The 144179-nt window shown below is 45.2% G+C and overlaps 1 protein-coding gene and 1 long non-coding RNA gene across 3 annotated transcripts; one reads left to right on the forward strand and one right to left on the reverse strand.

Annotated features, from left to right (window-relative positions):
• Positions 1-6893: 6893 nt before the first annotated feature.
• On the reverse strand, positions 6894-109759 carry TP63 (tumor protein p63). 2 transcript variants are annotated; one of them, XM_027685714.1, is made up of 14 exons: positions 109610-109759; positions 88890-89018; positions 87993-88125; positions 54833-55087; positions 26913-27099; positions 25140-25255; positions 24710-24819; positions 24294-24430; positions 23235-23317; positions 22155-22291; positions 10927-11084; positions 9843-9987; positions 8918-9011; positions 6894-7660 (listed from the first exon to the last, which is right to left on the reverse strand). In XM_027685714.1, exons 1-14 carry the CDS (start codon positions 109669-109671, stop codon positions 7364-7366), a joined length of 2043 nt encoding a protein of 680 aa, XP_027541515.1. In that variant the 5' UTR covers positions 109672-109759; the 3' UTR covers positions 6894-7363. The 2 variants fall into 2 exon arrangements, with proteins under 2 accessions (XP_027541515.1, XP_027541516.1); XM_027685715.1 differs by lacking the exons at positions 6894-7660; positions 8918-9011; positions 9843-9987; positions 10927-11084 and adding an exon at positions 16932-17831 and having other exon boundaries at positions 109610-109710.
• Positions 109760-113748: 3989 nt separating this feature from the next.
• On the forward strand, positions 113749-117729 carry LOC113968927. Its single transcript, XR_003534678.1, has 4 exons — positions 113749-113831; positions 114612-114701; positions 115290-115479; positions 117334-117729. It is a non-coding gene; the product is annotated as an uncharacterized LOC113968927 (long non-coding RNA).
• The last annotated feature ends 26450 nt before the right edge of the window (positions 117730-144179 follow it).

Raw genomic sequence — 144179 nt, forward strand, 5'->3', positions numbered from 1 at the left:
GCCGGCCGCCGGTGCTCCAGCCAGGTGCTGCCGTGGGAGTTCCTGGCTGTGGCGTGTGCTCTCTGCAAAATACCCGGTGGTATTTTCTCAGCTGGAAAAAGTGATGTGTATCACTTTGGCAGGGAAGAGTTCTGCAGCCAAGGCTCTGTGTGTGTGCGTGAAGGGAAGGTGGAGCACCTCTCATGCTCTTGGGCAGGACACGTGTGGTGCTGGGAGCCTGGGGTGCTGCTGCACACTGCTTTTGGCTGTGGGGTGCTGCAGCATGGGGTACCCATGCAGGGCTGCTGCCTTCAGTGTGCCTCCCACCAACTTCCTGGGGTGGGTAGGCTCTGGCTCTGAAGGCATCTCTGGGCAGAGGTTCACCGATGGAGGGTCCAGCTTCAGGCTTTTTGCACCCAAGAGCTGCCTGCGTTGAGAGCAGTCATTTCTCCTGGTTTGGCAGGTGATGGTGTTTGAATTTCTCATTTGCTCTGGTGTGGGTTGGCATGGGCACAACACTGGAGATTCCCTGGGTGCACAGCAAAGGGCAGGACACCAGCAGCTTTCCTAAGAGGCAGCTACAGTAGGAGTTGTTCTGTAACACCAACAGGTCACTTGGTTATTCCACCCATGCAAAATAAACAAACAAGAGTTGCCGCTGCTGCTCTTGCACGTGGGATGCGAGGGGTGAGAAAAAAGGCGTTTTATAAAACCCGTGCCCACTCGCAGGAGGCGGCTGAGGGGCCCAGGGGTACACGCGGGCTCCCCGGGGCTGCTGCAGAGCCGCACCCCCGATCTGACGGTGCCGGTGCCGCGATCCCGGGCGGAGCCGCGAGGGGGCGGTGGGTGCCCGGCACCGCCCGGCACCGGGAGCGCGGTTCGGGCGCTTGGCTCTTTTTTGGGATCCCGGGTTTGCAAATCCCTCTCGACGAGGAACCAATGTGGGTGGGAGATGATGTATTTGGGAGAGTCCTGGTTTCTGTGCAGCCAGATCTCCCGTTGCCTCAATTGCTATTCTTTTTTTAATGCAAGCTTGGATTTGTAGTCTTCTCTTCCTCTCTTTCTTTTTTTTTTTTGTAAGATTGTTTCTAGACACTCATTTTGAGAGTGGTGGCAGTTAAACAGAAGAGGAAAACTACGATCTCTTCCCCAGTTGTGCTGATTTATTTTGTTTCATTTTTTCCCTTTTTCTCCTCAGACCCTGCACCAGTTTCTTTGCTACAAATGGCTGTGCCAGGACAGCGTCTCTCTCACAGTGCAGCCACAAGCCTTAGGATGTCAGTAAAGTTGATTGCACGGACAGAGCCATCCTGCTTAATGTTAACAAACGAGCTTAGTCTTCCCTTGGCCTTGATGCAGGCAATAATGAGACCACATCTTCCAGGGCATGATTCAGAGTGGGAATCTAATATGCTCTGAATGGTTCCCCAGGGACTTCCTTGCCACTGATGATGCAGGGAGCCTAATCTCCTACCCTAGGCTGTTGGGAGAGACAATATAAGCATCTCCCTTGCATGCTGTAATGGTTGGTATCAGCCCAGCTGCCTGTGAGTAATTGCTGAGCGTGCCAGAAGGCACCCACCTCCTGTTGGAGCATGTATCCTCATCGTCCAGGGAAGTGGCACAGCCAGGAAGCCACTGGCTGCTGATCTTACATTACCACAAAGGCAAAGGGCAGTGCACTGCAATGGCAGTGAGGAAATCAGCTGAATGGTGCACGGAAACCCCCACCAAACAATCTTAGAGCTCTCAAACTGAGATCCAGTTGTCCATGGGCCTGTGTTGGATATTGCTGCGGGAGCAGGGTGAGCCATGGTACTGCAGTGACTGCAGTCACCAAGACAGAAACACACTGGGTACAGTCAATGTCTTCAGGTGTAGCTGAGACCCTTCAGCCCTTGGCTTCAATGCTGCAGTCGCTGTATACCACCCCCAGGGATGCCCCTCAGCACTTGCCCATGTCCTGAGGCTGTACCTGCAGCCCCCTCATCCTGCCCCAAATTCTGCATCTCCTGCCCCTAATCCCACAAAGCCTTTCCTTTACTCACCTGTGGCCCCAGGCACCTCGCTCATTTCAGGAAGGCAGAGCTAATGTTTCCTAAGAACAAAACATATGACACCAGGAGTGTTTGCAAGGAAGTCAAAGCATTTTAACAAAGCCAGTAGATCCCTCCACCACCTTAAAAAAGGACTTTGACCAGTTTGAGCCACAGAAGCCCATAGCCATGTTCACCCAGCAGCAGGGCATGGCTGCAATGGGCAGCCCTGCAACAACCACAGGCAGACAGATGGGATAAAGAGGGGCTCCAACTCCTCACTGAATGAAAGGCACCTACTAATAAAAATGCACACACACAAAAAACTAGAACTACCTGGTTCCACAGCTCTGATGTTAAGACCTTGTGGGAAGGAATGGCAGATACAATTGGTGAGGCCAGGCATGTAAAGAGAAGATCAGTCCATGGGGCCCAGATCAGGAGAGCAAAGCTGTAGTAAATGGCAACTGCCATATACCTCTGAGTAAAATTTTGGCTCCTTAATCTTAGGGAAGCAAGCTGGGAGAAAGCCACAGCCGGTCCTTGCCAACAGAGCATAAAGATTAGCTTCCTTCCAGTTTATTTGACCTTCGTGGCCAGTGTATCCTAATATCAATAAGGCTCCAAAACTCCAGCCTCCACCCTTTGCTACATACTCAAGAGAACAAATCCCTGCTGCCATGGGTCGCAGAGAGGCAAAACAACTTGGGACCCAGAAACCACCAGCTCGAGCCTGGCAGCCAGACGAGGCTGTTTGCCAAACCTTCCTGGCGAAGGCTCAGCCCTGGCACAGCCCATAGGGGAGCTCTGCAGGGCCTGCCACAGCTCCTCACTAACCTCCACACAGCAAATGATGTAAGTTATGCATTTTATAGCTCAGTAAATCAGAAGACCAAACAGTTTGAGCTCTGACTTGGTGCTAGGGCTGGGCTACCCACACGGTTTTCCCACAGAGAAACAACTTGCAAAGAGGCAGAGCAGGAGGCCAGGTCCCGCAATCCTCCCCCACAGCACAGGCAGCCACTTTGCCATCAGAAAGGAAGGGGTTTCTGCTAAGGCATACAGGACGGGAAGAACATGATGAGCAAGACACTCTTCACAGGCTCCACCTGGATATTTGCCAGGTTTTGTTGTGTCCAGGTAAGTTTCATTCCAGAGGACTGCTAGCTTCAGCACACTTAGAACTAACAGCATAGAAGGGCATGCACGTCTTCAGAGGTCCACCCAGGCTTGCAAAACACAGCTGGAAGCTTGTAATGGATCCCTGCCCTAAAAACTTCATGCCTGCATATGAAGCATCCCAATATCCAAAGACAAAATTCCAATGGGTATGGGTGGAGGGCAAAAGGGAGAGCACCAGTTTGGGATTCCTCAGCACTGAAACCCTTGCTGTAACCTCAGCAAAGTAGAGGTTCCCTACTTCAGCAGTGGATCACAGCAGACAGAAACTGCAACCATATTTCAAGCCTGCCTGCTTAATAGAAACTGAAATCTTACTTTATCTGGTCCAGTTTGCTCATCTACAGGCAAAAAGTCAGTTAGCTGAAACAAGTTCTCACAGCTAGTTCTTGTACCGCTTCTTTGAGAGCAACATACTAGTTAACACCACATACTTTTTAACACCACATTTGGACAATTCCTACCTGCCAGTGCAAACAGGGTACTGATGCCTCTGGATATTGGTATCTGGAGACAACTACTTCTCTAAACATTTGGCAGAAGGGAAAAGAAACAGTGATCAGAACCAAAGAAATCAGGCAGGCATTCCCTACCCAAATAAAACTATCCCCCAAAGGAAGCTATGGACACTTCTTCTTCTAGGATTTTTGTGGGGGTTTCTTTTGGTTCTCCCCATTCCTGAACATCCTCCCCCAACTATAACCCAGGAAACTGCAAGAGATAGACATGGGGTCCCAAATAGAAACCTGATGAAGCTGGGTTGTTAATGTGGTGGTCCACAGACAGGATGATGCCCCTGGCTGATGGAGGCCACTCCATCACTTTCAGAACAGCCACTCCACTGGCTCTGAGCTATTCTTATTTCAAATCCTTGGAAGAAGAATTGAGATGGAGAGGGAAATGGCTTTGCTAGGGGAGAGGATGCATAGAGTGATGCACAAAGCCTTTGGTGTAGTTAAATAAAGAGGTTAACCCCCCACCCAAGCTCCAAGGGAGATGATGGAGATGGCTGTGGAAGGCTACTTCCCAAGCACAGAGGTAGAACAGGGCAGCACTGACCCTACTTGCTTAAAGCACATGCTCTCTGCCCCCAGACAGGGCACACAGCAGTCACAGCTCCATTGACTTTGAGTATGACATGGAATACAGGGCACTACCTGGTGCACTGCTCAGAACCAGAATAAAGAAACCCAGTGAAAGGGTAAAAAAGAGCCATGCAAAAGGCAGAACACAGTTCAGCAAGAGGCTTACGGGGCTGACCCGTTCCATCTGTGTGTGACGGCACCTTATAACACACCCTCGTGACATGGATGCTGTGGGGATGAGAAAACTGCACCCATGGGCAAATGTGACACAAAGCCTCAGCTGCTCAGAGGAGGACACAGCAGCAAACACTCTTGCTCATTTCCAAAAAGGTGCACAGGGAAAAAAAGAAGTTGTTTGGCAATTCAGTATCATTTTCAGTTTGGCTTTTATTATCAGTCACTTCAACAACAAGGTGTTCCAAAACACATAGAGAGATCTTGGTGCAGACAACACTGTCATTGCTACAGGCATTGGCAGATTCTCAACTCAATTAAGTCATAATGCTTTAAGGCCTCAAAACAACAACAACAACAACAACAAAATCACAGCTCTACAGGGGAGGGTAAAAGCTACAGTAGTTCAAAGTCACTTGAAGATTCCATATACCGTGAAGTGGGCTCCATAATATTATCCAGTAGAAATACGGTTTTCACAGCATATATTTTTATCAGTCATGATGCATCAGAAAAGCTCCATCTCACTGCTGAGTTGAAAAGCAGACACTGAAGTTCTTGCACCCAGACTCTGGGCACAGCACTAACTGCATTAACCCTTATAGTCAGAAGCTTCCTAGTTCCTAAAAATGATCGTCGCCTTTAGCGTCAATATTAGTACAATACTGTAACAGCTTAGAAAGATGCAAAACCTTGGACGTGAGAAGGGCACAGCCTAATTCACCTCCAGGAATTTGTGAAGTATCCACACCAACACTTTCCCTGCACTATCACTGCCCCACTGAATTAATTATTGTATCAAGAGCAGAATGACTTTCTCCCATTGTATCATATAGAAAAAAAATTAATAGACATAGTAAGTTCTCACACTGAGCATGTTAAATACTTTGAAATCTAGGACACTGCTCTTTGAAGTGTTACAAAATAAAATGATAAAACAGGCTTTCAGTACCTGCCCCCTCCCTCCTCAACTGCAAAGTAACAGGAATCTCAGTATGAAAAATACAAATATATTCTTCCAGTCACTAGTTATTTGTTACAAGGTATAGTGTAAGCATTCTGCATAAAAATAATAATTAAAAAAAACCAGAAAAACAAACAACATTTTATTGTGGTTCTGTGTGACCCAGTAGCCCAAGAAGAAATAAAAATTCCCTTATTCTGCTGTAGGAAAACAAAAATTACACATACAAAAAATATTTATATACACATTTTACAGTAACCATCTGGCATTACCATTTATAGCTAACCCAGCTTGCACAGTTACCAAAAGGCAGTTTTTGAACACAACACAGACCCGGCACAGCAGACAGATGGAGGGTGCTAACCATACTGGACTTAAATGAAATACATGGCACACAGCAGGGCCCAGGAAACAGCCACTGCATTGAAACGAGATTGTTCGGCTGTAGCAAGGTAGGATGACAAGTCATTTAAGCTGCTTTTTTCATCTTTCCCCAGCCAAAAAAGGTCAGACTTACTGTTAAAAAGAGCAAGCCAACTTCAAAGCAGCTGCGCTGAGCCTTGCTCCTCAGCTTAGGTATATTTTGTATTCATTACAGTTCCATGACCTTGGCCTATAAAAATGTAAAAACACACTGCTCAGTTACTTGTCCACAGGACCACTGGCAGTCAGAGGAAATGCCTCAGAGCACATCTGTTGTAGAGCACATAAAGAAAAAAACAGAGATAATGTTCACATGAGAACTTGATTTACTTATTGTAGTAACAACACCCATATTACCAGGTCCTTGATTTAAGGCAGTTGGCAGTTATTTTTTTATTATCCACTTCTAGCTGCTTGTCACTTAGCCTATAGTTAATAGCAACAAAACACAATAGGCTCCAGCCTATCACAGATACATCTAAAGACAGTTCTACTTTACGTGGGAGGAAACCAATCTAGCCTGGTCTAAATAAAAGATTGTCTGAGTTTAGGATAGCTGAAGCCCTACAAAAATCAGTGTGCAGCTCTTGGTCCTCCATTCAACTGGAGGTTAGGTGGGCAAATCCCTATGCTAAACTAGCCAGGCTGCATATTTGGCAAAGCCTTATTCTCAAGCTTTAATGTCAGTAGTAGTACACTGCGGTTAAAGGCTGGGTAGGGGCAGAATTCGAGTGATGGTGGCTTTATTTACACTTATAGGCTGAAAGAAGCAAACCAGGACATACATATGAACATAAATCCAAAACAAGAAGAGACAGCAGGTTTGGTTTTTCCCGGAGAAGGTGAGAGAAGAGGGAAAAGGGAAAAGTAGGATGCAGGTGCTGTAAGTGCTGGCCTGCCCAGCAAAGTGCATGTGCTGTCTCCGCTGGAGAATATCATACATGAACAGAGCACTCAGCTCCATGGGAAGAGGCTGTTTAAGAGCAACGTTTAAGAGCAAGATGGTCAGTTCAGGGTTTGGTTACTTTAGGTTTTTTGAATTTGCTGTTGGCGTGGGTTTGCTGGTTTGGTTTTGGTTTTTGGGTTTTTTTTTCTTTTTTTTTTTCCTTTAAAAATTTTATTTTAACCTTTCTGCTTTTCAAAGTGGGATCACTGGATGACAGAAACAAGTTTGCATGTCAGGATACCCACAATGTGTGTGAGGATTCAAAAGTCAAGAAAAGAAGCCCTCTCCCCAAAGGAAAACATGAAACAAGAACAACACCTTCTCAAGAAGGTCAATGGTTTTCAAGGAAACACCACCCGCCTTCCCCCTTCGCTCAGCTCTTCCCCTTGCAAGAGCTGGGGTGGAGGTCACAGTCCAGGAGTATGACCTAGACAGCATCAAGGGCATAACCGGGCACGAGTGAGCAAGAAGGTTCCCTCCGCCCTTCGTCCAGGGGTGCAGTACCAAGCAGAAGGAAGACAAATGAAGGGCTGAGCAGTTTGTGGCCGAGGCGGGGTGGGGGGGGAGTCCGGGGGTCTCACTCCCCTTCCTCCTTGATGCGTTGCTGTTTGTTGCGCCGGGCATCCATGTCGAAGTTGAAGTCGTTCCACTCGTCGCGGGGCGGGAAGGAGATGGTCTGCCGGAGCGTGAAGCGCACGGCGTCGATGACGCGCTCCCCCCGCGTCTCACTGGAGCCCACGCTGACGGTGGAGGCGCCGCTGGGGGTGCGCAGGAGGTGGGGAGGGGAGGAGAAGTCATGGAGCTGCCGGTGGTCCAGGATGCCCTTCCAGATGGCATGGCGGAACTGCTCCGGGATCTTGAGGCTCACCAGATCCTGCAAGGCAAGGCGGAGGGCTTAGCTGGGCAATCGATCCCTGGGCAAGATGGGCTCCAGGAGTAAAAGCAGCCACTGGGCCACCCTGCAAATGCCTATAAAGCACCAAAGCTGCTAAAATCCAGGTGGCCACAATACACTGCAGGAGACAAACCACTGATCATGAAAGTGGTGGCTCACTTCTGAACAGGCATGTGGGGCCATAAGGCAGTAATGGTCTGGTTTTAAGGCACGAGGTCTATTTTTAAGTTACACAAAACACATGTTCATGCAGAAGACATGGTGACCTAAAGCTAGATGCTTAACTGGACTGCGAGGCCTCCAAGGCAACCTCAGAGATCTGCTGCTTGTCAGTGCTGGGGTATGCTGGGGCGCTGAAGGTAATGGCTTTGAATACTTCCATGTTTATTTCAAAGGCTGCAAAAGGATTTTAGAATCCAAGTCTAAGCTCCAGTATTCAAAGTTCTGGGTCTGACTCTATAGGAACTGTCTTATTTACTTGAACATAACTAAAACTTAATAACAGACAAAACCTTTGAAAACTTGTACTTTGAGGCCCCATCATTTCTGATGCAAAACCTGAGGGTTGCATTACCTAAACTCTGGGATACATGGTATCAGCTTGTGAAAAAATTAGCAACCAACTCTGGTTAATTTGGGTCAGCTTTTCTAATTAGAGCAGCAACAGAAGGAAGGCAGCCTACGCTAGGGAGCAAAAGCACCACAGCCTTCCAAGGTCTCAGGGGAAAAAAATTGGGACAGCCAGCTCGGAGGAGAGCAATGGCTCAGGAGAGGAAGCAGCAACTCTGCAGCAAAAGCCATGCAAGAGAAAAAAACAACAAACAGGGCTGAGATGCCAGTGGCAAGGGAAGATTATTAAAGTAAGGCCAGAAAACAGAAGCAGGGAGGGAAAAATGCAGACCACTTCTGGACAGCCTACTTGTCTGCAGGCGAGCGAGGTGTAAACTGAAACCGAGCCTTGCAGAATTAACAGGCGTGTGGGCTGGGGCCACTTCGGGGGCTAAAACAGAGAGTGGTGGGAAAGGGGAGACACTCTTTCTCTGTGCCAGGCAAGGCAGTTACAATGCTGGCCCTGAGTCCAGCCTCTCTTCACCTCACAACATGTCTTCTCTGTGTGCTACAGCCTTAAATCAAACTAATCATGTAAAAATAAAAGTATACTAAATCTAGATTTCTGACCTCTTTCTAAAGCAGGGCCAAGAGTGCAAACAAAGGAAATGGTGAGGAGTTACTTACATCCATGGAGTAATGCTCAATCTGATAGATGGTGGTCAGCCCCTGGGTCGTGAAATAATCCACACAGGATGAGCAGCCCAACCTCGCTAAGAAGCTGCAGAGGAGGAAGGAAGGAAGGAGAGAGAAAATAGGATCACCCTGGCTGCAACAGCCCAAACCACAGAAAAACCAAACACTCAGCCAATCTGCAGCAATAGGAAACAAAGCTTTCACCCTTGGCTTGACCTCCTCCAAGACATCCCAGGTCAGCAAGTCACATCACACGAGGGAGTCCTTCAGCTCAGCGCCTACCAGACAGCCCTCATGGCAGCACCTTGCCTTAGTCAAGAGCTAGTGCTGCACAGCCTGGGTCTTGGGGCAGGAAGGCTCACACAGACCCTCCTGCCAGGTCCTGTCACCCAGAAGGTGGCTGAGCCCATGGCAGCCTGCTGCATGCACAGAGGGCTTCAGCAAGGCATGGGGTCTGAGGCTCAGACACACCATGCACTTCTAATCAGCACATTCCTCTCTAAGTGTAAGGGATTCCTCCTTTATGGGCAGCATCTTTCAACTTGTCTGACCTCATGAAGGACAGAGGGGCTTCTGACCCCAGCCATAGCTTGTCAAGTGTCCAAAGGGGAAAAAAGAAAAATAAGAAATGTTTGCAAGACTGCCTGGCACCCTCAAGCTCCACCAGTCCAAAAGATGCTGCATCCCTCAGCTTTCCTGCAGTCCTAACATCCCTGTTTCTCTTAGCTGCACGGAGGTGGGGATTTGAGGCTCGGTACCCAGAGGGTGCCAGCCTTGTGACTGCCAAGGGCCCAGGGGGACCCAGTGCTCCGGTAGAATGGGACAAGTAACCTGGCAGGACCCTACAGGCTCCTGACACAAGGCCTGTGCTCACTGTGGGTGGGAAACATGCGCCGGGCAGCCTGCTCCCGCTCACCTGACGATGCTGCAGTCTGAGGGGTATGGAGGAGGGGGGGTGCAGTGGGACGTTGAAGGCATGGAGAGGGGAGGAGGCAGCGCCTGCGTGGGGCTGAGGCCATTCATGTCACCGGTCATGGCCATGTGGGTGCCCATCATGGGAACTGGAGGAGAGAAGAAGGAGGAGCACATTGTTACCCAGGCATCCCCAGACCCCTGCTTCGCCCCCAGCATGGCACAGAAGGACAGCACCCACAGCCCAAGCAGCCTTAATTCCCCGGCAATGCCCTGCACAGGGCGAGCTCGCGAGAAGCTTCAGGCAGGGACAAGGACCAGATGACAGACAGTCCTTCAGGAGCCCTCTCCTCACAGGAGCAACTGTCAGCAGTGCCTCCGTCGTGTCACCTTCCCTCACAGATAGGTTTGATAGAAACCTAAGCAAGAAACCTCGTCTTGGCTTGCCCTGCCATGGGAGAGGAGCAGGACAGAGCCAGCCGAGTAACCCAATACAGAAGCCAAACAGCTTTGTTTTCAGAGACAGCAAGAGCACCCGAAAGGGGATCAGCAACAGGTGTGGGCAAGAGTCCAGTGCTTTTGAAATAAATAAATAAATAAATAAATGAAAAACAACCAAAAAAAACCCCAACAAAACTCAGCCCCCAGAACCACGTCTGTCATCCTGGATTTACAGGCCTGCTGGGCACTCTTCAGCAGCCAGGAGGAACAGAGCTGTGAGATGCAGATATTTCCTTTGAAATTAAGAAGCGTCTTAATTGAACTGAGGGAAAAAAGTCTTGCTAACATTTGCATCTCCTGTGCTGGGAAAAGATGAAGAAACAAATCTTGTAAGCCAGAGGACAGTGCAGCCAGCTAGATCCGCAGCAAGAAGCAGCTCTGTTCGCCCCTGTGAGGCTCTGAGCAGGATGCTGAAGCCTTGCCCCATGGCACATCAGTGAGCAATATTTATTTGGCTCTGCAGGTTCACAGCAAATGACTCCAGGCTCTCCAGCTTAACACTAGCCACTTGGAGATGCCAAGTCTCCTTGCCCAGACTAGCAGGGAGCACGCAGGGAACAGGAGAAGAAAGAATAAGTGTTTCTTACTGTTGGTTCCCATGCTGTCGGGGATGGTGGTTGGGGTCAGGGCATTGCGCTGCTGCGGGTTCATGAGCTGGCTGACCGAGGGCAGCTTGTTCATGCTGTTCATTTTGCTGAGTGGTGGAGAGTTAGAGCCATAGGATGACTGCGACTGCATGGAGGTCCTGCAAACCAAGGAGAAGTTAGGACAGGAATCACAATGGTTGGTTGTTAGGAATGTGCATCCAAGGGGCTACATGACCTACTGCTAATGAAATCACTGACACCATGGGAGCATCACAGATAAAGACCACTGGAGAGTGAGTCAACAGAACAAGAAGTTTCCCAGGTATTCTTGTCACTTATTTAAAAAAAAAAAGTGAAATACCAAAAAGGGAAAGTTTTTAGTTAAATAAAAAGTTTGAACTAAAAGTAGAATGTCTATGGAAGTTTTTCAGTTGAAAAGAATATATGCAAAGCCAGCAACCAGCTACCAAAATTCAAAGTGTATTTTAAGTTAAGCTCTCTTTGTGGTCAAAAACTTATTTCATAAGAAAAGGAACTGAGGAAGCCATCTCAAACCATTCGAACTACCCCTGACACCTGACTGCAGAAGCAATTCTCAGATCAGGTGGCACTTATCACCTTGGTTTCTCCAAAATTCATAGTTATTCATATGATCAGGTTGTTATCAGGTGCATACTTAACAGCCAAGTCAGAAGCTCTTTGCTCAAGACAGATTCCATACACCTTAGGGCCCACTGCTGAGATGGTCAGAGCTGCCTGGGATGCCAACAAACAGCTTTTGCTGGTGTTAAGGAAAACTTGGTATCCAAACCCTGCAGGCTGCTTACAAAGAGTATCAGGTTCCTACTACCACTCAACAACAGCATTAGCCTCCCTCAAGTCCATCCAGCCCCAAACTCCATCCAGCATACTCATGAACTGGGTCAGAGAGGCTTGCTGGCAAGCTCCCACTGCCCAGCCCTGAGGGTCCCAGCTGCAATCCTGCTGTGTAAGTGATCCAGACTGTGAAGACCAGACTGCTTCTGAACAGCAGCCCAGTTCCCAGATTGAGTTACGGCTGTGGCATCCCATTTGGAGTGGGGTCTTATGTGGGATATGCAGAAAATTATCATTAAAGCTGGTCCAACAGCACATTTGGCAGAGCACTGCCATGCCACAAGGGAGCAGGTTTTTCTCTCTCTCACCAAGGGCATTTGCAGGACTGGGCAAAGGTTTGGGAAATCTTCCTGCTTCCCAAGCACAAGTACCCCCACAAGCTGTGGTGTTCCTGCAGAGCAGAAGTTGCCCAGCTCACCACAGAGCCCGGCACTCATATCACAGTGACCCCATGGTGAATGGGGAAGGGCACATTCCCATCTTATTTCCCATTGGGAAACTTGTTCATCTGGGTACAACTGGTTACACCAATTCCTGGGAACTGGCTTTTCTTCTATGCAAATAGAATGGTTATTACTTCAAATAAGCGAAGTGTAAAAGGAAAGAAAAGGCTTATTCCTAGATAATTTATTAAAACCTTCAGCACTCAAGGTCAAGTTCCATACAATTACATTGTCTCCAGCTTCTGTACTTTCAAGACTTGCAGTGTTGGGTGGAGAAAACATCTATGCTAACAGGGTAGAGTATCTAAGGCCCTGAAGAAATGTTACCTAATTACACAATTACAGGAGGTACAGAAGGGTGTGAACTGTCCTTTGGCAGTGAAGATGCAGGACAAGATCCAGCAAACTTCATAGACTCAAGGAAGTGGAAAGCACAAGAAGCTTCACAAATTAATATTAACAATGGCAGCAACTCCCAAGGGGAAGTGAAACTGAGCCATGAAGTTCAGACCCAACTTTTCAGAGTGAAGGGAATGATTCAGATCTGAGGTTTCAATTCCCCAATTATGAAGATGAGGCCAGCCATGAAATTCAAGTCAGGCTGACACCACCCTTAGCCTAAAAGGCTTCTGGATTTAGGACCAGTGAGTATTTCTACTTTACAGGTTCAGGCACCCATCTTAACTGAGCTTCAGCTGAAATTAATACACATCTGAAAAGTCTCCTACGGCAAAATCTGCATGATATTCAAGTGAGGAGGTCAGCATGTGCACAGTGAAATTCCAAATCAAATCAACAAAGAATTTCACACAGAGATTGGGTTGCATTGTTTGAGGTCAGTAGTGGCCCTATATCTGCCCTCTCCACCACCAACAGTAATCTCAGCAAAGCAAGTTAGGAGGCTACAAAATACTCTGGGGATAAAAGAAAAAAGAAAAGCAAGCCAACCCAAAGCTTTAGAAAACAATTTAGAAAACAAATGCATACTTCAACATATAGCTTAGGGACTCCATTCTTATCTCATTCATACTCATAAGAGTCAAGTTGAAGACAATCAAGCCCAAGTGAATAAAATACAGGAAACAAAAATATTTTTCTTTGTACCCATACTAGTTTCAACTAAGCTATTCCATCACATAAGCAGATGTTTAAAAGGCATAGAGAAAGCCATCTAGCCAAAGAAAAGTTGCAAGATAAACCAAGATGCAAAATTTTATTGAAAATTAATGTCACACATCAATATAGCAACAGCCTTAGAAACACAAGAAAATGTTTTTGGTATTAAGCACAAGGACTACATGGTGTTTGAGGATTCATTTAAAATATATTGCTTTTTTTCTCATTTTCTTTTTGAAACAGATATAAGAATGTCATGCACAGTGATTTTCATTAAAATTGTACTTACTATGTCTCAAGAAAGATTAGAAGTAGAAGCATTAACATTTCTTTGATATCAATGCCAACGAAATGCATTTTAATATCAAGGTATAAGGACTTCAATTAAGAGGCTATTATACTTCTTGGAACAGTCTGATATAAAAGGCACTGAGTCACATTCTGCAACTGATTTTTCTCTCTTCAAGAGGCTATGTAATTATTTAGCAAATAACATTTGTAGTTATGCAAGCTCATATGAGGGCAATTGTCTCTCATGCTTCAAGGCATATACTGATCATCTCAAAAGGTCAGGAAGGAACTTCCTTCTTCTCTCATATATGAACTAAGTTCAGTTCACAGGTTACCTTGTATAACTCTACACTTTCCCAGCTCACTGGATACCAGCCCTTCACTAGAGGTAGGAAACTGTTTGGGTAGACCAATTACCTGATTGAGTAGGTAAGTCCCAGAGTCCTCACTGACTAGAGAAGCACACTGCCCTGTAAGCAGCCTTAATGCAAATGACATCAAAGGTTGACTAGCTACAAGAATAGGGCAGCTCAGGCTTAGAGTTGAAGATTTCACCCAATCCCCTGTGCCTACACTCTGCTGCCCCTGAAGACCCAGAGCCAGTCACAATGCAGAAACACACAAGCAGAATCAAATCTGTCCAGGTCTGTGTCTGCCTTCCCTTACAGGAGCCACAGCAAGGTCACATCCCAAGTTCACACAAGGTCAACATGCCCATTGGCAATGTTTTTGAAAAGCAAGGTTTCCCACTGGGCTGCATAACACTGGGGTGTCACTGATGTAGTTTAGTAGCAGCACACAAGTGACACAGATGATGCTCAGTTGCACTCATCTGCTTTGAAAGCCCATGAAGCAGGACACTAAAAAGCAGAGAAATGCCCTTGCTCCCCACATCCCAAAGAGCAAGGAACAGCGCATCTTTTTAACCACACCAGTGGTTTGTAGGCTTGGTAACTAACTGGAAGCATGGAAAGGAGGAGCTCCTGCAGGCAGACAGCACCTAAAGGGACAGGGGTGGTGATAATAACTCCCTTGGATTTCAGGTATGGGAATTTCCCAAGGCCGGCAGTGGATGCAATCTGCTCTCCAGGGAATGGAGCTGTAATACAGGGAGTGGATATACATCAACTAGTTGACACAGACTGATATGACCTGACTGACTGATAAGGCCCATTTAGTCCACTTAGTTATTCCTTGAAAGGAAAAGGCTTACTTTCCTGAAGCCCCAGAGATCGTAAAGAAGCAATGAAAAGACAACTGGGAAAAAGTTTTCATTTTATCTGCAGAGGACAGACTACAAAGCAACTAAAATTGCTTTCAGCTCCAGGTATTTCATTAAAAAAAAAATAATAGCACCTTCTAAGCACCTTGTAGCTGGAGAGCAAATCAAGTCACCATTAAGATTAGTTTCACAATCATCATCCTCTTATAGCTAAAGTAGGACAAATTGGAAAGCCTTTACAGAGAACAACAGGATCCAAATAATTTACATTCTCGTTTACTGGAAGTCCAAGATGCTGTATTGCCCATCATGGTACAAGAGATTTCCTAGAGGTCAGACCAGATGATGAACTGGAGCCCAAAATGGAATTTCCCATGGCAGGTTGTGGATGCCTTCTATCTTCTGGTGGGTTGCCTCCTCAAACTTGCTGGTGGACAGGCCCTGGAGCAGAGCTCTAGATACAGATTTCCCTGTCACAGTGTTTTCATATTGCCATCCACAAGCAGACAAGACCAAGATCCAGGAATGAACCTTCATTGGAAGGACAGACAACAGTGCCAAGCATGATGGTACAACTGGGCTGCATTTACAGTTCAGATCCCACCTCTCATAGGGAAAGGAATCACTGCCCTTCTTCTCCCATATAAAAAGGCACAGAACAATAGTTACCTGCTTTGTGATCTTAAAGAATTTCCTGGGATTTACAGGCAAAGTAAAGAGGCACTTGATTTTGATTATCTTTACACAAGGAATGATGGTAGAGCTGCAATTATATGAAATAGTCACTACTGGGGTTTAATTAGTTATTATTTATATATTGAACGCAATTTTGGGGACTTTTTTCCATCAGCCCTCCTCCACACTCCTATGGTAGAACAAGCCTTGCTAAGACAATGAAGGAGATATCCAGAGATGGGATATGGCTCTCAAAGGAGATGTTAGTACAAGTCATCACCTGCTCAGATCACAGCTCTGCTGCCTGGAAGCAGATGATATGATGTTCAGAGATAAGAGTCTTCTCCCAGTGTATCAGGCTTTTTTTTGTTAGTGGGTGGGCCAGGAGGCCCGCTCTGCATTTGGGAGGCACCTTCTCTTTGGGCTGTGCTGACAAGTTTGTCAGTGCTGGGTATGCACCTGCCCCAAATAAATCCAGCACAGACTGCACTGCAGGGCACACAGGTCCCCACCAGTATTGATACAGCCTCCTGTGTTTCTCAGGAGCTGTTCATCACTGGCATTTGCAACTGAGCTCTGCTCCCCAGTCACTGCTGATCTGGTCAGACAGCAGCCTGCAGGGAGCACTGTTCCTGGTGTACCCTCGGGAACTTCTTCACATTTCTGTTTCTCGCTGCTGTGAACACTGGAGGGTTCCTCAGAAGCAATGCCACTGCCTGAGAGTGTGGTTTGATGGACACTTCCTTACCAGCATTAGGGGCTGTTCTTCATGTAAAGATACCTGAGCACCTCTCAGAGGGAAGAGCCACAGCAGGCAAAATGCTCACTCTCAACTAGCTCCTCCCTCATTGCCAGTATCCACACCTGGTGCCATGCTCAGCATTGACAGGTTAATTCCATGGCACATTACTTGCCTGTTGATTGTTCCTCTATTGTAATAGTCTGGGCTTGATACTTAGAAAAGAAATTTCCAAATGACTCAAACCCCTCCTTGTTAAGCCCCGTACAACTGTCTTTCAGAGATAAGAGTTTGACAGAAGCAGTGAGAATTTACAAGTCCTTGCTGAGAAACAGTCCTCTGTGCAGGAATTGCTAAACCCAGATGCACTTCGTGGACACAATTTGCAAAATCCTCTGGCTGCAGGATTAATGGACAAGGTGGGCACGGCCTGAGGCCACTTGGCTGAGTCAAACTGCAACATATGCTGGCACTGCTTTCCTTTGAACTATGAGATTTGGAGAGAAAGAATAAAAGATAGTAGGGTTGATGAAAACACTATGGCGACATCTAATAACTGCTGAACATCTGTAAGGAAAGGGGCTAAACTCTGACCCCTTTTCACAGGTAGGGCAATGAGCAGTTTTGGACACTCTGCCCTTTATACCCTCAGTTGCAAAGAGACAGGGACACTGAGCATACATGGATGTCATAACACTTCAACCTCATATTAAACTTGTGCAGCTCAGCCCACCACTTGGATTGAGCCCACAGACTCAGAAGGGACCTTCCTAAGTTCAGTAAAGCTGGATCAATGCCAGCAGGGCTGGTGCAAAGTCAGAGTCACCCAGTCTTCCTTACAATTTCGATGTATTTAGATCAGACCCTTTTAAAGGTTGAAAATAAGGGGAAACAATTCATGATGCTAAATCAATGGGAAAAAAGTGATTTCTTAGCAGTGCCAATTCATATAATTATTACCTCTCCCTGTCCAGCAGTACAAATATGTCAGCTGCTTGCACCATTAGTGCATGACCAGCATTAAACAAGCCAAATTGATTATCACAGACCATTTAAACACACATCCCCCGCTTCTGTCCCCCCAGCCCATGAACACATTTTTTAACTTAAACAAGACAAAAGGCGTTTTAAAATTGAGACCTGCTCAGAGAAACCCTGCTGAGTTTCACAAATACAGAAGTAAGAAGAAAGAGTATCGACACATTACAAAAACAGGAAAAAAGTTACACCAAGACAGACAACATGGTTCCTGACCTCCCAATGCTATGGGCTACAGCTAAGAGGTCTGTAGAAGTGTCTGTTGTTTTTGCAAAGTTTGAGTCCCTTCAGAAGATTACTCTCACTATTCACTCTGCTGCTATCAGGCTGTGTATTTGCCCCTCTATTCCTAGTCCCACCAGCTGGGCAAAGTGACTCTGCCAGCTTGGTTTAGGGATATACTGATGGGTTTGGGGGGCTGGAATGTTTTAGGATGGCATCAGTCTGTTTGGGAGGGTCTCTCCTTGAGTCCGTGAGTTCATTCCTGAAGCAGGCCGAAAGGAGACTGTAAAGAAGGAATCAGAGAAAAGAAAAAGATGAATGTACAGGACCCTTCACCAGCCGCCAAGAGAGAAACAGTCACTTTCCACCTTCATGATCACAGTATGGGTTTTGAAGGAGGGGGAAAAGCAGGTGTCTTAGCACCTACAGTGAGGGTGTGTGACAGAGAGATTTAGGAAGCTGGAAAGCCACAGGCACAAGTGAGTGCGTGGCAAGGAAGGGAAAACAACTAATTGATATGGAAATCCAATTCTGTGTCCTAGTCTCATGGATACAAATAATGCCCCAATAATGTTCCCACCGACAAAAGAGGAACAAAAGCATTCAACCAAAGGGGAAAAGGAGCAGCAGCTTCCATTGAGTCCACATCTAACTACAAATCACTTCAAAACCAGAGGCTGGTGCTAGGGAGAGAGGACGGTGCCTATTGCCCATACTGATTACAGCTCAACTACCCCCCTGGGGCCATGAGCTGATGCAGAGGGCACTGTATCTTTGGAGCCCACAAAGCAGTTTTACTTGGCTACTTTCATCTCGGCAATTCTCTAATTAGAACACTATCCAAGTGCCTGGAGTTCACATGCAAGCACAGCACTACAAAACCAAACCAAAACATGCAAAAATCCATTATTAGGTTTCACTCCAAAAATGAGATTAACTAGGTGGAGGTATGAAGAACACCTTCCACACCAGCCCCCTCCCCGAGACAGCAAGCACTAGGATCCTTGCAGCTCCCGGCTCAGGTGGAGCACTCCAGGCACTGGATAACTAAGCTCTGTCACGCCTCACTTAACAAGGTTAATTCCTTCTCATTTGCACAATGAGCTGTGCTGCTCACTAAGGCAGCCAGTGGGCTGGTAGCTGCAGCCCTGCTGATATGAAAGAAATATTTGCTGGGATACAAGATCCCACTTGGACACAACAGCCCTCTTCTCAGTAGCCATTGGAAGACTTTGTGAAAACCCTTCAATCACGGGAGCTGGACTCAGTGATCCTTATGGACCTTATGGGTCCCTTCCAACTTGAGACGTTCTATGATTCTATGCTGCAGTAAATGGAAATACAGACTGTTCTGAAAACAGTGCTCAGAGTGAAATCCAGCACAGGAAATTTTGCTGAATATGGAAAAGTGTTTTCCAGTGAAACCCTTAAAGACTGTGCAGATAACTCCCTGGGAATATTGATAGTAAACGTATTTCACATCAGGGTATCAAAGAAACATTCTCTCTCCAACAAAGCACTCGCCACCTCTGATATCCCTCGCAGCAGTGATTACCTGGCAAATCTGTGTTTTACATAAGTGGTGGCAGACCATGAAAAGGACGTCTTATTTATAAGTATGTGTCCTGTGGTTCAAACATGAGCCCCAGGATTAGACAGTGAAAAAGGAAGAACAGAAACTGCAGGAAAAAAAGCTCAACAACTTCCCACTGATGATCATGAAGGTATTTGGCATAACAGTAAATAAGAGAAAACCATGCACAAAGGAGCAAGCAGAGAGAGGAGATGAGACAGAGAAATATTGTAGTCCGGCACAATGTGGAACATTGCAGTATTTTGGTCATCTTGTGGGACACAAGATTTCTGATTGTCACCAGATTTGTCCTTTTTATTCCAGAACATTCCAGCTACATCTGCTGGCCTGTCAAATGCAATACTGGTCTGTATGTGTATGAGGGCAATTATACAGTTGTTTCCCAAAATGACAGATTTATAATTTTAAAAATACTCTTCACCATTATAACCTTACCCTTGTTTTTCCTACTCATCAAAAAAGATGATGTTTTCCATGTTGTAGGAATGAAAGGGACAACTCTTCCCACACACCTAGATAGTTTCTCTATGTTAATCATTGCCCTCAAAAGTAAGCTGAAAAAAAAATCAAGCAATTCCTCCATCAAGGCTTGACTGTAGAACAGTCAAGGTAACTTGCAAACATTCCAGTCCCAGAGAGCCCTGCTGGGACCTACAGCTTCCAACACACTCAAACTTGGTCATGGCATATGCACTTTCCTAGCTTCCACTTTTCACATAGGCACTGAACTAAGGTGAACCAAGCCCGAATTCTGGAAGTACATCCCTACTTACAAAATGAAAGGTCAGAACAGACTCACCAAGGAGTCTCTGTGCTGCTGAGTTTGGCCAACCTGACAAGGAAGCAGGGGCAAGACATCTCCCAGCAACCTGCTCGCTGGCTAGGCTGCTCTTATCCAAACCATTCCCTACAAAGTGTCTGCTCTCCCCATTTTCACATCAAGACCTGAAGCTCCTTTATGATTCTTTTTTGGGGTGCAATTGCATCTTGGGAGTCTTTTCAGCCTAAAAATCCCTTTGGCCTGAACAAATTCCTTCAGATTTTAAGCCATACCCTGGATTATTGAGGAAAAAGCACCAAAACCCAAGTGCACCTAAGAAACTATTGCCTGAATATGCATTTCAGCACAGAGTACTCTGCTTGATGGCAGGCTGTTGGCAGAGACAACTGCAGCAGCTCTGAACAAGCACTGAAAGTTATTTTTCTCCCTACTCCTGGCATCCTTAAAAGCTCTTAATCTTTCTCCCTTGTATCTGAGCACACTCAGCAACTGAGAAAAATGAGTGCCAGGAGACATGCTGAAAGATATCTCATTAAATTAAATGACTGGACTTCTACATGCTGGTCTTAAAGGTAACACAAACACCAACCTCCATTGCCAGGAACCCATCCTCCTGATACAGGAAGAATGAAAACAGTAATTATGGCAAAGCCAACTGTCAGCACCAAGCGAAAGCTGTCATCTGCTGCTGTCCATTTCTGCTTACAAAACCATTTCTCAAATGAAATGGCTGTGGTTCAGGTGGAGCTTTGAAAACAAGCAGCAGAACACACAAAGGCCGCATTGCCTAGAAGCTAGTAAATACAAGCTACAGTATATACAAACAGTGTAGATGACTGATAAAAGTAAGTAATAATAATGAGATTTTTAAGTGCCCCCCCCCAAAAAAAGAGTCCAGAGGCCCTGGATGCTCCAGCCATTTTGGCACAAGGCTTTTTTCACATCTCCACAAGACTCCAGCTGACACTAAAAACACACAGGTCGAAATGTGAACACGCGCAGAGATCTGGCTGAAAGCTGCGGTATTGCAGAAGTCCTGAGACAAGGCCAAGGCACCGAAATAAATCCCTACAGGCTCAAGTGGGACTTATGTGGTGCCTTGGCCTTGTGCTAACCTCTGCAGGGGAATGAGTTATACCCACAGCCTCTTGACGCGAGAGCTCTCCAGCAGGAATGCGCGAGTTCCGAAGCACTACCGCTGGCAGCCACCTACAGCCCGGGCAGCTATTCTGTGTCACCCGAGACAGCAGGTGAAGCAATGCCCATGAACAACACTGCTGGGAAGTCTGGGAAGTCATTCTCTGACCTGGTCTCTGTAACTGCAAAGCTCTGGGAACTGAGAGGAATATGGAAACCAGACACTTATTTGGCCCTTCTTCTCCCCGACCTCCTGGCACTTACACCACCCAGAGCAATGCCAGTGCAGCCCCGTCAGCTGAGTTCAGAAAGGGTCTGCACCTGCCCAGATGGGAAATTTCTCATGAGCAACATGGAGAGTCAGTTGGCAAAGTACAGTTTTTGACAACACTTTAAAAGAGCATGTGTAGTCCTTCTTTGAAGCACCCACAGGTTACAAAGGAAATCTTACACGTTTCAACCTCGTTCTCGACTTTCAGCTTCCTGTTTTATAGTGGAGCAACCTCAAGTATTGTTGTCCCACTGAGATACCAGCCCTCCAACACACCAGAGATGCATAGCAGTGGGGTCCAAGCACTCAGCTGAGTCAGTGCTCACAGTCCCAGCTCTACACACTGTGCCAAGATGCTCAGTGGAGATGCTGGATGTGGATCAGTGGATGCCTCCCTGGAGAAGAAAGGGAGATGGCTCCATGTTTGTTGCCATTCCTCTGGAGCAGACGAGAGAGCAGTGCACCCAGCCTGTGCTCCCCAGTTGGGGCAGGCACATGCAGCAGGTTTCTCATTCCAGGCTGTCAATGGCTCTGCCTTTCTGTGCTGCCCCTCGGGCTCTGGCTGGAAGTCAGAAATGAGGAACTATGCCTGTCCTCTTTCACCCTCTGAGGCCAAAAGGTGAAATTGTGGGACAAGAGACTAAAGAAGGACCTTTCAAGCAGTCAGGACGTGTCCTTGGGGAAGGAGGACTGCTTTGCCCCATTGCCTGGCCCTCATCTGAGCACCATGTCCCTATGAACAACCGTGCAGAAGCCTTCTGTGTCTCTCTCCTCTCTCCCCCTTCCCCACTGCATTGACCACTGCAAGCACTCTCATACTCACTGCTTCTGGAGCAAGTGTTGGTGCTGCTGTTGCTGCTGCTGCCGGTAGGTCTCAATTGTGTGCTGGGGAAGGTACTGCATCAGCTCCAGGGACTCTTTGATCTTTAGTAGCATTTCATACGTTTCCCGTCCCCTCACCTGCATCAGGAGAAAAGGAAAGGTGGTGGGGGAAGAAAAGCTTTAAAGGACTGCATGTATACTCCTTCATGACAGCCACTTCAGTGAGTTTTAGATAAAGTCACGTAAATAACCAGAGAAGGATGCAAATGCTCTGTTTATACAATGTGCATACACAACAAAACTGCTAAGCCTTGCCTTGGAGGTACAGCACATAATGCTGAACAGTGATAATCTCACACAGGCTGATGAACATCTTGGAGTTGTCATATGGTTCAATGTAAATCTATGCCAACCAAAGACAACTTTCTGACCCAACCTATTCAGACAGAAAATGTCTTTACCTGTCTCAGATGTAAGCAGACCCAGTGCTGAATCTTACATGCCTTGAGGAAAGAGAGCACTTGAATTTAGGAGCTGGTTTGGATTTCTCTTTTCCTCTAAGGACATTGTGGTTTGTGATTTATCCAACTAAACATGGCTCAGCTAAATGGCATATTACAGATGCTTCTTGCCCTTTCTGATCCTACACTTAGTACAGCATATTTCACTTCTATCACTACATTACAATGGTAATATATGTAAAAGTCACAGAAGCATCCACCTATTGATAAGACAACATCCAATATTTCTAGAGAAAGGTCATGTGCCACAGACCCAGAAATGAGAGAGGAGGAAACCTAGTTAGATCTCAAAGACAACATTTTCACCAGGACAGAGAGATCCCTTGGGATATTGTCATATGCCTCGCACAAGCCACTCTTAGTCATCAGCTAAAGGGATTTTTAATACTTTTTTATTTGCAATATGTACTTAAAAAAGGTAGCTCTTGGGATTAAGAAAAATAGAAATTATTCTTCCACATCCCAGCCCCATCGGCAGTTCTCTCTGAAGTCTAGCTGAGCCTCAAGTCACCAAGAAAGATATTAAACATAGGGTAAATGCAAAGATAGAGAGAACTCACTGGCAAGTACAAGAGCTCATCATCTGGGGAACGTCTCTTTTTGATAGAGGTCATCTGTATGCCATGAGTTCCTTGTCGAAACGCTGGAAGAGAAACCCCAAAATCATCCCATTAAAAAAAAAAATGGGGAGGGGAAGGAGAGTATGAGGAAGAAGGTAAAAAGAGATACAAAAGAGACGTGGAGTGCATGGCCAGCTTAGATCTGTAGTGCTCTGAAAGGATCTCTGCCTGAGCCAGTCCAGAATTGGGCTTGCAAGCTCTCCTGGCTCCATAAGGCAGATGTTGGCTGACCACACCATTTGGGGAAACACATCAGCCAAAGAGTGCTGGATATACGACAAAACCCCAGCAAGCCACGTTTAGAACTTTACAGGAAAGGCTGTGAGTTTTGGTATTACAGTGCTCACGAGCTGTTGGTGAATCACTGATCCACAAAGGCAAGATAACAGGCAGGGAACATTCAATATTCACTGAGAAAAGGAAGCCATACTCCAATATGCCTTCTATTAAAACAAGCTGCCTTGTTGTTCAGCCTTGTGCCATCACTGAGTGTACATGGGAAACCAAAACTGGATTTCCATATCCTGCATGTCCGATGAGTACTTTGCACTCTTTAGAGCACGGAGAGAGGCTGCTTGCCCGAGCACCTCGATGCACAGCAGGGTTTATGTGCAGCCTTAATCTAGATCCCTGTGGCTGGAAGGCATGCCACAGCACAAGCCTCTGGCTGGATGAAGCAGAGAATAACAGCACAGCCCCAAACAAGAAGTAAAGGTTCAAAAAGCTGTTTGAGTTCCAGGCATGTAATTGGAAGGTGGCAAATAAACAGCCCACCAGCAGTGCTGTAAGAGAGCCCACAAACCCAGCTTGTCAAACACCGTATTGTGAACACCAGCTCCTTTTTTAGGCTGATTCACCCCGGGAGAACAGACATTTGATGTCCTCCTGCCCCCAAGCCCATGCACAGCACCACCCTGTCCCTGCAGCACAAGCACCGGGGACGCACCGCACCCAGTGACAGCACAATTTGCAATCTGCCCAGCTCTGCCAGCTACTTACGGCGCTTCGTACCATCACCATTCTTTGTGCTGTCAGAGACTTGCTGCTTGCGGATGCTGTCCTCGTCTGCTTTGCGGTCTCTGCCTGGGCAAGCGCAAATACGGGCTTCGAAACACCGGCGGCCCAAGACTTGCCCGCTGGGAAGAGAGGTGAGAAGAAACATCAGCTGGCATCTTGGATGCAGGCCAGCAGCACCCCTCAGCTTCATACCAGACCATGCAGATGGACCCAAACCTCCCATTTCCCAGGCAGGATTTCCGAGAAGTTGGGCAACTCCCACCTGCAAAAATCTAAAAAATATCCCACAGCCCCTTGAATCAAACTGTTCCTAAGGATATGGAATGCTGCCCTGAGCAGAAGAGGAGCCAGAAGGCCACCTTTCCAGCAAAGGTTTACACACAGGATACACTACTTACTCTCTTGTTTCCAGGGTCACAATGATAAGGATTGGGCGACGGTTCATCCCTCCAACGCAGCTACTGTTACACATGAAGTTGTACAAGACTGTCGTGAACTCAGTACCAACCTGGATGAGACAAAGGGGATGAGCACAAGAGATGGTGGATGGAAAGCTCTGCTTTTTCCAAGCTGTCCTCTTTTACTTCCCAAGCTGCGGTCGGACTAGCATGAAAAAGGCCCCCACTACAAGGCTTCCTTAAAGGAAATGAAGAACTCCTGCCCTCAAGGGATAAAGAGGGTGTATAATACCTAATTTCTGACAAAGAGGAAGAAGGGATTCATTGTAATAAGGATGGGGAAAGCACAAGATCCCAACTCCTCTGACTAGGGTTACAATCCCCACCCCTTCACGTACCAGGACACCACCACCCTGAGCTCACAACGTACCTGGGGCGGCTCATAGGGGACGAGCACACTCTGCCTCCCGGTGATGGGGTCTTCTACATACTGGGCATGGCTGTTCCCTTCCACCCTGATCAGGTGGCTGGGAGGTGCAATCTGCCCTGCAAGGGTAAGGAGGAAAAAAAACAAGAAACATTGTTCAGTGAAGCAAGGTCAGGCACAGGGTGGCAAGACCTTCCCTAAAGGGAACTCCTGGCCCCAGAGGTCTAACAGAGCACACACGTGCCTCCCAGCCCTTAAAGCATCCCTTCCCAAGATCCCTTATGCCAGACATCAGAGGCAACGAGGACTTTCTCAAGCTCACTCTGGGCACCTGTGACTAAACTCAAACAAGTGCCTCCCAAGATCCCACACTAAGCAAGCCCAAATGTCAACAGCAGCTCTTCCAGCACAGAATTTGTATGGATTTTCACACCAGATGAAAGCCTTTCTTTTCCTCCCTCTAACGCATACACAAAGCAAAATCCTTCCAGTTTCAATTCCTACTCTTTTCCCCATCAATTGCTAGTCCTCTTCTGCTCCCTCCCATCAGTCTTGATCCTAAGGAGCTAAAAAGGATTCAAGCAGCAAGAGAAATATGCATTTAATTAACAGTCAGCTTGAAAAATCTTGCTTGCCTACAGCAGCAGAAGGGAACAGGATCTTCTTGGTTCCTAGGCCACTTTCCAATAATTAAAAGTTTCCTTTCTGCAAGTTTTCTTCAGTGTTTCTACAACAGACAACTAAATTCTGAGGAAAGAAGCCTACTACAGGTTCATCTCAATAATTTGTTTTGTGTTTTAAGTGTTTGTTTCTTACTCAAAAAACAGCCTATTTCTAGACAGTAACTATTTCAGAATAAGAATTTATAGTTTTAATATTTTCTTTCTTAAAACTCCATTATTGAAGGGTATCAACACTCAAAAAATCCAGTTCTGTCAGAAAAGCACTTTCTAATATGAAAAATTGTCTTGAAGAACTGTCTCACTGATTTTACACTCACAAGTCCTTGCTTATTTTTGGGGCTTGTCTAGCTGGCTGCTCTGCAGCCAGCAACGGGATCCAGGCTCCTAAGACATCCTGATAACTGACACCAACTGGGTTTTTTTACAGTAGGAGATAAATTATGCACATAGAATAAAACAGATGCTCATCTGAACTTATGTGAACTTAAGCAGCCAAGGCAAAATGGAACCCAGGCCATAAGTTTGCAGAAAACCCCAGGACATTTTAAAAACAGCTGCTACTTCACTAACATGAGGAGAAGCAACTAAAAGATTAAAACATTAATACTGACCCAGTAGTGGTGAGTGTACAGGAAGGCTGTCTACACTTGATGCTGGCACTTTGTGTTGTCCTGCTAGAGATAAACAGCCCCTCTGTCTTTGAGGCGTGGATTAAGGACTGGAGATGATATTGCATCCTGTTACTAGATCCCTGTCCCAGCGACGTGGAAGCTCATTCCTGAGCACAAGAACAGCTGTTTCTCATTGCAGGGGCAAAAGCAGAGCAGGGAAAGGCTGCCAGAGGGACACTGCCTGCCATGGGGACAGACATCCATCCAACCTGGGCAGGCATGGGGTTTATTTCAGTACTTTCTTCCCAAGGACATGCTTGCACAGGGACAGCTAAAGTATTGTATGACGCTTCCTGCTAAGCATGGGAAATAAAAAGCTGCACAAGAGGGAGGGAGGTCTGCTTTCAGAAGGTTTGCTCTGAAGCTGCTGTCAAATCCCTGCCCTGGCCACTCATCAGCCAGCAAAGCACTGCCCTCCTTACCTTCGTTGAACTCCCGGCTCAGCTCATGGTTCGGGCAGCGTTTAACCACTTCAGTGACATGTTCAGCTTTCTTGTAGACTGGCATAGCCCTGATGACGGCTCCCTGAGGTGGTGGGGTCATCACTTTGATCTGGATGGGACATGTCTTGGCAATCTGGCAGTACAGCTTTTTCAGTTCGGTGGAATACTGAAAGGTGAAAAGACCAAGAGAGTCAGGAGATGACTCCTGAGCTAGAGATGGAGGCACCACAGAAGGATGGAGATGGGTTTGCACGTGTAACTGAAAGCACAAATGCATTTCATTGCATTTGTTTGCACAACAGCCACACTTCCAGACAAGTGACAAAACCCCCAGACCTTTACCTGTTTAAAAGCAGCAGAGCATAAATCTACATCCTAGTTTTCCCAAAGGCAAAAACTTCAGATAAAGAGCACTTCCTTTACACAAACACATACAGTCTTTATTTCTCTTGGGCACACCTCTTCTCTTCCAAGGGACATCCATTACCCACCTAACAAAACAGATGCTACTCTTTTCACAGCACCCTGTAATCTGGGAAGCACTGGAAACCACACACGTAAAGTGTTTCATCCTGTTTTCTAAGAAACCCTCCTACTTTTGCAGAGAGATGAAATAAAAACATGAACCTTGGGACTGAAGAGTACTTGAAAGCAAGACTGACCTACTTGGGAGTTGTATCAAATTTGACATTTCAGTCATCTTTTAAATGCATTTTGAGCACCCCTGGTGGCCTAGTGGTTAGCGTGCAGGACTTTCACTGCTGCGACCACGGGTTCAAATCCCGGTCTCCTGGCCTGATGGAGGTCGTTAGCCCTGTGTGGCCATCCATCTATGAGAAGGACACTCTAAACAAACCTACGTCCTGAGGACCTCACTGCCATTGTCCAAGCTTGCTTGGCCCCGGCAGATGAACCTTAGGATTAAAGGGTGGGCTCAGTTCAGCGCAGGCTGTGTCTCACCTAAAAAATCCATTGCGCAGGCTGGAAAGGTAAAAGACCTTTCCCCAAATCTTCGTTCGCGAAGATGGGCCATTATAAATGCATTTCATACATCTACTGAGCATCTCTGTAGCAATCTCCTCAGTTCTTAACTCAAAGCATTACATTCACAAAAGAGGTTAAAATTTTTTTTTTTTTTCAAATATTCAAAGACCAGAAGAGTTGAACAACCCAGAAAACAGGTCAATGGTGAGACCTAGAGCAAAACTCTGCAGCTGGCTCCAAAAGGGAGGCTGTGTCCATGCAATGAACATCTGGAACATTGTTCACTGTGCTCTTTTGGAGCATATTAGGTTTCTCTTAAGATGTTCTCCACTAAAACAGTAACACTGATGCAGTATTTTCCTGAAGTGTGTTCACATCTGGAAACCTTTACTCAGTAACACATCAAGGCTGAGGTTGTTGGTTTCTTTTCAAAACCCCTCAATGAAATAAAGGCACATGCTTTAGCAGGGAGGATTGCAAGGGAACTCTTAACTGGTTCAGTACTGCATAACCTGAACCCATTTTCCTGGATGTCTCCCATGAAGGACACTCTCCAGTCTTCCCTGCTGTACAAGGTTGTTCCAAAATATGCCATTTTTTTTCAGTACCCCACTCCAGAGGTATTCTGTTTTCTCCTGGTGCTCAGACATTGAGGAGTGCAGAGCTCTTCCAGTAACTCTCACAATGTAACTCACAGGAATTGCTGGCTTTTCCCCATTTCCATCTCTTCAATTCTTGCAGAGAAAGAAAAGTGAAAGCCTCAGGGTGTTTCTGGTTTTTTTTCCACAAAAAAACATGTCTAGCAGCCATGGGCCAATACAGCCCCTTTCCCAACTGTCCAAACAGAGCAGCAACAGGTTCATACTGGTCAAGAGCACGACTGGGCCATCTACCCCACTGGGATGGGAAGAGCCAGCGTGTGCATGGGTGGGTGGCGGATGACGTGGCAGCAAAAGGATTAGTTAGCGATATTCAGGGATTATTTGCATTTCAAAGTGGTGTACACATGGCTAACATAGGAAAAACCAAACTTGGGAGAGACACGGGGTAGGAGAGGGGGATTAAATATAAGCCAGTCTCTTCCCTCCTCACTCAACACCATCCTGCCATGTGGCAGAGAGGATGCTACATGTATTTAAGCTACGAAAAAAGATTTCTTTAAAATGCAAAGGCCAAATTGTGCAATGTATTATATGTGCCCGCAGGCTAGAGATTAAACCCACAAAGGATTTACCCAGCCCGCGGAAACAGGGAACATGCCAAACAATTACAAAAAAAAGTTGCGAAACAGATCTAGATGGTGATTTATATCGTACATCTTTTAAACCTGAAATTCCTTATTGTTTTTTAATTAAAAAGCAATTCCTTACTGAAGGTAAGAGTGAGCTCACCATCTTGTCTTTTCATCTCAAGAGGTAGAAGAAGAATCACTTATATGTGAAAGAGGAAGAAAATCTGTAGAGAATTGTTTCCTTCAATACATCCGTTTGCTCATAGCATTGTGAAGGCTTCAAGGACAGAAAGCCTCAAAAATCTCAAAAAGGCAACTAATCACTTGGATGCCTTAACATCACTGAAGTGTAAAGAAATTGGGCACCCAAAGGTGATGGGCTGAAATGAAAGCACAAATATGGAAGAGCAGTGGTGCACGAAGGGCACAGCACACGCCAGGAGCCAACGTGTCCAGTGTCTGCAGGCATTCAGAGAATTGAACAAATGGAAGGAGATACACACCCCTCGGTCACCAGGCAGGACTCATGGTGTTGACTGTAATTTTATGTATGATATCTTTAAAGACAGAAAGCTGGGGTTACAAGAAAGGGGGGGGGGGGAAAAATCACTGCTTTCAGAAGGACAGTGAGGTACCCCACACCAGCATGAATACTGAAGCTCCTGATCAAACAAGCATGGCCTCTCTGCCAGCAGAGAAAGGGATCTGCTCCTCATCTACCCTTTGGCACCCCTACTGTCAGGCCCCTTTGGCTACAACCACCAAGGGAGTCATTGGACCTGCCGTTTAATTTCACAGAAAGCAAACGGCCAAGAGCTAATGAACAAGCCTGTCGAACAAAGAAATATATATATATATATATGTTCCCAAGACACAGGGTAAACTAAAGAGCTGCAGGTTCTGGGCAACACCTTGAATTTGGCATGTCAGAAAAGGAGGCTAAGCAGGAGCCTCACCTCTGCTTCAGGACATGGTCAGGGCATGGGGATGCAAGCAGCAGTGCCCAGCAGAGGCAAAAAAGACAGTAGGAGGGCTGAGCCACCTTTGTCACCCGACTGCAAGGAGTTCAAGCCTCACAGGCACTGCACAGGGCTTGAAGACATGGCATAGAGCCATGATTTCACAACTACCCCAGGCACAGCCACCTGCAAGCGTGTAATCACTGAACGGACGGTCATTTAACACGGGTGTAAATCTGTCCACGGGGTACCTGCTGTCAGACAGTAAGGGGCTCGAGTTTCCCACCCTGCCAACTTTGCTGCAACCATGGGTAACCTGATGCACAGCCACTTACTGGCATAAATAGATGCAAACAACTAGGTCATGACGACTTCGTATTGGATCAGTGATAATCGCTATATCCACAGAGCAAGACAGGATATTGTAGATTGATTTCAAAGCGCTTCAGAAAAAAATCCAGAGGCAGAAGCTGTCTGTGCATTCAGATAGTGCCTGCAAGCAAGGATCAGCCCCTCTTGCTGCTCCTCAGTGGGCCCAAACCACCCCACCTTGCGGGAGGTGTCCCCCTGCCACTGTTTTGATGTGTGAACTGACAGGCACTCGCTGTATGAGGGGTAAGATCATGAGACAAGTAATTCCCAGAAATCTAAAGCACGATTATTAATCAACACACTTAAGCAGGAAAACCAAATTAATTCAGAGTGCAAATATAAAAAATGAGCTCGATCCAACAAACAAGCCTATCAGTTAACAAGACAACAATAGTCATTATCTAGCAGCAGGAACAGAAGTTGTGCCAACAGCCTGAGGAGTGCAAACACCACTTCCACCAGACAGAGACCTGAAAGTCCTTTAAAGCAAAAGAGTTGACTCTGGCAACGTGTCCTCTGTTCAAGAGGGAGAGGAAAGAGCTTTTAGCTCAGACTTTTCTTTGGGGTTCAAGTGCTGCCTGTTGTGAATTTAGCTTTTTGCTTAATAATATGTTTTAAAAGGAAAGATGAAAACATTCCAGTGCCTGCAGCTCTGCTCTCCCCACCTGCCTGTGCAGACATACTGTATTACCCACTTTTGGCACCCTGGCTGGTAATTCAGTATCACAATATACACAAACCAGCTACCATCAGGCAACACCTGTCTGATTTCTCAGTAAGCCCCTTCTCCGGAAGGTGTGTCAACAGAGGGTTGAAAGGAGAAAACAAAACACTTTTCGACTCTCAAATGGAGAATATTTGCTAGAAAGGACTGAATGCTCAGTGCAATACAAGCTGCAATGGCTTTTCACTGAGCATTCAACTCCCCTGCAAAACTCTGATGCAGTGAAATCCCCTAAACACTCATTTCAAAATCTACCTCTAATATCTGCTTTACCATCTCATCTACCTGGGGGATTATGGCTCCTAAATCTTTAAAAGGAGCAGGGTTCAGTCAGCACTACAAATGCTGATGGATGTCAACTTGAAGGTGATCCCAGAGGTTGGCTTACGGCATTACAGCTCCCTGAGTCCCTTCTGCTCAGATCAACAGGTCTTTGAAATCTTTTTCAAACTTCTTTCAAGTAGTCATGTTTTAGTTCAACTCAGTTAACTAGATTTGTTTTACTTGATGTTTTCAAAGCTGTATCAGTCAGCTATGCCTTCTCCCCTATCAAACTAACTCCAAGAAGGGAAAAATAAATGAAAAGAACAGATTGGAAGAATGGGAAAGCAACAGTTACCTCCACCAAAGTATTCACTGGTGAAAACAAGGAGAGTCACAAAAAATAGAAAATAATCTGCATATGTTTTAATTATTTAGGAGAAAAGAGGCAATGGAAAGAAAGGAAGCTACCTACTAAGAATAAAATTTGAGATTTACTCAAGCACCTTAAACATTTTTGTTTTGATAAATCACGATTCAACTTTTCATTTACAAAAAACTGTTGGGAGCATGTATGGGCACATTAGAAATACATGTGTGCACACACACACACTTTTAAGAACCAACTTGTACCCAGAGGACACTCAGTGAAGAAGAGCTCTAACAGGAGCACTGCAGACAAGGATGTCTCCTTCCAGATTTAACCTTCAGCTCAGCATAACCTTAACCCCACCACTTGCTAGCTGACTTGTAGCTTCAGTTTGAAATCCTCTATCTCACTAGGCTTCAGAGAAAAGCAGACAGCTTGTTGCTACTGGACATAGCAGATATTCAAACCATGGGCACAGCTGACAGGTCCGGCAATCATCAGCCCCTCGGGTGCCTACTGATCCACCACGTGTGGCAACAACGCCCAGCCTCACAGCCCATTGTACCAGGGAGCATCCCCCATCTGCAAGGGAAGCCACCCTGCGATGACCGGAAGGATGGCAGCTGGAGAGGATGCTGATGCAGCCCCACTTTGGGGGGCTTTGCAGACATTTACCAAATTTCTCCACCCCGGGGCAAAGGAAAAACCATGTCACACTCTCTTCCCTCTTGAGGAAGGGCAGTGAATCACCCAAGGGCGTCCGCCTTTGCAAAGACTTAAACTTCATTTCCCCCTCAGGCTCCTCTGCCCCCTCCCCGCCGCCTTTGCCAGGCGCGCACGAACGGTGCTGACGAGCTATTAAAATCCTTCCTCCGAGCGCTTTTCCCCGGGAGCCGCAGCCAAAGGCCGCCTGTTGCCACCTGTCAGTCGCAGGGATTAATTACCTGCGCCGGGCGGGGAGCGGCACATTCCTGCCGGCCTCGCCCGCCGGGATGTTGACATCAGGCAGGTGGGCCCCGCGTCCCCCCGGCCGCCCGCCCGCGCCCAGGGGGGACGCGACCCACGGGTGCGTGGGGACCGGCAGCGCCGCGGAAACCGCAAGAGCAGCGGGAGACGCGGAGAGGGAGGAGCGTGTCGGGGCTGCCCCGGGGCAGGCGGCACTCCCAGCGCCGGCAGCTGCTGCTGTGCCTTGGAAACCTTAGCGCAAAAAAATAAATATATATGTGCGTGTGTGTGTGTTGACCTGCTTAGGTAAACGGGGAAGGGGAGGGGTGGCAGGGAGGAGAGCGGAGAAACATAGCCTGCGGACAGGGATTCAGGGGCCGCTGCCCGCTGCGCCCCGCCCGCTCCCCTGGGGACCTCGGGCCGCTGGGGCTCCACTGTGCCATCGCAGGGTGCAAAAAGGGGGAGAAAAGCAGCTCTTCCCCTCCGACACAGGCACTACCACCCCCTCGCCTTGGCAGACAGAGACAGCTCTGCATTCCCTCTCCACGCACGATGCGATTCCCTCTGCCCCTTCCACCGCCCCGCAAACACTCCGACTCAGAAGGCAGGCTGAGAAGGGGACATTGACAAGTGGTCACGCTACCCCCTGAAATTACCCAAAATATTGAATTCAGAGCGACTGCTAGCGTCTCCCATCTTCAGCATAATGAGATCACTCCTTCATATGACAATACTTAGCATCTCACTTGAGGCTTCCCAGGGGTTTTAATTCAAAACTACCGTCATCAGAATGTATCATCTGCTTTAGGAATATCTCTATGGAACATTGCCAGCAAAGCCACAATGATAGCAGAAATGACACTGATAATTTCCCATATTGCTTTTGCACCGTGAAACAGTTGTAAATTTGAAAACTTTATATTCAAGAACTTTTACATTTCAGTTTCATATCTACAGATTTGATTCATCAACAGTTGAAGACCTCTTCAAGTTCGGCTTGAAAACACTTTAAAAATGAACAACAAAAAATAATTAACTGAAAAGTATCCCGTTTCAAGAGGAAAAAGCCTCCGATGGAAAACTTCAGAGGCAAGCTTTGCACATATTTTTTTGATACAAAGTGATGGGTGTAAAGGAAGGTTTTATGATTGGATTTTGTGAGTTTGCTAGTCTATTATTTGAAACCTTTTTGAAATTAATTTCTTTAAAAAGCAAAATCATACGACTCCTGCAGTCAAATGGCCTTAGCTTGTGTAGCCAGCTCACATTCTGCTTGTGTATTGTGTCCAGTTTCTCTATTTTCTAAACTGAAACTGCAGCAGTACCGAACAAGTTTCAGATGCTAACAATGTCTAGTAATTTGCATTTCTGATAGATTACTTTGACCAGAAATGTTGTGAGGTGAAGGTATGAAATGAGAACGAACCTGCTTAAAGGCAAAGCTGACCCAATGCTGAACAACATCTTCCCTGATATCTCGGTCTCCCAGTGGCTTCTGTATCACAAATGCACAACAAACAAGCAACCTGTTTGCCTGCCACAGCAGATATAACATTAAGAAATACATATTGTAGGAAGTCCACTCTCATGCTACCCAAACTCACCTAAAGGCTATGACATGTTAAATTTCAGCAGAATAATGAGGAGTGATTGAAGTTAGGCCTAAAGTCACTTAAAATTGGATTTCAAAAACATCCACTTCAATAATTGAGCATTAATTAGCAAACCAGTAAAGTTCAACGGTAAAATTTTTAACCATTAAAGTGAATGCAGAAGCAGCTCCGTGAATAACTCCACTGAATTTCTTCCCTCCACGATTCTCAATGACACGTGGCTACTTCACATCTTCCTAGCAAGAGTGTAACCCACTGCAAACAAAGGGCTACACTGAAGCTACAAGTATTTGCATCTATATAAAAATACACACACCTGCTTGCAGGTAATGCGAGTGGACAGCACACACATGACTACATGTGTTTGCTTACATGAAACTAAACTGACTGTGCAACCTCAAGCATCACATCAACTAGACACTGTGACAATGACATAACCAGCAACAGTCCTTCCAGGCAATTCTACTCATTACACCAGAATGTATACACCAAAGCTGCAGGTAAAAACCTCCAGGACTTGATTTAGCAAAAAAATCTTCAGCATAAGCTTAACTTTTGGCAGCACTGTTAATCACACCTGCTTAAGTCAGTATGCCTCTGCAGAAGGGCTTCTATAAAGCCAACCCTGAACTTAAGAAAGATCTGATTCAACTTGTATTTTAAAGGCAATCAGATTTTTGTTACAAAGGACTCCAGAAATGAACTAAAAAGAACACATTCAGGCTCCCAACAGCAAGCCCTCCCCACCACATACTGCTGCTGACTCACGTGCCTTGGCCCCTGATACTGAGGCACCAGAATCTGTTCTGCTCATGGACTGCTTTAAGTAAAGCCCAGGCTGACCATTTCAAACCCCCTCCTAGATTAGCATGGGGGATTAAACTTTTTTACAGTCATCTGTCTCAGGTTCAGCCTAAGAGGAAAGCTGCTATGTGTTTCCTATTAGCTTCCCTTAGATCTCACTTGTTTCAAAGTCCACATGTTGCAGCATGCTCCATCCTACCAGCCAAACTCCAAAAACTCTAATCAGCTAGAGGAAACATTGTCTGGAGTAATCACACACTAATTTTCAGTGCATCTCCCTGTCACTTTTGTCCCCTGCTGAAAGTCAAAGGGTGATGAACTCATCCGTAAGGAGGGAAGCAGCACAGTAGTACATGAAGGTTGCTCAATTAAGATAAACTAAACAGCGAAGCAAAAATCCTAAAGCTCTCCAAAATATGTCTGCTCCCACCAAATCTAACCTGGTTTCAAAAACGTGAGTCAGCTGTAAAAGTCCCAGATAAGCAGGTCAAGATCTTGCAGCCCCCTCCCAGAGTAAATAGAGGCTTTGGGTCCTCAGCAATTTGGAATATAGCCACAGGTTCAGATAGCTCCACACCAGCTAACAATTAAGGGGAAGGAGCAGGGTACAAAAAAATGCCCAGTTAAAGACTTAAGTCCAAAATTCTTTTTAGTTCCCGCATCTGCAAATAAGGGGATTTCATTAATAACTCAGAGGAAAGTGAATGAGTCACTAGTACAGTATCTGTTACAGCAGAGGGAAGCCAAGCTGGATGATAGAACACATTCAAAAAAAAAAAAACAAAAACACAACAAGGTTGGTCTGGCAACATAGTTTTTTAAATCAGAAACATCCCAAGCCTGCAACTCAGAGGCAGAGTCAGACTCAGAGGTATCAGGCACTCTGCCATAGACTGCACAAGCCACTCAACACCCTGGAAAGAGGACACTTTGCTAGATGGTGACAGATTTCCACCCAAATTCTGGCTCATGCCAAAGGACTGTCCTACTTGGAAAATGCCACAGGGTCAGCACGTTGCAAGGGTAAGAGTATGTGTGTCAAATACTGGCCCATCTTCCTAGTTGGGTCACTGACAGGAGATGCAAACCAGTTGTCTTTGCATGCTCATTCTGATACAGAAGAGAAAATTAAAGTGATTCAAAACTAAAACCAGGTTTAATGTCTTCTGACCTCTCATGCTAAATACCTTTGCCCAGATACATTTTCTATCCTGTTCGTTCTTTCTTGACTTAGGGTTTAGATCCAATGGACTCTACAAAAAGGCCAAATAATCCCTGAAGAAGTTCACATACAGATAATTTGTATTTTTTCCCTTGCTTTCCTACAGTGCTACATCTCTTATGCTGTCACCAAGTGCAGGACTGCTCTCTGACTGTTTCTGGAGTGGGGAACTGGTCAGTGCACCCCATGGAGCAGGGCCAGTAGCTAACTGTGAGGCCAGTGGGCACTACTCTGTATGGGCACTCTCGACAAAGACCAAATGGCTCAGATGGAAAAAGGTGATCCCCTTTCTCTCCTACTCACTTTGCTTTCCTCCATTTATTCCCCCTGAAGGAAAGTATAGATACCTCTCCATTTCATCCTTCTAATAGAATATTAATCACACCTATGGGAGGTGATGGAAGGAAAGACAGAAAGCATTAAATCTGACAGTCTCTCAAAGTGGCAGTGCCAGTGAAATGCATCATTAAGGTGAGTAATTTTCCTGTTTACTTCATGAGCTCCAAGCCCCCCCCTTCCTCCCTGCCTAGATGTGGGCAGGACCCATCAAGGCAAAGCTTTGGAAGCAAGCAGCAGCGTCCCCAATTTCTACATAAATGCTGCAGGCCAAAGAGCAAAGGCAAGTTCCAACTGAGCCCTTGACAGTAATCAAGCACTGCGGCGCCTCTGGTCTTGTCTTGTGCATACCTTGCAAGTAGCATCATGTCTTCCCGGTGAGATTTCACTGGCAGCGCACACAAGCGCCTTGTTCCTTGGCTTCTGTCTCAGAAAAAGAAAGTCCTGAAAGCACACACACACACGCCCCTGCTTTTCTGCTCCAAGGGAGACCATTTCCCTCTAAATCTTAAGTGTACTGTTAGCAGCCCTTTCAGAACAGATTTATGAATTTGCCAGAAATCTCTTTTGTTCCTGTGCAGAAAGGTTAGCACCAGTCCCTTGCCAAAATGGCATTGAGTCTTCTCTGTTAACGTCCAGGAAACTATCCTGAGTCAGATCTTATTACATTTGAAACAAGGTGCAGGTACCAGCAAGTCTCTTCCATGATAACAGCCAGGGCCTGTCCCATTTCCTGATCGCATTACACTCAATTTCCAGAATTACATCTATGCAAATATTGTTCTCCTGCTTGCAGAGCATTTCATTGACAATTAAAGTGAAAAGCCAACAAAGCTTTTCTGGCCAGGATGGTGAGCGAGGCAACAAACTAACATGCAGACACCAACCAGGGACAGATGTTCTTCCTCTGTATGAAGACCATCAGATAAGGGCTCTCTCCTCCTCCTAGAAGACAGAGGAACCAAACTGAACCAAACCATTTCTGCAAACATTCCTGTTTTCTGCAATTACTGACCTAATGAGGCCATATTCTAGTTCTGAGTCACAGAGAAAACTTAAGGATTAGTAAGGCAAGACAAAAATTACACCTAACTGAGCAAGTCATAGTTTTACTGAGAACATAAAGATGCAGTAACTCAGATCTAAGCTAGATCAATAAAGCATGGCAGCAGCTCCAGCATACTTAGGATGAATGGTGACTAAGTCAAACCTTTAAACCTTTTATTCATACAATTAAGCTTCGGGGATGAATGTCGAGAAAGTCAAACGAGAACACAGTCACTAGCTATTACCAGCATTTGCAGGGTTCTGGGATCTGTATTTTACCCAGATCCTCCCCTTTCTCAGCCCTCTCCTTCCATCCTCAATGACCTAGCTAAGCACAGTCCTCGAGTCAACTCATGTGGTTTCTCCTGAGCCTACTTTAAAAGTCAAGACATGATTCAGCAAGGTGTTTAAGCAGATGCCTACCTTTAAGGTTGGGAGCAGCCTTGCTGACTCCAACAGAACCCAGTAGATTTCACTGGGAATATTCACGTGCTCGAGGTTATGCACTCACTCGAGTGCCTTACTGAACTGAGACCTTGATTTTCCTACATACCGTGGGAAACAATTCATACAGTTCCATGCCGAGGAGCGTAGCAGTGTGGCTGCTGCAGCCATCAGGCCACGGAGACATCCCCTCCAAAACACAGCACCTCACCCCCAGGCAGCTAGTGAGGTCAATGCTGTGGCATCTTCTTGGCTAGGAAGAGCAACAAGCCTATCCCAGGCTTGGGGTATTCCTCCCTTCTTCTCATGCTCTCCAGCAGCCCTGAAGCTATGCAACTGCAGCAGCTAAGGGAAGAAATCTGTTCTGTAGAGCAGCATTGAGAAAGGGATTGCAATGAGTTCAGAAAATGTTAGCAGCAGTCCTTCCTATCCCTCATAGAAATAACAATCTTCAGCTTTGCATTTCCTGCCCTCCAAGACTAAAAGAAAAACCACATCCCAGTGGACATGCAAGCCAAAGGAAATTGTGCAGTAAAATATCACTGTAAGAAATGGAAGGCTTGAACACAGCACAGTCCATATCTCTGATTTTTAGTTTGCTTTGAAACTTCAGCAAGAAAGCACAAGTGCATAAAGCAAGCTTGTATGGACCTGGATGCACTTTACAGGCCTGCTAGGTAAACTCATCAGGAATGACTGCCAAAATACTTCATGACATACTAACAGATCTATAAATTATTGCAAATAGATTACATCAAGTCTCTCAATACTTAGTAATTGATTTATTTCACTTGGTAACAAAGATAATTATGTCCTCTGGATGATCTAACTGGAAACATAACAGGAATGAATGTGGATTTAGATGCAAATCCTTGCAACCACAACCTGAAGATGGCTTTCCAAGGAAAACACCAAATAGCTCTTTGTCCCTGCAGACCTTACTACCTCTACACTGCTTCATTTGCAAACTGCAAGCTCTGAAGACCCCAAGCAACAGACGCTTTGTGAGAAGACCTAGCCCATTCAAAGTAAGACTGCTTTCCCAAACAAAAAGCAGTCTTTGTTACTGGATAACAATGAGAACAGGAATAGTTCCCTGGGAAACATAATTTTAAAGTCAGATTTCCCAACTAACCACACCCAATTAGTAAGTAATGCCATATTTTTGAGTGATTATGGAATCCCAGCAGATTTTTCACCAGTTTCAATTTTGTGATTTTCTCCATCTTCCCAACAAAAAAAAAAAAGAAACAAAACTCCCTTGTGATCTTATATGGGTGGCAGGTAACGAAAGGCAAGCCCCTTCCTCCCTAACAAAAAAATAAAACAAAATGGAACAAAACAAGACAGTTGCAACATCAGAAGTTATTGGCTCATGCTGTCTGGCACTCCCATTTTCCTTACAGCTCATACATGATGCATTAGAGAAAGGTGCAAAGTCTCCATGGACAGAACATGCTGTTGCCTTGTATGATGCTGTACGGATGCCCTTGCAGAAAGTGAGGTTTGTTCTGAGCTACTATGAAGCTCATGAGACTCACCACCGCAAGTGCAATCAAGGGTAACACTTAAAAACATCCCCTTAGCAGCTCTGAATTTAATGCCATCCAAATGAAAAGGCAGGAGAAGGGCTGGGACTAACACTGGCAAGCCATTGGCAAGTGTAGCCCACTGAAGACAAGCAATTGACATCAAAGAAGGCAAGGACTTGGAACCTACAGAAGCCAACTACATGTCCAGAATTTTAATCAGCCACCACTAAGAGGAATACACCAGTAAACAACTGACATAACCCAAAAGACTCTTTCCATCCACCAGCTTCACAACTGAACAACAGAAAAGAGTCTATAGGGAAGTATTTAGCTTTCCAGTTGCAGATAACAAAGCACCAGGATGCAGAAAAACCCTAAACAGGATCAGAGATATTACAAAAAACACCACAAGGATGTGACCATGCTACTACTATGATGGGCAGCAGATCATTATTGTGTAAGGTAGAGTGCAAGGCTCCTCTGCACAAAGCACTGGGTTAGAAAAAAAAAAAAAGCCCATTTTACAAAGCATGGAGGCAACAGATTGAAAACAATCCAGGGGGAGACACTTGGGAAGAAGCAAGCTGGCAAGGGAAAAGAAGCCCTAGCCACAGCACACCAGCTACCTGACCCTGGAGGACAGCAAACGATAGAGGCCCAGCTAGACTGTAACTGTTGCCACATATTTCTTATTTAAATGCAATTTGTTTAATCTCAAGTTGGATTCAACCATCAAAGGCTCTCTTCTGTAGCACTCTGACAGTTCGCTCTAAATCTCTGCACCTTTAATCCTTTAATTAGCCAAGAAAAATGTGATCTCAACTCTTCCACCAACCTAAGCTAATTTTCTGCATGGAGCTTCCAACTCCTGTAGGTTACAGGTTTTAGCTGCTTGTGTAGCCAAGGGGAAATAAACAAAACAAAACACACACCCCCATCACCCCATTCCCACACAGGCTGATGTGTGCTTCTCCATGTGCCGACTTTCCAAAGAGCAAGCTCCTTGAAAAGTCCTTGCAAAAGCAAGAGGGGCCCATTTTCACATGGCAGTAGTGGGTTGGGAGGCATAATCATATCCCCCAACTCAGAGAAAGAGCAAAGAGAGGTTTTAGGGGACAAGATAATGTTTGCACAGACGAGGGATAAAACTGGAGCATTAAGCCAACGTTTGAGTAAGAAGGTATCATTAGTGGCTTCAGCCACCTTCCTCAGTGATTTTGGGATGGAAGCTCCTAAACAAGCAAACAAAACCCCAGTCAGTCAACCATTTTGGAAACTCTATCCAAAAGAAAAGTTCTCCAGAGATGAGCTCTGCTATTTCTCAGAAGTGTCACGGCAACCCAGATCTGAAGGAAGAAGACTGCATGAGACACCAGTGCATCAGGACAGAGACCCACTTGGGCAGCTTGAAATACAAATCAGGCTCTTCATGCAGTCGAGCAAAACAAACTTAAGGAAGGACAAGAGAGCCACCTAAATTCCTTGTCTGAAGCCCTAAGCATGGGGGAGCAAGGTATAACCTGCACCTGAACACAGCCCTGACTGCCTCTACAGGTCAGGATACTTCTTGGAGAGCAAGGCAAAAGCAAAGAGTGATCCTGCTCAAGGCATGGCCATAGTGCAGCTGCAGGGAGTGCTGGCTGGCCACATGCTAACCCAGCATCTGACATGCAGGAAAAAGGAGTTCAGGCATGGCCAAGCCATTTCTGCACAGCTCCAAAACCATCACATTCCAGTTGCAATGTGCCAGAGACAATGAACCCTGCCCATTGCTGCAGCACCACACAGACACAGCAGATCTCTTTCTAGGCACAGCCTGCAAGTCCACACAACATTGCACGGAGCCTAAGGCCATCCCTAGCATGTGTGTCTACCTGCCAAGTGTGGACAAGCTGTAGGAGGCCTTCCTGGTAGCCAGCCAGGGAACACAGGTGAACAGCAGCACCAGGAGTCACCAGGGACTTGACAAAGGCATGAAGACACAGCAGTAAGAATAAACTCCCTCTGATGAGCAAATGTAGAGTGGAAGAGCCCTGTCTACATCAAAGGCAGAGGACAGGCATTTGTGCATCTTGCAGTTCTTTAATTTGCTTCCCTGTTGAGGACTTGATGAAGATCAGCACATGACCAGGACTGCCTCGCTTACACAAGCACTTTTGGCAAAGTCACAGCAGGATTTGGTTTGAGAAAAGGGGAGGAACAAAAAAAGCCATCTGCTGGTTTTAAGCACTACCCAGGCAGTATTACTACCCCATCTCTACACAGGACAGAGCATTTGGAATACATGCCCCTTTCCTCTGGTACCATTTTAGAGCTACTATGTTCACATTGTCCACCTTACTCAACCCAAATTAGGTCCCCTCAGCTCCCCAGGAAGGAATCCAGCCCATAAGACAATGAAAAAGATCCAAGTAGCAGTTACTACACTCCAATGACAACAGATTCCAGTCATACACAGTTACACATGCAAACCAATAATACAGCTGCATGTGCATCTCAGGGGTTGTCTTACAAAAAAACTAAAGCCACAAAGCTCAGAAACATCAGTGTGATGATATGAGAACCTCAGCAGGAGAACCTCTATTCCCAACCTCACCACTTCAGCTGCTCCTGAGTCATGTAACTGTTCTGTGCTGCCACAGGCCTTGAGAAAGAGGCATTTCAAGTGTGCAATTAAAGGCAGGAGAAGGAGCTCTGCAAGCTGCAGTTGCAAGATGTTCATGTTCCTTCAGTTCCTACAGAAAAACGAGGATGAGAGTAGCTGGCAAGGGGCATTTGACTGGGAAGCTGCATTCTGGGGTCCAGGTAGCCAGCCTGGTAACTGAGTCTCTGCACTGTCTTTGATCAATGAATTACAGAACATCCTTCCACCGGCAGTACTCAGGGAGGGTACAAAGAAGTAACAAACAGCAGATTTGCTCCAGGCCAGAAAGCAAGCTCATCTCACAGCAGCAAGATGAGTAGAGTTTTTTCTGTTTTAAGAAAGAAAAAAAAAATGTAATAAAAAAAAATCTACAGTGCTCTGAAAGCAGCTAATCAAATTATTAAAGTGCTTAAAAGTTTAATGAAGAAATCAAAGCTATTAAGCAAACATTCAGCTTGATGTCTCTTTCCCTTCTTACCCACCCTTCCTCAATGCATTCAAAACCTCTTTTTTGCTGTGCTATAACATGTTTGAACAGGTACTGAGATACAAACAAGTCTTGGCCCCATCTCATACAGAATGGATTGGTTGCAGATGTTCTCCTGCAAGCTACATCTTGCCTCCTGCAAGAGCATTCATCTCCAAAACACATCATTTCACCTACTTTGCCTGAAGCCAAAACTCAAAGGTTATTTAATTTTTAATATTTTTTCTTTATTAACTCTAACATACCTACAGCTGTGCAAGCAAAACCCCGTCTGGTTTTTCAAGGCACAAAGAGGCAAGCGACTAAGTTTAGATAAAAGTAACCAAGCTAGGGCAGTCATCTTTCTGTTCACCTCTGCAGGAGCCAACAGCAATGTCAGAGATGCAATAAAACAAAAAACTGCTATATTTCAGAGAAGCCTAACATATTTCACTATCTTCCTAGGACAAGTCAGACATGAGCTCATACAGTGGCAGGTGAGTCAGTGACGAGTCAGACAACAGTTCCTTAATTAAGCTTTAGGGGCAGATGATCCCTCGAAGGTGTAATCAGATTGGTATGGCCAGTGGAAAAAGGAAAGAAAAACAAAACAAAACAAACCAACATTAAAAAAAGCTGAGTGAACTGCTACACTCTTGCTGGGCCATACCAGGCAGGCTGGAGGCAGCAAGCTGCCCAGAGCCAGAGAGCCCCCAGCACACAGAAATGCCTGGCCATCCTGCATCACCTACTCTCTGGCAGTCAGCACCTGCCAGCACGCTCAGCTCTGCTCCTCCAGGGAGCAGAGAAATGCTGACTTCCCCAGCGAGCAGGTTACACTGGGGTCACACTGCAGACACAGTGTGACCTGGGAGGTCCAGTGTAAGTTGCACCCCAGGAGATGGACTTTCAGAGGCAAGGGGGTGGTTGGCAACAGCTCAGACCTGTGTGGTGGAGACGGAAGCGGTCACAAGTGAGTCATTCTCAATCACTAACCAATGGAGTCAATCCTGGACAGGTGATTTATCAACACTTAAAATGCTACCAAGCCATCTCACTTCCTCTGAAGACCTCATGAGTTTATGTTTTGGAAGCTTCCCTGAAATAAGCTGCAAAACACGCATCAGAATATCAGTGTATTGAAACAAAATAGCCCCGTTAAACAGACTAGGATCAGCAGAGTGACTAACAGCATCAGAGAGTCTTTGTGATCTTGACATCAAGACATGCAGCATGGAAATGGTTTTCTTCCAGCACGTGTCCCTGCAAAATCATCCTGGAACTTGTCTTGCCCGTGTAGCTGTTCTTCCTGTCGGCCAGGGACCGTGCTGCAGTGCTCTCTCTGAATGCCAGCAGCACCGGAGCAACCCAGTTCTCCCCATCTTTATCTTGCACAGATCAGTCTGCTGAAAAACAAGCCCAGAAAGACAGACTCCAACCTCTGCAGCCCTTCTGAGAGGCATGGCAAAGGAAATGGGCAAAAATGACTCATCAGAGAAGTCAGCACACAAAGGGAATGCCAAATAAAGGTCAAATTTATGAATTCCTTACAAAAACTGATTGCAAAGCAATCAGTCCAGATACTCTGCCTTTGTCAAACCTTACAGAACTAATGGTAACTCTTCTGAAGATTTTCCTAGGGGCCTCACCACTTCCTTTTGAGTGCCAATACTGTAAGAGGTTTTAGTACGATATCTAGAAATGCACAGACTCTTTTCTGTTAAAGTCCACTTTGCTCATACACCTACAAGAACTCACCAAGGATGGGTCAAAAAAAAAAAAATGACTAAGAATGAGTTGTACAAGAGGTTTGCAGGAGAAGAGATGGGAGACAAGGAACTCATTGCAAAACCAGCCACCACCCTGCTGATTAATGAAGAAGGATCATTCAGTGCTCAGACACTGGACAAACATCTCATGGGAAGACTTTTTCTCTCCCACCCATGGCAATGCTGATGCTCAAATGCAGACAGAGCGGGTGCTCTGCCTGCCCCGCTGCCGGCTCTGCAAACACCCTTCAGGCTGGGCACCAAGCCCAGTGGCACTGTTCCCATCCCTTCCCCATGGGAATCTCTTCTAGCCCTGCATTTTAAGGGGGGGTCCAAGGAGCTCTGGGTGAAGGTTTAATAGCAAGCCTGGGATCACTCTGCTCCCATTGCAAGGTCAGGAGCCAGTCAGGTCCCTGCCACAGCTCACACACTTGAGCTAATAAGACCCGACAAGTGGCAGGGTGAGTTCGTCAAGGCTTGGCACCACAGCTAACAAAGCAGCTGGTACAGCACTGTGCTCTGCCTATGTAACAGGAAGAAGCTTTCCTTGTTCCCATAGCCCCTAAATGGCTGCTGGGTCAGTAATTTTCACGCCTGGTAGGACCAATGCTGGTAAAGCTCGAGATCTCAAACAGGGGAAGCAATAACCCAAGAGGCACTTGGGCTTCAAGTTTTAGCCTGGAGATACATTTTGGTTGCCTCAGAAGTTAGTTTGTAGAAAGACTCTAATGTCCTGTAACTAAGTCAAAATAAGAGGCCTGAAAGCTAAGGCTACTGATAGGGTACACATGGCAAGCAGCAGGGTCCAGCCATCCCCCTCAGGCATTTCACATCAGGGGTCCAAGCATTTTACGACACAGGATCATCGTGACACAGTCCCAGATTTGAGGGTGAGTATGTAGAAAGGGGGAAGAGGGGGAGCAGAGGCAGAGGGAATAACTTGCACAATGTTACCCAGATTACATCTAAATCACAGTGCAGGAGCAGCTCCGAGGCTGGGCTGGGAGCCAAATCTGCTGCTCCTGAGCAGGGCATCTCCTGGCAGGGTGGCTTCTCTCCCCAGGAGAAGAGTGTGGTGCACCCCAGGGCACAAAACATGCGGGGAGGAAAGCCCCAAGGCAGCACAGCCATCATGGCTAATGGGGAAAACAACAGAGCCAGAAAATTTTGACCCAAGTCCTGTCTCATGTATTTAGGAAAGCCAGGTCAGCCTTTGAGTGCTGTTTTCCTGTGTTTCCTGCAGCACATTTTTCAACTTTCCATAAAGCTGAATTTAGATGAATTTCAGCAGCTAACATGTATCAGCAGATCATAAAACACTCCTTATCAAACAGGTAATATTTTGCTCTCCTCAAAAAAACCCCACTCTCATAGAATACATCTAAAAAAAACCCCAAAAATGAGGAAGAAATAGTACTCTCCTTCTGCGGCTCCACCAACTTTTGTTCCAATGTTTAAGTGTTATCTTTACCAACTGGAAACGGTAAAGTTTGTATCAATACTCAGGTCTATTTGCAAGAGGATCTAAGCTCTTACTAGGGTAGCTATCCTGCTGTGTTTACAATAACAAATCTGACACACCTGCACACAGCAAAACCTCATGAAAAGATTTCCATTGCATAATAAAGTTCATGCTCTTTCTATACAGAAGGCATCCCTACCCAGGACACTTCTTTTTAAAACAAAGTAGGAATTTCTTCACAGTACATGGTCTGCCAAGCACTGGAGCTAAGCCCTCAGCACACGGAGCACCACCAATGCAACACAGAATTATGCTGCCTCAGCACACTGCCAAAGCACTGTGTGCTCTGCATCGAGTTGGCAGGGACATAATATCTATGACAAATGTGATATTTCAGCTGACCTAAAGAAAGGAACGATCATCTCCAAGGGCAGTCTTTGTCTACAAAGTGAGCAATAGCTCTTGCACCAGCCTACCTGAAATACTTTACCCGAAAATAACGTATTAAACAGCCACTCCAATAGTTTTTGCGTGACCTTTTTTTGTTGCAGGGTTGAAATAGCTTGTAACAGTGCTCGGTTGATGCAGTTTAACTTAAACAGATCAATGCTACGGGGGAAATCAGCAGTTATTAGGAAGCCCTCCTTGCCCCGGAGCCGCTGCCTCCCTTCTGGGACAGTGTGCCGTGACCTTTGGAAAGGTAAGGAGGCAACTCTGCTGATGCCTCTTTGAGCTCTGCTGGGCTGCTTTACATGCTTTAGCACTTGTGAAATCCAGGAGAGCTCAGCAGCTTTTTCAAGCCAGCCCAGAGGCAGTCCCCATGCTGAACGCTACAAAAAAACTGAAGCATCAAAAAAGAAAACAAAAAGAAAAATAAAGGGGGGAAAAAATCCACTCCAAAAAAACTACTGTTTCGGAAACTTTGGCACTTCGGGCGCCTTGGTTTCCCTTCTCTAAAATGGCGACTCCACTCCTGATTTGCCTACCAAGCAAAGGTGTTTGCTGATTAGGGAAGTAATGTTTGTGCAGCACTTTGAAGATTTAAAGTACTACATTAATCCTACATGCTGTTCCTAGTAGAAGCCAATTTTTAGCTAAGAGGAGGAAAAAAAAAAAAAAGAAAAGCTGATTTAAATAGTGACCCTCCCCTACTTAAAGATGTTCACTCATCTCCCAACATCAGCTATTCTTATCTGTAAATGTTTTTTTAACCCTTCCTTCTCATAGTTCTCAGAAACCACAAGTCTCATTCAGCTTTTATTTGAAAAATGGCTTCTTTCCAGGCTGTGGCTGTTTCTTGTAAAGTTAATTCCTTTGGTAATACTGCTGGAGGCACATTGGTATGTTTGGTGTGTGTATGTACACATATATACTTTCCCCCTTTTCACACGGTGTTGTTTTTATATATGTGTAGTGAAAGATACCTAATCCAGGATTATGATTCTCTTTATTTCTTTCTCATGAAAGTAGGTGGGGCTTTTTCTGTGCAAGTTGCATCGATGAAAATTATGTTTAATTAACACTTTTTCCTCTCCACATAGGCAAAAAAAAATCTCTTTAAGAACCAAAAAAAGTTTCTTGCACTTACTTTTTTTCCCCTCTGAACTTTCCTTTAAAAATTGCTAAAACCTTATTATAAAAGTTTCTGGAAAAAAAATTGTGATGCCAATACACCTAGAAACTGCTTGTACAAATCAGCAGAGGGATTTTCTGCCCCTGTGGGGGACACAACCCCTCCCCATCGTTTCTCTATCCTCCTATGTTCTAAGGTCTCATGGTTTTTCACTTTCAGATCCAGGGAGCCTTGTATTGAGCTCTAACTCATCTCCTGTTACAGTGGGAGAGAATCAGCCACAAACATTGCAACTAAGAGGCTAAATCCTAGCTGAGAGAAAAGGACATTCATGACATCTGATGCCTCCTTTCTCTCAGCAGGTCAGGCATGCTGGGTGCCCCACACCGACTGTGCTGTTTGAGAGAACATACTCAAAGTAGGAAACCCAAATTTTCAGTTCCCAGTGCTGCTAGATACTAATTCACAGAGTAATTAAATAACTTCCCTTCTCATCCTTCCTGGGCATCACCAGATGTGTGGGGTACAGACTGTCCCTCACAGAGCAGTCTTGCACCACAGTGCAGCTCTGTCATCATGGAGGGCACTGGTCTATTAGAGAGCACATTGCAAAACTCCAGTTCATATAGGGAGGCAATACTGCCTGGGTAGGACTTACAAAACAATCAGGGCCACAAAAAAGAAAAAGAAGAAAAGCAAGACAGCTCACATCACAAGACATTTTCCAGAAACTACTACACAGATCTGTACAGCTGCTTGTAACGAGTAACAGAAGAAGGTAACTAGTAATAACACCAAAATATACATGACAAAGATATTATGGGGAAAAAGCACAATTACATTCTAAAGGGAACCTAATGCACTCAGATCTCATTTCACTCAAGCATAAAAACCCAAACAGAAGCCAGCAGGCCCCTCCTGGCTGGTTCTCACAGCTGAACTGGTTCTTCTCAGCTTTGTGAGCTTGAAAACACCTCCCTGCCGTGAGAAAGGCACCTCCTTCAAAGACAACAAGCCCGGCTCCTCTCTTTCCAGGTAGATGACCTAGGACAAGTTACATATGCCTCAACAGCCTTGCTGTAAGGCCCTGTAATGTCACACTGAGGGAAACACCTCAGAAGCTCTTCAAGCAGGAAAACAGGATCACCGCCTCTTCCTGCTCAAGAGCGACGGTGGCAATTGAGATCTGCCCTGCCTCCCCACCTGCCCTGTGCCAAGAGCCCACACACACTGGAAACAGCCTCTTCAGACAGGCACAACTGCTGAGAGCTTAAGGAAGCCAAATCTGAAGCACTTCTCACCTGAGACAAATGCCCAAACACGGCAGTGCTCCTGCTCCTGATTCACCGGGATGGGTGAGGAGCCGAGCCCTCAGCTCACACCATTGCATCAGCTCCCACAGCCTGCAGTGCCTGCGTCCAAAGGCTGCAACCCCATCTCCTCCTCCACTGCCTTCTCCTTGAAGATTGCCTCTCTCCCTTTGGATTACAGCATCTTTTCCCTTCCTCACTCCTGCTGTAACAAGTGGGGGTTTATCACCAGCAAAATTAACTTTGCTGGACAACCAGCTGGGCTGAAGAGAAAGCCTACATTTCTTATCAGAGTGGCCAGCAGGTGACCAATTTGAGTGCTCATGGAGGTCTGTAAACCCACTGCACAAACGAGTTTCTTACAAAGACCCTTCTCACCTGCCCTGTACAAACAGCCAAATCTTATGTTTTCACTGACTGAGAGCCTCTGAGGACAAGAAAATCCAAAATTCTATAACAAGGCCACTTCCACTCCCTTTCTCCTGACAGCTTTAAACACAATGTTAAAGGGTGAAACTGAAAAGCTCAAATTGCACTAACCAACACACCACCAAGGAATCACAAGGCTAAGATTTCACAGGAACACTTGGCACAGCCCCACCTGTATGTTCATCAGGAGAGTCACCAGCCTTTAGAAAAAGTCTTCATGTCAGATACTGAGAGATTATCAGTAGTCAGGACATATTGGACATTACCAGTGTTACTGAAATGATGCACTATTTGAACAGATTATTTAAGAGAACACTCAACACATAATTAGGAACCGCTGAGTCAAGGCAAAGTACACATCTAATTGCCCCTTCACCGCTTCACTGTGATTGTGTACAGTCCTCTAATTCATTTTATAGAGACTAGAAAAAAATTTCCCAATTTTACTAGGTGGATAAGGACACAGAATGTATTTAAAAGAAAAATGGAATTAACCAACCTGAAATAAAAATACTGAGATAGACCAGCCAAGGAATCTGTTCTCTCAACCACAGAAACCTGTTATTGCTCGTGTGGACTAATTTAAGTGCATTCCTTTCAGCTTCCTTAAAATGCAGCTTTTCCAAATCCACCAAGCCCAACTGGCACAATCCATTTACTTGCTTTCATGCATGCTGCAGAGATTATTATCCAGTTTTGCTAGCAAAGAGAGTCTGGAATCTGAGCATTTTCTGATGGTTGTAGGTAGTACAGCTGAGTTTACAATGAACAGGAAAACCAGTGAGCCTTCCTGGAACATGGATTGCAGCTTTGGAGAGCTCCGTGTTTCATAATAAACCCTGCAAGGACCAACCCAGCTCAGCTCCAACCTACTGCAGGCCATGAGAATAAACTGCTAAACTCAGGTATTGCCAACACCTGAATTATGCAAGTCTTGCAGGGTTGGGTGTCTTTCTTCAGCTGAATCAAAAATTTGCAAATAAATTTCAGTTTTCATTTAAAAACTTAAAGCAATTTCTGCCTTCTCGTGACTACCATGAAAAGTTTTAAAATATTTAGTAGATGCACCCTAAAGGCTCAGAAACCTGGGGAAGAGTAAGAAGAACCTGTTTGTCTTTTAAAAAGAGTCTCATGACTTATAAGGTGGTATCTTGCTTTTGGGGATGGGCGGATCAGATTCATTTTTTGATAGCTTGCATTTGGCAGTAATGTTAACTTTTACTTACCCTGACATACAATTTTAATTTTTACTTTCCTACTGCAATCATGTTTTTCCCCATGTAGCAGGTTCTGCTAGTGACAGGTGATTGCCAAATATTTTTTTAGAGGGAAAAGGGAGTGCAGTTGTTTATTTATTTATTTGTGTTCAGAGTGGGTGGGGAAGGTCTGCACACAACTTCCACAAAGAAAAAAATCTGAGGTGGCAAACTTTTGAAACGCCTTGCTTTCTTCTGCTGCAGAAACAGGAGACATTGCAATGCATGGGCATATGGGAATTCTCCCACAATAAATGACATACTATTCTGCTTAAGTTCTTACTTAACCCAGTTCAGAGGGCTTCTCACTCAACCTCAACAACCTACTCTTCATCTCAATACTACAAACAATAACTGCTTTTTACTTTGCAGCATGGTCTTCAAAAAGGTTTTATTGTATGAGTATGCACAAGAGAAACTTTGTCCAATTTAGACTATAAAGGCTTTTGTTTTTAAACACTTCAATAGAGTTTCAATTGTTAAAGATTTTCCTTCTGAAAAGACTGATTAACTTGCTTATATTCTTACTTGCATTCTGAGGTCATTAATTAAAAAAAATAATCAAGGATGCTTATAAAGTCCTCTGCAATCCAATCTCAATTTGTCATCATTAATTAGATCAACATTGCATACAAATGAAGAGCTAACCTGATTAGACAGCACGTTTTACTGGAATTCCTACTTAAGGTCACGAAGGGCTTCAGAGAGAATATCTGTAATATTTTCAAAGTGAACTGCTCATACATACAGAATCACCTTCTCACCTAGCATCAGCCAGTGCTTCTCTTTGTAATTTTGGTCTCTTTTTTTTTCCCTTTAATTAGGAAACCATCACAAACCTGAGCAGAGAAGCTGTTACACTCATCTCCCTTCCAGCCTACACTGTACAAATACTGCTGATTTTGTAACGGGTGTCCACTGTCTAGGGACAATAAACCTCCCCCACAGAAAGAGTTCGCTGAATTTGGAGGGGAAAAAACAAAACAAAAAAGTTTGAGGAGAAAAAGTTATTCCAGGCCAGGGATATTTTCAGACACATGGCATTTAGGTACTCAGCAAGTACCCTCTCTCCCTTTCCCCCACCTCCAACAAAAGTAACCTTGGGATCTACACATGATTCCAGATTATTGCCTCCAAAGCACACAGATTAGGATCTAAATGCACCGAGTGGCTTAGAAATCTGAAGCATCTTCACAGGTCTCTAACCATTCCATGAAAGGAGCTCTTGCTTTTTGGAGAACTAACCCATTCCTCTTACCAAGCCCACAACCTTTGTTCCCATGACCTGATCTGACATGACTCAGCCCAGAAGCTCGGAGGAGCCCTGATGAGATGAAAGGAGCTGTCACACAGGACAGCAGATCCCCTGCCAGTCACCACTGAGCCTTCCCAGCAGGGCAAGGTGGGTCAGTCTGGCTCATCCACTCCCAAACAGGGGAAAGTGTGATACAATGGATTTCCTTACAATACTGTTACCTGGGGAACTGCAAGAGGGGAGTAAAAAAAAAAAAACAAAAAAACTCAGAAACGAGGCTTTCAAGTTTTGGACTCTTAGTAAGGGTGGGGCCATCAAGTAATTAAACTTTTAATAGGTCACTTCAGTGGAAGAAACTCTTCCAGTTGGGTAAGTTCCTAATCCATCATTAAAAAAAAGATGACAGGCATTAATCAAAGTGTATGAAGTCACATGGGGGGGGGGATGAGCAACTCCAAGAACTTGCTCCTGCTGAGAGGATGGGGCAATCACTCCTCCTTTCATCAACATTTCATGCATGTTTCCACACTTCTCAGGACGACAGTGGGAAGGAGAGCCTTCACGTCCTTCCCCACCCACCCCACTGATAAAGCTGTCGAACACATATTACCAACTGCTCAAGAGCTCATGTGAAACGAGTTGGTGGATTAATTAGCAGAAGGGCAGAGCTCTGAAGATGGAAAGATGCTCTGCTGTGAATGGCGTATTGATTGAAGGTCCCCAGCCACCGCCACAGGACTGTCATAATTCACTGCCAACATACAGCACAGTGCCAGCTCCTGCATGAGCAGCTAAATCTGGGTCACTTGGCTCAGACCAGGGACACCTGGACCACACTCACTCCTTCCTGATCAGAGAGCTGTTCAGGAGCCCATTCCTTTAGTAAAATACATAGACTTATACCTAGACAGACTGCAACATGTATAGGAAACACACCTTCATCTGTTGGCAGTGTGGTCCACATCAAGGCAAAGGTAAAGGAGGGGAGGCTAAACGTGCCTTGCCTCAGGCTGCACACATTTGATGACTGTAGTCACCAAATACTAATTTTATTTATTTTTAAAGTCAGCATGTAATCTGATCTTTGACCACTACCCATATTCACACTAAAACTCAGCCTTCGCTTCTATCCCAGAAATTCACTACCACTAAGGTGAAATATCCCAAGTGCTTGCTTAACTTTAAGCTTGCTAGTAGCTCTCTCTCTCCTTCATCTCTGCTGGAGCAGCCTACTACATACATTCAAGTCTCATTTCAAAAGACTGCTTTTCGTAGTTGAAAGGACAGCATCAAACACTCTGGTTCCTTGCAGCTGCATTAGATAATTCTTTGTACCATATGTATCAAAAGAGAATCTCTTTTCATAGCTCCTTCAAAGGACCCTCTCCAGAGCAGCATTGCAAAAATCCAAGCCAGCACTTCTTTGCCCTGAGAAATGCAAAATAGAACTGACCCACAGTTTCCTCAGCTAAAGGGAAGTGAAAATAAATATTGTGTATAGTGTCATAGGAGAAACATGGATGCAGCAGGGCATCACTCCTCATGCAGATGAGTAAAAAATGCAATTTCAACCTCAACTTTAAAAATACCTCACCATTTATACATAAACAAATGAAAAATTCGGTTGTGACTAGACCTATCACATTTTAACCTAATTTAACACAATTTTCTGAACTAAGTTCTTAATATCAGACAAATTTTACCAGAAAAGGCTTTTAAAACATATAGGATGCAAACTTACGGTGATCTATTGTTATGTGGCATCTTTTTCCAGAGTGGAGTGCAAGGGCTCTGCTGCTTTGCTGGCAGCAGTGGCTGGGAGTTTCTTTTTTAGTTGCACTTGCAGCTAGACTGTATTTAAATCTGAGATCAAAGTAGTTCCTCCAATTAAAAAGAAAAATAGAAAAAAAAAGAAGCACACACTATTTTAATGCTCTTAGCTTTTGGTAAAAAGTTGATCTTTTTGCTTAAAAAAAGATAAAATAAAATTATGTCCTTGCTTTTATTTGGGTAGCATGGGGTAGGACATTATTTGCTGCACCTACTCCAAGTGCCTGCAGGAGATGAGGGCAAATATTGAACATCTTGAAGGCGGCAATACTCTCCACTGTAAACATCTCTGCTCTTAGAGCCCTAAACCACAACAGCTGGACTTACAGCTCCTGCAGTGCTGTGTCCTGGGCTACGAAGTCTCTACAGCTTGAACAATCAAGCCAGCACCACCAAAAATCAGGAGCTGGGCTTCAGGTTTCAAGCTTCCATGTTTTTTTATAAGAAAGGTAGTATTCTGACAGCAAGAGTGAAGTGTTGATTAAAACAAACCAAAACAACAAACCAACAACAAAAGCCCCACAATAAAACAACCCCTCCCTCTTAAAAGAAACCCAACACAGGGCTGACCCAAGCTGGTGACAGTGGGGTTCCCACACCAGCTGCAAGAGGAGAAGGACACAGAAAAAAAGAAAGCCTCACACTGCATGGGTCTGAGCAAGGAGCACCACCTCCATCCTGCTGGCATGGCCCTGCATGCCAAACCTCACACAAACCCATGGATGCTGAAGAAAGCCAAGGGAAGAAGTGAAGCAATGCTAATGCCCATCCAGGTTTTACTCCACCATACCTGCTAGACCCAAAAGGTCTTTAGGTAACCAGGTTTTTTGCAAGGCATTTTATTCACCTGGGATTTAGTGATATCACTGAGGGTTAAATTCCCACCACACCCTCCCAGAGCAACCAAGATAAATCTCTCCCTTCTGTGTGACACGTCATACTCTGAAGAGGACTCGGGTCACTTTGTTCTTGCATAAGCCTTGATATGTATCATATGAATAGTGTCACTAAGGGCATGGGGACTGAAGCCAGTGAGGAGCAAAGTGCTGCTGTGTCCTTACCGTCCATGTTGCTGACTTTGCTGTGCTGGACTGTTGAAATGATACATCAAAGCTGTGAGGTCCTGGGTAGTCTGTGTTGGAAGGGATGGCTGGGGAGGGCGAGAGAGCGTCAAAAGTCGAGCTGGGCTGGGCATAAGGCGAGGGGGCCGTGACGCTGTTCTGCGCGTGCTCCGTGTTGTAAGGGCTGGTGGAGGAAGAGCCATTCTGGATCTGCTGGTCCATGCTGTTCAGGAGCCCCAGGTTCGTGTACTGTGGCTGCAGGCAAAGAGATGCACAGGAGTGTTAGAGAAGCAGCATTAGGACAGGCTGGCTAGACAAGGCAATACCTTCACAAGACAGGGTACACAGCATAATCTCAGCACCACCGTTCATGTGTCACACTAGGACAAAGACTTGCAAGGGATATCCCCCTCTTTACATCAGTGACTGAAACAGAAAGAAGTAAAACTGCTCACAGTCACACAGTGGATCAACAGCAGAGCTGGGAAAAGAGCCTGCACACAACCAGAAGGTGATTCGCACGGCAGCAAGCCATCACAAGGAGACAGGCTTGCTGTGTCTAGCAACACCCAGACAGACCTTTTCAGAGGTACTGCTATAACCTGATAAAAATCAGCAGCTTCATTACAGTGCAACTGGCTCTAACTTGTACAAGGCTACATCGTCTCCAACAGTCTCGTGTTCTACATAAAGACTGTTCCTCTTCCTGTGGATCTGATTCCGCTACACACAGTGACAATGAGGAGAAAGGTGGAACTCAGTGTGACAGAAGGGGATAAATTCCTAGGCGACACGGAAAAAAGCAAATGCAAAATTTTCATGTTCATTTAGTAGAGGAGTTGAGAAACATGCAAACATCTGGAGCAAAACTTTGGTTTAAACACACAGAGTGATTCTTCGCAAAGTCCACAAATAAACATGGCATTTTTTGCCACAAAATGTTGCAATACTAAAAGACTACCGACGTCCAAAAAAGCAGGAGACAAGTTCTGCTGGAGAAAAATCCATCAATACAAGTGTATCTACAATACAGAATTTTAAAATTCTCAACTACAAACAGTTGGAAGCTGGAAAAGTATCACGGAGAAAGTTACACAACTACCACACATTTTTAATCCTCTAGAGGACATGGCATTGGCCACAGTGACAGGGCAGCAGGCAAGTGGTACATGGGGTTCAGTCAGGTACACAGTCTCATCCTTGTTGTGTCCAAAGGGCACTAACTGCACACAGCTTAGGGCAAGCAGCATCCAAAAGGTTTGTGGTACCCATTCCCAACAGCTCTGGGCTCAACCAGGAACACACACCAATAAAGGCACCTGGTTCTGTTAGCTGCTGACACAGCAGAAGGGACTCAGGCTCCTCCTCTTGTCCAAGGGTCCAAGCAGCTCATGTCCCTCAACATCTTTATTGCTTCAATCCCACCCAGAACCATCAAGCTCACCTATCTTTGAGTATTTCAGCCAGTCTGCTCATAACTTCCCTCATCTTTCCAACAGTTGCTCCTTTTCCAGACAACTTCTTATCAGCCAAAAAGCAAACATTCACTGAATCAGCATCAACCACAAGGCCCATAACAAAAAGCTTTCCCAATACTAGGAATCCCAGCAGCCCTACTGAAGCTTTGAGCAGCACAGCACTCCTCTAAGGACCTGAAGGGGAATGGCACAAGCTATATGCTGAGCTCTCCTAGGACTTCAGACAAGCCATTTAACATCCAGCTTTACCAGTCATTTCAGCCACAGAGGAAAACAAGGTAGTTCCTTTGCAGGGACGAAGGGTCCTCCTTATGCCCAAAGACTCTACACTCTCAGCTGTTCTTCCAGACGGGGAGGAATTACAGAAATTTAAACTTCCCATTGCAGCTCTTCCTTAGGTTTCTGTTTTACTGGAAGAGGCTGGTATTTTCTGGGGTTTTCATTAAACACTGAAGGTGAGGCTGATGGTCTGGGATCTTCAGTGTGGCACCTGGGACCTTCCAGAGATGGATCAGCTTGCGACTAAGAGCTGTGCTGTGAAGGGGAAGGTCTGGTGGGGATCAGCACAGGGAACTTCATTTTGGAAGCTGGGATGTGCTGCAGAGAGAAGGGAGGGCTGGCTCCCTCCCTTGCTCTGTCAGCAACGTGCTGTGTCCTTGGGCAAGGCACATCACCTCCCCCTCCACCCTCAGCCTACTGCAGGCAGCAAGGTCTGCAGGGCAGGGATTGCTCCTCACCATGTAAAAGCACTGCACTTAATGGGCCTCTGCTTTGTCTGAGGCCTGTAGGCAGCAGAGTAATAAAAGCAATTACACCTTGAGTCCTAATCCTGGGTGAACCAGTGACTCTCCGTGTTGCCTCAGGTTACTCATTTGCCCTCCCTGCCTCAGTTTCTCCCCTCTGTCAGTGTGGATGTTATAGATGCACAGCACCCCTGTCAGATGGGAAAGCTAATATCTGCGATTGGACTCATTGCATGCTAGAGAGTTGACAAGGGAATGAGTGATCCAGACTTCTTCTCCAAAAGGAGATTGCAGCTTTGGCAACGCAGATGACGGTTATGTCTCATCTCCTGCAGGCTATTCAGTCAACCAAGACCTATTTAACGGACTTTAGGTACATGTTTTCCCTTGAGGCTAGTTCTGTACAGAAAGAGTCAAAATGCTGATGTACTGTACCAGGAACAGTTTTTTATCTGCTCAATAATTTTGCATTTAATCAAAAAACAACCCTCTCTGCCCTCCTACCCCAGAATACCTTAGTAAGACCTGAAGACTTCTGAAAAATGTAGAAGCATCACTCAGTTGTTTCATTTCTCATGGAGATTACCATCAGACCCACTCCCTAACCAGCAAATGATGAAAAGACAGCTGTGATGAAAACAGTCTCCTAAACCAGCTCAGACATACAGACAGCAAAACAATAGTGTTTCAGCTTTCACTTAAAAACTATTCCCTCTAATCTGGGCAACTTAAGTTGATGGAGAAAGATGACCAAACAGGCAGTCAGCATTAACAAGACAGTACAGTCTGGAAACACTGAAGGTGCTGCCTGGACATCAGTTAAACAAAAATAATAAAATAAGTGCTCCACTAAAATGTAAGATATCCTTAAGAGAATCAAAGATCCTTTTCATTCCTTTCAGTCCAGAGACCATCTGTCTAAATGTTATCAGCAGAGCAGCCATTCCACTGCATTTATACACTGACATGCCACAGCCGAATGCCGTGTCCCCATTTGCTCTTTAAATAACTATTAATCTCCTTGCACTTATCCTCACGCTGACACAAGCAGCTGTTGGACTCCCCTTCTCTTGCTTCGTGTCCTACCAGCCTTTCACCTTCTCTAGCCCCTTGTTCCCCTCCCCAGGCAGGTGCTCCATCCCGGTGACAAAGCCAGCCGCTGGTCTGCACTCACACTGCACCAAACCCCGTCTCGCAGCTATGCCCCAAGGCAGGTGGGAGAGTTGTTTGTGCTCAAGGGGTCAACATCTGAACTGCTTGCAAGGTTTTGGAGGAATCAGATAAGACTTTGGTAGGCACACGCCTTCTGACAACAGGACAATTAGAGGGGCAAAAGGCCCGGGAAAGGCACACGCAGGAATTCACCCACCAACACAACGAGGCCCCTTGGCCCCAGCAATGCTGGGGATGGCAAGAACAAAAAGAGGCTGCAGACTCAGTCTGAAAGAGGGGTCTGCAGGGCGTGTGTTTGCACACACATAGCTTCCTTTCACCATTTACAGAAAGAAACACAACAGCATTTAATCCAGAAATTAATTCATGGCAAATTTGTAGTCCAGAATTTAACACAAGCTCATGTTTTGCTGTGGGGTTGTTTTAAAAAACTGCAGAATGTAGCCCCACCACCAAATTCTGATAGAAAGAGAAAGCTATTTGGTGGAAAGAAGAGAATTGCATGCAAAGATGAAAGAACAGATTATCTAATTTTCAATGCCTTTTTCACTATTTTGTTCCCTCCATTCAAGTTTCTGAAACTATTAATATCACTAAAGCATTACAAAAACCTTCAGGCAAGTTTAACTGCAAATAGTTAGACAGCTACAATTAGATCTCAGACCATGCATTTCTGAACATCATTTCAATAATGTATCTTGAACTATCAGTTTCGCTTCCTAAATCCCATCAGCTACACTTGTAGGTTTTCGTGCTAACTCATGCTACTAGATTAGGAGAAATGCTGAATGAAAACTCAGACTGAAAACTGCAGAGCTGTTTAAGCACAATTCTGCTGCTGGGAGGCTGGGTCTCCCCAGGGAACACGGTGGTCAAGGCAAAGCAGAGCCTCTCCTCTGACCCCAGCAGCTCCGGGGCACTTGCCACCAGAGGGCAATGCAAATGCTCCATCGCACGGCAGAGCTGGTGCGTGCGAGGGAAGATGCCCCAACCCCCCCAAACTGGGGCCCTTCTAATACTGCCTTGCAGCAAGAACCCACCCCTGGTTCTCTGGCCACAGCCTGCTTTAAGCCCATTGTGTTAATTAATAAGGTTATGAGATAGATGTGCAAAGAGACCTCCGTATGAAGGCATGAGGGAAGCAACTAATGCAAGTTAAGAAAAGTTCTCAAGGGGACTTCCACAGCAAAAATCCCCTAAAATATACAGCTCCAGCTATTAACTACCCAGTTACCAACATTTCAGAGAGAGTTTTGAAAGTTTCTCCGCTTGAGAAAATAAAGGAAAAGTTCTCATCTTCAGGTATAGAACACCTGGATGCCTCCACCCCTATCAAAACCCTTCTCCCTAACACCAAAAGAACAAACATCTATATTGTGCACACCTACCGACTGCGTTTTAATTTTCACCACTGGATCTGTGCAGCTCAAGAACAGTGCCCAGCTACTCAAAGAGCCTTGCAACACACGTGATGCTTATTCTCCAAAGATATGAGATGATGAAACTAATAAACTACCACGGTTATTAGCAACAAAAAGATTTGTACAGGACTTTGCAAATTTGGTGCTTTGTCCTTAACTGCACCACAGAGACGCATTAGGGCTAACAACTGCAGGACTTAGTAGGAAGCAACTTACAGCAACATTTCAGTGCTAGACCAGGGAAATATTCAGAATCCTGTTGGAGAACAGTTATCTTAAAAGCAGCAGGATAAATGTTTTCCAGAGTGCCTGATGCCTATCCAGATCAGATGACACACACCTCAAATATACCCAGAAAGAGAAATCTACCTAGGTTTTCAAAGCTTCCTAATAGGTAGAAATAAGTCATTTAAGCTAAACAGAAGTGCTTCTATCACAATTATTAACCAAGGTACTGCTGACTCTCAGTTGCTCAGAAGGCAGCTGATACAATACCCAATGTAGGTGCTCTGCTTGTGCCACTATAGAACAGTGCCAAGAAATAAAGGGCTCCACCCATGGCCCTCAGCTAAGATCAGGGCTGAAGCCAAGACAGCTCACTCATCACAATGAAAGCTGTGATTTCGTTTTCCTTGCTACCCTGTTTTCTCATTAAAAAAAAAGAGGGGGAGAGAGAGAGAGAGAGAGAGAGAGAGAGAGAGAGAGAGAGAGAAAAGGACTAAAATATTCCTTTATGAGGAACAAACTCAGTTTGGACGCTGCTCTGGTCCCCCTCCAAGCCATGAGGGGAAGATGTGTACAGTCATTTCAACACCAGCTTGGCAGTACTCCCTCCAGCTCCACTTCTAAAACGAACACAAATCCTGTGGGTCTATTTCGAAGAGGTTGCCTAGTGGTTAGCATGCAGGACTCTCACTGCTGCGACCTCGGGTTCGAATCCCAAGTCCCCCGGGCAGATGGTAGCTCGTTAGCCCTGTGAGGCCATCCATCTATGAGAAGGTCACTCTAAACAAACCTACGTCCTGAGGATCTCACTGCCATTGTCCAAGCTTGCTTGGCCCCGGCAGATGAACCTTAGGATTAAAGGGTGGGCTCAGTTCAGCGCAGGCTGTGTCTCACCTAAAAAATCCATTGCGCAGGCTGGAAAGGTAAAAGACCTTTCCCCAAATCTTCGTTCGTGAACACTGGCCATTATTATACTGTTCAGCTGAATACACCAAGGACTCGGAAACCCTCAGATAAAATGATAATGTGCACCATATACTGAATGTGAAGAGTGAGGGAGCAGATAACTTTGGTTGAACCAAAGATATCAACAGTTACCAAGATAGGTTCCCAGGCACTATAACAGAACAAAATCTGATTTGAATAATCCTACTGTTGGGACACTGCATTTTCCAGGAAGAGAGGAGGCTATTTCCCATCCTAGTGGTGTAACAGGTTCCCAGTGTGATGGAGTGCATGGAAGGCCCTGGAGTCAGTCACTCCCATCATGGCTATGAGACCTGCTGCAGCATAACCAAACAGCATCTCCTCAGCTCAGTCCCACCCTCCTTAAGCAGGGAGAACAAATATTTCTGCATACCACCTCCTGTATTATTTAGAAGGGAATCTATTTGAGATCTACAGGGCTGTGCAATATGTACAACCACGGTAATTTTAAGAAACTAAATTCAAGACTAATAAAGAAAAAAAACATACTTCTTCCAAGAGGAATAAAAACCAAAACCCCATGAGTGACACACGCAATTTTCCTGCACAGGTATTTCATGTTAAGTAGTAAGATAACCCCAGCAGTTGCCTGGACAGCTTCCAACACCACCTAAACACATAAGGAAAGCCTAAGGAAAACAGTCCTTCATTTCAACCATCTGGGGAGGAGAAAAAAACCAAAACAAAACCAACCCCAACAACTACCCTCTCCCCACCAAAAAACCCCCAACATTAAGTGACCAACTGAAATCACACCACTATGTTTAAAGCTCAGATACACAAGCTTAAAAACTTCACTGCTCTGCCCACTTAAAGAGCATCCCTTCCCTCCCAGCAGTCACCAAACAGCTCTATGGCCCATTTGATGGACAACACACTATATACATCAAACAGGAGAGATCAGTGCACATCAGTAATTTGCAAACACGTGCCATCACACTTGAAAAACAGTATGGCTTGTATAATGGGGGGAGGAAGAAAATCCTGTGTGCTTTTCACTGAGATGAGCCATTCCAGTATGCACGTCATGCCACATCTACACCCTTTAGGTTTACAAAAGCAGCACAGTTTTAAGAGTCATACCCAGTAAGGCTGTAGACCATGTGTCTAAGACACAGTTCTGCTGAACTCAGCAAAACTTCATGTTCAAGTTTAAGCCTACAAATACCTGCCTGCATACGTGGAGTTTGAGAATGAGACAAATTAATGAAAAGCAATGCAAGGGCAAGTTTCTGTCCACCCATAAGGGCTGTAAGCTTTGGAGTCATCTTGTTCCCCCCAGCTGTAACTGTTTTCCTTTTTAGCTAAACTCTGAGTTTTGCCCCTTGGTTAATTCATTTAACTCAGTAAGAAGTGTTTTTCAGCCAGAAGCAGGGTGTCTTTTAAAACAAGCACAGCCCAAAGCAGGAATGCCTGTAATTCCTGACTTCTACCACCTGCCACAGGTTCACGTAAAAGACCTTGTCTAATTCAAGGATTATCAGAATGACAGTGCATCCCACTTTACACAAATATTAAGGCTGGACATCCTACATTGTGTACATACTTCTAAATATTTTCCAGTGTATGTGAAAATAATATCGCTGACTTCCCTAAAGCAGCTTTTTAGGCTCTTAAAAAAAAACAGATTCTGAATTAGGCTCTTTGAAAGTTCTACTTGCATAGAAAACAACTTGGTTTCTGAAAGTCGGATCATTTTACGGTATTTAGACCATAAGGTCTTCCTAAAACATAAAAAAACCCTCTTTCATGAACATAAACCCCTTTCATTAGAGTATCTAGGCTATGCTTAGTTATTTTGAAAATTCAGACAGTTTAGAACAGGAAAGGTCCAAGATCCACCCCCCCTGCAACACAGTCATTTCTTGATCCTGAGCTTGTGCTCGGCAATTTAATATGAACACATATAAACAAGAAAGAGAGGAGGAAAGAAGACCAAGGAAATCATATTATATCATCTCTACGAAATGCAGGAAATCATGAGACATTAGAACTCCATGATCTTAAAGGAAATTGATAACCCAAACAATTCAGCTTCCTAAAAAAGTGAAAGAGAGGTCAAGAGTTTCCTACGTTCTCCTATGACCAGCTGGACAACACAATGCCAACAAAGATCTGAAGAGCCATAAACTACAGACAAATTGGAAAAGCACCCCATCATGCTCCCAAGAGATGTAAACATAATGAAGACAAAGACCAGCATCAGAAAAACTAGAAAAAGACTGCAAGATCTCAGCAAGGCTTTTTTTGCCTGATTTCAGTGGCTGAGAACAACTGCAGGGACACAGCTCGGCCAGGTGCCCAGAAGTCCTTTGTGCTGAGTTTGTACAACAGTGTTGAAAAGCTGGATAAAAAAAAATAAAACTTTAAACATAAGAGGAATCAATTAAAATACAAATGGGGAAGTGGGGAGGAGAAGCAGGGGCTGGAGAGGAAAACTCCAGTAGTTGATTAAAGCTGCCTTGTTTCTTGAACTCTTTACTGGACGGTAATCATTGATGTTATCAGTCTTTCAGACATGCAGCATTTTATTGTGTTGAGAGGGCAGCGTTAGGCTGGACAGGATATCTGTGTGTCATCCACAGTGAAAGGCTGCAGACACGGTAACCACCAAAGTATGGCCAAAGGGCACAAGGACAATTAATAACCAGGGTCAGAATAGCACCAGGAGTTGAAGTTAGCTCCCAAATTCATCACTATGCTCAATAAAATCAGAATGCATCATCTTTCAGACACCAAGTTAAAATACTCCAGCTAGGTAGCATTTTAGTCGGAACAAGAAATTAAGATCATCTGCAAGTTAAATAAGTCAAGCAGTTAAACACATACCAAAAAGAAAAAAAAAAGCCACACACATAAACCCCCCACGCCCACTCTTTGAAGCGTGGTGCAACTACGGAATATAAGAATTCATAAGAAGAGTTATAGGAGGGCAAAGGGCAAATTAAAACATGTTAGAGCAAGCAAAGGAAAAGGGTTACACGGCACCATCAGCCCTTATAGACTAAAAGAAAGATCTACTGGATTTTCTATTATATTTGGCCATTTCATCTGTCCAATTCAGGCAAGAAAACTTCTGGATGATACTCTCAAAAGCCTGAGACACCAAACAGCAGACTGAAAAGCTTTCAAGATTGAGCGGGGGAGTCAAGAGGACTGGATGCCAAATTCTGATTATATCCCAATTGCAGAGAACAAAAGGAGGCAAGGCTTTGCCTTCCAACAGCATTTTTTATATTAAGGCAGCTCCTGACCCGCACCAAGCTGGCATTGCCTGTACCCAAGGGATCTGCTGGGGTTCGGTACAGCAGCACACACACAGAGGCAGGAGACTCCCCTAACCACCCAGCCTCTGTGGTCCACGTCAGAAACAGCTTCATATCGCTGCTGCAACCCACTCAGAGGTGAGCAGGAGTTTTAGATGGTGTTTTCCAAAGATGCCAGGCTGTGCGTACAACAAACAACCCAAAAGCTGGTCTTTCAGAGGGGTATATGTGAGAGTATAAAGACACAACGTGCATGCAAAGGCAGGGCTTCTTCCACAGCAACTTTACTGCATCAGCTTTACAAACTTCAGGAATATTTTCCCCAATTTAAATATTGAGGAATATTTAATATTTATTTTTACATTTTTATTTAAATATAAATGAAATCTTTTTTATTTTAATATTTAATATCCAATATTTTCCCCATTTAAATCACTTCGCCACATATTCTGCACACACAGGATTTCCAATAGGCTCTCTGGTATGAGACCTAACGTCTTAACAGCACAACTAAACCCAGTTTTCAATACTTCCCTCCTGTCCAATACTACTGATTTCAGCAAACACCAGGACACATGGTGGTATGGTCACTTATACAAGGCACAGCTTCAGAGATTAACATCTGAGGTACTCAGCTGGACAGACCTTTCCCTATGCAAAGTGAGAAGTGGACAGGTTCATTGTTCGTTATGGAATCACTCACATTAACAGAAAGACGGAAACATACTCTGCTAAAACAGATCTTCCATAATTTTATTGGTTGCTTCTTGCAATGAGCAAGTTACCTTAGCTAACTGCAAGAAACTTCTCATTATTTGCCCCCTCACAGTTACCCTGATTCATGTGATTTCAATAGCCAAAAGACAGAAAGGGGTTCTTCCAGATTTTTTGAGTAGCAATATACCTACTAATTTCCATTCAATACCACATTAAACTCCCTACCCCTCCAACTTGAACGTTCACAGTTCCTTTCAGACACAACACAGCAGACTGACCAAGGCTCCTCTCAACAGCTTTCCCACCCTACTACTCAAGTAGTAGTTTCCTGTTTGCGAAGTATTAGATCACACCTAGCCAATGTATGTTCTAGTTTCCTTTTTAAGAACTTCTTGCACACTTTTCTGCTGCTAAAAGAGGGTGGAGGGAAATTTACTCATCTCTTTCCTTACAGTCACCACCAGTGCTCCTGATGGAATCAATTCCTAGGATATGGATGAAATGCAGAGTAAAACTGCAGCAGTGAGAAATCACAGTAGAGGTTTGCAGAGGCTACTGAGTCTCCGAGACAAATCTGCAGAATCCAAGTTTTACAGAGCAATCAGTCAGAATTTTATTATGTTCTTTGAGCAATCACACCCCAAAAAGAGACTTTTGTGATGCCCAAAGACATCATGACATTACCTAAAAAACCCAAAACAACTAAGCAAAATGATTAAACACTTTGAAGTCATTTCCCATACAGCAGAGATCCACTTGCTGACTCAACACTTTTTTTGGCATCCACCTATTCCTATTGTTCTGTTCACCTCCGCTCCTGAGGCACTGTGCTCCAGCTCTGTGCATCATCCCCTTATGCAGCTGGACTGCAGCTCTGCAGCACAGGGATTTCTGCCTCAGCAGCACAGCTGAAAAGCCCAGCACTGCACCTCCTCCCTCTCCCCATTCCCAGAAGTCAGCAAGATTCTTTGTATTTACTTCCTAGATGTGGATTAAAACTGAAAGATTCATATCTGCCAAGACACAATCCATCTCTTTCATTCCCAGACACTACCCCACCATAAAATATTTCCCCTTCCCTCCCTAAACTGGGCGTTTCCTCCCACTCTCTTGCCCTTGGTAAAAACACTCATCTTCTTGCCATCTTGAGGAAGTTGGACTCATCTCAAATTTCACCAGGTCCCCTTGTATACTACTTCCCAAAATCCTTGGGGGGAAGTTTAATCCGGATCCAAACTCTGGAATTGATCCCAAGAGGCTGCTGGGCTCCAATCAGTGCATTAATTTTCAAACGTGCTCAGCCTTGCCACTTGGGTCCACTTCCAAACCGAGCGGACAACTGAGCACAAGCCCAGAAATATATCACACCTCGAGCCATCTATTCTAGATCCTGACACGCACATCCTGGCTAAAACATTACTTTAGCTGTACCATTAAGACTCCAGGTGAAACAGCAGTGACAGGGGATTTGCAGAAATACAAGATATCATTGCGCGTTCTTGGATCAACTCCACAATCACTCAAACCTAGTACAAATCAAAAAATAAAATCCAAAAGGCACAATGACAAAAAAGAAACCTCCAACCCCCCCTATATCTCCCACATTTTGCTGATAACAATGGTCAGTAATGTTAAATACAATCAAGTTTAGACTCAAGTTCCCAAAGAGGATACAAGTTTACTTTGTCAAGGCCAAGGAACTGAAGCTTTCATGTGTCTTATCTACAACTTCCTGAAAAGTAATTTCTCACTGGGTTTGCTCTTTATATTAGAAGCCTTACAGAAGTAAAAGCTCAATCACCTTAAACGTCATCCTGCTCTATTTGCTCCTTGCCCAAGGTAGCTACAAGCAGCTAAGCTAACCCTGGAAAGCCTCTGATAGGCTCTTCTTCAGAAGAGAGATGGGATTCGCCCCTAGGAGCCAGTGCGTTTATAGGAAATAGTGCAGAAAAATATAGGGGTGAGCCTTTCTTCTCAGCAGCTCACAGCTAAATCATCACTTGCAAAGTCTTGTTCTGGGCTGCTCTACCAAGGCTTTACGCCATGGTCTGCTCCTAGCGGGAAGCAGCTCTTTAATCCATCTGAAAGTTACAGATTCTCCTCTCAGCACAGCAAAGCTCTGATGGGGAGCTCTGTTTGGGAGACTAAAGACTGGAATATTTTCCTCAGAAATCATTTACTACTATAAGTGAAGAAATCAAAACAAAACAGGAAGTTTTTGAAGAACAGTAAGTTTATTCACCTGGAGAGACCCACCCACATGCCTAACCATGGCTGGGCTCACGTAACACTCTAAAGATCAGGGCCTTGGACAGTTGACAGGGGACTGCAGGGTGATCATGGCACTGAGACACAAAGAATCTAGAAAACACATCCAGGGGAAAAAAAGTTGAACCTTAACACCCTTGGAGAGAAATTATTTTCCTCTTAATTCCACTTGATACCAAAAGTGACTTAACACTAATCCAGGCCAAGTGGCACAAAGAGTTTGAGCTCACTTCCCTGCTGGAGAGGATGGAGTGAGTGTTGCTGTTAGTGTATGAGAAGCTCCTTTCCTTTCTGATGATTTATGCAACCTTGCTTTAAAAGAGTTGCATTCATTTTATTGCCTACTCTGCACATTCTCAAGACGCGTTGGAGGCAGTGCCAGAAAAATAACAGGGTTTAACAATGTCTAGCACAAATCCATCGGTGCAAGAGCTCCTTTCTGAAGCGTTTCCAGATTTTTTTTTTCAGTGGGAACATTTTGTAAATAGAATTTAAAATTTGCCTTGAGCCAAGCAACACCCACTTTTATTCAGCCCTTCACGATAATGAAATAAGTAGTTTCTCCACTAGTTATAACCGTCTTCCAGAGGAAAGAAAGTGCAAAGCAAATGGTTTACACCCTCTCACAGCCCACATCCACAGCCTTCTTGTTGCAGAAGCCATGTCTTCTTCATAGAACTAGTGATGCTTCTGTCTCATGGTAAACAGAGCCACAGCTGGGAATAAACCCTCCCACTAAGCATAACTGGACAAATACAAGACAAAAGGTTACCACCAGATGGGCTGAAACACACAAGGCAAAAAAAGTTCCTTTCTGTTGTTTCTCTGTGCCCAGGGAGGGTGAGAAAAAAAAAAAGGCAAAATTTCACTCCACTTAAATCCATTAGTTCATTATTAAAAAAGACATGGAAAAATAAAAGAAAAACAGCTCCTGAGAAGGTAGGCAATAACATAACTGGGCTCATGTTGGAAGAAATCAGAAATTTAGTGTGGGCAACATTGTCAAAGATTCAAACCATCAGACTGATAAAAATAATCGGTCAAAACAACAGTTCTATTCCCCAAGGAAAAATCATGAACGAAATTTGGAGAGATATATATGGATACTCTCATCCTGTCTCAACCAAGGCCAACTTACAGAAAACAAGTTGGATCATCAGTTGCAACCAGTTCAAGACGTAAAACGTCCTGATCGCGCTGCAATGGCAGCTCTTTTTCATCTCTCACACTGAATAACTTTTCATTCTAGAAAATACCTAGTATTAGTTTCTTGCCAAATGAAGCAAGAAACTGAGATCAGCTGTCCCTAATTTCATACTGCTTACCAATGCTTCTTTTGAGCATGGAAAATCGTAAAATGGAGATGCAATTTCCAGTCCGATGTCTAATGTGATTGCAGGACTGCGCAAACCCCAAAGCACGACTGTTACTGAACAGTACCAACACTTGACACACAGCCAAACTATCCTGATTTCTGCACAGGTACTGCATGCCTTACACAGTTAAAGCTGTGCAGATGATCAAATGTCATCAGGTTTCATTTTTGTGTAATAAAGCACACATTTCATTCTTTCCACCCACATGAAGGTTACAATCACTTCTGGGCTACACCCACAGCCTTAGACTGCTGAGGTCCCATCCCTCCACTTTAAAAGCAAGGAGAGGATTTGTCCAGGTAAAATCCTCAATTCACTGCTCAATATGGGAGTCACATTACCTCTACTATCACAAAAATTTTTTGGTACCCTGTGATAGAACAAAAAGCTATCTATTGCAAATCTGCTCCAACGAGGGGTTGGACCTTTATTGGAAACATACTCAACTCTTACCCTTCCCTGTGCTTCTCCCCCAGTGTGATCCCCTTGTTTCAGCTGAGAGGGAGATGGGAGCACATGGCAAGAGGCAGGTCTTGGCTTCCTATTACCCATCTCTCTAGTCTACTTCACCCTCTTCATTGGCAAACAGGGCAGTAGCATCCACTCAGCCTCTCCAAACAAAAGATACACGCATATCTGACCTTAGCCTTTTCTACCTCAGGTCAAACCTTTGCAACAGGAATGAAGTTTTAAAACCTATCAAAGGAAAAGGAACCTGGTTATACAGGGCCTGTACATCCTTGCAGAAGACCTTTGCAGCCCAAGGATAAGACACATGCCTCACAAGCCTGCACAGATGTCATCGCATGACAAAAACTTGAATCCTGCAAGTGCAATTACAGCAAAACCAAAGGATGAACACAAAAGAAGCATAGCTGGAATTCCAGCTGGACACCATGAGGGAACACAACCTCCAATACATCTCCCTATTCCTTGCTCCTAATGAAAGACTGCACCCAAACATGTGGGGTATTGATAATATTTAAATAAAGAGAGGTCACTGGAAGGCATGGCACTCATATCTGAATCCTGCACAGCTCAGGGAGAGGTTTTCTCCCACAGGAACTCGGAGTTGTCTGCCTGCTCAGAGCCAGCAGAACTCAGAGACATCATCACGAACAGGAGGACAAAGGACCAGGAGAGAAGGTCGGGTTTAGCCAAGACCTTCTTCCTTGAGAAACACATTAGGCTTTATATAGCATCTATCCAAGTGCTTTAACCAAGATATGGGGTACAGTGGGTACTGCACAGATAAGCCTTTCTTTCTGGTACCTCCAGACTGCAGGACGGGAGCAGGTGGGCTGCTCTCCTGGGCAGTGACCAGGCAGCATCCCTCAGAGATTGCTTCCTTTACCCAGGTCTGGCTGAGGGCCACAGAGAAGGGGCAGCAGGAGGGAAGAGCCTTTGCCAAGTGCAGTTGGGGTGACTACTGCCATGTGGCAAAAACAGCCAAGGAAAGCCACAGTTTTATCCTCTGGTAGTTCTCAGCCAAATCCAGGCTGACAGCAAGGATAAGCCCCAGTCATACTTCTACTGCGCACCAATGAAGCTGATGCTCAAAAAAATCCCCTCCATCTCAATCCCCAGATTCCTTAACCTTAAACTAATGTTTGCTAAACCAATATCCCAGGACAGGTGCAAGAAACATTTTTCTCACTGAGGAGGTCCAGCTCCCTCAGGACATCCGTCCAGGTCACCATGGAGCCCCATATGCCTGCTTCTGCTAAAAGGAAGGACTCACATCCGGGGCACTACAGCCCAAACACAGGCATCTGAATTAGTATTTTAAAAGCTAAGATGGAAAGGAAGAACAAAACCAAAAATGCAGCCTTCTGAACAGGCTATCCTAGCCCTCAAACTTATTTGCAGCCATCTGTATTTAGTTTTTCTTAATTTCCAGTGTGAAAGAATGCTGCCAAAAAGCCATAAAGCAGTGCACAAGTTCTCTTAGTATAAAAGTAGTTTCCCCCCTCCTCTCCCAAAACTACGATAAAAATCTTAACGGAAAGAGATTCTTTGTCTCCCACGAAGAGCAGGAAGATCTTTGGGAAGGATGACGGATATAATCAAAAGTCATGGCACATATTTCTTATCAGTGTTTGAACAAGATGTGTTTATTCTTTTGGCAGTGATTTAATTTGATTTTAGCAAACACTCCAAACTCTGCGTCATCATCTCAGCCAAACTGAAGAATAATCCAGAATTCCTAAAGGGAATCTCTCTTGCTCTCATCCTCCCCTCCCAGCACCCAGGAAACCTGGACAAAACCGGACAAACTTGCAGATACTCTCCTTCACACCCAATTCTGTGCATGCTTCCCCACAAACGTTTGTATACACAAAATTCCAGATGTGGAGATGAGGCAGGAAGACACAACGAGATTCAAAGGGTTCCTGTTCATCAGCACCTCATCAACCTATTATAACTACCCCAGTGTCTCTCTTCTTTTCACATCCACTAATAAACACACAAGAAGAGATCTCCAGGGTCATCAAGTCCAGTGCTCCGCCAGCAAAGAGCTTCATCGTTCTTATAGCTGACCCAGATCAAATGCTGAGTTAGATTAAGCTGGAAAAGTGGTTGAGGCAGGTTCCACCTCCAGCCTCTCAGGGCTGTGATTCACTTCAACACCCTTGTTCCCTCTCTCAGCTTGTCTCAGGGAGATTTTACCCATTTGGGAGGAACACCTCATCTCACCGTGGCATTCAGCACCACACTTGCAGGCACGGGTGCCGAAGGGCTGTGGGCGATGGTGTGAGCTCACCACCCTGACCACGCAGCCCAAACAGGGGCTTGTGCAAGGGCCGGTTCCCAGGCTGCAGGGCGGAATGCACCGCACAGCCCGCGGGTGAGGAGGGCACAGCTCAGCATCTGCAAGCAAGCAGCGAGCAACCTGGGGCGGCTGGGCAGAGCACCCCAAAAAAAGGGGCTTCGGGTGAGAGAAGACTCCCTGCTCTCCATTTTAAAACTTAGTTTTAGTAGGGAGAAAAAGAAAAAAAAAATTAGATAAGTTTTTGTCCGTTTTTAAACCCAAAATATAGTCTATACTAAGTTTTTCAAGAGTTGGTATGGCTGCCTTGTGACCGACCCAGCAACAGCTCTAAAATCTGAATTACAGCAAGCACCAATGACAACAAAGTGCTGCTTCTATTTGCACAGTGAGAGTCTTTTATTTTTACTTTTTTAAGGAAACCATGCCAAAGCCTACTTCTTGTTTGCAAGCTTAGGATGGGCGAGGTTCATCATCACCAATATATTTTAATTGAGCATTAACAAGTCTCCCTCTCTTTTGAGACGAGTCATTAGCAAGGCTGCTCTTCTTCAGAAATGAAGCCAAGTCAATGCTAATCGAGTTTTCCCTCCCCAGCGTACAATGCTTCGCTGAATGAACAAAGTCGGTGCACCTTGCTCAAATACAAGGAGGGAAAAGCGAGGGTGGGAGGAAAAAAGAAAAAAAAAATTCAGAGCTAAAGCCTTTCAAAAACTTCCCCTGACAGCAACAGTGATGAGCGGCATTTAAGCGGAGCGAGAACGCTCCTGAGCGCATCGCTTCTGACAGATGAGCCCAGCAAGTCAACCATAGGGACTCCACAGCCCCACCGCTGCTATTCAGCGAAAGTTGATCAGATAGCAGCAGACAAATAACACCAAGCAAACACTCCAAGAAGTGCTCTCTCCACATTTAAGAGTTTATAATTAACCTAGGAAGAGAGGAAAAAAGAGTCACCAGTTTGGGTCTCTTGAACGGCGGCAGCAGCAGCACCCACGCGCACTCCCTGCGGAGGGGGACAGGGAGAGCACACTGCTTTCAGTTTACCCCTTGCTCTCCCTGAGTCGCAAACCCACCATCCCAGGTGTGCAAGCCCCAAGCGTGTACTTTTAACACGCTTTCCCTCGCCAGCTATCGCATCTCCTAGCCATGCTCTCGGCCTATCAATTTCTATTTTGTTTTCTCTTCCAAGAGGCTGAGCTCCTGTCTGCTTCGGGGCTTGTACCCCATGCCCTGCACTTGAAGCCTTTTCACCAGGAATACACGCGCGCACACTCGCACACACACAGAGGAGCTGTGGCTGCTTTGCCATTCTGGCAAGTGTCAACACAGCTGCTGTCTCCGCTGGAATGTAAACCAATATTGTCGTTAGATCTCCCTCAACCCCTGGTAACTTCCTGAAAGATTTGCACAGCGTGTGGCAATTCTCCCCACTGCCACCTTACAAAGCATCGACCCAGCTGGTTAAAAGCCATTAAATAAATAATTAAAAAAAATTAAATCAAAGCTGCATCTGAAGTTTGCGTTCCACTCACACCCATGAGGTGCAAAGGGCTGTAGAAAGCAAAATGCATCCACTGTACACACGTTCATCCTCATATAATATGCTTATACAAACACCCTGTAGAAAATATCTTGCTGCTGCAAGTTACAAGGCAAGGTATTAACAGCACCGAGTAGAAGACTTACTGGTGTGGACGCTAACGCAGCATTTGCAGCACAAAACCTTTCTCTGCATATTATTTTACTTAAAAAGTAACCTAAGAAGGGATTTATAACACATTTTTGTTATTTCCTAGATACCATCCACTTTTAACCACAAGCAGCAATTTTGGCAATAAAAGACTCGTAAAAGAGTTATAATGCAGTCAACACAGATAGTGTTCAGACTGCTACAGGAATGCAACCTGTGTGCATTGCCCACCATAAACTACTGCCTTGCCTTGATTCTCCAATGCAAGAAAATTATGTTTGGCTGATCAGAGTTCCCAAAACAAATTTGCTGTCCCAAATACAAAGACTTGAAGTTCACTCTCATTCAGATATTTAGCCCAAACTCTTCCCATTGTAAAATGCAAAAGTTTCAAAAAACAAGTGTATATTCTACACCTAACTTCAGGGGTGAAGAAATTGCACACATTCACTAAAAATAAAAATAATTAGCGATATCATAGCTCAAACCTAGAATCCTTACCTCGCTATACTGGGACTGGGCATTGTTTTCCAGGTACAACATGTTAGCAGTCAAATTGATCAATGCTGCTGTTCTTTCTTCTGGCTCCAGGATTTTGACAAACACCTCCCACCCCCTAGAAGACCCTAAAAATATGTGATGCTACTTGGAAGATAACAGGACTCAGAGTGTGCCTCTCTGCATAATTGAAGTTTCCCTTATATACCTAACCATAGGCAAGGAGGAGGAGGTGGGGCTCTCCTGCCTTACCTGTCCAATCTGTCAAAGTGCCACCTGGAGTCCTCCACTCCAATGGAGAGAGGCCTCTCCCAGCTCATTAAGTAGTTAGAATTCCTTATCACCAATCTCTAAAAAGCAAAGGGAAGGGAAGGGGGGGAAATGGACAAAAAAAAAAAAAAAGAAAAAAAGATAAAGACAGACAAGGAAAAGAAAGGAAACAATAACTTTCCCCTGTCACTTTTCTACGAGTTTGGGAACTCAAAAAATAGCCATGGAGTTGCTCCAAAGGAGCCCCTCTGAGAAACTTCTCCTATTTATTTATTTTCTGAGAAGACTCCAGGGTTGTTTTTTTTCAGGCGCAGGCTTTGCTGCTACCAAAGCCCAAAACGTTAGGGAAGGGATTGAGATGCAATGCTCGACACCAGCGGTGCAGTAACGCAGCCAAGTACCTGGCTGCTGCAGTGTGCAGGTTTGGGATAAAAATCCCAAGGAGCTGAGAATCAATCGCTGGCTTCATGCACCATAATCCAGCTACATTCTCCATCATCTGTGTGCTCTCATACATGCTCACAGCCAACAGGTCCTGTGTTCACAGGGCATCACTCCAGCTACGTTTTTTCTCCTCCTTTGCAGTTGCTTCTAACTTGCGCCAAGGAAATGTTAAAAAAAAAGTAAAAAAAGGCAATTCATCCAAAGGGACTCACGATTTTGAATTAATATATGGGAAAAGTTTTTAGGTACTGCTCAGTAAAAACCAGCTGGATACTATGCCCACAGCAAACTTTTCAAAAGTAAGAGCACTTAGCTGAGACTCAATCTGTGCGAGAGCAGAGCACGCAGACCGCAACGGCCCCATTGTGATTTTACTCTGAACAAGCAGACAAAATCCCCCATCCTGTCCTAGTGTCCCAAACGGAGACATCCGGAGCGTGCCGGCGGTGCGAGGTCCGCGCTGTGCTGCCGGCAGCTCCGGTCGCCCACCTGGAGCGGGGCTGGATCGCCCCGATCCACTCCAAAACACCCCCGTGCGAGGGTTCGCCGGGCGAGCGGGATGCACGGCGAGAACAAAAGGCAGCTGCTCCCAGAGAGCAGGGTAAGCAAGGAGAAACAAAACACCTTTTTAAAGAGGTGGGGAGGGGGGGAAGAGAGGAAACCAAACATCCAGATCAGAGCGCGGCCGCCTGCCCGCCCAGCCTAATGACAGCGCTCCCTGGTTTTATTTGAGGACCTGTCGTCAAGCAGACCCGTGCCAGACTGCCGAGCACGGACTGCGAGCGCTCGCAGAAAACACCAAACCTCCCACCGCGAGTGCTGAGCGACCGACCCACAGGTGCTTTGCAGGGAGGGAGAGGGGACCCTGGCAGGGCTGAAACCCACACACGGCCTCAACACCTCCCTGAAGCTCAGCTTCTGCCCAGGAGCTGCTGCTGCTCCCTGCCCCGCCTCGCCTCTGGGCATCACTTAACCCCAGCTCTCTGAGCACACAGGGAGGGGACTGGGGCTCACAGGGAGATGGAAGCAGGCAGGCTGTGCTTCTCACAGGGCCAACAGCTTTCTGGGCTGCCGCCTTCACCACACGGCAGCCTCTGTGAATTAAAGGACGCTGCAAGCTCACACGAGCCTCTCTCCAGGCTAAAGACAGGCAGCACGTTCGTAAGACTGCCACTAATAAAATGGAGCAAAACCATCTTCAGGCAGAAAGCAAAACAAGAACACACACAGAGCAGAGGATCGCAGTGCCCTCCTTCCCCCACAGCAGCTTCTTGACACAAGAAGCAGGGCAGGGGTCTGATTTAGCTCCCATCGTGTGAGCACAGTTCAAAAGGGCTGGGCACAAGAGCAAAAGGTTTCAAATGTTTCCAGTGCACCTTACCAATTCCTCCTCACCAAGCACAACGCAAGGAGGCACTTCCAAGAACAGGCTGCAGAGAGGAGCACTGAGCCCTCTCCAGAGAAGGCAGAGCTTTGCCTATCACCACCAGCAACATCCCAGCTCAGGCTGGGGCCACGCACACCTTCAGCGCTCCTTAGCTACCACGTAGCAAGAGCCTGCTGAGCACACAGATTTCCTACATCACAGGAAGAACTCAACAGAGCACTGCCATAACCTCTTCCCCTCCTCTCCACCTTCCCCAGCACCACTTAACACCAGGGGCTACGCCTGATGTACTTACCTGACCTCATCCAAGATGGGCACAAGCCAAAAAGCCACACAAGTACTAATCTGGAGATATAGGAAAGGTTTCCAGGGAGCAGCCACAGCACCCTTACCAACTAGATCTTTGTAGCAGCACTGCAAAGCTTACACAGAGCTGGACATCAAACCAGAAGTCACCTCTGGATTTCTGTTGTCCAATAGCGAGGAAAAGTTATGCTGTGCTCAGAGGACTATGATCCCTAAATACTGTCAAGTTTTTGATATTGCCCCACAAGTTCAAAATCTATGGACAGGACAGAGAGAGAACGAGAAGATACACAGATAAATCTCCCAATCTCAGCAAGTCATTGCAAAAACCTCTTTCATAGCTATGCTATCAGAAGATCCTCCTTCTCCAGGTCATTAATGCAGCATTGTTGTGCTATGTATCTGCCATCTTCTGTCCCACAGGTGGCTGGAGGTGGCTGTGGTTGAAGCAACACCCAGATAGAGAGAGATATGTGGAAGTTTATCCAAAGAGATCTGCATGTCAAACACGAGGAGAAGTGTATATAGCATGAATAAATTGACATGTCAGCACAAATCCCTTCCCTCTGTACACACTGCCCTGACCTGGCTCAGTATTTCAGAGGCATTAGCCTGTGTGGTCACCTTGAAGTGGATGTTGGACAAGTGGCTTTTTGCAAATCAGTCATCCACAAGGGACACCAAGAAGGCCACCACCACTCCAACAGGGGTGGCAGGAGGTAACAGAGCATACACCAGACACTGCACCCACCAGCGCTGCTGCAGCCCAGGCACAAGCATACCCCTCTCATCAGTCCAGGGATCCAACCTTTTGTTTCACTGGCTCCAGACCTAAAGATGTTCATAAGATGCTTTCCCCTGTCCCATGGGCTGGTGTCATGCCTTGAATATTTGTACCGGCACTAATAGACAAGGGAAAAGTAAAGGCTTGAGCTTTACTACCTTACCACCAGAAAGAAAAGCTCCTGGGCTCTCATTCTCTCCTTTCATAGATGCAAAAAATTTCACATAGACGAGCCTCCAACAACCTAACAGCAGCCAGGCAGCCTATCTTAGAGGTTCTCAGAGGAAAACTTGACTCCCTGAAATACCGTATGTTTAAGTGGCTGAGTCATAAAAGCAGAATGACATCCCCCACCTCCTCAGACTGCACACTCACTTTTCAGCCATGGGGCAGTGATAGTTACAATTTGTTTGAGCCTTCTGGACAGGTCTCCAAGGGAAACACCGACTGTAATGGTCTGAAGTCATGGCAAGACAATCTTTGTAAACAGGTATGTATGCCTCATCATACCAATCAGAAAAAGCAAACAGATTCAAGCAAAGGCCCTCCTTTCACATGTTAAAAAGAATTACTTCATATTGAGGCCAGATGAACAAGGCTTAACTCTATTCTTCTAGTCCAATAAACTCTCTCCCACTCTGAACAGAAAAAGAACAAAGTAGAAAACAAAGAAATCAAGCCAAAGCAGCAAGAGAAAAGCCTGGCACTTCATGCTTTGGATACCTAGTTGGATTGAATTTTAAAAAAAAAAAAAAAAAGTAGCTTAGCCTCAGGAAAGGAAGTCTCCTTAAAGCAATTTACCTCCAATACTGTAGGAAACTAAAAATAATAATTGCTAGTTAGATTTGAAAGTTTCAGCTGCAACCCTCTCAGGTCTGAGTCAGATATTCTAGAAAGCTTCTGGCAATGCTTTGTGGCTCCTGCTGGTATGCTGAAGAACAAAGTAATACGCAAACAAGACCCCTAAGTTTCCAAAATGAGCTGTCGGCCAAGCCAAGCTGCTGATTCAGGCTGTTTGTTTGAATGCTCTTTCTCTGTGCTGTTTTATGGTTCATCCCAGTCTCTCGCACCAGTACCACGTGCAAGTTCTCAACCTTCCTGGTCGCAAGGTAAGTGCGCAAAATCACGACGATTAAAAATGTCATTACCACAACTGCACTGTTAATTGGAGATTGCGTAATTTCTTGTAGAAGGGGGTGTGTGTGCACGCACACCTGCCTGCATGTTAGGTGGTTCATGCAGAATTTTCTGCAGATCAAAGAAAAAAAAAAAATCTGCTCAGACCTCTCTGCTCCTACAAAAATAGCATCTGGATCTACTGCGTCACCACGGACTGTGACATTCACTTAACTCAGAAATGTTTACAAATTAGGACCAAGATAACAGAAGGAGGAGGGGAAAAATAGAACAGCTTTTTTGTGCTATTTTGTTGTTTTGGTTTTTTTTTTTTTTTGTTACATCTGAATAACTGCTGAATGCTCAAAAAGCAAGCCTCCACCAATTGGCTTTGAGAGTCTTTCCAGTGAAGACTTCACAGGGACAGATGTGACACTCTGCGACAGCAGACAGCCAGGTTAAAGAGCTAAAGGAAAATACTTTCAAGAAAATGTAAAAGTCAACCTGCCTTCTTGAAAACTCATGCAGAGAACTTCACTGCTAAAACCACATGGAAGGGAGAGAAAAACATCCCAATCCCTGAAACAGGGACTTTCCTTTTTTTTGTGTGTGTTTTTAATCCAACCATAACGAATAGAAAAAAAAAAAAAGAGATGATGCATAAAAGGCATCATCCTGCCTGCTGCTGACTGGCTACATCCCTGTGTACTTCCAAGGCAGGCTGCTCTGGAGCACTGCATGGAGCTGCAGCTCATCCCTGTGCAAGAGAGAGACCAGGCAGCCCCTGCTCTCAGAGCTAACCTCTCTGCTGCACATGGGAGTACAAATTCGATTCTCTCCTGGCTTCCTTACCACTGACCCAGGGACAGGTCGGAAGCCCAGAAATTCCTTTGGAATGCACTCAAATGTATGAGCCTTCAAGCTACAAACGTGCCCTGTCTGCAAGTGTTTAGTACTGAGGATCAATCCTTTCTTCCAAGGGCTCCAATTTGCATTTCCCCCCCCCCCCCATTTTGAAAGTGCAGGGTAAATAGGTGGACTTGCCAAAGACAGGAGTAGAGCCCAGCTCCAGCTCTGCCCATGGTGCAGGTCTGTTTCTCCTTCCCCATGGAACATGCCCTCCCCAAGGCAATCGCCTGTCACAACAGCCCTGCCCTCCGACCCTGGGTAAACATCTGCGCACGCTGCTTATTTGAGCTCCTACAGTCTCGTTATCTCCCCCAGAACACCCCTAGGGCTAATTAGAGAGTTAATGGCATCATGTCAGGAGATAACACTACATGGAGGGGGAGCAGGGAGAGGGAAGGTGGAAAGGAATTGTGAAACAAAACCAGTTCCCTTCACAACCACTGTGCAATATTGGTTTAGGAAGGGCGCACACAGCCCTCAGGCACTCTGCCCCCCGGCTGCTGAGCTCCATTTAATGAGAGAGCAAAACACTCCTCCGGAGAGATTCAGCTCTCCAGCCAAGGTGATGCAAGGCCCCCACACCTGCCCTATGTCTGCACAACCAAAAACCCTCCAATACCATCAAGGGTCATTCCCATCAAAGTGCCAGCAAGGACTCACAGCTGGTGTATGACATAGGTTGGACACAGAGCATACAGATGATTTATTAAAAAGTGTTTCTGCTTATTCCTGGTGCTCCTTTTATCTAATTTTCTAACTTTTTCTGTACCCTAGTGATTCTCTTTAAAGAACAGTTGCTTTCACTAAAATGCTGAGAGATAATACTGTATGAACACAGAGCTCTTGGCAAGGCAACACATAAGCCCACAAAACCACTGGCCAGCAGACACTTGAGCAGACACTTTTGCACTGATGAACACAAAACACAGGTCAGCAGACACTCATGCATGGAAATATGACCAGGGGATTTTGGGGGTTCAAGCCTCTGCAGCTCTTTTCTTGGAGTAACAAGCCTCAACATTCAAACAGCATTTTTGCCTCATGAGGATCTTTGGATGCTCAAAACAGCATGATTGACCCTCTCCTTCCCCGCCCCCTCCCATATCTGTGAAATATTTTTTGAAAGTTAATAGAGGGTTACACAAGAAAACTCATCAAAATTGCTCCTGATTGGCATAAACAGTCCCATTCCTCCAGCTGGAGGTGGGACAGGGTCATGGCACAAACCTGCATCCCAGAGACCAAGCGCTCTGGCCAGGGAAAGGGAAAAGGAGATAGCGACAGATTACAGAGCCTTTGTTTTCAATTAGAGAGAGGAGCAACTGTTGATAGACCAGGGCTGCTCTTGCACAAGCAGCTGAGGGGAAAGTGTTGTTCTTCCCTTATCTTGTATAAACTACAGATTGCTCTCATGAAATGCACAACTGTTTATAAACGCACAATCATAGCAGCTCTTTCCAACCAGACTCTGCCACACTGCCAACTCCCTCCCACCCAAACCCTTTTAAAATAATCCAGTATTGAAAAGAAAGCTACCACTTGGCAATAATTCGAGAACAGCCTTCCAAACCTCTGGTTAAACCCTGACCCTTCAACCAATGGCCATTCATGCTTCTCATGTTAACACATCACTGTTATCCTATATTGTGCTGGAGTGCTGGGGTACCACACACCTCCTGAGGCAGCCAGGAAGCTGGGTTATGCCTTGTTTCCTATGCAGAAATGTTGTACTTTGCAGTGCTGGTCTGTGGGTGACCCTTGCCTGTTCTCACATGCCATGTCCACCACCAGTAGGGCAATGGCCATGGGGTTCAGTTGTTGGGTTAGAGATCTTCCCCAGAAGACTGATCACGTTTGTTTCAGACTTGTTTAATTTTAATCCAGTCTGGACATCCCCATGAGGTCCACCATACCCATCCATGCTCTCAAAGAGAAATAAGAGTATTTCAGGGTACCTCTTCCTTCTGTTTAAGCAAGCTGGAGATAAAAATCCATTCTTTTAGAGTGACAGTTACATTCATTACTGAAAATTTCTTTGATCTTTTATTAATCTGTGCAAATTCAGATGCTGATTAGTGAAGAGTTCAGTTAGCAGTGAGCAAACGAACCCAGGCCACAAACCACTCCTTAATCTACGCTTCACAGACACTGATTTAATTTTTGACTGCCTGACAATTCACTCCCTCATTAATTTCAATGCTATCAAATCAATGACAGTGAGGTGGAAAGCAGATGGTACAGACATTCAGAAGAAAATATTACCTAGTCCAAAAGTCTCCTCATGAAATATTGGAGGAAAAAATAATAGTCATTAACAGGACTGTGGGCAGGATCTGCAGAACCACAAAGCAACATATACAGTGAGACTTTGGATGTATAAGACTCTCTTCAAAGCAAGAATCCCAATTAATGCAAGAAATTACTTTTAAAACAAAAGCTACACCCCACAGATCTCTGCAGCACAGACACTTTGGCTGTGTTGGACCAGGAAGGTGAGCAGGACACTCCCAGGGCTGTGCTCCAGGTCTGTCTTAGCCTGAAAGGAGCAACCTCTCCCTGGCATGGTCAGCTCTGCAGCTTGCAACAGCACTGAGAGGTGCTCTCCATCCTCCATCCACCTCAGCCTACAAAGAGGGATACCACAAAGCTCCATGAAGTTTTCACTTGGCTGGATATAGACAGCTCAATTTATCACCCTACTTCCAGCTAATAAGAGAAAAAGATCTTATGTTCCTTCTTCCAGCAATTTGGTTTAAAAACAACCAAAAATAACAGTGCAAAACAAACACAAAAAGTCCAGAGGAAGGTGAACTCTGGGGATGGTCACTCTACTTCTACTGGTGTTGATGCTGCACTTCATGGCTTGCTGAAATGCCAGCTGCCCAAGGGGTTTACCACTTACAGGCTCTAACCCAATCAAAGTGCTCCCAACAAATATGGAAATTATGTCTATCATTGAGGGGGGGGAAGGAAAGAGGATCCTAAGAGGATCCTATCAACTAGGTAGAAACAGAGCAAAGTTCCCATCAAGACAGCATAAACCTTAAAACTTGCTCCAGAGGCAAAAGTTCCTACAATCTATTGCTTCAAGATCAAGATTAATTCAACATTTGTGCAGACCTTTTAAAGATGTAAAATAAGCACTAATGCATTATTGCTCCATACTTGTTCAAGGAGCACATGCAGCACCATGGAAACCCTTGGAGGCAGGCCTAGCTGCTTGGGGAAGACGTTTTCTGAAGTGACTGCTTCGGTTGTTCTGAGGTATTTGTATGTAGGCAGATGACAGGACTCCAATTGCTACACTCTTCCACTTCAGGTGCTCATAGCAATACGAATCATAGAGTTAAAGCCACCCTCCAGAGGAGAACGAACACCTCATCTCACATGTGACTACCTTCCAGTAGTTTTGTGTTTTTCAGCTTAAAATTAGTTTATTCCTTCCCAAGATGGATGCAAAGCAAGATGCTCAAAGGGAAGAAATATTTGAAGAAATCTTAAATATGCTTCCAAAATTATCTATAGCACAGCAGACATATCACCCATTAGTTTTCTTCAATACCCTTGAGAATCCTGGGAATTTACATCAAAATAAAACACTCGGTGTAAGGATATTCATCAACTGGCTGCACTCCTACAGGAAGAAATGAAGCCAGCCCTGGTTTGCAGCCAGAACCAGGGCCAAGTAGCACAGGAAAGGGAGCTAGGGAAAAATTATTTTAAAGAAACATAATTACGTCTTTAGACCCCTGATACACACAAGATGAGAGAAATCTTCAGGCTTTGGTCAAACTGAGTGTACAAATGCATTCTTTACATTCATTCTTATCTGAAAGAATTGACCATTTCTACTTTGGATCTGCAGCTCTAAATGTGATGATTTGATCATTTGGAGGGACCTACACTGGAGAAGATTAAACATTAAGCAAGATTACATAGCCAAGCCTAAATTAGGAGAGCTTCTGAGTTTAAGTGCAAACAAGAGAGGTGCTGGAGGGAAGCTTCCAACAGAATAATGCATTTGCTCATTATGGAAATGCCTTTGCATAATCTCAACTTTCTTTGCACAGCTATGGAACGAATAAATACCCACAAAGAAGAGAAACTTGGCAAGCCTCGAACTCTCTCAAGCACAAACCAGACAGTAATAAAAGCTTTGATCACATCCCTGTGCTGTACAAAGTCCTTCCTTCCTTTCTATGGTCAATCCAGGAATACTTAGGCGTGGAAACAGATGGCCACACAACCCACTTTGCTGCATCTATTTATCAAATCAGCCTTATCCTCCAGGTGCAAAACCATTTCCCAGCAAAATGCAGGGCTGCAACACCTGCTAGAGCCCGTGGAGACACACACCATGTGTTAGTCAGTCCCTGCACTGAGGCACCCTCCTTGCCCTGCTGTGGATACACAGGGATGTCCAGCCTGTCCCAGTCTCACCGCCCCTTAACCAGCGTTCATCTGCTTCTTCAGCCATTACCTTGCAGCAAGTGGAGTCCTCCTGAACCACACAAACACTTTTAAGGAAGTAATTAAAAGTTAATAGAGTTTAGAGCCTGTGCTTTAATATTAAAATCTCGGACACCACAGACATCCTTCTGGACAGTAGGTTGGATTTTTTTGTGTCTGCCCATCGTAGTGTTGCACATCTGATCCTGACCACAGCTCCCAGGTGATGGGGACCCAGGAATTCAGTGCATAGCTGCCAAATATGAATTACTGAACTGATTTACATGGTACCAAGGCTGAGAGCATGCAGAAGAGAGCCAGCAGCTACCTCAGACAAGAGTAGCTCCTCTACAGCCCACTGGGCTGCAGCAGGGGAGGGTATCTTGTACAAAGTGGCTTGGGTGGCTCCTTCATGCGCCTACAGCAAGCTAAATATGGGAAAAGCTTCTTGTTTCCATTGGGAATTATCAAACACCAGCTCTGAGATGTGTCATTGGTAAGAGGGCTGAGGCTGAGAGCCTTGACACCTCCATGTCCTCCATGGGCTGTATCTTGTCTATCCTACAGCCAACAGTTATCTTTACTCTATGTATAGAGGAGAACAGCAGAGTCACAGAGCTTCAGCTCTCACTTATAAAACTATAAAATGCATGTTGCACCTCCAAAATTTCTGTAGCTACCAGGCTTGGGACACCCACAGCCCATGAAGCTGAGTACCCAAACCCAAAAGGACAACATCCTGTACCACACCACCATCCCCAAGGCTAAACCCCACCCCACGGGGAGCTCAGCGGTGCCTAATCAATCCACACACAGCAAATCCCCACAATTATTTGCAGAAGATGAGGAAGAACAAATAAATAACGAAAAGTAAAAAAAAAAAAAAAAGGCAAGGAATTCTCTCTGCCTTTTATGGGGAGGAATGGATCCAGGTTAAGAAAACTCTGACCACGGCGACTGTCTGGGCAAAAGGCATTCCACTGAACTGGTTAGGCAAGGGGCTGCGGGAGGACGGCTCGCTCAGGGGCATGAAAGGAAGGTATGTACAGGGGGAGGGGGACAAGCTGCTCCATCACTGGGGACAGCACTGCAGCTCCTGCCAGCAAGCTCCCTGGAACCCTGGACATACTGCTGGGATGGTGGTGGCAGACGACTTACAGACTCTGCAAACCCCTCAAATAACACCTTTAGGATGCTGCTTGCTGAAGTCCTTAGCCCAAAGCAGCTTTGTTTGGGTCCAGAGTAGCATCTCTAAGCATTGCTGAACAGTTTACAGGACTTCTGAGGGATGGTGAAGGAAAGCAATTCTGCACCTGGTAGGTCAGACTGACAGCACTAAGAGGGCTCCAGGGCAATGCAGGGTTATTGCACTGCCACACACTCATTCCTAGAGAGAGGTCTCCAGACCTCTCCTCCCTGTTGCTCCAGGGCATTTAGTCAGTCAGACAAAAATATAAAATTGCTATAACATTACCTAATTTCTAGCACTGCAGGTTATAGGTTTTGCAACCAATGTTCCTCCTGAACGCAGGGAGCCAGACACCACCCCACCACAGACCCTATGGTTGCTGGCTACATCCTTGATCAGAGTAGAGGCTGGGGACCCCCTCTTTGGTGGGCCTAATGAATGACAGGAGGCCCACAAGGACACACATTCAACTTACCTCCTTGGACATCTGCAGCTCCTTCCCACACTAGGGCCATGGCAGAAGCTAAACGTTCTCCACACCCACAGGGACCACCAGCCTTTCACTCCGGTCATGCAAAAAGGCAGATCTTTGCTGGGATTTTCCAGTCTGCCTGTGGTTCACACCAGAGGAGAGGAAGGGGCACAGCCGACAGCCTCACAGAGGGGCCACCCAGGACATTGTGAAAGAGCTGGTCACAAGGCACAGAGCCAGGGAAGGCTGCTGACTGTCTGGTGTTACACCAGACCCACAAACCCTCTTCCTGGCCCCTCCAGCTCTTTTCATCCCAAGACAGTGCAGATCACCAGTTTCTCTTACCCCTTTCTCATATGGACACAGGAAGAATGTTTCTTCCTTAAAAAGAAGTGTGTGAGAACTGCAAGGGCTCAGATGAGAGGAGTTTCTGTGTCACCCAGCCCTCTTCTCCAGCTCTCTCTCCAAACAGTTGCATTGTCAAGGCAATGAACACAACTAGCAGGTGTTCAGGAGAGCAGAACTTATGCTCAGTTTCCAGCCCACTGGTAGGACAGTTTCTTCAGGCACTGTTCTGAACACTATAGCTCCTTCCCCACTGCCAACTCTATTGTGAACAAACAACTGTACCCCCGAAAGTTAAATAATAAAAATAAAAAAAATCACAGGTCTTACCAACACAACTGTTGGGATCAAAGGTGGACATCTTTTAAGACTGAAAGTTTAATTTTTCAGAAGTAAGTTGAAAAAAAGGTGCAGAACTTATTTTAAAGGCTGATTTGGATTGCCTCAAAGTCTACACAAGGACAACTGCTTCAAAAACACCAGTCTTAATTGCTTTGCACCCATTTAAATCTCACAGGGTGATACATTTTGGAGAAAAGCTGGCCTTGCTCTTTTCTTAAGACAAATGTAATACTATAAAGCCCTCTGCCTTGATCTCAGTGCTCATCTCCCAGGGCCCCTCTGTTTCTGCTGCATTCCTTTGTGTTTATCTGCCCTCTTCAACCCTTTGCTGCAATCAGCTGCGTGCAGCACCTCGTGTCTAGAAGTGACATGGCTGAGGTTACAGGAGAGACAGGTGCAAGGAAAGCTCGTGCCCTGAAGCTATCCAAAGGAAAAGAGAAGCTGGAGGGGAAGAGGGTTGTAAGGTATTTCAGATTAAAGCAAACACCTTGCCTCGGGCTACACATTCTCTGCTAACGCAAGCTGCAGCCGCTTTGAGCCCCAGAAACAGCAAAGCAAACACAGACTTCTCTGCAAGGGGAGTTGTCACCTGTCAGGGATGTTTGCAAATTTATAGGGAGGTGGTGGTGGTGGTAAGGGGAGTAAAAAGAGCTTTCCTCATTTTAAAAGACAGGCTGTTTGCACAGGTTTGCGATGCATATTTTGCTTTGTGAAGGCTTTTGTCCAGCATTCAACTGAGCAAAGGTGCTGTCTTCCACTGGAGACAAACTGGAACATTTGTTAATGTACATACATTAATGTACTCTAAGCTGGTGCCTTACAGTAAGGGTGAGGATAGGATGGAATTTCCCTGCTCCCCCTTCAGCTTGTCACGTCAGTGAAAAACACTTCTTAAAAAGAAGTCACCGTACAGCTTGGCCTCTCCAGAAATGCCTCCTGCAAGGCTGGGATCAAGCCCATCATAAGCAAGAGTTTACTGCATAGAGAAAGCTGCTTGTGCCCTTCCCTACCACCAGTGCTCACTTCAGCAGGGCTCAGAGAGGTCAGGGGAAAGGGTCTTTCCATTCCTGTTTCTCTGCTCCACAGACAGGAGAGGGAGACTCTGAACAGGCCTTCAGTGAGCCCGTCAGCCTCCACTGTGCTCTGCAGACAGCTCAGAGGAGCTGAAGATGGGGAGGCTTTACTAGTGCTCAATGCCACAAGTCCAGATTTGAGCATGGAAGGAGCAAAGTTTCTGCTGATGACCTTTAAACTGGTGGGGATTGTTTTTTAAGAGGACATAGTTCAAGCAGACTATTACTATGCTCTTTGAAAATCAGAAGTCCCTGTAAATGTGGAGAATCTTTTGGTCCATTGAAGAGATAACATTTTACTGGAGCTTTGCTATAGTGGTGGAAAAAGCTGAGATCCAGATGCTGATGGAAGGCTTGTACCCCACTCCTCTGTGTCCCGAAAAATGCAGAATCAAAAGATAACCAGACTTAATTTCAGTCACCTCTCCTTGTGCACTTGGATTAGCTTCACCACATTAGCTGAGCACATACCCAACCTCAAATTGTCCTTTTAACCCTTTGCAACCTTCATGGAAAAAGAAGAGCACTGCAGTCTCCCCAGCAGTCCCACCAAAGTAGCATTAACAGGTCAAACTGTCTGTCATTGGGGACTGCAATTAGCATGACCCAGGAGTTCTTTGCTTGCAGACACAATCCTCCAGGTTACAAACACTGCCAGGATTCAAACTGCCAACATACCATTTTTGGGCACATTAAAAATTGTGGTTGATTAGCCAGGAAATCAAATGGCAACACTTTCTCAGGATGGAAACAGTGGAACGAGAAAATTTACACACACCAAAACAAATTTCAAACTACACATTATTTTTATCCCAAAGTATACAAAATCCAGGAAGAACAGAAACAGGACATGAACAACTCAAACTTCCAAAATACCTCCTGCTCCAGCCTGCAAGAACAGCACCTGGCTTCTTCAGTAGAGCTATTGCTAAGAAAGAGCCAGTCTGTTTGTGCCAAAGGCAATGAACCAACAACCACCAGTGCCTCATCTGCATTCCAGTCTTGAGCCATACTGATGAGACACCCATGGCCAAGACTCAATATAAACACTCTAGTCTGGAGAAACAGGAGGAAAAAAACCCCAACCATGGTCTGAAAAAAAGTTTTCATTCCTATATGACCCTCAAGAGAACAAAAACCAGTGAAGAACCTCTGGCCTTGGTCAGCAAAATTGCAACTGTGCCCAGAACCCAAACTATTTTAACCCTGAGGCCACCTAAAACTACCTCTAAGCAGGGAGAGTGCAGGGATGGTTGAGCAGTGTGTGAAAGAGACTCCCCAGCTCTCCTGCCAGTTTAGCTGCCTCATCCCTCTCTCCTGCCATTGCTGTGGCAGGAGAAGCAGAGCAGGTCAGGAGTCAGCCAAGGTAGGAAGATGGACCTGGGGCAACACAGCTGGAATAGCTCCTGCAAAAACTCTCCATGTTTCCCCAAAGGTCAAGGAAGCTCTCACTACTCACCCACATTGGGTCATTGAGCTCCGTGTCCTGCACCCGGACGCAGTCCATGCTAATCTCAATTTTGTTTGTAGAGCCATTTTCAGATGGGCCATCGATGAAGTTTAAATCAATTGGCTGAACTGAGCATATTGGCCTGAAAAGAACACAGTACTAAAGTTAAAACTGGCCAAATTCCTTTTTCCACCACCCCACCTTCCCTTCCCATCCCTCCTGCTAGGGTGTCATCCAGTACTTCGGCATAACCACGAACCAGTCTCATGACAGAGTAAGTTATTACTAACGAACAACTATCTCCTCACTCGCTGTACTACAGCAGCCCCAAACTAGGACGGGGCCTGGAGGGACATTTCACTTGCCTGACCAGAAAGATGAGATAAGAGTGCAAGAGTTAAATCACTAAAAGACAGAACTCATGGAGGATTTATAGCAGTAACTGTTTTAGCATTAGTCACGGCAAGTCAGGAATGGGAACAGAGTCAGTTTTATTTCCTTCATTAGACCTGACAGGGTGAACTCTGCACCATCTTCACCTCCTCTCCTTCCTTGGCATCAGCAAAAGAGGAAAACATGCAGCCTGGACATAGAGTAATGACTCCATTTCCTTAGGGGAAAATGCCAACCACGTGCCTTAGGTGATCACTTCCTAGAAAGCAGTCAGCTCAGCCAGAGGTCTTGAAGAGAGTCAGTGTCACTGCTGATCACTGCATTTGGTCGCCATAGCCTGGATGTGGAACCTCTTGAGAGCTCAAGAGCTGTCAGTCACCACAGACTGACACATCTAATCATCACATCCATATCTAATCAACAGGTACATAAGGCTCCAAAACCCCCACCATCAATCCCTGGAGCATCCTGTCCTAAAACACCTTCCAAAAATTCCAGATAAGGGCTACTCACTGTTCCAGGAAGTCCCAGAGATGCTGGATTACCTCTGGGCTGAGGAATTCCCTCGGCTGTGAGCCCTGGGACATGGCTGATCTGTAGTAACTCTCCTTCCAGGAGAAGGGGCTCGGAGTTTCTACAAACCTTAAAAAACAAAAGCAAAAAAAAAAAAAAAGGAGAAAAAAGGAGAAAGAAAAAAAAGAAAAACACACACACAAAGACATGTTGAATGCATGAGTACAACTTGATGAAAACCCATAAATAGAAGCTATTGTGTGAAAAAGGAGACATGCTGAATGCCTGGAACATTCACAGCTGTACAACACACATTCCACACTGCTGCAGATGCTGTATTTAGATGGGAGAGAATTTGGCCAACCTTCCCAATAAGTTAAATATCCCTCAGAATCCACTGGGATGCTGCATCATAAGAATCCCAGAGAGAAAAAAAAAATAAAATCCACTTTCCATTGTACCCCAAAATAATCAACTTCCCATATAAAGCAGGTAGTCTTTGCAGCAGGTGAAGCAGCTAAGCAGTGTGTGATTTCACTGTCCCTGGCTGGTTGCCCCTCTAAATGGCATGCTCTTGGATGGTTAGGCAACTTCTCCTACACCCAGCCACTGCAGCTGAGGTCTCAAACCAAGTATTTTTAAAAAAAATTTAAATAATAACAAATAATATTTTTGTTCTATTTTCTATGGAAATAAGTTCCATCACATAAAAATTTTTCTACTTGTCTACTGCCTTCTCCCCTCCAACAATTTCTGAGCCTGACCCACTGATTTCCACCAGATCTGCTAATTACCTTGGCCATTTTTATCCCCTTAACCTCCCACAAGCCTCACAGAAATAGGTGGACCCAAGAGAAGCAGTGACAGAGCTGGAGCACTCATGCTTTCCACAGCTGCACATTCTCATCCCACTGGCCAATTTCTAAATTCAAACACAGCAGCTTTTACACCCATGTCAAAATACTTGACGGCTGCAGGAATATAAGGGGAGTGGGAGGAATTTCTTGAGTATATTCGCAGTTGACAAAAACTCTCAGTTCAACTTTAATTAGAGTATGAGGCAGGTGACCACCTTTCCTGCTACAGGGTTGGGGACATGCTGCAAAATTTTCATATTAAAGAGTTATTTCAGCATCATGCAAGCAAATGGCTGTGTTCCTTGCCAGGGAAACGGCACTGGCAAGAGCCACGGTTGTAACTGGATTCCAAAGAGAACTGGACTGATATTTGATTTGGCACACATTCATCCTGTTTAACACAATGGTCTAAACAAATTGCCTGGAAGACCCTAATTTATTAAGCTGCCAAAATTAAGAAAGAGTGTTTCAGAGGGAGGATCACACTACAGTTCTTTTCCTGAAGTATCTACTTCTGGCTGCTGTCAGAGAGGGATCTAGCTCTCTTTACTTAATTTGTGTGACCTCTTATGTTTTGAGGATGCCTCCGGTCTGCAAAAAGTGGGGCTTTCCTCACCTCTGCTGTCCACAGAACTTCATGCTCTTAGAAAAGAGCAGACCATTGTTCTAAGCTAATGGAAATCAAAGTTCCTTAAGCCCCCACAGCCAAAGCTGGGCATGCCTCAAAATAGGTGAAAGTATCATTTCAGTTGCTTATCCTTTTTGTAATTAAAAAAAACAAAACCAACATCATTTAAAAGTTCATGAACAGCCAGAGACAAATAAAATGCAGAAGTGTCACAGCTAATAGCTCTGCCTCGCAGATGTGAGCACATATCCACACTACATGTGAATAATCACAAATCCTCTGAGAACAGCAGTTATCCCACAAAGTACCAGAAATTACTCCTTTCAGGCTTTCAGTCTGGTAAGACACTTTCAAGAATGCCACATTGAAACCCAGAAGAACACATCTAGCCTAAAACCTTCCACATAAGCTGCAACTCAATGCCACCACAAGCTTTGAAGCATCACAGTGGGGGAGCATGTGCTCTGCAACCTGCTCTGCCACTAAACCCACAGACCTCAGGCACTGCTCAATACCCTGCACTCAGTCCTGACCTCGTAGGAATGGGCAAAGAAACCCCACAGTAGGTTCTCCCAAGCCACCAAAGTGGTCACTTCTAACAATTATTTGCCACTTATCATAACTGCTCATGACTTGTACACTTCTTGTTACTGCATAAACAGGAACTAACTTCAACAGATAAATAGTTATAACAAAACAGACCCTCCTCAGAGACCTTTCCTGTGAAAAGTCTCAGTGCAACTAGATTCCTGCATGCCATGGCATGCCCCACCTTTGGTTCACTGCTGGACAAAGTTCTTGGTCTCAAAAAGGCAAAGCAACTCAGTTCACCCTGCCTGCTCTGGCCCTGGTGGTCCCATTCAGCAGCAATACCATAAACCTACCCCAAAACAAGCAGTGCCCACAGGCTGCAGTGCAGGAGAGGCAGGAGATATTAGCTGCACAAACTGACAACACCAGTTAAGGACACAGCTGGTACTTCCCTCGATCAAACACAACTCCAAATTTCTCCAGAGAAATATTTTCCAGCTGTTTCACCTTTATCCCTACACCCAGCCAAGCTCCTAGCTTACTGTTTCTAAGAAAAGCATTATCAGATTCTACCTGATGGCCAAAAAGGCATGTTTCCCTATACCATGCACAAGAAGTCTCCTGGTTAATGCTTTCACAGAAGCAAAATTTGAGAGACTCCTTCAACACTCTTTGCAACCTTTACTACCTGTACAGGTCTATTTCCAAAGGAGGCAGCAGGATTAGGCAGCCAGCTTTGGCAAGGTAGCTGTGATGATATTGTGGGCATTACACAGGTAGTGAACATTGTTTTTTACTCAGTTTGGAGCATCCTGCTCTCAGGTGGGAAAGGGCTGTCAAGCTGCATGAAAACCAACTTTAGCACAAAGCTGCATGCAAGATAAACTGTCTTCTTTCCTGTGATTTTCATAAAACCTAAACCTAGTGCTATTTTCCTTCTAACAGCCTTCAACACAAAGGAGCAGCCTCTGTCTACTGAACATATACCTAAGGGCCTGAATTTCCACAGGAAAATAACAGCTAAAGCCTAAGCAAAATCCATCTGTAAATGTCACTACTCTAGTTAATTGTCCTTTCCCACATCACCAAATGCTCTACTTACAGTAAAATAATCAGTGTGCCTGAAGTTAAACACAAGATTTCAAGCATTTGCATTGCTCAAATTGGTTCTACCAACCAGCCACTTTTTTATCAACAGACATTTAAGCAACATCCCTTTTAGCCACATCCACTCGCCCCAAAGGGCATCACAGGAAATGGCACTACTGAACACAGGCTCTTATACCAAACTGCTGACTACAATAGAACAATGCATAGTAGTAAGTCTTGTCTAGTGTGTCTCTGTTTAAGGTAAGGCCCTGCATCAACTGCTGAACTAGCTGGCAGGCTGCTTTTCACAAGCAGAGAGCACTGGCTACACCAGACTGGAACTACAGGGGGATTTACAGCCCCCATCAAACTACAAGCTAAATAGGACATTGCATCCACAAGTCCCTCCTTCAAAAACCACCAGGGGATTATTAATAGCAAGTTAAATCTTTTCCGAGAAGCAGGACCTCACCAAGAGCACAGCGTTTCCTCGTGCAGTGCTGGGACACTGCTCCTGAGCCACTAAATCCCAGGTTTAAGGCAGCAACACACTCCCACTGAAATCTAGTTCAGCTCCATCCTATTTATTTTGGTGGAGCAAGAGCAGCCCAGACTCCAGGTGAAAGCTCTTTTCCAGATTAACCAGGTGGGCTGAAGCCTCAGACACACTGAGTGTTGTGCTGCCTACTGACCACTCCCCCAGAAGAGCTGTGTTACAGCCCCCTCAGTGGGGTTGTGTCCCAGCTGATCCCCTTTGCCATCTCACTGATGAGCGAGACCTCTGCAAAATACAGCAATGAGAGACACATGCCCCCGTAGCCGTGTCCACACAGCACTCACTTTCAGAGTCTTCCAGAAGGCTGGGAATGTTAAACTGAACCAAAAAAAAAATCAAAACCAACAAAAAACCAGTCAACCAAACAAAAAAAGCAACCCACCCTTCCAAAAACCAACAGCCAAACCAAATAATCCCGGCAAGCACAGCATTTGCCTCTCATAAGCTGTAACCTATCTGCACTACAATTGACTTTCTCTGGAAGTGAAGGTCCCAACACTGGAGGAAATGAAGCCCTGACTGCTCGGCCCAGCATGACCACAAACTGGTGGCAAACTAGAGAGAAAACAAGACATTTCTGCTCCAACTACTCAGTCTAAGCACATGCTTCCAGTCTTCACCACATTTACCCCCTTTCCACCTTCACATCAAAGACATTAAAGGAACAAAACAAAACAAAAAAATCCAAACCACTTTCCACAGCAGGAAACAATGACAGAAAACTATTAAACTCAACTACTGCAATCAGCAACACTTCTCACCCAAAATGCCACCTTTTAGTGCAAACAATCTTTCTTAGAAAGGACTAAAGCCAAAATACCCAGGTTTGACTTACCACTGGGGAAAAAACGGGAGCTCCTGAGGAAAACAAGACCTAGGTTTGATACTGAGCATGCACAGCCCCTCCTCTATAGCTTTAACCTTAAAGGCAGATGCCACCTGCTTTCGCTGATAGAGGGTCAAATCTGACACAGGGTGCAGCTCAAGCACCACTGGGGCGCATGTGTGAGTCCAGCAGCCTCCTTCCAAAAATAAAGACTGTCGCAACCAAGAGATAGCTGGTTTCCTTTGTTTTTTCATCCAAAATGGGCTTGGTGCTTCAACACTCTGAGCTACTCCTGGGTTAATAGTACAGTTTATGAGGAAACCAGAAACAAATATGGTATATCAGTGAAGCTGCTGTGTTGGGTTTCAGGAGATCCAAGCACTTTCTGTTCTCCTTAGCTTCCCTTGAAAGCTGGAGCTCTGGGGTGGTTTGCGTTCCTCCTGCATTGGGCAAATTCTCAGAAATTATCATATAGTTTAAAGATGCAGAACTTCATGGCTTGATATTGGTGTACAGCCACAGTGTAACATTTTGTGACATGAAAACTTTCACAATAGGGACGAGCAAAATGATCTGGAAATTTTTTTTTCTTCTTCTTGCCAAAATTACAGGATGTTGCTTTCTGCTTCTCCCCACGAGATGTCTTATCAATGGTGTACAGTTTTCTATCACTGAGTCTGTAGTTCTCAGCCAGTGGACATGCAGATGGGGCCAGAGAAGTCTTTCTCTGTAAGCTACAGATTCTGATCTTTTTTTCACAAGATATATTCCCCTAAAGGACCTGCTAGTGGAGTACTCAGGAAACCCTGATTCAGAGAGAAGAACATCTGGTCTTATGAAGAAAGCACTTCCACATTATGCAAATGTACCAAAAAATAATTAATAATGTCTAAATAATGATATCTAATATGGCTCATTTTATTCATAATTCTCAAAGTGCTCTACAAAGGAAGACAGGGTAATTACTCCCATTTTACCTGTGGGAAAACTAAGACACTGGGAGGTCATAGGATTACTCATCGTTACTCAGCAAGCCAGAAATACAGCCTTGGTCACCCGAGTCCCAGTCTGATGCTTGCTTTAAAAGGAACTAGTGATTTTGGGTGTTTAGATAGAGAAATTAAAAAAGGCCTTAATTTCTTCAGGTGGAGTATGCACTGTACTTCCTACAACAAGAAACTCTGAAATTTCATTTATCTATCTTCCTTCAGGCACCAAAATGCTGATGCCCAGGAATGAAAATCAAAGCTGCAGAAATGCTGTGACTAGATTTAAACCATACTCACATTTCAGGGTGGAAGTGTAATTCCAACCTATATGCCAGACTAAACCCTAATCTTTCTTCCTGAATGCTTACAGCAGTTAACCCCTTAAAAACCCTTAATTCATGCACAGATTAATAGATTAGTGCTCAACCATCACAGGGGGTGAGCTGGGTAGATAATTAAGTCACAGAGAAGTCAGCAATCAGCCATCCCAATCCACATGCTCATCTCTGTCTACTGCAGTTACACCTTGAAGTGTATCAAAAGCAATGGTAAATAAACAATTTAAAGTTCATGAGCATTACACCTAAATGCCTAAATCTTGGTGTCAGTTGTATTTTTAGGTTTTGAGTGGGGAGGGGGCTCCTTTTCAGATCACACCATTAAAACTCGAGGAACTTGGCAGCCCTCGTCCTGCTGGAATTCCCCCTGCTCTGCGTTGTAACACTGCAGTGATTTGTAGACATCGGTACCTAATGAGGCTCACAGCTGTGCAAGAGGAGAAGGATGCGGGGTCTGGCAGCACGGGACAGGCGTGCGCCTGGCAGGCAGTGTCATCTGGAATTCCCCGAAGTGCAGAGCGCTCTTGTCCCCCATGACCGCAGTGGCCACCCTCAACCAGCAGAGCATACCCTGGAAGCACCCCTTAGAGACCTTTGGAAATCAGACCGGCTCATTGCTGCAAACAGGGGTGCCAAAATGAAAGCCAAATGGTAGACAGGCAGGCTCTCAACCGCCTCGGAGAAGATTGCGGCTGAATTTCATTGAACTCTAGTGCATTTTTTCTGTGTCTACTTCACCAACAAGCAACCTCCCTTCCCAGCGTGAATTGCACTGTAAAATGCATTTTCTTCTTTTTTTTTTCTCTGCCTGATGCCATATTCCAAGGTCTTGGCTCACATGATCCCAAAAGAGACTGACTCCCATCCTGGCAGAGGCAGGTCCTGCTGAACTGTGCTCGCAGGTATTTATTCTCCTTTCAATTTTGAGCCCAGCTTTCAGATTTAGCATTTTAAAATCTAGACTTCCAGCAACTTCTTTAAACCCTTCGGTTTGTCTTTCCATATAACACTGCTTCTACATGTCAGTCCAAAAGAAAACTGATGGTTGCATGAATTAGAAATGACAAATATAAGGAATAACAAACACCAACTCAGGATTCCTTTTGAGATAGAATAGAACTTTCACCTATGGTTCAATTGCCCGTTCTTTTTTCCCGGTTCCCATGTTTTTCAGATGTTTCCTAGATCTGATATCTCACTAAAAAATCATGTGGACAGCAGCATGGGTTATGGGGAGGGGCAGCTGAGAGAAAAGTGGGCGAGTGGCACAGAGATGTGCATTAGAAAATGTGAAAGAAGCTGACTGCCAAAAGGGTGAACCCTGATCTCAGAAGTAGCCAACAGGCAAGGAGATACGGGGAACACAAGAAGGAACTGGGTGTGACAGCAGTGAAGGGCTCCATGACACTGACAGTGTCCTACAGCATCCAAGGACAGACTAGGGAGGGAAAGCTGAATGTGAGTCAGCAGTGCCCTGGCTGCCAGGAGGGCCAGCCATGTCCTGGGAGGCATCAGGCAAACCATCACCAGCTGGTCAAGGGAGGTGATTGTCCTACTCTGCTCTGCACTGATATGGCCTCATCTGTAATATTGGGGCAGTTTTAGACTCCACAATATAAGAAAGACACTAGGCTATTAGAAAGTGTCCTAAGGAGGGCTGTGAAGATGGTGAGGGGCCTTGAGGGGAAGCCCTATGAGGAGAGCCTGAGGTCACTTGGTCTGTTCAGCCTGGAGAAGAGAAAACTGAGGGGAGACTTCATTGCAGTTACAACTTCCTTGTGAAGGGGAGGGGCAGGCACTGATCTCCTCTCTGTGGTGACCGGTGACAGGACCCGAGGGAATGGCCTGAAGTTGTGTCAGGGGAGGTTTAGGTGGGATATTAGAAAAAGATTCTTCACCCACAGGGTGGTTGGGCACTGGAACAGGCTCCCCAGAGAAGTGGTCACAGCACCAAGGCTGCCAGAGCTCAAGGAGCGTTTGGATGATACTCTCAGGCACATGGTGTGACTCTTAGCCTGTGCAAGGCTAAGATTGGATTCAATGATCCTTGTGGGTCCTTTCCAACTCAGCATTTTCTGTGATTCTGTGACTGTTACCTTTCACAGTCACTAGGCAAATGGCACTTGTATTGCACACAACCTGTTTCAACTGTGAACTATATATTTAGAGGAACCAAAGAAATTCTGTCTCAGAGGAATGCTCAGTGTTCTACTGTAATAGTGCATCCTGATCTCCCTGTGACTTAGATTTGTCTTTTGGAAGCATATGTGTGTGAGCTGAATGGAAAGGGGTAGGAAGGGATTGTTCTGCTTCCTCATTGCTCTTTGCTTCAGTCTTCAGTGCACAGGCAAGACTGACCTATGTCAGAGAAAGTGAAACTGGCTGCACAGAGTGATCCTCCTAATTCACCATGCTGCAAAACACAAGGGGAATTTTTTTCCATTCATCATCTCCTTTCAGTTAGAGTCATCTTGAGTAAGATTGCCTGCAGTGAATGCTACATTTGCAGCTTTGTGGCCGCCCCTCAAAGCACATTATATCACTGCAGCCATGTGCCCCATGCCAGCACCCTGCTCCAGCACAGATTGCAGAGCTCCTCTGGGAGAAAAAGACTCCCTCTGCATTCCCATTACTACCATGATGAGGGCTTCCAGCATAAGCACTGCATGGCCTGCTCCCTGCAAACTGCTGGGAATGGCTTCTGGAAGCAGAACAATTTCAGTGTGCTATCAGTAACCCCTGAAGCCCAGGAACCCACTGCATCTCCTATCAATGTCTCATCACATCAGCTATCTACATGTCATCATTATCAGCCTGACAACAATCACCACTTCTATATAATAGAGGTATTTCTTTGTCCTCAGGGCTTCAGGCAGCCCATCACTCCACCAGCACTACTGTCCCCTAATTGTTAGAGAAAGTCACCCCTAATTTTTTTTCCTTCAAGGTTTCCTTCAGCAACTTGTGAACTTTCCGAGACCTCTCGTATCTCCCACTCAACTTTGGACACCCCCTTGGACACCCATCCTTGGAAACTCAGCCACGGACATTCCCTCCCCTTCTGCTCAGCCCTGACACCCACTCCCTTTCTCAGCAGGGGCTGAGAGGTGGAGCTCTGGCCGAGGTGAAGCACTGCCACAGCAATTCCACTGCAGTTAGTGCATTTTAGTCTGGAGTACAGAGTCCTCATAACGTCCAGAAGACCACCCAGGAACCTGAGCGATCTCTGTGGAGAAGCTCAGAATTAGAGTGCAAGCCTGGAGCTCAGGACACCCAGCCCAACCCCCAGCCCGTGGGTGTCCTGTCCATCTTTGTCCTTCCATTCCTGAGGTATAGGAGTATCCCCAGATTTGTAAAGCACATAGCGACCTGTTGACAATCAGTACATCTGCAGGGTAACATGGTCCCAAGACTTTCCAATTTAAATAATAAAAGGAAATGTAAATAATCAATTTTAAGAAAGCACTGAACCCAAAACCAATTAAAAAGCAGTTGCATTATTTTGTACCTCATTTTTCCAGTCAATCCCTTCCCCAAACCTATTGCAGTGGTCGTTAAAAGCAGTGCTCACCTGCAGAGGGTAGAGTCAGAGCAGCTGGGCAGAGGTGAAAGCTTTTACGCAGTGAGATAGTCTTCTCAAAGCAGCACAAGCAGAAAAATCCAGGTCCAGCCCTCAAAATTCTGAGGTATTTTTGAGCCAAGTCCAAAAATAAGTATTGCTAGAGAAACTTTTTAGGCAAACTGTTCAGAAGCCACAAAACATTTTCAAGTCCATTAAAAAAAAAATCCCTTTGGTCTAAGTAAAAGACATCATTTGCTCAATTTCAGATACCCAGCTGAGAACACATCTTTGGGTCTACCTTTCAGAGTTTGCTCAACATGATTTGCAGCCAGCCAGCCCTGATGGTTTTACAGCAGGACAAAGAGAGTGATGCTTTCTCTGCTCGGTGAAGGAGAGGACAAGCACAGGTTTCTGCTGAGGTCTCCTGTTGGGTCAGTGCTGCCTCCAGCCCTGCTGTCACATGCCAACCTCTGCTGCCCAGCTGCAGCTACAATTAAAGACAACAGAGACCATCTTTTGTCTCTCCAGGGGCAATGCCTAACCCAAAATCACTCCATGGTCCCCTCATCCACCATCAGTAGTGGTTTGCAGCCTGGGAGGATCTAGGGAAGTAGGAGACCCAGACACCTCTGCTATTGCATTCTGCTGCACAGTATGGGAAGACCCCTCATCTTTTCTGGAGGAGGAGTGGGAGAAAGGCAGTTATTAAATGCCCAAAGCAGCCTAAACCAGTTAACCACATCCTTTCCAGTTACCCAGGTCCCCACAGCATCAGGGAATATTAAAAGAAAAGAAAGCAACAGCTCCAGAAATGAAATTGGGCAAGGTTATTTTCAAGACATGGCAGTCATGAGAAAAATACAGATATTACAGGCTCTCATCACTACTCTTCTGTAGTGATTTTAGGTATTTAATAAGGAAAGTTGAAGTTCTGGAGAGGCAATAGCCAGAAATCTGACCTTCCTGAGGCTTGCCCAATCAATTTCCCCTCTTTTGAGATTTGGTCATCAGTATTTTTCCTGCATTTACCCAAAACCAGTATCTACCTCAATTTATTGCTGTCTCTTTTTTACAAGGAGCTTGCTTTCAGTATTTCCTGCAGGAAACGTGACTCTTAACTATTGTCTGTTGAATTTTTGCAGTGTTGAGTGCAACCAGCATCTCTCAAATTTCACTAGTCTATCTTCATCACACCAATACAGAGACCACAACACAGAATGAAAAATTACTTTATTTATTACAGATAGTAAAATAATTCATCCAAGCACATCAGAGCTTCAGAAAGGCAATCAGGGTGTGAGGAACTGGTTCTCATTAGATACTACAAGGCTCTGAAAGAAGCCAGAGCCAAGGGAAAAAATGCCCAAACTAACAGAAAAGTTTAACTTGAAGCCAGGGTAGAGCAGCAAGGAGAGGCCTCAGCTACATCCACACTGCTGGTCTGGCCAGAGTTCAAGGTCTGATTTGTGTATTATTCCTTACCTGCATGCAAGCATGTTTTTGAGATATGGCCCTGACGGAAAGGAAATGACCATGAGTACTGTTGAGCCCAACCTCTCATTTTATATAGCAGGGAAAAGTTAGGCCTGGTCTCAGGTGAGCTTTCTACAGGCCAGTGTACCACCGAATGTCCTGAGCTCATCCCTTCCTGAGGACTGTTCACTATCAGAGCAGGTGCCAGCTGCAGGCAGTGTATCACCAAGAGAACCTGAGAGAAACCCCCAGATCAAGGGTTCATCATGGGGGCCATCCCCCAAACCAGGGACCTGCACTGTGCTGGGTAGCTGCCAGGGAGATCTCTTTGGGTTCCTGACTGGTTTGCTTGTTAACACAATAAAAGGAGATTATGTGGTGCAAAAAATAACAGCTTAGGGACTACAACAAGGGCACTATTTCTCCCAAAGTGTAAGAGGGTTAAACCAGAAAAACAAACAAACAAACCAACCCACATCAATTTGTGTATCTTAAAAGATACAGTCAGGACCCAACAACATTTCACATGTAATGCTCCTGCCTGCAGAGATGAAATCATGCTCAGTGCTTCTCCCAGGGAATGCAAGGATGAAACATCATCCAAGGAACTCTCACAATGCTAATTTACATGCCCTGGACCAAAGTATACAGATAGCACCCAGGTGAGCAGATAATAGCTCATTTCAAGCACAGGATGCTCCATTTAGTGGCAGATAAAGACAGAAGTATGGTTATGGGAACTGATGGGGTGACTGCTATTAGATATGGTGCATTTATGCCGAGTCCTTCCAAGGCAACTCCCCAGAAGCTGTGAACACTCAGTTGCAGCATGAAGCAGCTCTTCACCATGACATGTGTGTGCCTCATCCAGCCTGTTGCAGTGAGGATTAGTGGAAAAAGAGGAGATTTCTTCAGCGTGTGACTATGAACTTTGGAAAACCAAGTAAAACCAGCTCAAATCTTCATGTGGCTGACTGCCCTCCATGTCCCTGGGTTAATGATGATGAGTGTATATTTGTGGGTCAGGTCCGAGGTGTTAGAGGGCTGTGCTCTGGGATCTGGTCTTGGCAGTGAGCTAAACTGAGCACCTGTCCTCACACTCCTGCATGGAACACCATTTCTAGGTGTTTCCAGCCGGCAGGAGAGAGAGTAAGGGGCTTCTTCTGCTCTTTTCCCTGGTAAGGAAGTTTCAGTCCCCTCCAAACCTTTCCTGAGCGCTGTGCCATCTGAACCCTTTAGAAAAACAAAATGAGAAATGCAGTATTCGGCTCCCTCCCACCTCTGCCAAACTGCATGCATGGAACTGAATGCTCTTTTCTGGACCAAACCTAAGGGGTATTCCATACCCAGACTCCACAGCATGGCAGAGACACACAGAGCATGGGCTTTTCTGACTGTGCCTACAGCCCTGATGGCTCATGATGGGGTTGTAGCCCTCCAACATGCTCTGAGCTCCATTTAGAGCCTGACATGTCTCCTGCAAGCAGCCTCTTCCCTGCTTGCACCACATCACTGTCAGTAGTATTAAGGGGATATAATCCCCAGGACACTAATGTGCTTTGCCAAGAATGGAGCTTCTTTTAAACTTGCTGAGATTTGAACTTTTTTGACATCTTAAGGAGCCAGATTCTCTCTCTGCCAGGATTGTCCCAACAGCTCCTAGGATTTGTTTGCCCAGGTGCTTGGTGTGCTGCAGCTACAACCTCAAGGAAGGCACGGGGCATCCCTGCCCACCCAACAGCAGGTATAGAGCTGCTGTTGTCCCGGTCCATATAGGACAGGCGTTCCTCAAATGTGGCCACTGTGAGGAGGTGGCAGTGAGAGGCTGGTGAGAAGACATCCCACATAGGCCTCAACATGGCCCCCCCACCAAGAAGAAGCAAAGCAAGAGAAATCATGCAACCTACGCTGATTTTCAGCCTTCTAAAACTATGCATAGCAGGGCATTTAGTCATATAAATATAGTCAGAGAGCAGAGGGACAGCTATGCCAGACAGGGAACATGAAATACATGATTCTTTTTTAGAACAGGAAGGTTCTGAGACTGCCTACTGCAAAAGACTCATGACATTTTGTGTTGAGCCAGGTAAGACACTTGGCTGCCTAAATTACCTACTCTTACAAAAGCCGCTTCTGTCTTTAGTTACACAAACTCTTTGCTCTATGAACTGCTCAGAGGACTTACAAAGTCCCTCTCTCAAACTTTCTCTCAAAGGCCGAATTTTACAAAAATATAAAATAAATCATCACGATAATACAGAAAGTCCCCAGAACTCTTCAGAAGCAGGAAACTGTAAACAGCAACATCCTGTGTTTCAGTAAATAATTAAAATGCAAAACAGAAACACCAGCAAAGCAGATGTTAGGTGCAGATTCTTGTAATATGAATTCGGTTGAAGCTCTCACTTTTTACTCCCACAGCCAACTTGTGAAATCTGATGTGTTTTGGACACTAAACAATAACTCCCATTCCTCACCCCTGCCACCAGTGATACTCTTCTGCTAAATACCGTGCAGGCTGCATTTTTCAGCACGTAGCAACTCTGTGGCAGGGCAGCTATTGCTAAGCCCAAGGGCAGAGAATCCTTCTCTCAAAAATTAGAGCATTTGCAGAAACCTTTCTCTGTGTCACAAAATAGCTCTAAGACAGGGCAGATGAAGGACAAAGAATTAAGAGTCCTGGAAGACAAGAACAAATGAACTGTTTATTGGGAGCACTGCTGGTGTGTAAGGGAACGCTACCTGGAGCACTCACAGGATCTTTGCTTTTGTAACTATGATGTGTGCTAAGAAATTACAGGGTTGGATCCCTATAATTTTATCAATACGTTGCCACACCTAATGTGATTTATGATTTTTGCTTGTGATTATCTTAAAGCTGTAGCTCCTGGAGTGCTATGAATGCATAGAGCCTCCCTTTCCATCAAAACCAGTAATGACATTTCCAATCTGTATCTTTTAAGAGGAAAATTCACAAATATGAACAACAAAACTTGGAAGACAGTGTAAAGAAACTTTGTTGTCTAATATTGAGATTTTTAATCCTGTTATATTTGATCATCTAATGCCCATGTTAACTCTCAGAGCCAACTGGACTTCTATTTCACACCTGTCACAGCCACCTCACAGACCCCACTAACAGCAAGCACAGCAGTCCCACTCTTGTGCCCCACCAGTTCCTGCTCCCAGGTGTAGAGGCAGACACTGCTGGCGATACACAGCTGTGTTTGCAGCATCCAGCTCACCAGCACACTTCAAGCTTCTTTCCATGCATTTGTTCAGCATACAGTGACTTTGGTGCATATCAACATTACTAAACCAGACAGGCATTGAACCTCCCAGGGCAAGGTTTTGTAAGCAGACTTATTTTTATGTTGCAAAGAACCTACTGAACCCCCGATCACTTACTGCAGGGTTTCCCCCTTCTCACTCTTGGAGGTGGCTCTTCTCTTTATAGCTCCGTGCACTAACCGAATTCCCCTTGCTTATGTGCATTGGTATTTGTCACATCAGGCCACCTGTGGCATTCAAACACCTGACTGGAAATGACTCAGCAGCAAAATCCTGTGGGGAGATGATCTGCTACACAGTAGTAAGTGATTATAAACAGGCACCAAAAACTCCCAAGTAAGCCCTATGAACAGATACAGATATTTCCATGAAGCTATCTAACCAGATGTTATCTATTATCAGCAGAGCTAGCCAAACAAACCCCAGAAATCTACTATAGCAAAACATTTTCCTTCTGATTATTTCAGTGTTGATCGTGGGCTACAAAATTTTGAGGTAAACAGAAGTCAAAATTTGTATGGCATTGTAAGCATTGGCTCCCACCACAATGTCCATGTTCCCATGAAGGTTTTCACGTAAGGTAAAAGTAACACAGAGCCAGGCGCCAAACTGAAAGCTAAGTTTCCTTGGTTTCTTCTTCATCCAAGACCCTCCTTCCTCCCCCATACCTTCTGACCCCTATTGACATTTTTTTATAAAGGTTCAATACTCATTTGGACACTTGTTAAATGTCAGAAGGTTTTATTTTTCCCAAAATCAAAGCTGAACCCTTTTGCTTTTTATCAGGCCAGAAATCCTTGTGTTTGTTGAGGGGAGCTACTGCAAATTAGTTTGTAGCAGAAGGTGCATTGTAAATCAGCATAGAATTATAACTTATAACATGTAACACGAACACCCTAAACACCTCTGAACAGATGAACTATTAAGAACTTGCTTCTTTAATTCCTTCAGTATTTTTGGAAGTTGAGCAAGGCACTATGAATTAGGTGTTCTCTCCTTGCAGTAAAAAGGACCACATGAAAGACTTCACATATTCTCCTTACAGTCCTTTGAGATCTGAGAAAACACAAAAAATGGTTGATTTGGTTCCACTTTAATCCTTTAAGCAGCTTTAAAAGTACCTCCAAGTAGATTTTTTTTTTTTTTGAGAAGCCTATACTGTTTTGAAGAGGAAAAAGTGCTGTCCTTGACACTGACTGTGGAGGGGTTGCACCATCCTCAGCTCAATGAACTATCTGTGACATAGAGCAGGAACAGAATGGAGGAGGGCAGCAGGGATCAGCAGGCTGCAGGGGCTCTGCCAGGAAGAACGAACTGAAGAGGGTTTAATGTGCATCTCTCGAGCACTGTTTTGCAAAGATTCTATCTTCCAGACCCATCTTCTGATGAGATTGCAGTGCAAGAACAGGACAGTGACCTAAGAACAGATCTCAAGGAAGAGATAAATACCCTCCCCTCCTCACCACCGGCAAGGTGCTGAAGGCAGCTATGCCCATGTTGGCAGCATGTCCACCGCAGAGGACTCTGCAAAGCTCTCCTGCCAAGGAGGCCACCCTGTGAGAGTTGTTTTGGCACATGGCATGCTGTCCCCTCCTGTGCATCTGGCTCCAGCTGGTGTCCTTCTCCCATGGAATTTCTACCAGGGGTGGCAGCACAGCCACAAAGGTGACCACCACCTCACAGGAGAGCTCACCAAGGCCAATAGCAAAAGAACCTCCCCAGCTCCCCTCCACCTTTCCTTCCTGCACGGAGCCAATTCTGCTCCTCCAGAAGGCACCAGCTGCTCTGAGCACACCACAAGCTGCTCAGAAAAATTTCTGGCCCCTCTCTGAGTCTTTGGAAAGTACCTGGTCTATCACTGGCTGTTTCTGCAAATAGATCTATACCAAGTCATGTGTCTTTTCTTACTTGACTTCAAGTCCTTCTGCCAACACAGCAAATTTGGGCTCCCATCTCAAAGGTGAAGGCAGCAGAGATTTGTCCACCCTGTCAGAGCAGGAGTTCAGTTATCCCTCAGCAAAGCATAGCATGAGGAAAAAGAAAAAGCATGCAAGCTGCCCAAATGCAAGGATTCTGCAGAGCCTGCAGGTGGGATGAGATGCTCCTGTAGAATATGACCCTGTGACAACTTAAGCAAATCTTTGTCACAATACTAACACCCAAGAGAAAGGAGAGCTGCCGGATTCACAACCATGAAGGGACACAGCACACTGCTGCCTGTAGCCAAGAGGGGTAGCCAGCCCCAAAGAGGAGAAGCCTGATGTTTCATTAGTGCTTATTAGCAAAGATGAGCATTGGGTTCAGTGAGCTTTCACCTTTGTGCTGCATTGCAAGCATTAGCCTTGGAGAGACTCCTATCTGATAAACACAGTCCGTTTACCAGCCCTGTTTGATACGTGTGGGAACCAATGAAGGAAGGTGAAGTGACACATGCAATGCTCCTGATGAAAGATCTCTTTGAACCCAGGAGCTCTGGCTAGCTGGAACTAAACCCTGCTCACCAAAATCTATCCAGATACAGCACCCAATAGGTGATGCTTCCATAGCCCATCCCCTCTCCTCCTTTCCATGCCCCAACTAATTTCTGACAGTTTCCCTTATTCTCTTCTAAAAATAGACATTTTTCTACAAGAAAAAATAGATTTTTTTTCTACAAGACATTGTGTGATTTTTTGGTTTTGGCAACCCACCCGAAACCCAGGACCGCGTCTGAAAAATCAGCTCTCCAGCACAGATGCTGCAGAGACCAGAGGATTTCAGAGCTGTTCCTCTGTTATTAGTGAGAACTGGGAGGCTGGACCATATCACATTGTGCTGAGAAAACAAAGCCAGAAATGAAAGAAGAAAGAGCAGCTTGTGTGAGAGGCCTTTCATCCAAAAGGGAGGAGTGAGCCACAGTGAACACCTTCAACACACCAAGGATGCCAAATCCCAAGGCCACCAATTAGCCTGGTCATAGGGAGAGGGGGGAAGCAGAGCAGGCAGGACCATAGTCCAGTGCACCAGCAGGTGCATTCCCAACAGCCCCAAAAGAAGAGACCTCCTGGTTTAAACACAGCCTAATGACCACTATTTCCAAGAACACAAGTAACTTATCTGTAAACATCACTCCCCCAACCAGGTATTAGCTGGAAGAAAAAGAGCTTTGGAGAGAGATACTAATTACATAGCTCTCAACAGCTGGACTTTGATCATAATTACAGTGCCTTCTTCATCTTACATTAGTGGCTTTCAGCTGCAGCTAGGTGGGCACTTCTTGGAAGGTGGAAATCCCGCCTGTTTCAGATAGTCAGCTCTTTTTATGACTCAGAGCTGACCTGGGTTTTCTGCAGCACAGGATGAGCTCCCACAGTACCATCTAAACAAGTAATTCAGGGGGGTCAGTGGCTTGGCCCTTCAATGCAGGTGCTTCTTTCATTACAGCAGCACATTCCAAGTCCCGGGACCCAGAGCACTGAGTGGGCTATATTCCTGATTTCAAGCATTTCCTTTTATAAGGGAAGCAGACAGAAAGACTTTGAGGTTTTTGCTGAACTTTAGCATTTCTTAGCTCATTCTGTTTAAGAAGAAAGATGAGCACACTCAGGATATACCTTTCCAACCAGCCTCACTTCAGACAGTCACATGCTACATTTGCATCCTTCACTTCTGCCCCAGGATGTACATCCCCATCAGCACCCAGTGTCCCTCTTCCCCTCTCTCAGCTGAGCTGCAGCTCCAGCAGTGAACTCCAGCACCCCCAGCAAGAGTGGGGTTGTGAAGGAGGAGGCTTCTGCTCTGTGGCCCAGCTGAGTTCTCTATGCTTTTTTTGTGATGCTTTGCTTTGATACCCACATTTACAAAGAAATTAATAGCCTAAGTGAGGGAGCTGGGCTGTTGAGAGAGAAGCTGGAGTGGCCTAAACAATCACAGACAGCACAGATTCGAGCCACCCAGCTATTTTTCCTCATCTGTGGCACTGAATTACTGTGTTGTTTGGATATACCATTTCTCAGTGGCCTGTGAAATGATAGGCATTAAGCATATGAGCATCATAATGGCACAATAGCTAATGCTGCTCGGTGTGATCTGTGTTCACCTCTTGACAGAGGAAATCTTTTATCTGTGTCCCACATTGCCTGCCTGCCAGACACCCCCAAACTGAAGAGATTAATAGATGAAGCAACAGCAGAGGGTAAATTCAAAGCCAAAAATCTTTGAGCTAACTGGGATTTATAACTGCTTCCCCCTCCACACCGAACTACGGGGAAATATGTGTGACACCCTCCCCGCAATTTGACAGGGTTCCACACACTTTTCACTATTGGGTTTTTTTTGCAAGCATGCCTCAGCTCAACGTTATCTGTTTGCTGGTTAGATAATTACTAGATGTAATTTTAAAGTTGCAGAGAAGCACACTGGTATTAGCTAAATAAAGTACTTTGACCACATCAAAGCAGAAGTGTTTCAAACTCTGTAAAATAAATGCAATTCTGAAACTATTGAATTTTGTTAAAGCAGTCAGAGAAATGTCACTCAGCACATCATGAATAACCAAGCAATGGAGCTTAAAGCTGAAGACTGTTTATGTCTTCAAACTGAGAAAAGTATCTCTGGGACCAGCTTTCAGCTGATTTTGACCTGTGGCAGAGCACAGTCACTTATAATTGGACAAATGCCACTCTTGGCTCATGTAAACAGACATGCATAACAGCTGAGACATGTTGTTACTCTAAGCTACATCTTGAACAGGTTTTATGACTGAGGGGTGTCACAAACTCTATCTGTCCTGAGGCTTCCCACACTGCAGTGTTCACTTAAAAACTCATCATGCTGCTAAGGCGTGTGGCGAGGAGCAGTATTTCTGCTGAAAGGCCTGACTTGCTGAATGAGGCAGATTTGAAGGGGTGAAAGGCCCATTAAAAAAATTCTGCAGAATACAGCCAAGGGATTTTTTCCCCCCCTTTAATTCCTATTCCACCTGAATGTTTTTGCCTGAGCTGCAGCACCAATTTTCTGAACCTGTTATTTGACCTGAGTTGGGATGTGACTGTCAGGAGGGGTTGGTACTTTGCATCGCATCTTCATGCTTTCTAATTTAATTTTTCCCCCCCCCTTTTTTTTTTTCTTCATTTTCTGTTTTGGAATTTGCCTGGCTGTGGTTTCCAGCTGAGGAAACTTATTAATCTGCTAAAGACTCCACTGCTGCCAGCCTGAATCCACCTTCCCGGATGGACACTGCCTTTGTACTGCTCTTCTCCTGGCTGCAGGCACATCCCCATCGGGATCAGCAGGGCTGAGTGGATTTGCAGGAGATCAGAGCGTGGCTGCATGTGCCTGGCCAGCCCTGGGGCTCATGTTGTGGAAGGTCTCGCCAGGGAATCCAATACCCCGCCGGCTTCGTTCCATCTTCCTCTGCCACGGCAGCACGGCCAAGGACCGTGCGCTATTTCCCAGCTCTGCTCCTTCCCCTCTGCTGGCCCCCAAATGCGGCCCCTCCTCGCTGCCAGGTCTCCACACTCCTCCCCAGGACCTTCGCACAGCAGTGGCACCAGGCACCCAGCGGATTAAGCAGGGGATAAAAGCCCCCACAAACCTTGTAACAAGTCACGATAGTGGGGGAGAAAAATAGAGATCACAAAGCTGCCTGCAATGCCAAGGGCTGGGTGATGGTGGCCAAGCCCTTTCTTCAACAGAGAGCTATGCATCGTGAGTAGCCTTCCCCAGCACCCTGCAGAGGATGCAGAGTTAATAGTTAACTCTTCCAGGGATTGAATGTCTTCGTGAGACACCAGCCAGGGCTTTTACAAAACACAGACAGAAACTAGTCTTAAAACAGCTCAACAAGTGACTGCGCTCAGAGGATTTCACCTCTCCGAACTTTATGACTGGAAAAATACCATCTACATGTCATTTACATGCTTAAATATAGTATCTTCTGCTGGTGGAAACAAACAAACCGACAATGTGATACTGTGACACCTCGTGCGGACATGCTCTTTTATCTGCTGGAAAGTTATAAAACTCGGCGTAACAACAAAGCTAAAATAAGAGTGGTTGGCAGGCTCTGAGGCTGGCTGTTAGACAGAAGGAAAAAATATTCCTGGAAAATTACTTGCTCTTAGAAGGCAGCTTTTTATTTCTCTGTATATTTTAAATTTTTTATTTATCCTTTAAATACCAAAATCTCAGAGCTTAATAGTTAAGCTCATATTATCTCCAGGAGCTTTTTCATTTAAAGAAACAAATAAGCACACTGTAGAAAGCTAAAGCAATTCCTGTACTACCCAGAGCACAGAGTAACCTTCTGCTCCAAAACACAAGGGAAGATACTATCAGCCTTCATGTTATTTATCATACTTTTTTCCCCTCTAATGCCAAAGAGGAAAAGCGGATATCATAAACGGATGCCTATAATTAAACAGTAACCTGTTAGAAAGCCAAAAATAATAATAAGCTCCATTGAGCATGAAGAGAGCGGCACATTTTTTCCGCATGCAGCCCAGCTGCCACCGGCCGATAGCAGAAAAGTTAACAATTACACAAGACACTCAGATCAAACCTGCGATAGGAGAGAGTTACGTCACGCTCAGAGACTCACCGCTGGATGCAGGGATCAGGGTAGTACTGCAAGGTGGTGAAAGGTGCTGGTTCAAAATTCATTTCCTTTTGAGCCCCTCTTTGGGGACAAACCAAAATAAAATAAATAAATAGTTATAAAGCCAGCAGGCTAAAAGCAATAAGGTCAAGTGGTACACGAGGTACAACTTTAGAGATTTATTTTACACTTGCGAATGGGTGGGATCTCCTGGGGACTTGGCCAATGGGATTCATCAAGTGACACGAGCATCACCACCACTCCCTCCTCGCCAGCTGGGCATCTTCTGCACGGATATTTTCCCCTCCTCTCAACATCCTTAATAAACTTTGGTGCGCGCTGGCCACACTTGTTGTTGGGAGCTCATCTGGGGCTTCTCTGAACTTCTGATCTCACCGGTCATTGGTTGCCTTCCCGCCTGACTTCACAGTTTAATTTTGGCAGCCCTTGCAATTTTTCAAACTGCTGTGGCCGCTGGTCATCCTCGTCTCCAGATGGCTGGAGTTTCCTCTGCTGGGTGCAGCACCCGTGCTGAATTTCATCGTACTTTAAAAGCTCTCCTTGTCAACTCTGTGGCTGGTACCTGCATATAGTTGCCTGGGGAATTTTTCAGACTCTCTCACACCACAGTTCAAACAGCCTGTTGTGGTCACAGTTTCAAAAGCTGAATGACAAAATATGGGGAAATTCCTCGATTAAAATTAACTCTGAACTTTTGCTCTTCTCCCTCCCCTTCCTGCTCTCCTCCCTGCAAGAAAACTATCAGACATAATTGTTAATGTTTCCCTCTATAGATTTTTGCCATTTTTCTCTGAAAAAGTTGAGATGACATAGAAATCTTTCATTGCTCTGGTGTTCTGTAAATAATATATACATTTTCATAATTAAAACACCCCCAATATTTTCTTGAGGAGAAAATAAAAGAAAGTAGAAATCACATCTTTTTCAGCCACTAAAGCCTAAAGAAATGAGAGCAAAGTGAAGTCCACCAAAACAAAGTACCAAAGAGGAAAAGCAGATCTGATTTTCCTGAATGAACATGAAAGCAAGAAGGGATAGCTTTAATTCTCTCCCCACCACCTCCTTTTCTTTTTTTCCTCTGTCTTTTGAGTCATACAGAAAATCATTCAGAAAAGCAACCTGTTTTGTCCCCCTGTTTTTTGCCCCACCATGACTTATCCAAATAGTACTGGCTGTAAACCTATCCTGGTTTTGTGGGTTTGGAGAATGAATGAAATATGAATCAGGAGCTAAATTAAAATGGATTCCAGTAGGAAAAAAATAGCATCCACATATCTGTGCACCAGTGGGATTGCATCTTCAAGCAGACCTATACGTTTGTGTGCATGAAGAGAAGTGTAAGGGGCTGCCCTACAACTCACCTATATTTTGTGCCAATGTCAGCACAAATGCCAGCCTCCCAAGCAAAAACCAGCAACCTTCCGAGACAGCAGCAATTGCCTCTTATTTTTTTTCCCTCTGTGTTTTCCTTGTAGGAAATTTTTGTTCGAAGAATGTCACGTGGAAACATTTTCTTTGCTGCCTGTGCCAGGGTGGCAGGGGAGCTATTTCAGTCTTGACATTCTCCACCCACACTCAGCCTGATAGTTCCTAACATCTGTGAATTGTGAATCCTGTAAACTTGCAGGGCTGATCCCCGGCCAAGCCTAAGCAGCTTTCGCTAAGTGGCATTTGCCAAGGAAGAGAGGCTGGAAGTGAAGGATGTGTTTATTAACTGAAGTTAATAAACCCTCACTGCTGGACACTGATTCCTCTGCCTTGCCTGTGGAAGATCAGTAATGTGAAACACCTTCCCTCTCTTAGGCTGAACCCCAGAATAAACACCAAACCTTGTAGCCTGCGTCACTGGGGAAGAAGTGTGAGAATCTTCAAACCAGAACCTACAAGGAAGGGGAGAGGAGGAATCACACAGGGCTTGCACACACACAAAGCAGCCCAGGGAGCACGGCTGCAGAGGGCTGCATCCCTTTCCACTGCTGAAATCAGTGCTGTGCTGACCCCTGAGCAGCTGCCTCTCCTGATGCAGCAAATACTCCAGGGAATGGGCAAGGAGGGCCAGACAAAGTCATGGTCCACACTCCTAGCCTGGCTCTGGTCTAGGCTTTGAGCATACACCCTTAACCAAAGACATGGCAGGCAAATCCTCTCCATGCACAAACCATTTGATCAAGAGCTTGCATTCATGTTCTCTTGCTTCAATACTTGGTTTCAATATGCACCTGTGGATATGGATAACCAACCTGCTGGGGAGGAGCATCAATCAGCCGGCTGGGCTCTGGATACACTGCTGAGACCCCATGCTTACTCCTGGAGAAACACCAGAACCTTGTTGGATTTCTTCCACCATGCCTGTGGTGGGATTAGCTGTTACATCTCCAAGCTTGGCTTCATGGAAAGGTGGTCATGCATTGTGTGCTCCTCCAACAGCCTGGAAAAGTTTGTCTTTCCTGACAGATTTCAGCCTAAAAGACAAAAGAAGTGCTATGAGATAGATGCTGTTCTTGTGAAATCCTGCTCTACCTACTTCTCCACGGGAGCTGGAGAAGAGTCTTCCCCAGCATGCCCTGACTGCCAGGGCCAACACACTGGGAGCAGGGAAAGGCTCAATCATTCCCAGCTGGAGATAGACCCACTTTGGTTTTGGCCAGTCTTCTCACCTGGCACATGCCCAGATCACACATACCAAGGGCTTTGTGAAGTACAACTGGCAGCTCCTGCAATTGATGCTGCTGGGCTGGCCTCTGCCTCCGAGGGTGAAGTTGGCCTCTGGTTTTACTCCCTTAGCTCTGCACAGCAGAGTACCCCTTGGTATCCCAGACAGTAAATACAGGTCTGTTACAGCCCAAACCATCAATCCTGTGATTCTTGGTTTTAGTGCTGAACACATCTAGCAGCACCGCAGTCAAGAAGAGGTAGTTAGTCTCCATCTAGCAATTCACACCAAAAGAATAACTTTTCCAAAAAAAAAAAAAAACCACTTAATTTTAAAAAGCAGAACCACATAATTTTGATGAGAAATAGTTGCTTGGAGCAGGGCTCTCTTCTCACTCACAAGACACTGATGAGAGGGGTTTATAGCAAGGACATTTCCATAAAAACTTCAAACGGGGCCACCAACTGCCCAAGACCTGTACCAGTCCTCATACTTGGGACTGGACATGTTCAAATTCCTTATGGATTGGTTTGTTTTGGCAGTGCACACAGCACCTGGCTGCTTTTCCCAGAGGACTGGACATTTTCAGCCTCCCACAGAGATCTGGATGTGTTCTGAGATAGCTCAGAAGGTCTATCTTTTGCTTTTTCCAACTGGAAAACAGAACCATGGAAACCCACTGGCAGCAGTGCACAAAAGCCCCCTGCAAAAGCCAGCAAGTCTTCCGATTTCTCTTTTCCAATCCAAAGTTCCTTCCTCCCTGCTGCTCACAGCCAACATTTAGCTGTGGGTTGATTGACCATGAATTTAGGCAGAGATATTCACCCTTGCAGTTAGGTTGCACCCGGCTCCTCTCAGCTGCAAGGTGCTCCTTTGTCCACAGTGGGAACACAAGCCACAGGGTGTGTGTGTGTGTGAGCTGACAATACCCCATGCATAGCTGGAAGGCTCTCAGGGCTCAGTGGTATTTGGCCAACTTCATTTGCACTGCCTTAAAGAAAATCTACTGGAAGATGGAGGCCAAAATGTTCAAGAGCTGGAGATTTCAGAGGGGATCTAAGTGGGTACATGAGGACTAGAAAACTTCTTAATTTAGGAAGAAATTCTTTACTGTGGGGGTGGTGAGGCACTGGAACAGGTTGCCCAGAGAAGCTGTGGCTGCCCCATCCCTGGAAGTGTTCAAGGACAGGCTGGATGGAGCTCTGAGCAACCTGGTCTAGTGGAAGGTGTCCCTGCCCACAGCAGAGTGGTTGGAACTAGATGATCTTTAAGGTCACTTCCAACCCAAACCTTTTTATGATCAAAGCAGCCTGGAGTGCAGGCAAGGGGGAGCTTCTTGCAGTAGCAGACCTCAAAGGTAGTCAGCTGGCAAGGGGGCTGCTTGTGATATCCTCAGTGTTCACTGCCCTTCCACGGAGGCTTCCGTGCTGGTAGTGAGTGTGATGCTGATCTCACAGCTACAGGCACGTGTCCTGCAGAAGTAGGGCGGAAGCCAGGGTGTCAGGGTTCTGTCTGGACAGCGGATTTACAGCCAAGCCCCTAGTGCTTGTGGTGAGCAGGCAGCACGGGGCTATGCGGAGGAAGCATGTGTGTAGGTGGGCAGGAATGCAGGGCATCGCTCCGCCACTGCTGCTTCCACGTCTGGGAGAGAAAAACAGCCAGGGAAACAGCTGTGGACTACTCTCCCATTACCCCTCCATGCACCCTCTCTCTGGCTTCGATTTGAGCTGTCACTGAAATGACCACGAGATTATCTTTTAGCAGAGGCAAACATTTATATCCTTGGGAGGAGACTGCTGGGGATTTATAATGGTCTACCCACCACCACCCAGGTCAGTGCCAGGATGCCTTTGTGCAGCTCCCGTCCTGAAAAGGGAGAAAGGGAGGGGCACAGTTTCTTGGCATCTCTGCGGCTCCAGTACTGGTCTATGGGTCCAAGGACCTTTGAACAACTTGGAGCCAAGGAAGACAGAGAGATGCCAGCTTTCCTCTGAGCCACCTTTTCAACTGCTGGTTTCAGGATTTGCCTGAAATCAGCCCCACCCTTTACATCAGGGGATGAAACATTTCATTCACAGCTTGGGGTTTCCAGGGGAGTGGTTGTGGTTGTTTTAATTTTTTTTTAAAGTTAAAATTAATTTCTTTTAAGAGCAAGAAGTCTGTGGGATATTTGAGGATTTTTTGTTAGAAAAAGTTGAAGAGAAGGAAATAATTCCCTCCTACCAGCAATAAAATGTTTTTAGCTTGGCTGTCCAAGGGAACAGAAACAAACGTCAGTGTACCTTTTGAGCACACTTTCCAATTTGAACTAAATATTATGGATGTTTAAAGGTCTCAAAGGAATTAAGGTTTTAGGAATTTCATAAACAGAAGCAAGCAGAGGAAAGACAATTCTTCAGTAACTCCAGTGAAGGGAAAGAGGTAACAGGAGTATGACCCTCACAGGCTTTGGAGAATCTACACAAATGCTCGATGGTGGGAAAAGCTTCCTTAAGAATTCAGATTTTGCCTCCAGCCAATCTCTGATCCTACTGCTCCAGAAGTGTCAGATTTCTGGCTTTTGGCTCATACAAGCCTTCCCCCTCACCTTCCATACTGAGAGACAAGGGACAGGGAGAACAGCAAATTAAAAAATAAATTCATAAATAAAAATACCACAATTTTACACACAATCCGGCCCATCTACCCAGCATCTTTTATCCCTAGTGCAAAAAAAAAAGCAGTAAAAAAGGGCACTCATTCCCCAGCCCCTCCATGCTGGCACTGACCTGCCTGTGGAGCACAGACCTGCTGGTGGGGGCCTGAGGGGCAGAGCCCAGGCAACAGCTCCAGGACAACACTGTGCAACATCTGTGATCAAGGTCATGCTTGGTCACCGATGGCCAAGTCTGGGCCCAGCACTGGTGACAACTCAGTGAACAAGCAGTCCAGCAAAACCCTATAGGCACATCTAAAGAGATGATGACAAAGGTGTGTTAATGTACTGCTCTCCATATCCTTCTCCTCAAGCTAATTCTGAACATCTCAGTGCTAACAACTGTGGACTTTAAAATACACACCGGCTTCAAATTGCCATCTGCATGTGAGTACCACACACCTGGAGCTCTGCACAACCCTCATGCTGGCCATCAACTTTTTATGTGGAGTTAGGAAGAAACAAAGGAGGTGTCACTGTTCCAGCCCTGCCCAACAGCACAAGGTAAACTGCTTTCAGAGCTGTCTGGTTGCCTTTGGTGTCTCCTCTATCACATCTGTAATGTCAGAGCATCATCCACTCACGGTAAAGGACAGTATAGTTTGGGGATTTCCTTTGCAGGGGTAAGGAATGGTTTCATGAGACACAAACCACTTCTTGAGTATTTGTCCCCAGGACCTTGTCTCAACAGGAGCTCAGATGACAGGGACTGTAGGACTGACTACCTCACAACAGACAAGCTGAAGTCTTCCATGTTCTCACCCCTCACCATCACCTACTTTGTAGTCTTTGTCAGGACATGCTGTAGTTCTGTGCTTGAGAAACCCTGAAACTATTAATATTTTCAAGTCACCCAGAACAGCTACAACAGGAGTTTCCCACTGCTTCCCTTCCTGCTCCAACCTCACAGCTTACAGCAAAACACTTTTTACTTTTCTCCAGTTCTCCCACATGTTTATGGAGACTTCCAGCTCCCACAGGACACTTAGTGGTATCCCTTGTTTTCTCCACGCTTTCCCATCTTCCAGGTCCCAGGGCAGAGACTGGTGCTAGGAGGAAGCCCAGAGCACCCATCTCAGCAGGTTAATTGGGTTGTGCTCTGGGCTTCCCACTAGTGCCAATTCTGTGTGTTTCCGTGGGATCACTCCAAGTCAAAAAGCCTGCCTGAGGCTGCCTTCCCTTCTAATTCCCCAGCCTCTTTATCTCACTGACCCCCCACCAAGATCCTCAGAGTTATAGTTTTCTTCATCACAGTCTGATGGTAAAGCCTCAGTACAGCTATGGATGTCCCCTCTTCCGGAGACATTCCCACCACTGAGGGCCACACTGGGTCTTTTTTCTCCAGAAATGGGGAGCAGTGGGAGGTTTTGCCCCTTTTTTTCACATAGCGGGAAGGAGAGGATAAAAGAGCAGACTTGAAGCTGAACATGCATTTTAGAAGCTGGAGTCTCCATTTTCTCATGATTGAGAAGTCATCAAAAAAAATTAACTGTAAGGGTAATACCATCATCAAAGAGAAGATATGAACACTGGAGAGGTTTCTTTTCACTGTTACTAAAAAAGAGGGCTCTTCTGTGTATGAAGAGGGAGCAAAAGGAACCAGGTCTGAGGCCAAAACTGGAATTTTGCTCCATCTCCCTGGACAAGCCTGATGGTTATTCATGCACATGTGAAGAAGGTAAAACACAGAGAGCAGCGATTATAGTGATAAACCAGAAACAAGGTCAGAAGGAGGCTCTCTTCCAGCAATGCCCTGACCCCAAGAGAGCCTGCCCTGTCCTCAAGAGCTTAGCAGGACACTGTGCAACTCCCACAGGAAACTTCCACCACCTGAGGTGGGGAGGGAGTGACAGACCTGTGGGGCAGAGGGAAATTCCCTCCCTGATGCCAGTGCAGCTGCACCACCGTCTCCAGGCGTTCCTGAGACATAGCGGGGCCACAGCCTGGGCTAAAGTGGGGCTGGAAGCCTGAGCACTCCAGGACAGGTGGCAACACCCTGCTGTGGGGTCAGGATTGCATATCAAAGGGTTGTCAGGAGCTGTGTAGGTGGAAGGCTTGGCCTCCTTGTACAGCTGCCACACAACATGTCTGGCATTCTGGTGAGAACCTTGTCGCAAATACACACAGTGTCATCACACCCGGTGGGGTCAAGCCCAGGTTGGGGACAGAAACCTCAGTGACCACATCCCTGTGGGTGAAAGCCCGCCCCAGCTCTGCTGTGCAGCGCAGTGGGTGGCAGAGGAGGACAGGACCAGGAGCTCTCTGCAATTTCTCTTCAGTTTTTAACGCAGGCTCTCGCTCATCGTCTCACCACAGTCCCATCCTAGAGTTTTCCCACGCTCTGCTCTTATCTCCCAGGTGTTCACATCAGAAGCCATAGAGATTGGTGCATGGACTTCAAGGATATCAGCTTCTGAAGTGCTGGTGACAGGCAGCAGCACCAGCCCAGCAGCAAATGAAAGAAGAGGTTTGCTCTACGTGAAGTAAGGCAAAAGCTTTTCTGAATCAAGTTGTCTGTAGAGAGATTCACTCAGAGAGAAAATTCCTTGCAAGGATGGCATATCCTGTCAGCCTCAATGGAAGACACAGAAAATGCAGTAGACTGAGATTATTGCTGTGTCACTCATCTTTCACTCCCTCTAACTTTTCCTGGTGAGTCAGAGCTGAGTTGCATGTCGTGTTGCTGCTATCAACCCTGCTGTTCCTGCTGTTTCCCATCTGCACACTCCACACAAGCAGAAACCTCTCTGTCCTTTTGGCAGCTTCAGAAAAGAAATCATCAATGCAAAAGCATCGGTCTCAAAAGAATTTATTCTTTCTAAACAGGATACAACAAAAACTCACTGCTTGGCTGGCAGAGCTCTAGTTCCCAGCATTAAGGCTATGTCTCTCCTGCAATCCAAGGTGCAAGCACAGCTCCTGCAGGCATACCTGAACTAATGGGATTAAAGCCAGTTCAAGAACAGTAGCAATTAAAACAAAAATCCCTAAAGCATTAACCACTAGCAATGGAAGCCCTGGTTGCAAACCTGCACATCCTCTGCTAAAGCCTGCACTTCCACACCTCCCCAGCCAGCAGTACCCAGCTCACCATTAACATGGGTGTGTTCACATAGCTAATAATTTCCCTCCTGACTGTGCTGGAGATACAGCCCAAGAATGCCTGCATTGAGGGGCACAGAGGTTCTTATCCTGCCTTACAGCTTGAAAAACAGTAAGGAAAGGACATGCTCAGCTCTGCTAGTCAGTCCGTCCTCCTCAGGATGGAGCACAAAATCCACTTAATCAGTGACCTTACAGTACATGGGCATGAAATAAGGGTTTGGTGTCACTTAAGTTAATAAAAGCTCTTTTCCCCTCAGAGCAAAGCTCAGGAAAGCTGAAGAGTCAGTGTTTCATGTCTTTGTGGAGAAGATAATGACTTAAGAAGAGTCTCTTGCATTACCCCCATCCTTGCGCTTTGATGTTAATAGCTCATGTATGTATCCTTGAAAAAAAACAAAGCTTCACATCTGATACGATCAAATCTTTGCACCTCACTTTTTCCAAAGTGAAACAATTTCTGCTGTGACTCAGGCTAAGCACGTCATACACTGCACCCTTGAAGTAGGCAAAAGATTAACCCTCTGTCCGAAGCTCTCAGCTCAGACTTCAGCTTTTCAAACGAGGGTAATTTTCCCACGGCCACAGGATGGCAGAAGCCAGTATTGCTCTTTGTTAGGAAGTGAAGCTGACAGAAGTGACACGCCATCGGGGTAACACCAGCTAAACGAGAGGTACCCAGCAAACACACAGGTGATCCTACATTTTTAGAAGCCTAGTCCCTCCTTCTGCGGGGATCAAACCTCCCCCGGGCAGCAACATTGGTTCGAGGGACAGCACACAGGGGGCAGACTGAGAACCAAAGGCTGATTTTCAAGAATCAGCCTCTTAAAAACCTCAGCAACACAACGTGTTGTGAGGAAGCGCACATTTGCCGTGCAGGAAAGGGAGCTATTGCGAGTGCGCGTAACAGTGCCATCTGGTGATCCCTGCCATCTGGTGATCCCTGCCATCGGGGATCCCGGCCATGGCATTATTGGCGGCCGGGCAGTTGCTGCAGCCACCCAAAACTCCCAGTGCTTGTGGGACTGGCTCCGAGGTGCTCCACAGACCCTTGCTGAGCACCGCTGCTGTTGTCTTATGAGGTGACAGGTCAGAAACACTCGATTTAGGAGTAGGGATAAGGGTGAAGGAGGATTCTTTTTATTCTCTCTGCATATTGACTTCCCTGAAGGCATGGGTTTTAGTGAAGCTGAGCTGCCCTCCATTCCCCATTCTATTTTCATCCATCAAAAGGCCCAATCCTGGCTTTCTCGGGTGGCCACTGACTTTCCATACCTTTTCCCAGGGGCTTTTCTAGATTCACTTAGAGACTAGGTTCTGTGTGGGTGTGAAAGCAGAGGTCAGCTCTGTCTTGCAGGGGTGCACTAGCCTTGAAGAGCAAGGGTATTTTAGCCCTTAGGCCCACATTTGAGACAAATTTAGAGATGAGAAGCATTCCTACCTTTTTTGTTAGTGGTGTTGTTTGAGTTTTTTTCCAAGTCACTCTTCTTAAGGGCAGGGCTCCAAAGCATGGTGCAAGTTGCTCAAATAGCATCACTTCGGAACCCTTAACACTACCTGCCTCCTGCTCAAGGATTTCCAGGCAGCATCCACAGTCTGCATTAGCTTTGCTAAATGTAGTAGCTTTTCAAGTCCTGTGGTGCCCATATAGCATACATACAACTCTTGCACCCAAATCCACTGCTGCTTAAGACAGCACTAAAGGGACAACCAAAATGTATGGGATGCTGATTGGGCACTGAGCAGTTATGGGCTGTCTGCATGCCTATAATTCACAATAAACACCAGGTAACTGGCTGTCCCTTCATGCTCACTACAAAAGAGGTGCCCCCCAAGTCCTCCAGGGACAGGTCCAGGAAGAGCAGTGGCCATTCAAGGCTGATCACGGCTTTGAGAAAAACCTGTCACTTAACAGCTCCTTCCAACCTGCTGAAAGGGGAGGAGGGGACACCTTTAAAACCTCTCAGGCAGCTGTAGCCCCAGCAAGTTGCATCACTAGTGTACCAATGATTGTCCCAATATCCCAGGTAGATACAGGTGAATCTTTCCAATAAGTTATCTGAGAAGATGAGGAAGGGGAACGCTCATAATAACATTTCCTCTGGTGTTTTCTCAGTCTCCAGGAATGGTCCAGAACTGTTCATGTTCTCCTTTTGGGAGAGCTGGCATTACATACATTTGGCAGGATGTATTACTTACCTCCCTCTGCTTTAAATAAGAGTCTGGGAAAAAAACCCAACCTCAAACATAAAAACCATTTCCACAGTCTGCAAAACTCACAGCAACACCTCTTCATGTTTCTTTGCCTGATGCTAACTCCTTATCTGGTCTCCTGCCTCCCAGGAAATGAGAAGCTTATTCAATTGCTTCCACTTCTCATGGCATGAGGTCTCTAACGATCCATACTTGAAAGTGGTGTTGAATGTGCATTAAATGATGTTTCTGAAAGCTCCATTTAAAACAGATTTATAACTAAAATGTGTTCCTAAGAGCACCTAGTTAATGCCTCTTTCCAAATACCTTATCCTGAAGCATTAGCAATCAATTACTAGGCAGACAGGTTTTAAGTCTCTTCTAAAACGGATTGCAACATGCAGATTCCGTGTTGTTAAAACAATTCACATGCCTTTTTCACACATGATTTCAAGCTACTAAGGTAAGCAAGACCACACAATATAACTTAATACATAGCAATCAAAAATTTCCACACAATCCTTTAATATAGAGCCATGTCCCTATGTAATAAGTGATGCAACAGATTTTCCTTGAAGTCCCAATTCCTGCAATTGAAGCTTAAGCCCAGCAAAGAAGGAATTAAAATTCTTTGGTTGCTGCTGAATCACTGGCTGCATTGGGTTATTTTACCGTGCATTAGACTTTAATTATAACTAAGCTTTAGCCATCTGTTCTACTCCCTAATTATAGATGCAACAAATATTTCACAATTCCAACTGTTAAAGAGATGTGAGAGAGCTCTGTCTGCAGTGTGCAAGGTTGGCTTCACTGGGACCCTCTGCACTCCTGTTTAAAGCAGTGGGGGAGAGGGAAGAATTGTCTGCACACAAAGCTCTATCCTGTTATTAATCTCAGGAGACCTTTGCTGTGTCAGCTTTCACACCTTTTGGAAGGACTGCAAACTTCCCTCTGACAGGGCACAGAGGGCCACACCACTGTTACCTGCTGATGGCCTCTAACCCAGATATTCCTGGTCCCATAAGAATTTGAGGGAAGGAGAAGCAATTCAGAGCACTAAATGCATTAGCAGTTACAGCATTTGGAAAGGACTCTGAGAGATTAATTCTGGGCTTTTTTCATGGGGAGGCTAAAGATGTTTCCACTCCTCCTGTCTGCCTGGCAGTGGCTGTCACCACACCACACACATCCTACTAGGATGAGTCCCTGCAAGTGCTTCAACTGTATCACTTTATGGACCAGTGTCTCATCAACATGAAGAGAGATGAGACTCTTTAGACATCATATTGTGGTCAGCAGCATCTGCAAACAAAGCCCCCATTGTGTTCCCTTCATGCCTGATGCAACAATAATCATCTTGCATGATGGCCAGGCAGAGAGAAGGGTTGCATGAAGACATGGTAGTGCCCCAACCAGCCAGAGCAGCACATCTGGCTTAGTTGTGAGCACTGTTAGCAAATCTCCCTGCGCTATCCATAGAATAGTGGATAGCCCAGGAGGAGAAACTTGCTACACACTTTGGAGCCTCTTAGTCACCTTCCCAACAGCTCTGCTCACTGTCATGAGACACAGCTACAGTTGCCTGAGCTGCCACCACCACAATCCCCTGTCCTCAACACTGCCCAGTCCAGAGCCTCAAATGCACTCATAGCTACAGGGTGTGCTTGTGCCTCCACCAACCACCTGGACAACTGCCCGGTGTTTTGTAATTGCACATGCTGCCACTGACCTCAGCAATCCCTTGACTAGTAATAGTCAGATGCCTGGTGAGCTCCAGAGCTGTTATTCATCACAAAAAGATTTTATTTCACAGCAGCTGTCTACAACTGCGTTCATACCCAGGTGTGCAGAGGAGGGCATATCATTTTCAGGTACATGCCATGGGCTACTTTTTGTTTATGTGTGTGTCTGGGGAAAGCATGGACAAAGAGGACAGGAGAAGAAAATGTTAGATTCACAGAGCTGAAGTTTGAATATTTTTCTTTGTTAGTGTATCAGGAAAAACAGAGCTTTTGAGACAAAATAGAAAGCTAAGAAAGGGTAGAGTAACCCAGAAGCACATACAGTTTTCATGATGGGATTTCACAAAGTTATATTTAAATTATGCAATGTCCTGCATCCACACTAAGTTTTCAAATTATATCAGTGGTTTCTCACCACAATCATATGTAAGACCCTCTTTACATTTCTAATATTTAGGTATACGCCCTAACTTTCACTCTGAATGTAAAAATGAATTTTAAAAAAGTAATCAACCAACGCTCTTCTGCTGTGCTTTGACAAGGACCCAAAACCACCACGTTTCTTGTGGTTTTCTTCTAAAATCATTATGACAGGGTTGAGTGGAATCACGAGGCAGGTTTGCTGAGTGGTTTGGTTCTGAGAATATTTATAATAGAGTCCAGAGTCAAAGCATTTATCTCTGGCATCAGGGCAAGGGATCACAGTGTTTCTGTGGGTATTCACAACCATGTGCTTGCATGTCCTAGCCTCTGGCTGATTATATATCACACAAGGTGATAACATGCACACTGAGAATAACCCTGCAGGAGACACCATGCATGAAAAGAAATGACTCTCTACGATTTGCTTGAAGTTAGTCCCAGACCTCAAGCCAGAAAATCCTGCCCTGTCATTCTAGTTCAACTTTAAGCCATAAGGAAAGCAACAACAGAATAATATCAGTTACCTGAACCTCAAGGAAAAAGCAGACCCAAGTCCAGCATTTTCAAAAGACCTCCTATAGATAATGATGTTACGTTCAGTAACCATCTGAGAAGTGACCAGAGCCAAGGGCAGCCCATGAATGAGAGTGCAGCATGAAGTTCAAAACCCAAATATAAGCAGCAGAAGTTTAAATGGCCCAAAAGCCATATAAACAGGACTCATGGATCCAGATCTGGGCTGAAGCTGTCCTTATTCAAGTCACAAAAGAATTCTCACTGACTTCAGTAAGTTTTTTTGCCACCGGGATCTTGTCTTCAGTTTAATTAACAGGCTACAGCTGTATCTTTGCCTTTTTGGTATTTTCCCATTTTTCATGCCCTGAGGAGTGCTCAGCGAGCAAGCAGCTTGGGGAACAGGTATGCAGAAATCCCTCTTAGCACAGGAGTCAGAATAGGGAGCAACTTTCCCCGTGCTAAGAGGCTGACATAGATACTGTGAGCAAATGCCTGTGAGGAAGCTAGATTAGGGGATCTGTTTAAGGAGATTAAATAATTCACGGTGGCATTTTCCAAGAGCTAAGTTACAAGGGAAATGATGTCTTCATTTGAACGATCCCCCCTTCCCCTTAAATAAAAGGATAAAAACCTGCTTGCTTTTCTTCTCACAAATCAATTTTATTTAATACAGTTTCTGTTCTTGATCTCCCTTCTTGCCACCCAGAACCAGCCAAAGAAAGGAGGAAAGCAGCACAGTGAAAGACTGCAGCCCAAATGGGAGCTGTTTGCTTTGAGTCAGATGTGTGTTTTTACTCACAGATATAGCACAAATTCTTAATCAAACCCCAGGATTTTTCCCACCCATCACTCTACATTCACTGAACATCGCCAAGCAATAAATTCAACACGTCGCGCTGCAAGATTAGGTTATGCTCCTTGCATAGCAAGGACAGCTGCACTGCACTGAGGACATACTAACAATGCAGAATTTTGTTGATTTTGGCTGCTCTCAACACTACTGGCCTCAAGAGGTGTGACTCCAGATGAAGATTAATGGTGACGAATCTGGATGGGATTGACTACTCATTTCTGTAGACACATTTGGCACGTCTGTGGGATAAGCATGTTGAGTTGTTCTGATGGGCTCTTCTGAGCAGACCCATAGCGAGCTCTGCCCTAACCAGTAAAGATTCAGCTCAGGACCCAAAGCCATGCAGTTATGTGAGCCTGGCTGAGAGCCCAGACCAGTATACCCAGCACCAACATAACCACAGCCACATGCCTCAATCCAGAGCTGGCTTTTGTCCAGACTGGACAGGAGCTCACATCTGTCTGCAAACACTGCATTGCCATTCTCTCCTTCCAGCAAGGTCTGATCCTGCAATGCTCTGTGCTCAGAGAGTGCCTCATCCCTCGTGATGCATCCAGCATCATCTCAGGTCAGGCCATCTGTAAACTGTAGGGGAACCTCTTGCATTTCACAATGGTCAAGAACTGTGCAAACCAGGCTGGGGAAGCCATTCAGCAGATTCAGGCTGTCCTTAGATGATGCAGCTGACCAAAAGCAAGTTATTTGCAGGTGACTGGATAGTAGAGAACAAGTCATCCTGCCTGCAGCGGCAGAAAGCATCACAAATATGCAACTTACAGTAACTTTCCAGAAAAAGAGAGGGAGGAATAGGTGGAGACCTGCTCCAAGATGATTAACTGGGTAGAGTCATATGCCCTAACCACAGTGCACCTGCTCTCAGGCTCTCTTGCTCCAGCCCTCAGCACCCTCACCTCTCCTTCCCCACGCTGCCACATCAATGCAAGCACGACACACCTCTCGTGCCCGAGGCAGCTCGAGAGTTCCCAGCAGTGCAGGAACATGAGCAGGGAGAGGGACAGAGCTGGAACTGGGAGCTGGGAAGGGTAAGAGAAAGGGCAAAGAGCCCTGTGCTCGCTGCTTCTGTTTGCCACATGGATCAAAGGGAACAGCAGCCTCTTTCTGGAAACATCCCCTGCCCAGCAAGGGCCATATGGGCCAAGGCTTCCCACAGCAGGCACACAAATGGTGCAGCCACCAGCATGGCTTTCTTGGGCTCCAGTCTCAATGAAATGGAGAACAGACCTTGCCAGGACTGCCTTGCCATTTTGGCAACCAGCTAACATAGCACACGGCCTCTGATTAGAGTGCCCTACAGGCGAGAGAGAGCACCAGATACCTCTTGCTAGGAATTTCCTAAGGAAATACAAGGGGTTTGGAGCATCTAAAAGTGTAGAAAGAGATGCATAAGAGTAGGAAAAAATGATTAATGATTCTGTCAGGGAATAGGAAAGCAGTCCTTAAGCAATGAAAGATAGGAAAGCATGATTATAGCAGATTGCATTCAGCACAGACAGACCCCAGGAGAGAAAATAAGCTGGAGTTCCAAAGTTAAGATGTAGGGATTCTCTGAAGACATGTTTCAGCATCGGTCTCCTCCAAAGTTGAATAGGTAGGTGTAAAAACTGGGATTGGCAGAAATGGATCAACAGTGCATTCCCTGTTTGGGCAACAGGTCTGAAATATGCACCAATCTATAGCAGTCCTCTGAAAGAGGTTTTGCTATTCTCCTAGAGAGACACTGAAACATGAGAATAGATCTCCAAAGATTTGGATGGGAGGAAAAAATAAGAAATCAATCTAGGGATGTGGCAGGGAAGTATCCTGGCAGGGACACACTGTCATTGCCCTATTTTCTATCTGTTGTCAGTATAAACTATTCCTTTTCTTTCCAATAAGGTTGGGTCACCAAGAAGTTTCATTCTTTTGGATCAATGGGCCAAATGCTGTTGTGTCAGAAGTACATATGTTATTTCAATGACTTTAAACTGGTCATGATCTTGTACCAACCCACAGCCTTCAAAGAATGGGCTTTTGCAACAGAAAGCATGTGCACATGGATGAAAGTCTTGTGAATGTCACCTGGTTTCCTTGCAGACTCATACAGATGCACCCCCAGGTATACGTGATGTACATAAGTGTGCAGTGAGGTAGCAAAGAGAGCCCACAAAACAGTCAAGACAGGGATGGTCCTCAGACAAATCAAAGCTGTTCTCAGCTGTGTGCTAACTCAGCTGCCAGAAACCATGAATCTCACTGTATTATGCATCACAAATGAAAAAGATTCATCAAGACCATCCTAAGAAGTGCTGGGCTCAAACACCAAGTTTGCTTTCTAATGGAAATGACCTGCTAGATATTGAACATTGTGGGTTAATTGCTGTTGCCAATGGGGAACAAGTCACAGAAGACTACTCCATAGACACTGGAAATCAAAATATTAATCCTTGGCTTGCAAATGAATGTCACTTCAATTAGTGAGATGCTGCCTTCTGTTTCCAAACATTGGAGCCCCTGTGGCTTCTATGAGAGTGAGGAACAAAACAGCCAAGCTGTTCTGATCCAGTGCAGTGGTGCACACAGGGCCACTACAAATGAAAAAAAAGGACCAAAAAAATCTCCTTCTGCTGAAGCCAGGCAGCTTAGCATTGTGGTGACACCATACTGTTCTGGCAGAACCAGGGGAGGATAAGCCACATGAAAGACAACTTGTCTACACTGGAAAGCCGACTGGAGTTGGTGTTATGAAATGCTGTCACCTGCCACTCTGCAGTGGCTCCCACTTGGACAGTAGTTTTAGCTCAGAGCAGTTCAAAGACAACTCATCATCCCAGGCAGCTTGTCATCTGTTCTGTACCCATGACCATGGCAGAGCAATTCTGGTCTGATCAGTGTCCTCTGGTAGACAAAGCCCTGGTACTTGGACAAAGTCTACCATTGTAAAGCAAGATAATTATACCCAACATCATTAGCAACAAAACAATTAATTCCTAATTCCAAAGTGCTTATACAAATAAGATGAAGATAAGAAAGAGAACAAATCCTTTGCAAATGCAGCAGAGCATAGACTGTCTGCGTACGCCTCACTTAATTACTTATTCAAAAGGAACAAAGCGTCTTTCGTACTGTGACTCCAAAAATTAATTAGTCTCAGTTCTCATTAAATAAAGATCCAGTTCAGCTCTAATTAAATTAGGCTGCCTTTGACAATCAGCTGCAGTCTAGCTATTGAAGGTAGCGAGTTCCTTTTCCCTGCATCTCTCCTAGGTGTCTGCAGAGGCAGGGATGCTGGCAGCTTCCTGCCGCCCTGACCCTGCCACCAAGCATGGAGCATGACCAGGATGCCCACAGGCCTTGGGAGTAGCTGGCACCCAGAAAACCTCTCGGACGTCAGATGTTCTGTTGCAAGAATTAATGCCTGAGGGAGAACCAACCTCCCTGCGGCAAGATGACATGCATTCAGCGTTGTGTTTCAGCATGTTCTGCTTTTTGTCACTGCTGTGTTCAGCCCCAGGTTCCACATACCCCTGAAAACCCCCTTTCCCTGACTGCCAGAGGAGACCCAGCCTGGCTCAGCATTTGTTCTCTTCAAGGTTTCCCAAGGACAAACACAAGCCAAAGATTCATGCTCTGGACTTCAGCTGGAGGATGAAGAACAAGGAGGTTCTGCCCAGTGAGATAGAGTTTCTTTAAAAAACGAAGGGCAAATGAAGTTCATTACATCACACTATCACCATTAATGCTGGCCCAGAAAATCTGCCCTGTGAGGGCTCAACTCAGCTTTCAACGCAGTCTCCTTTCTGCATGGCCACTTGAGGATAGTGGGATCTCAATCACAGCGATCTTTCTTGCTGAGCTGGTGCCTTACAAGTCTCATTATCCTGTAGCTGAAACAGGATAATTCACCTCTCCCATTTTCTGCTGTTCTGTCTGACTCTGAAGAGAAGCTTAAGGAAGAGGGACCAAGCACACCCTTGGGTTAAGGGGATGGGTTACAGAACACTAGACTCACCAGGTCTCCATGACCAGGTCTCACCAGACTTACCTGCAGCACTTCCTCAGGCTTTAATGTTTTCCACCTTTGGGAGACCCCAAGCCAGAGATGTTACTGTTGCATTTAGTAAGCCAATCACATATATTTCATTAGTTACCAGTTTAAACTGAAAGAAGCTTTTTGTACCCACAGCTTCCTCTGGTAGCAAATTGCACTGTGTAACAGTTCAGTGTGACAAGAAGAGCAACTCCCCTGAGGGAGAATAAGAATATGCATGTCTGCAAGTTTCAGTCACTCTCCTTTGCGTTGTTCTACACTTGGCAGCCACCAGTCTAGTTCTGTGCTTCAGCTCCTGGGAGTAAGTGAGCATAAAGCATCTTGATAACCTCTTCATGCCACTCACTAATTAGTTGACTCCTAACATGCTCTCCCTCTCCCTCACTTTTTTTGCTTAGCTGTCTCTTTTATGGAAACTGCTTCATGTCTTTGCTTATAAATTGATTCTTTTGAAGTTTGACCAAAATACCAGAGACCTAAATGTTTCCCCAAAAAAACACTGGGGAATATAATAAGCAAGGATCTCAGGGTGAGGAACTACCACACCTAAAGAGTTTTTACTTCTGTAACGTTTTATCCCAAGAGAAGGAAAAGATATAGGAACAGCGAGATTATAACTGTGAATAGATCAACAGTGTCAAACCACAGATTTCTGAGAATTTGCATAACAATCTGCGTGTCAATGTGCTGCCAATAAAACATGTCTGAATAGTAACCTTGTAAAATGGAGTCCAACTGTTCGGCAAATAACTACATCAACTTTCACAGACAGCATCACTATCCACTTGAAGCTGAAATGTCACCTCTGCAAAGGAGCACATGCAGATCTCCTTGCACCTTAGTTACTCCAAGGTGGATATTAGGTGCCAACCTGTGTCCTTATTCATTCAGTAAACGCCTGCTCTAACAGAAAGGCAAATGGACCTGCTGACTCCTCCACCACTCATTTCCCAGGGAAGTACTGCAGCTCCTAACCCCACCAAACCTCCATGCTCAGATCTGTGGAAACTTGTAGTGTTCCAACAAGTTAAAATTACCCTGAACTCCCTGCAATCCGAGAGCTCCCAAAGTGCCCCCACATTAAGGAGATTACATAAAAATGTGAAATGCTCAAGTCATTTGAAATCACCATGTGATCAGCACAGAGTAGAGGGACATTACTAGACTGCTTTGGATGGTTCTGTAAAGCCTTGTAGCTTGGGATTCAAGCAGCACTAGGAGATGTACACACACTCCTTAAGAGGTATCAGACAGAGACGGAAAGGGGCAAAGAACAGCTGTAGTAGGGGGAGACGCCCTGGCTCAGGTAAGGTCTGTATGCCAATCACATCCAGATGCTGCAACTGTTTTTACTTGATAAGAGTCAGTTTGGGAATCAGTGAATGAAAAGCATTCTGTATAGGAGAGATATGTGGCAGTGCTGGGGAACAGGACAGGAAATGTAGGCCACTAAAGAGAGACAGACCTGCAGTAACTGAGCCATTTTCTCAAACATAAGTAAAAAGAAGTATGTGTTCCCACTTACATCCCTATAGCACATGTGCAGAAACCTCCAGAGAGCTCTTAAGATGTCTTTCTTCAGGGTCTGGTGTACTGTAACAGCATCTGAATGCTTTGTTTCCATTTCTCCTTACAAAGGTTTCAGCAGAAGGTAGTACTGTCTGCAAGAAAGCTTTTAAGAGGACTGCAATAGCATGCTTTTCCTCCTCTCCCTCTACAACATTCCTACTTTCATTTTGGAGCTGGCCAGTTCCCACTACTGCTAACAGATGCTCAGGAAAACACTCAGTTCTTACACATTTTATGCTGTGTGGTGATCAGGTAGATAGAAACCACAAGTGTCCTGTGCTCTCCGAAGGGAAGGATACAAGAAGTGGTCCAGCCTTTACCAGTTTAAAAGAATCTTAATGAGACCATTTATAAAACTAGGATCTAGGAGAAGTACCCACGGGGGAGACTATTTTATTAAACAGTAGAGAATCCCTTCATCCATCAGGGGATCTCTGTGCTGTGCTTATTATTACATTGCAGTCTTAACATGATGCAGTAGGAGAAAGAAAGTTCTGGGGAAAAAAACCCCAAGCAAACCTAAACAAACCCAACAAACCAGCCCTTCATTAACCACCAGACAAAGCCCTAGGAAATCTGACTTCATTGTCTGCCAATCACAGAACCCACTTGCCTGTTGTTAAAATTGAAACAGTTCATGGTCTGTCTCAGCAAGGAAGGAAGAGAGCCTGGAAATGCACCACTTTACAAGCTTTGCTTTCCCACTTGCATTAGAGGGAACTGATGCTGGTGGGTTTGCTGCTGAACAAAGCAACTCTGGGCTCATGTCGTGGGGCCCTTGCTGCAGGAATAGAACTGGTGACACCCAAAGCAGATGGAGAAAAGGAAAGCCTTCCAAAACCCAAGTGACACAAGGTGGGTTTTAGCTGGTCTCCAGCTCTGATTGTGCATCACTGTGATGAAACTACCTACCAGAGCTGGGCTTTTGGAGGGACACACATCTGAATGGGAGCCAAACATGGCACTGTGCCCCAGGGAATGGCCACAAAGATGTACACACAGACACCCACCCTACCACTGAAAAAAGTCATCAGTGGGCGTAGGATTAGTTGCTTTGGAGATGTAAATTTGGACAAGCTACAGTATGGGTGTGTTACTTTGGATGCCAAATATCCTTTAAAGTTGATATAATTTTTAGTGTTGCATTAAGGGAAGAGGAAGCAGGGGAAGGAGGAGACCAAGTTCCCTGGCTGAAGCAAAAATACATCTTCTCAAGCTGCAAAATGACAGAGTGTGCAAGGAGATCTGCAATCAGATCCCAAATTCAGAGTGGGCTGGGGGGAGCATTGCTCCACACTGAATGCTCCTATTTGAATGGGGTGGGAGATGCACAATGTATTTCTGTCTTGGAGCATGAGAGAAAGACCATATTGACAAGTAAACTGGCACACGGCAGAAGGCTTTTTCCTCAAGAGCAGCTCTTGGATCCAAAGCATTTTCAAAGCCAGTGAAAGAGGTACCAAGAGCTCACATTTACACAGCGATGACAAGTTACAAGAGAAGGATTCCACTTCTTGCACTGTACATATGAGGATTTCAAGGGCTTTTGACTTCGTCTAATCAAAACCCATTTTCACTACAACACTCAAAGACGTTGAACGAAATCAAGATAGTTCCCTTGCCAAATTTTCTGAGTAAACTATTGCTCCTCACGTGCCAAGTTGAATAAAAAGGAAGAGTAACAAGTTTTAACATTTTTCTCTGCTATTAGTCAGAGAGGAGAGTTAAACCACTGAGCCTTAAGCTTTCAACCAAAAAAAAAAATCGCTCTAATTAAACAGAAAAAAATGCATAGGAAATTTTACCAAGACTCCTGAAAACAGGAACAGAGGATAGAAAAGCTAAGACAACTGAAGCCAAATCAGGGTCCTCTCATCTCCTAGAATAAGTTATGTCTCCACAACTGAGGTCTGGATTTTGCAGTTCAATCTGAGCTGCAGACTTCACAAAGTTCCCACAAAGTAGAAACAAAAGCAAGAATCTCTCACGCTGCTTGTGAACATTTCTGCAAGGCAAGGCCTCACCCAGTTCTTAACAGGAAGCTTCCCATTAACAATAAGAGAAGAATGACGAATGAATGCTGACACACTCTCCAAACCCATTCGCTTCTAATTGTTTTATGATATAAACCATGCTAGTCACACAAGTGTTGCAGGGGACTTGTATTCTCTATGTTCAAAATGAACCAAAATGGTTCTGTGGCACATCTCGTCGTGCTGCACAAACTTATTTGCAGGTAATCTTGAGAGGACGATCTGGCTCCCTGTCGCAAACAGCCTACACATGCACTGGAAAACTCAAGGGCAGATCTGCATCCCATGGCCCCCCTTTTCACATAGTTTGTGTCAAGTATTGATAGAAAGGGGAGGGGGGATGTAATCAGTCTTCTGTTTTGTAGAGATGCGTGCTAAGTCAGATCTGATACACTGTGACTAGCCCCTCAAGAGCAGCCCTACACAGAGGAGCTTGTAGGAATTTCCCACTGACCACCTGCTCTTGAAACTGCAGGGGGAAATCCCACATGCTCTGGGATGAAGGGAGTTCAGTTAAAAACAGCCCTCAACAATTACAGCTGCAGGTTATTTTTAATTGAATTCAGATGATGAATGTGAAATAGATGATTTCAAGTGAGATAAGCAGAGATTGCTTTTGTCAAGAAGGTAAGGAGCAAACAGTTTCCCCAACCAGCCTAGAGAGGAACTTTTTAATCACTGAATGAGAAATTATGGGGCCAAACTATCAAGATTTGTTTTAATTCAAATTAGGGATTTGACTTAAAGTGGCTCAAAATCCAGTTCTATTGGATTATTTTGCAACTGCAGCTGAATCTGTAAATTCAAAGTTTTCAGTGCTCAAAATAGCCATAGGGTGAGTCAGGAGGTGCAGGTTCATGTGTCTGTGCAGACCTAGAGGGCCCTGAGAAGCTTCACTCTTCAAGGGATGACCACAGAACTGATGCACAGCTCTCCTTGTCACATCACCACCGTGGCTGTCCCAGCCATGGAGAAAGGAGAGGCATGACTTTCTCACACTTATTCTACTGCAGTTCAGAGCTTCCTACAGACTCCTTGCACCACCTCAGATGCTTTGCTGAAATTGGCTGGGCAATAGTTTCTCCACCAGAAAAACAGAAACAATATTTTCTTTCTCCCATTCTTTGTCTTGTCCATCTATATGATAAGTCCTTTTACATGTAAAAGATGCTGTGAAACAGCAAGGTAGCCAGAATTTTTCATAATGTACAGGTACCTGTAACTAAACTGTGGCTTTGGTCCTGCAGTACTGCCAGCTGCTTTTCATGTGACACTGTGCATTTGGATGGGTAATTGGATGCTGAAATGGAAGCTTTGTAGGCACAATGGATGCCTCCCCAGCACTGACAGTGAAAGTTTGATAAATTTGGGATATTTTCCACAGAAGCTGACAAAAACATTCAGTAAAATTAGAGACACTGTTTGGCAAACTGAATATCAACAGAGCAATGTTGGACGTATGCACAAACTGCTGAGATGGACATCTCCCACCACCACAACACCTTTTATCTAGATTCTGAGCTCATTTTATCCATTCACATGGTAGAACTGTAAATAAAGACAGAAAGTCTTTTCTAGGCTATTGTTACATGGAAATACAAGTAAATTCACTCCAGTGGAACTTCATCAACACTCATTTCTAATGTAATGAAAAGAGCACACAGGCAGCTCCTCTCTTTCCCTCAACCTCAGATCTTTTTGGGACATTATTTCCATTAGAAAAAATGATCTGTAAAAACTGTAAACGCATGTGTGCAAAAGAAAGGGATGAGCAGAGCTGAAAAAAAAATCATGCCTGAAAGCATACACAGTGTTTCACAAGATAATTGCAGAACAAATAGAAAGCAGAGCAGAGCCAGATAAACACAGACAGCCTGCGCTACGTTCTCATGGCCACCTCAATAGCATTTTAAGACAACGGGAAATGGAATAGAAGCCATTTCCTGGTATCTCAAAAATGACTAAAAATAAAAATTAGAGTAGAAGCACTGCTGAGTAGGCACAGGTCTTGCATGTTCAGTGTCAGTGCCTGTTCACTTGGAGGAAGGCATAGCTCAGCACAAGATGGAACCAACCTATTTCTAAAATGTGCTCCACAGCTGCCACATGGCAAAAAGTACCCTGTTATGACCCAGATAGGTGGGATTTGGGCTGGCAAGCTCCGTGCAAACTTTTCACCAACCTTTGCTACAACCTGCCCTTCCATTCTCTCTGTGAAGAGATCCAGGCTAGATGGATAAATTTTATAAAATTGCACTAGGAGGAGGAAAGAAAATCCAGAATTTACCTGCCACAATTTAAATGCAAAGTAAATTTCTGGAAGCTACCATCCAAAGAACTGGAGGAAGAGACATCCTGAAACAGCGCATCCCATGGAGCACCATACCTGCCCCACCCAGGTTATTTCTTGGCCAGGTGAACCACCTCCCAAAGGGAACATCATCACACTCCACCCTGGCTTAGCCCTGGGCTCCAAGCAACTGATCATTCTTAGCTTCCCAGGGCTCTTTCAGAAGTGGCAGGAACTTACCTTCTACCTGGAGTGTGGGCTGATTTGTTAACTAGCTATTGAAATTAGTAATCCTCAGTTGAGTCAACAGTTAGGCAGTTGCTCATATCACCTTACAAGGGAAAAAATATTGACACTCTTATACTGTCAACAGATCAGAAGTAGGCAAATACAGACAGAGATAGAGTATTCAGATAACCTGCCAACTTCTGCCAATTGCAAGCAAAAATATAAACAGAAGGCCCTCTGCTTTATGAAGATTCGCAACAGGGAAGCAGCTACACGAGGAGCCCAGGAAGCCCTTCTGAGCTGAGTTTCAGGCCAGAGGAGCATTATTTTGCTAACTCAATGACTTTTTTTCTGCTCAGAAGAGCTGCTGGTGTTATAGGCTTGAGGAACTGGAAATCAGTCCCTCTGTCCCCTTTGGCAGAGGCATCAAGATTTACAGATTCAGCTGCAGTTGCAAAATAATACAATAGAACTGGAGCAGTCTGGATCTTGAGCCACTTTAAACCAAAATCCTTAATTTAATCTAAAACAAATCTTGGTGTTGTCCTGCTCATTATGGCTTACTGACAAAATGGACACAGGCATCCTCAGCCTAGAGCCCATCCCAGATTTCAGGGATACAGTACATATCCCTGCTATTCATCACTCACCATTTTCACCCAAGGCTGATAAATGTCAGAAGGTGCTGAGCCAGCAAATGCCTCTGAGTACCCTGTCGGAAGCTTCTTCCCTTTTCTGTGGCCTCTTCCATTGCTCTGTCTCCTGTAGCCCTTTCTTCCATCTTTGTTGTGCAAGACCTACTCTTTATGGAGGTATAATCGCCATGATTGCCTTAAGGGCAAAAAGAAACCTCTCCATTTCTACTCTCAGCCCCTTGCTCTGTGTTTTCTGAGTCACTCAGAGGAAGACTATTCAATCTCTTTCCTCCCAAAAACCACACAAACTCTTCAACAATGACAAGTGGCTGCTTAGGCTAACCACATGCATCCCCACAGCCCCTGCTTTCTAACACACTCTTGGCAAAGCCAGAGGGACACATTGGTTTGTGGTCCTGTGGGGAGTAAATCTCTACTAAGGGCCTGAAGCCCACACCAGTCTGGGATTAGCATATATGGAGTAAACGCTGGTTGATGTTCAAATAATTAACCTCAAGGTAGGGCAGAGGGGCAGACACGCAGGAGAAAAGTTTTAAAATACCAGCCATACTTCTCTCAATGTCTATGAAGGTTCAGCTCTGAGGACAGACATGTTCCAGGTTTAGGTTTCTGAGTTGGAGGAAGACAAAATTTAGGTTCAGCCCATCAAGAAATGGGCAAAGGTTCAGTCTGAGATGCAATTTCTTCTACCTGAACCAGTTTGCCCAACCCTGGAGATGCTACTCAAGATATTAGCTTTGCTGAGGTTCCCACCTGACATCTTTCAAGGAGGGCAGAAGGGCTCAGAGAACTCCAACTCCACCTTGGCTTATAAACTTGACAAACATGTTTCCTGGCAAGGTAGAACAGTCATTTCCCCAAAGGCATGGTGGTTTTTCTTTGTCTTTTACCAGGTTCTAGCCCTGTGGTGCTAGCAGTTGTCATTGGGCGACAATCATAAACCAAGAAAGCAAAGCAGGAAAAAAGTAAATAAATAAAAAACAAAAAAAAATCAAGACCACAACTACACACAGAAATGACACATTGTTGAGCAGACAAAAGCCAAAATGGATGAAGAAAAATGACTCATTTCTTTTCATAAGTTTTTTGCTTGCTCCAAAGTAAAACCAAATGGTGGAATAAGTAATTTCCATTGTGTTTAGCTACTCTCTGTGGTTTCTACCAGTAGCCACAATTGTCTGCTTTGACTTAAGTATTATTTATAAGGTACAAGGAATGAGCTGTGGAAAAGTCAATCAGGGATTTGACAAACTGCAAGAAAGAGCTTGGAAGTTTTCCTGGTCTTCGCTGTGCCTGGCACTCACCAGCAGTGGCCTCTTTCTTGCCCTTTTCTGCCCTTGATAAGAGACTTTTGCCATTTCATCCTCTTCTGTATTACAGGCTGAGAATACCTCAACATCAGCAGTGACACACACTCTTTCAGCAACAAAAAAGAAAATGCTGGCATCTCATTTGAGAAAACATTGGAAATGGAAAAGAAGATTCATTGATTCTCTAGGAGGAGATCCACAACCATCCAGGCTGCAATGAGACTATCACCCCACCCAGAACAAAATAGATACAGATGTGCCGGTGCAGTAGGTGCAGAGATGCCCAGGCAGGGTCTCTACTTGACATCCTTGGACTGACAGAATCAATGAAGGCAGTGCACACAAATAACTTTAGTCTGGAAATGACCTGATCACATTTCCAGGAATGTAAAAACCCAGTTGCTTTGTTTCTGGACAGGAGTGACAAGCTGAAATGGCACTTTTCTAGCCTGCACATTCTGTCTCATGTGTCCAGTTGACCATTTTATGCTCCACCATGGCAAAACCAACTGGTCCCCATCTCCTTTCTCTTTCTCTTGCCTGTCTTGGCTCAAGTGTAATTTGAGTCGAAATTTCTAAGCAAGAAATAACTTCCATTTTAAACCAAGTTTTGAGAACTGCTCAATGTTGAATCCTCAATACTTGCAGATCCAAAAAAAAGAGTTTCATTTAAATCAAATATATTACAGAAGTTTTGTTCCATATATCCAAATCAATGTTCTGTGTTTAGTTGCAAGAAATCCCTTATTTATTTCCTAACTTGACACTATTTCTCCCTCTTAGGATGAATGCAAACACATCTTAGGGTTTCCCACGAGACAAAAAGCTCCTTTTCTCTCCAGTTCTGTTCAGTTAGCCACCCGAATATGTTGGCTTCATACTGGGACCTGAAGTTGACTACTGGAAGAGTAGACACCTTTGTGAAAAGGTGCTTCCCATTTAAAACAGAAACAAGGCAATCTGGGATGAGAACAGAGAAATCCAGTCAATGCACTATATTATCAAATCCTCTGAACCTGTCTATTACAACATTTCAGGCTTGCAGAGTTTATACAAACCTTTTCTGGTTTTGATCAGCACAAGGTGCCCCATCTGCTTCTCTTGACTCACCTCCTAACCTATCGATTTTAGTCTCAAATTGGGGCAGAAGTCAAATTACAGGCAGCATGATTCATGTGCCTCTCACTTAAATCCAACCTCTTCTTCTTGGAAAATGAATTACTATTTACTTTGAAGTAATATTTCTCTGAACTTTTATAGGATTTTCAGCCTGCTTGCTGATTTGGTTTGGCATCCTATGTTCTATTTACTTTGGTGATCTCACTGGAGAATGCAGCAGGGTTGTGACAAGAAGAGCTTTCCTGCAGCAGGGCCATGTGATCCTTGTGCATTTGTCCTAGATTTGTTTTATACACACCACAGCAACTCTACTGGAACATCACAGAATCAGGTCACAATTAGGTTGGAAAAAACCTCTGAGATTGAATCCAACCTATGACCAGACACCAGCATGACAACTAGACCACAGCACTAAGTGCCATGTCCAGGCTTTCCTTAAAGACCTCCAGAGATGGTGATTCCACCACCTCCCTGGGCAGTCCATTCCAATGTATAATCACCCTTTCTGTGAAGGAATTCTACCTAATGTCCAACCTGAACCTCCCCTGGCACAGCTTAAGACTATGTCCTCTCATCCTGTCACTAGTTGCCTGAAATAAGAGCCTGACTCCCACCTGGCTACAACCTTCTCTCAGGGAGTTGTAGAGAGTGATAAGGTCACCTCTGAGTTCTCCAGGATAAACACCACCAGCTGTCTCAACTGCTCCTCATAGGACTTGTGCTCCAGACCCTTCACCAGCTTTGCTTGCTTCAGCACATCAATTTCCTTCCTGAATTAAGGGGTCCGGAACCAGAATGGAACCCCGAACTGTGGTGAGCTTTTGACCTATACAGCCTTATCTCCTGCAGAAAGATTGACTCTGCATGTATTAAGACAAGACTAAAGGCTCTACAAACTTGAATAACCTCAGTGATCCTTACTGCATATAAAAACTATAGTTAATCTTGTCTATTGATTAAAACAAATAAGAGAAAAAGAGGTCCAAGTCCAAAGCCAAGGAAATCTGGAGTAGTTAAACAAGCAACTTAATTTTCTTTGAATTTTTCTTTTTCCATACTGATCCCCTCCACAGTTGTCTTGACAAGACTTCTCCAAGCCCAATTTTAAGTATGTCCATTATTCTCTCTTTCTAAAGGAAGATACCCTGCCCCAGGCTACCAGCCTCTTTGATTTGCACTGGTCCCTCATCAGAATGTAGTGAACTGTCATCAAATTCCCTGGCTTTCTCAAGCCAGCCCTTGGTAATATAGATCTTGGACTTTTTGAAATTGCATTTGAAATCTTCATTGGCTCAGCCATTCTTAAGCCATGATTAATAATCAAAATAATAAAATGTAAAAAGAAAAGTTAATTACACCCATGCTGGTAACTAAAGTGAATAGATCTCTTGCATACAAAACAAATCCCTGTACATTGACTTCCTCTGAGTCACGCCCCAATACACCCACGCCTCGCCTCACTAAGGTATTTCTCATGTCATCGTAGCCTAAAGCAAACACCTACACTCTCTCAGAGCCTGCAGAAGAGAGAACCCAACCTTGCAGCACTGGGATCAAAGGTGTAAACGCCACCATCTTCCTCAGGATGTCCTGCAATTAGCAGGAGATAACCTGGAGATGGTGGCTTGGCCGGAGGTCATTTTTCTCAAGGGAGAGGGTGCGTGATGGCTTCTGATGCAGCAAAAACTCCAGACATTGGGCCGGGTGCAACAAAGGAGCATCCAGCTCCTCTGGCCTCATTCAGTGTGACCCTGCTGAGGACCATACTGTGGATGGAGTGAAATGAGGCTCTTACCATCTAGTTTCAGACTGGGGCTTGCAGAAATGCTTGGACAAATAGGCACAACTCTGCATTCAAAAAGCAGGGAGAGAGAGAGATTGAGAAATGGAAGAGAGGAGAGATTCAGTGATAAGTGAGGAACAACAGGGGAAAAAAAATGAACAAAAACCATGAAGACTGAAGTGTTGCAAATGCTTTCAAGAACACACAGGTTCTTGCTCTTCTCTCGTTTCTTTTCTTGGATTTGCATTTGTGAACACAGCTCCACATGACAGCTCCAGTTTCTGCTACAAAGCAACCCTGGGCTAACAGTTCTGCAGGGCCCCACTGCACGGGGAGGGGGTTTTATGGAAGAATATTCTTTGTATACCCTTCCACAAAGCATCTTTGCATCAGCTCTAGCTCCTGAAAAGTGGTGTTTCCCACCAGGCATAGAAAATTTAATAAGTGTTCGTGCTCTTTGAGTTAAAAAGAAGGGCAGGTCACGTTACGGTCATGCAGCGCCCTTAGCTTGCTGTGAACCAGCCTAGTTTGAAAGCCTCAGTAAATCTCAGCTGCCACAGAGTGACCTCAGGTGCCTCTGGGCTGCAGGTGGTTCTCCTCACTGCTGTGTCATGCAGTCTCAGCTCCCTGGTGAGCCTTCTGCCTGCCCTGGTTGTCTTCCTGGCAATGCTGCAACATGGCTGGGCATCAGTTCCTAAAGCTGACAACAGGAGACATGGTCTGGCCTGCCACCACTGCTCTGCTGTCCCCCAGCACACCCTGAGCTTGCCCATGCTGGCTGCAGCTTCACCAAAAAGGTCTATACATCCCAATAACAAGTCCCCATGCTGGTCATATGTTCCAAATACCTGCTGGAGACAGAGCAGAGCACACTGTGACTGGGCTCTCCCTGGGGCCACCAGGCTTGTTGAGGAGGGATTTACTGGGTCAAGTACCCAGCACCACCTTTGAGCAGCAGCAAACCCCTCAGCTGAGGCTGGAGCTGACCCTCAGTTCTGACTTATACATCAGCCGTGGGTTGAATGGTGCTTGTCCTGGGCTATTTTGGGCAGCTCAACCATTACTTACGTACGGCAAAACTCTTGAAACATCCAAGCCTGAGTTTTCCCACCAGCAGAATTGGCAGTATAATCAACTCCAAAACAGGGGCATTAGCTACAGAAAGGACACTGAATGATCAGTCTTCATGGCCAGTGTATTGTCTGCAAGGCGTTCCAGCCTCAGAAGTTAGAAGCAGAAGTTAAAACTGAGGTCAACAAAGTGGGTGAAGCAGCACTTTCTTGTCATGCACTGCCTCCTTACATCAAAACAAAGGCTGTGGCCAGTGAACTGGCCTTTCAGAATTGTGCTCTTGAGACAGAATAGGCCTTGGGAGGACCCTTACCTCCCTCCTAGCTCACACAGACATCCACTGCATCCCTGAATTTACAACAGCTGAAAATCCCAGAGGACTGAGAGAGGTGATGTGGGGAGCAATTTACACCCATGTCAGTAACTGTAGACTAAAGTACTTTCCATGCCAGCTATGTCCCTACCTTTCCTAATAGTATAGAAAAGGAACATAATTAACAGCATGCAGCACGCTGATGTGTTTCAAAATCTTTGCTGGAATACCAACACGCAGGCAAGCAAACAGAGCAGAGCGTGCTGCAACGAATATCTGCCCCATCTACAAACAAGAGCTCTCCCGTTTTCAGTAACCTGCAGTGAAGAATTCAGCCTATGGATCTGCCCGGTCTATGCCAGGCAGACACACATCAAGGCTTCTCTGCAGCAACCAAACAGACAGAGACCCATGAAAAGGTGATAGTGATGGCACAGTTGGATAGTCCCGAAATACCAGTTTCCCCATAAATAGGCAAATCAATTAAAGGTTACGAAATGCAGTAATTTTCTATGGGTGTAGCTACATGCTTCTGAGTTTAATGAGCAAGTAAATGAAGCTGGGAGAGAGAAAGCAAAAACACACTTTGTGCTTCTGCTGTTTTGTTCCTCAAAACCTACAAAACATCACAAGCCTTAGATCGCATCTGGTGACCCTTACAAGACCTTCCAGTTCATGCCATCCTGCAAACAGTCAATCCTGCCTGCCATCTCCTTGGGCCTGAGGATTCTTGGGAGAAGGGGGAAGTAGAATTGCCTGTCAGGCAGCGAAAGTCAGGCACATAGATGGGATATAGTGCAACCAATTTTACAGATGGTGTGGGGAAAAGAAAAGGGCTAAAAAAAAAGTCAGAAAGCAAAGACCTGCAGGGAGCATTAGGACTGGAAATGGACTAAGTCCAATATTGTCCCATTTTCTGTCCTTTGAAAAAAATTTTAGCATCTTTCCTCTTACAAAGCCAGATAAGGACCTCAAGCATCCAGAGAGGTTTTATATCTCCTTCAGGAGGATGACTCTTTCCCTACAAAGGACAGACACCTGTGTATGATCCTCTCTATCAAAAAGCAGAAGAGTTTTCCAGGTGAACTTCAGGAGAACCCTTCAAAATGCCCCAACTTTGCCTCAGCTTATGATCTGATCTCCCTGGTATCCTTCCTTTAAAACTAAATCATTCTTTATTACTTTAGGGGCAGGTGTTCACATATGCCTATGAGCCTTTAGGCCTGTGTGCCTTGCTTCCCTTACACAGTGAAAATTTCTGTTAATTCAGAGCCATGACTGAGACCCTTGCCCTAATTTCATTCTCTGCTGTACTTTTTTGGAGGTTCATCCCTTGCAGCAGCCCAAATTTTATGAAGAGGTGATATGGTGAATCATTACCTGACTTCCCAAGACTGGGGGAACAATTGGGGACTAGCCCATGCACAGACAGTAATAGGCTTTCTGAATCATTCTGCAACAATTTCTTGGCATTGTACTTCAGGGATTAGATACACCTCCAGATTTCTCCACTCCCCAAAATAGAAGATACTGCCACTTGGGCACATTTAGTAGTGGAAAAAGTAGGAATAGAGTTGCTGGCTATCAGAGCTGGCCATAGAATTTCCTTATCTTAGTTTTTGGTGCACAGACCCATTTTTGATTGCAATTTGCTGCTTGAAAAGTCACGTCTGGGACCACCTTTCTTGTGCTACGTGCCCTAGTCCTAAAAATGCTGCAGCCATGGTCAAGGGCTTGGTCCCAGATTTAAGAACTGATGCTCCTAGGTGTGACGAGAGATCTGGCATTCCTTCCAGGAGAGGGCAGCAGCCCAAGGCCCAGAACTAGTAAAATCAGTGCTTTCCTGTCACAGGCAGTTTCAGTACTCCAAATGAGAGAATTCTGCTATCCTGGGGTGCAGATAGAAGCACGCTGCTTTTATTTCATAGTAGGTGTGGAAAGCAAGGACTTTGCTTCTGATTAAAATATTTGGGTTAACCAGAAGATATTGCTTAAAAGAATGCAAAAGCTCAAACTCCACCATGTAAACCAGAGTGAGAAGAAAATTGTTAGATGAAAAGTTCTTCTAACCAACCCCACCAACTACAGACTCCTTTTTTATATCTACTGTAAGCTTATTACATTTACAGAATTAAAAGTAAAGAAACAAAATAATTCAGTAGGATTGAATATCACAAACCAAAGAATTTATAATTTTCTATTAATAAACAGGGATAAGCATTTTTCCTGGCTTCACAACCACTAAAAAAATGTGACTTGCAACACTATAATATCTGAACAGGGCATTTAACTAACAGATGCATCAGTAGGATCAATATGACAGTATTTATGTCCTTGAATAATTTCAGTTTCACTTCAGTTACTGAAAGTTACTGAATGTAATTGTCAACCTGTCCTCGCTAACACTGTGCTCTCCTAAACCACATCTCAACTTTATACACTGGTCTCCTCATGAGGTCCACTTACTGCTGCACAACCATTCCATTGTAATGGGACAAGAGGAATTCATTTTACTTGTAATAAAGAACCACTCCACAGCCCTTATTTTAAATTTGCATTACATAGAAGCCTTTAAAAAGAAGGTGTCGTTAGGCCAGAGGAGCTGGCTCTGCAACATGCTTCTTTGGTAATAATATCTTTCACATTCTGTAACTTCTGAAATATAGGTATGACATAAACCCTATGGGGGCTCATATCACCAAGATACTGCTAACCCGAGTCCTGCAGCCCTTCTCATTGGGCACAGAGGGAAGACACTGCAGCCAACCACCCTCCCTTACTAAGCAAAGATGCTTGGATACTGTGTTCTAGAGTAATGTCCTGCCTGCAGTGGTAACCCTAGAAAGACTATCTTTTCAGTTCGGTCATTACATAATTTACAAAAATATCCCATGCTGTGATCCCAGCACAAAGGGCACACAAGAGCACAGGTGGAGATCTGCCTCGCCTCAGGAGGATGCTAAGTGGAAACCAAAGTGCAGGTTGGTGATGCCAAGGGCAGTACAACAATATTTGTCTTTCTGAACTGGGGTCCTGGTGTTTGGAGAATATTTATTGTCACTCTGGGAGACTTGAACTCAGCTCCCTGCTTTGGGACATGATTTTTTTTAAACGAGGGCTGTATACTTTCGTTTTGGGCTAGAGTGAAGTTTTGAGGAAAAATACCTTCAAGATAGATTTTCAGCTACTGTGATGACACAACCACTCAAGGATGTCAGGAAATTTGATGGTCTACTTCCTGTCCTCCTCCCACACTGGTCAGGATGTGAGGCTCTGGTGTGTGATGAAGTTGCTATTGCCTAATGAGCTCTTGCACATCATCTGACACAGTGCAAGGAATTATGTCCTGGGCTTTGCCTGCAGCAGATGAAGCTTACCTCTCTTTCCTCACGTTAAATGTAATTTGCTGCAAAGTAGATGCCCATGTGTGTGCTGTTATCATGTGAAAATGGATATTGTTGAGCTCCTGTAATATGAACAGTGCCTTTGTCCTTCCTGGCACAAAGAAAGACAGGCTTGACCTCACAGAGCATGTAAGCACAGCACTGGCTGACATATAAGTTGGGCCAACGAAGTCAATAAAACTGCTTTTGTGGCCACATGCTTAGCTGAAACTGGGTCTCTGTGTCAAGATCTTGAATATGAAAGGTGCTGAGACCTGCATCTCAGCGGACCAGGTAAGCTTTATGAGAAATACCACCTGGTGATCAAGTTACTGTGAGGCACAAGCCTTATGTACAGTGTAGGTGGTAAATAACTTCAAATTCTGGAGGCAGCATAGCTTATTCCTATGTTTCTCTTTTCTTTCTCTTCTCTTCTTATTTATGTTAGGTAAAGAGGTGAATTCAATGAACAATGTTTCATGTTTTCCTAAGGAGCTGCATTTGACACAGTAAGCAAGAACTCAATCTCTTGAATGAAAATTCCGTAAAATGGTGTGGCTTGTAAAACA

The sequence above is a fragment of the Neopelma chrysocephalum genome, unplaced genomic scaffold, assembly GCF_003984885.1.
Source record: "Neopelma chrysocephalum unplaced genomic scaffold, ASM398488v2 Primary Assembly neopelma1_69, whole genome shotgun sequence".
NCBI lineage: Eukaryota > Metazoa > Chordata > Aves > Passeriformes > Pipridae > Neopelma > Neopelma chrysocephalum.

Excerpts from the sequence above, each read along its gene's own strand:
- TP63 (XM_027685714.1), bottom strand. The coding sequence starts at position 109,671 with ATGAATTTTGAACCAGCACCTTTCACCACCTTGCAGTACTACCCTGAT. Across the intron at positions 55,088-87,992 it reads AGCTCAATGACCCAATGTGG|CCACAGTACACGAACCTGGG; the intron begins GTGAGTAGTGAG and ends CTTTGCCTGCAG. Across the intron at positions 24,431-24,709 it reads GTGACCCTGGAAACAAGAGA|CGGGCAAGTCTTGGGCCGCC; the intron begins GTAAGTAGTGTA and ends CTCTCTTCCCAG.